Genomic DNA, 144,179 nt, shown 5'->3' with positions numbered 1-144,179 from the left:
CTTATAATCAGTAGATCTCAGGAGGGGTGTAAGGAAGATAAGTATCGCTGTCTATATCACAGATGGGGAAACTCAAGCACAGAAGGATGAAGTGAGTTGGCCAAGGTCCTAGAGCAGGTAAATAGCAGAACCCAGAGGTCCTAGTACCAAAGCCAGTGCCCTGTAGACCAGACTACCCTGCCTTTTGCTTGGGTTAGACCAGAAAAAATAAGCTGTTGTCTTCTCTGTGTGGCCATTGGTGCCGGGTCGATAATTTTTAAAACCACTTTATTTGAACAAGACTGTGAAATTCATCAATCATTCTGCAGATATTATTCTACCCGAGCTGTAGCAGAGAGTAAAGCTCCCATGGCATTTGTGCCCTGCACCAAAATTTTCCTTCTCCCCATCCTTTTTTACCTGGGTGATGGGCCTAACGGATCTCTTCCACCCCAGACGTGGCTGCAGTAGGGGGGCGCTGTGTTCTGTGAAAGGTTTTGGAAATGGAAAATAGAATTGCTAGAAGGACTAGACTATTATCATTATACCAGTAGCACCTAGAATCCCCAACTGAGATCAGGGTCCTACTGCACTAGGCAATGTAAATACACACACAAAGACATTCTCTGCCACCAAGAGTTGGCAATCAAAATAGACAAGCCAGATAAAGGAAGGCTTATTATCCCTAATTATCCGTGGGATAATAGAGAGATTGAGGGGAAGATTTTCAAAGGCACAAGCTTCCTCACTCCCACTGGAAGTCAACTGTGCCGTAAAAATATCTTCTGCTAAATGATTCGCCCGAGATCAGCTGAATCCAAGGCCAGTGCCTCACAAGACCATCCTTCTTCCCCGTGCCTCCTGGTTGTCAGAAATCCAGAGACCTTTGTACATTCTGGTGGAGGTGTTTCTTCTGCACTCATGGCCAGGGCCAGTCTTTCTGTGGACATGTGAGATCAACCTCAGAAATAGCAACAGCAAAGCAGCGAGCAAGCAATTAATTTCCGAGAGGGCATGCCTTCCCTTACACTCCCACTCATGTTGACCTGACCTAAGGCCAGCTGTGTCCATGGGGAGATGCCAACACACACACAAACATGGCACGGACACACACAGCTCACAGTGCTGCCCTCCACGATCGCCAAGTGAAAAGGACACACTTTCAAACAAATGACAATCACAGACATCTCAGCCTGTGGGATGAGGGCAACTTTTAGCAAGGAGGGAAAGGTTCCCAGGGAGAGATGCATTTGATCTCTGCACACTTCTTATTGTGTCTTATTTACAAAAGCTCTGAGATTAAAACTTTTAATCTTCCAGCCTCTCTCTCTCTGGTGGGTTGGGCTGCTGGCTTGAAAAATATTTTGCTATCCTTTTTAAAGCCACAGGTCTCCAGTGTTCCTCTTTCTTGTCCCCGCCCTTGGTCCTTCCTGGTGTCTTCTTTGGAGAAACATATACATAGAACTGTTTTTTTCCCCAAACTGAATGAGAAATAGGAGCTCAACGCCAATAAAAAAGAGGATGCCAGTGATGTTTTGGAAATTACAGTTTGTCTGGATGGAAGGAGTTGTTTTGTCTTGAAACACAGCAAAAGCAATGGGACACTCTAGGGACACAGGAGTCTTTGAGAGAGATGACCATCCAGTCTAGGTCAACCCGAGATGCACCAGAACGTGAAGATGGTCTTGCTGTCCCAGACTAGCCACAAAGACATCATCATCTCCCTCTCTGGCCTTCTTGGTCATAGTCAGGTCTGTTATGTCAGAGAGGCCTTAATCTAGTCTGACTTCAGCAAGGAAAGATACCTTCACCACTGCCACATCCATCAAGGTGAAGGGCACCCTATGGGCAACACATTCTGATGGCTTGGTATGGCACTATTACCAGAAGCTTGGTTCTGTGTCTAGTATTCATTAGAGCTGGTCCGGAAGTTATTTTTTCCCCTGAAGCAATTTAGATGAAAATGGAGAAAAATCATTTGTGTCAAAAATTTTCTTTGGAATTTCTTTTTGGAATTTCCACAGAAAAAATTAAAAACAGAAGATTTGGGGATTCAGCAACCGAAAACTGAAATATCTCAGTCTAAATAATTGTTGAAAACTCAAAAGGTATTTGGTTTTTTGTTGTTGTTGTTTGTTTTTTGTATTTTTTGACAAAGAACTAAAAATGTTCAACAAAACCAGAATTTTGGGGGGAAATTCTACTTGCCAAAAAGCCAATTCACATCGAAAAAACATTTTGATGGAAAATTTCCAACTCAGCTTCAATGTTTAAATAACAATGTTCCTCTAAATGGATTCCAAACACTTTGCAAACGTCACTAACCCATTGCACAGAAGATCTGTCCACATGAATCAATTCTCCCCTCTCAGAGGGGCAGCCATCTCTTGGGTAGAACATGGCAGTTTTTCATATGACGGTAGCAGCTAGCAGCCACAAGTGCGATCAGACAGTGTTGTACATAGACTTAGGAAGTGACAGTCCCTGCCCCAAAGAGCTTACAATCTAACTCGACAACAAAAGAAATATTATTAACCTTACCTGACAGACAGGGGACTAAGACACAGATCAACTAAGTGGCTTGACCCAGGACACACAGGAAGTGTATAGCACAACTGGGACTCAAATCTAGATCTGTTGAGTGCTAGTTAATACCTTAGCCACCAGGGCATTGTTCTGCTCTCGGCATTTATCTCTGCAGAATAGCATTACAAAGCAGACTAGATTCAGAGATGATGAGAGTTAACTCTGGCCTGTCAGGAGCTGCCACGTGAAAACAGACCACTATTCCAAGTTGCTTAGATTCTCTGTGCCCCCATCTGCAAAAACTAAGGGAATGGAGTCTACCCACCTTTGCGAAGAGCTTTAAGATCTGCACAAGAAGAGTCATTATTACATTTTTTCTCCTACAAGGCATTTTAGAATCCCCTTTGCACTAACTCAGGGCAGGGGCCTGCAAGCCCCTTGCTTACAGAGATGTCCTTGCACAGATGAATAGTCCCACTGACTTCATAGATTTTAAATCCAGGAGGGACCATGCCGAGCATTTCATCTGAGCTCCTGCAGCGTGAAGGCTACAACCTGCACCTGAACCTCACTGAGTAATTTCTGCATCAAGCCCATAACTTTCATCTAAGCTATAGCATCTCTTTTAGAAAGACATTAAGTCTTGAATAAAAGACCGCAAGTGATGGAGAATCCACGGTGTCCCTAGGCTCCAATGGTTAACTACTGTCACTGTTGCTGGCATGCAGTTTCAATGGAGACGCTCACATAAGCGAGGGCTGTTTGTGTGAATTAAGTTCTGCAGCATCAGGCCCTATAATTTGCTGGCTCATCTAAGGGTCTCAGTAGATGTAAGCAGAGCTGCTTAGAGTTGAAGAGTTACACGTGCTGTAAGCATGGGCGCATCCTTGTACACTACGCCTGCTTTCAGGTCTCTTTAGCAGAGCAAAGGAGAAAGGAGTCAGTTCTTAGCACATGCCTCAGATGGCACGTGACCACCATTCATCATCGAATTTGGTCCGCTGGCTGGATCATTAGCTTCCCCAGCCTGGCCCGGGTACTCACAGGGAGCGCCACATGAATGCTGATCCATGCCAACCCCCCCCCCCCCCCCCCAAGGAGTCATTGAAAGGGGCTAAGTGTCAATGAGAATCAGACTCTTGGTACATTTTGTTCCATTTCTTTGTCCTTATGTTAATGGAAATGGTCACAGCGGAGCCGTTCCCTGCTGCCACGTAACCTCAGTACTTTAAGCGGCTGACCAAAAGAGCAATAACCAGGATATGAGACTAAACACCTGATTTGATGGGTAATTGTTCTTATTGCTGTGTGCTGTGGAAATAAAAAAAAAAAGGCAGAGGTCACATTTCTGACTTCAGACACAAAACAGCTCAGGTCAGAGTAGATTCCCATGGAGTCTGTAATAAGAAAAACACTGAGCAAAATGATTGTCTCATTGTCTCCAGATTATTATTAGACAATGTTATTTCACTTGGAAAAAAATTCCCTGCTCCGGATGAAAAAAAGATGGAATTTGCCTGAGTAACGTCTGAGAGGCTGATTCTTGACCTCCTGGCCTCTACCTTGTCAGAAGGGTTACCGGACTTTACCTCGGTGAGTGAGTGGTGCCTTTTCCAAGTATAGCAGCGTGGTATTATTTGTTCTTTGGCCGTCTGCTGCTTCTTCTGTGGAGACGGTTGAGAATCCCAAGGGTTTCACACAGTTTAGCATGAATAACGCTTTGTCATTTGGCTGCTGGGAAGTGCATTATCGGCCATTCCTTACTGGCTATTTGTCAGTCATTATTCTCCCAGTTCAAAAGCGCAGTTCATCCAGCGGGGAAGCAGAAACAATACCCTGTGACTCTAGGTGACCAATGGCACACCGAGAATCACCAACAGGCCTATGCAGTGGACAGTGTGGGCAGGTGGATTCTGCCACTCTTACCATCTTGAGTAGGACCTTACTGGGAGTAAGAATGACAGAATCCCTGCTGCTTCATGGGTGGGGACTGAGGAGGACCATTCACCTCACACCCTCACTGTATTGACCAAAACAGCTAAGCTAACGTGCGGAGTGTCAAAATTTGCTGCTGTGCTAGACCAAGGAGGGAGAGGAACGTATCCTTCCTTGTACAGTTCCCGGGGTCAACACAGCTACGCACAGTCCCATATACCGTGGGGCAACGCAACAACCCAGTCCTTTGCCTGGTGACAGTCTGTAGATGCTTTGAGGGACACTTCACTGACATGAGCTACTTGACATGAACAACAAGGGGCAGAAGCGGGGTCCTTTGAGATCGAACCATAGGCTGCAAATTGTCAGCAACAAACCTTTGGGTGGGCGCTTGTAGGAATCAGGCCTGCTCTGGAAATGCAGCAAGGGCTGAAATCATTCGGAGAAAACTGGTCATGAGAAATACCTCAGGAAACAGAAACCATATTGTTCCCTAAACTCAGAGAGTCTGGAATACCCCTGGCCGGGCAGGAGTAAAATAATGCTACTGGAACTGTGCTTTGAGAGTCATCAGGCCGTTTTACCGGCTGTATGACAGAGTGGCTCTAATCCTCTGTATACAGCTTTGAAAAATGGACCCAGGAGGGACTACTAGATCATTAAGATCAGCTCTGCAAATGGCTCGGTGGAAGCATATTTTTACATTTCGCTGGAGAAATATGTTTCACTCATGTAGAATGCTGCATTTTTATCCCCCCCAGTGCAGCAGAACCTACAGCATGTTTACTCTGAGAAAGTGATAGGAAGGAAGTGCTGTGTATATTGGCATCTTTTGCATGGGGTTCACTTTGATTTGCATCCATAGACACAGCTTCTCTCCAAGAAAGACAGCCAAGCTACAGTGCGTCAGAAGTGAACGGCTCTCCGTTCAAACAATAGGGCCAGGCTGTGTTTCTGGGGACAGATTTGAGCAAGGGGTGGCGTGCAAACTCATCCCCCCCCAGGAGTAACGCCAGGAGGTGCTCTGCTACGGTCTCCCCCTCTTGGGCAGAATTCTCTCTCCTGCTCTCTCCTTGCCCTGTGGAGTAGGAATTTGCTATTGGCCTATAGCAGCAAATTACAATAATCACCCAGACACCAGCTCAGCTGGTCGATTGGGGGTGGAGCCAAAGCTTCGCCCATTTCCCCACCCACTCCCCACCCACCTTCTTCAGGAGTGGGGCCTGTCCTCAAGCTCTGAGTAGCCCATGCCCGGGCATGAAATGAAGGTGATTTTTACTCTCTGAATCCCCTGCATGGGTATATAATCCACATCACAACCTACCCTTGTATGTAGACTAGGATCATTTCACCCACCCCTAGAAGGCAGTCCCTGGTGAAGGGGGCATGAAATGCAGCAGCTGTTTAACAGATAACAGCTCTGCTGCACCATGGTATGGCGCATGAAATGCAGAATACATAATTCTGTTTGGAATTTGTCCAGCACTGCAGGGTGAACACCCTTCCTCTGACAAAGAGTGCCCCAGGATCTTTAATGACCACAAGTGAATAGGGTGTCAGTTTTAGATCTTCATCATGTTCCATGATGGTTCAGAGATATGACCATGAAAAGTGCTTTATGTATCCTAAGGGCTGAGTTCTGCCTTCAGTTATACCCACGGATGATGGGGCTTAACCCCCATCACCTGCAACGCTAGCGAATGCACCCAATTAGCCAGGCTCTGCGCCTGGGGAGGTGAACAGCTAAGTGGTTCCCAGCCAGAGGGGGCAGAGCTAAGTCATAATAAGTAGACTGAAGGAGCCCAGTTGGGAGAGAGATGATAGAGGAGACAGAGTTCGCTGTTTGAGAGACGCTCAGGGTTAGAGTAACAGAGGTAACGGGCAGCGCACTACAGGGGCAGCATAGGCTCCTGCAAGGGAAACCCTGAGATAGGGTTTTGCAAGTGAAAAAAGAAGACTTCAGTAGCCCAAGGGGGCAGAAGAATTATCCAGGTTCATTTGGACTCCACAGGGGATTTGAACTTTGTGACTTGGCCGGAGGGCTGAGCCAGAAAAGACCTGGAGTCAGAGGCAGGCACCTAAGGGGAGGCACTGAAGCTGAAAAGAGCAGTAACATCTGGCACCAACGTAAGGGAACAGTCCAAGGGTGAGTGAGTCCCACCACACCACCTAACCCCCAATCTGTCAAAGTTAAAAGAACTGGGCGTATTTAGCCTAGAGAAGTGGAAACTGAGGGAGGACTTAACAACAGTCTTCAAATATGTCAAAGGTTGTGATAAAGAAGACGGATATATATTGTTCTCCCTGCCCACCGAGGGGAGAACAAGACATAATCAGCTTAGTTTGCAGCATAGGAGATTTAGGTTAAATATTAGGGGGGGGAAACTTTCTAACCATAAAGATCGTTAAGCCCTGGATATGGTTGCCGAAGGAGATTGTGGAATCCTCTTCATCTGAGGTTTTAAAGAAAAAGTTGGGCAAACACCTGCCAGGGATGGTCTAGATATATTTGGTCCTGCCTCAGCATGGGGTGATGGAGTAGATGACCTCTGAAGGTCCTTGCCAGCCCTACAGTTCGTGATCCCATGGTCATTACTTCCAGGCGCATCATGCCATCTACCACCATACTGGGTCGTGGATACAGCACTAATTCACATTCCTGTGTAACTTGCCCTGTGGTACTTCAGTGCTAGGATCTTGAGCTTCCAAGGGTTCTGCTGCACTGCCTATTAACAGCAATGACAGAACTCGGCAGCCTAGCCCACTTATTTTGCTTTATTCTATTCAGACTTTTCCAGCACTCTCCTCTCCTCCATGGCACCTGAGCTCTACAAGTGGGATCCGTTTTCTGAAGCTCCGAAGAAGATTTCACAGTCAGTTGTATGAAAGTCTCAGACTTTTTGAGTGTCCAGTAAAACTTGTGTACATCTGTAGTTAATTATGTTTTGTTACCTAACCATGTGCCCTTGGCGCCCTCTTTCCATTCAGTGACCTCAAAGTGTTTCACAAACACTGGCTATGATTTCAGGAGTAACTTAGAGGTCCCAGCCAGCAGCAGTGCCCATGGCTTCTACACACAGTTCCTGACTAGAAGAATTTACAACTTACATAGACAACAGGTGACTTGCCCAGGCTCACCAAGGAGGAATGCATCAGATACCAGGTTTCCCACATCTCAGACCTGTGCCCTAGCTGCTAGACTGGGCAGCTCCTGTCCTCTGAATGCTCCTGTAAAGTTGGTTAAATATTTTCTCTCACCGTTTTTCCTTGGGGGAAAGTCAGGTCCAGAGCAGTGCTAGGCACAGGTCACAGTTATAGATCCACCATCCTTCCTCCCTTAGTACTACAGGGAAATGCATCTTTCCACCCCGCCCCGTCTCGCCTTTGCCCCACTCCTCTCTCTATAGGAATGATCAATTGACCAAGTAACCCCCTGAGCACGGCAAGCACTCATACAGGACACATATCTCCACCTAACCATTAAGATCTCAGGAAGGGAAGGAGACAAGTGAAGCCTTGAGCATTGAGAAAAGTCATGGTCTTGCCCTGCTGAGAGGCCCAGAGCACGGTGATCAGCTGTAATAACGGCAGGAAATAGCTTCTCTCTCTAGGTTTCATGGCAAAGTACAAGGTATCCCTGGGTTTTTCTGGGAGGGGGAAGGGCGACTAATTGTTTCCAGAGAGAGGTTTCTTTGAAACAGGCATTGGAATTATACGGTAAGTTATATCAACATCTAGCTGGGATGCAGTGATGGTTATTGCATTAGAAGATACACCCAGAGGACATTGGGATATTGTCAGGAACAAGAGAATTCCAGGACGCTGTTGTAGGTCTCAAGGTAAGAGTAAAAGATGCTGTAGGAGAAAGGAAAGGGAGGGTTGAGGGGGATACATCTCTCATGGCAAATATAAATCTTCCTCAGCCCAGGCAAACACAGCACACAAAGAAGAGGCACCATTCACGCCCGTGTCCATGCCTTCGGGTGACCCTTCCTAGGGCTTGCAACATCTTAAAGTCCAGACTCGTGCAGCAGCAAAGCATTGGGCGTAGTCACTTACACTGCATGCAAGTTAACGGCCCATTCTGAGGTCACGTCTTGGAAACAGGGGCGGCTCTGCTGGCTGGAGAGCAGACAGCTGGCTCCAGGCCCATCACGCTTTGCAGCAAGCAAAGTTCAGCAGGTCTCCCATCCTGCCATTAGATACTGTGAAAAAGAGCCCTCCCACAACTCTGACAGCGGTCAACCTCTCCTTTTATCTGTCCACAGGAAGGTGGGTGGTGTAGTGACCAAAAACTGAGTCACCAAATCAAAGGGTCACAGGGCTGGCTGGGCTCATCTCCCCTCTCCAGGCGTTGCAACCTAGCGCCTAGGGTCACAGCGATGCTCAGGTTTGGCAGGGGGCCTTCCGTCATGATCACAGGGGGTCTGCTGGGCCAAATCTGAGCAAGCAGCAAAGCCACCCCCATGGGCCTGGTTGCAGTGCCACTCACACAAACTTGGCCCGGCTGGCCCTGGTGAGGGGAGGCCAGGCTACACCCGAGCAGCCCGGCGACCCTGGAGTTCACCATGGGGATCCTAGCCCAGCCAGACCCATGGGGCAGGAGCAGGGGGAGAGGTTGGAGTCACGGTCTCTGGTAAGTAATTGCCCCCCAAAGTACTCCCTGCCTTTGCAACTAGGCAACACCCAGTCTTCCACCCCACTGGCCCACCCCCGCAGCTTTGGACCCCCAGTGTATTCCTCCCCCACACCTGTGTGACTCCCACTCTGTCATACCATCTATCCTAGCCCCCACCCCCCCAGATCTTTCCCACTACATCCCAGCCCCTTCTTCCCCCCAACTCCTTCCTCCAGCCCCCTGACTTTATCCTCAGGACCCCCAATCCCCCCACTGCTTTATGATGTACCCCCCATGGGCTGTGTGAGGGGGGCTGTGTGCTTTTTGGGGAACTACCAACCCGCTGTCCCTCCCCCTGAGGCCCCCATATCCTTCCCCCACACCATCACTGACTCCCCCACCCTGATGCCGCCCAATTCCTTCCCCATCCCCCCAAATTCCCAACTCCTTCATCACTAGACCCCCATCTCCACACTTCACCTCCAGGCCGTAAATCTCCCCCACAACATTTACCCTCTCCCCCCATGGGCTGTGGGGGGGCTCTGTGTTTTGGGGGGTGTTTTGGCTCACCTGTCCTCCCTCCGGTTGCCAGTGGGGGGGGGGAAGTGTTCCCTAGCTGTCCACATCTGGCTGAAACATCAGGAATCTTAGCTCCCCCGATGAACCCCTTCACAGAGGGGCATTGGGCCTGGGGGCATCTCAGAGGATCTCTGGGTTGCGACACACCACCAAGGTTTCTGAAAGGATCCTGAGCCCCAAAAGGTTGAGACCCACTGGTCTAGTGGCTCAGGGAGTTGGCAGGTTAAACCTCTTGGGTTCTCTCCCAGGTTCTATCTTGCCTAGCGTAAGACATGGTGCCTTGGACAAATCACTTCAACTGGCCTGTGCCTTGGTTTACACCTGCAATGATGCTTGAACTCTTCGCGGGGTTACTGTGAGAGTTAACTGATGCTTGCTGAGTGGTCTGCAGGCCTAGGTGCAATGGCCGTTGATCTGTGTCTCTGAACAGTGTCCCCTTGATGAAGCTCCGGCTTCTCTACAAAAGAAAGATGGGAATATGCAGGAAACTAGCTGACCTCTTCTCAGTGCTACATCTATATAACACTTAGCCCTGCCCTGAGTGCAGGGGACTGGACTAGACGACCTCTCAAGGTCCCTTCCAGTCCTACGATTCTATGATCCTAGCCAGATATACCAACATGACTTCCCTGAGAGCTCATGAAAAGTTCATAGTTCTTCAGGGAAAAACAAATCCTCCTCTTCTGTGGGGATGAATAACCCGACTCAATCTGCCTGAAGACCAGTGGTTTCTCGTGACATTTTTGGTAAGGCAACGCCACATTTTAGTAAACAAATTTTGCACTAAACTTTCCAACCTGATGGAGAGTTTGAGCAGCTAACTCTGTTCTACCATGGGTGATTCCATTCTACACTTGTATGCCTTAGGTGGTCTAACCTTTTTAGTATCAGAGGGGTAGCCGTGTTAGTCTGAATCTGTAAAAAGCAACAGAGGGTCCTGTGGCACGAAAGCTTATGCTCCCAATACTTCTGTTAGTCTTAAAGGTGCCACAGGACCCTCTGTTGCTTTTAACCTTTTTAGTGATGTTCCACAAAAGGGAATGATCCATGCAATGTTACCTTGCATGTAGCATGCATGCAAGATCACACTGTGCAGAGGACACCATTGTGTTCTAGAGTGCACGTTCGAGAGCTGGACAGAATCATTTTGTGGGCTGGATCCAGCCCCCAGGTTGCCAATTGGACCATGTATTTTGTGAATTCTGGAGCATGCAATACGCGCATTGCATATATAGATGGCACATCACTGCTGAACACCCTGTCCAGGCTGGACTCAACTGGTTTCTCTCGGCACAAAGAAAAAAGGAGAATTGACCGTGTAGAATGGAGCAACACAGGCTTCCCACAGTGGGCTGCTATGTAATGAACATTAGGTGTCATTTTCAACACTGCTTTCAACCAAGTAACCTCTAGTAGGGAAAGCCAGGTCCTAGAGCTGCAAATCAAAGGGCAAGAAGGGGAGGAGGCGCTCATGTGCACATGAATAATATTGGCCACTTTCGGTCTTTGCTGACATGCTTGTTCAACCTAATGGCTAGCACAGGGAGTACTGTGAGGGAGGACAGACATTGCCTCTATGTACTAAGCTTGTAGACATCCATCCACCCAGCCATGTAGGCACTCTTCAGGTTCTGTCAGCATGCCCATTATTTCCAAGGCTTTATTTATTCAGATAATATTTGCTCCCAACTGGGCCCTGGTACTGGAATAGGCTACATATTTCCAGAGTTACAAGGGATGCTTTTGATATTCCTGTAAAATATGTGTATATGTGTGTATGCACCCTACATAAGCAGAATTATATGACCAGACTGTGCATTTGTGCTGCTGTGTCCTATCTGAGCCTATTTTGCAGGCATCACTTAGGCATCTGCTTCCAAAAATGTGTCCTTGATTTCAGTTTAGAACAAAACATTTGAGAGGCAAGGCTCAGTAGATTGGCCACCAGGAACTCCGGAGTTCTTCTCCAAGTTCTGCCACCGTTATAACCTGTAGCCTGGAGCAAGTCATGTAGCTGTTCCATTTCAGCTCCCCCACCTGTAACAGCAATCAGCATTAGTTAAGCTCGATAAAGTGCTTTTAAAATAAAAGGTGCTTGTATGAGCTGAAGCCATCACACTTGGATCTGATTTGAATTCTGAGTTCAGTCTCAAATTATTCAGATATCACAGGGATGAGTATGGCATAGAGATTAGAATCATAGAATACCAGGGTTGGAAGGGACCTCAGGAGGTCATCTAGTCCAACCCCCTACTCAAAGCAGGACCAATCGTGAGACAGATTTTTGCCCCAGATCCCTAAGTGGCCCCCTCAAGGATTGAACTCACAACGCTGGATTTAGCAGGCCATTGCTCAAACCACTGAGCTATCCCTCCCCCCCGTTAGGTAGAGCAGGACTAGAATCTATCTATCTACTCTTCTTTCCTTCCTACCTACCTATCTCTTTCTATTTGCAAAATTGGTTTCCAGATCTGGATTTGGATTTCAACACCACCACCAAGCAAAGGGGTGTATGCATCCAAGGTTCCAATAATAATTAATAATATAGACAAATGGAAACCACCCTGGTTGCAAAGCTGCTCCAGTTACCCTTGGGGATCTCCTGACTTTTGTGGGAATGTTATTTAAACCCAGAACTAGTTGAGTTTTCCTGTTTATGTTTGGATCACTTGATTCCCTGTTCTTTTCATTCCCTCTGGGGCACCTGGCATGGGCCACTGTCAGAGGACAGGATACTGGGCTAGATGGACCTTTGGTCTGACCCAGTATGGCCGTTCTTATGTCACCAGATTGTTTTAACCCTGCCTATTTGATTTCTCTAGGCATCGGGAGATGGGATCATGCAGTGTCATGAATGAGACATTAAAATAAATAAAGGCGGAAGTTGGGACTGGGATTGAAGCTGGGATGGCAGCAGCAACAGTAGCAGCTGTGGTAACAGCAGCCCGGTCATTAGCCCCAACCAGCTGTAACCCAGGAGCACCAGAAGCGCAGACTAGTAGTGACCAGATGGACGTTGCTCCTCATTCAACATGTGCGACCGCTGCCAGATGCCAAGAAACTCAGCTCCTCCGGGCTCACATCATAAATAGCTCTGATCCTCTGCACACACGACATCGGCGTGGAGTCCGTCCACCGGCTCCCAGGAGATGCCTCGAAGCTTGGCAGCAGCGAAGTGCTTTTCAGCCCAACGTACTGGGGGCTGTGCAGCGTGACCTCAAAACGTTTTGATTTTTTCCAATTTTTTTTAATTTTATTTTTAGGTATTCTTTGACCAAAAACATTCCATCCGAATCATCATGATTTCACAAAAAGTATCAGTTGACCCAAATCTGTATTTTCCAAAGAAGAAAAGCTTTGGCCAAAAAATATGTGTCCAGTTCTACACATAACACTTAGTGATCAGTAGCTTACACTGGGAGATTCTATTTTGCCGCATGCTAAACCCACTCAAAATCACAGATGTTAGAATGATTAATCGTGTGGGTCAGGCCTGCTGGTGCACCGTTCTTCTAGTTTTTAATATCCTAGTGCCAGGTCGTTCTTGCATCAGAGCAAAGCCCATAACTGCTGGCAAAGCACAACCTGCTATCTAATGTGGCTTTTCTGGTTTTCTTAATTAATTTTCCCCTTTTAAAAAGTGGTTTAAACTAAGGGGAAAATATTAATGGAACTCAACAAAGTTTTATGAGGCCAAAATGCTACCAGCGTCTCCATCCCTCCAGCAAAAACACATCAGCACAGGGCTGGTAGTATATCCATCGAGTGCCCAGTGTGGAGTGTAATTAGTGCTTGTGTTATAGAATCATAGACTTTAAGGTCAGAAGGGACCATTATAATCTCATCTCTAGTCTGACCTCCTGCACAACGCAGGCCACAGAATCTCACCCACCCACTCCTGTATCAAACTCCTAAACCTATGTCTGAGCTATTGAAGTCCTCAAATCATGGTTTAAAGACTTCAAGGTACAGAGAATCCTCCAGCAAGTGACCTGTGCCCCATGCTGCAGAGGAAGGTGAAAAACCCCCAGGGCCTCTGCCAATCTGCCCCGGAGGAAAATTCCTTCCCGACCCCAAATAATATGATCAGCTAAACCCTGAGCATGTGGGCAAGACTCACCAGCCAGACACCCAGGAATGAATTCTCTGTAGTAACTCAGATCCCACCCCATCTAACATCCCATCACAGGCCATTGAACATATTTACCGCTAATAGTCAAAGATCAATTAATTTCCAAAATTAGGCTATCCCATCATACCGTCCTCCATAAACGCCACTCTGGTCTTGGAAGTCTAAGCAGCCATTTTAAGGGGGCGGGGTAAGGAGTAATTCCATTGTCCTCCACTAGGATCTACTTTAGTGTATTTTACAGCAGGACTCAGATGAGCCATGGTCCTGCTATGGGCTCTATGTGATATGTGTGTCCTTGTGGGAGCATGGATTGTGATGTTGTCCTCCAATGGCTGGCCTACAAACAAGGGCAGACCTGCATTAACTCAAGAGGGAAATTGCTATGGTTCTGGAGCTAGCACATTGGCATTCCAGTGCCGTTCTTCCCAATGCCATGGACGTGGCTGATTTTTAATTGTGTCTTCTCGGGGGCATGAGGGTTTGTTATGTCTGCTGAGTCCCAAGACGTAGGAGCAGCACATGTGCTGTTGACTCCCGCAGTGAGTGGTGGGTCACTTTCTTCCCATGTGGCAGGGGAAGGGCACCTTGCACTGCCCCCTTACCTGTTCTGTGGATAGACAACATGGACTCCAGCCCAGAATTCATTAAAAAAAGAAATAAAAGTAGGCAGGAAGAAATAACTCTCAGGCCATGGGGGGAGGGGGACCCAAGGACAGGGAAATCTGACATTGAGAAAGAATGGATCCAACCTCAACTTGAACCCAAAGCCAGGGATGAACCTGTGACATCGCTGTCTCCATTCCCTGCTCTGATACTCACAAGATTGCAGCAGCCTCTCCCCCTGCCTCCTTGGGTCAGACCCAACCCAAGAACCTCATCAGCGCCATGAGCTAAGCCCTGATTTCTCCTTCGCCTCTCTCTCCGTTGGGTTGAATGTGTGCTTTAGGAAGCCGATCACAACAAACACACACACACACACACATGCCTGCCCTCTCACTCTGACACGCTGTTTCCACTGTCTTGTGGAATTCTGATCTCCATGCCAAGAACAATAACGAGGTGGACATGGGAATGTCCTCACCGTCTAATGCACCAGAAAAAAACAGTCAGCCTCCAGGAAACAAACGTGCCGTGTCTTTCTCTGCTCTGGCTTGGGTAATTCCTTCAATGTCCTGTCACTTCTGCTCCCAGGCCACTCGCTCCGCACAAACATTATGTCACACCAGGCAAGAGTGAGTTCGTTCATTGTGTTTTTCCCTGGATCCAGATCTGGTTCCTACTTCCATCAAAGTCAATAGCAAAAATCCCCACTGGCTTCAAGGAGTGCCAGGATCAGGCCCTGAATGAAACAGGATGAAATACAATGGGCACAACGGGGTGGGTAGGTCTTAAAAATCACCAAAAAATGTGTTGCATAATTTATGGACGGCCCCTAAGGGCAGCTCTGGGATTTAGTAGTCTACAAATGAATATGATGTGAGCCTATACATAAGAGCTAGTTGGCTCCACTGCCTTTATCCACAGAAATATTCACCAGGCGCTTTTAGCATGTTTCAACTGGCTCCGATTTTAAACACCCACTCGTCCATTTTAAATACAATAACATCGAGCAAAGAAGACGTGAGGTTTTCCCTTGTGTTAACTGTACCTGGTGTCTTCCCATTTATGGCACAGGGCTCTACCTGTGTGTGTGTGAGAGAGAGAAAGAAAATGCATATCAATGAGGAAATGCAAAAGACGATGGGAATAACACTTGGGAAATCCCCTTCAACTGTATCAAAAGCAACCCTTGCAGATAATGTCGAAGGACATCAATTTTTTATGATTATAACCAGTCATAATTGAATCCGTCAACAAGGTTATATAACAGGGAAATTAATTAGACCCTTTGCCGACGTTTAAAACATAGGCCTGGAAACTTCAACCCCATTGCCTAGGCCAATGCTCCTATCTTCCTTTAGCTGTGTCTCCTTCACACAGGGGGACTGGTGAAGTCTGCTGTGGGGTGAGAGAGGCAAAGTGCTGATAAGGCGCAATTTACTAAGGGGCAGCAGAAGGCAGAGCAGAGAGGGGGTATTGCTGATTGGAAACACCCTTCTGCAAGGATGCCCCCTTGACACTTTTCTAAAGCAAAAAGTTCCCAGAATTTCACAGCATCATTCCATTAGGCCCAGTAAGGAGTAGGGTTGCCAACTTTCTATTTGTAGAAAACCGAACCTCCTTGCCCTGCCCCTTCTCTGATCCCTGCCCCCGCTCACTCCATCCCCCTCCGTCCATCACTCGCTGTCCGCCACCCGTGCACACTCACTCACTTTCCCCGGGCTGGGCCATGCAGTTGGGGTACGAGAGGGGGTGAGGGCTCCGGCTGCGAGCTCTAGGGTGGGGCCAGAGCTGAGGTGTTTGGGGTGCAGGAGGGGGCTGCAGGCTGGTGCAGGGGCATGGGAGGGGGTACAGAGAGCGGGCTACGGGTGGTGTTTACCTCAGGCGGCTCCCAGGAAGCATCGGCTCCTAGGCCAAGGACAACCACATGGCTCTGCGCATTGCCCGCACCTGAAGGTGCCGCCCTCTCAGCTCCCATTGGCTGTGGTTCCTGGCCAATGGGAACTGCTGAGCTGGCCCTGGGCGGCGGGGGCAGCACACAGAGCCCCCGTGGCCATCCATCCACCTAGGGAGATGCCGGCTGTTTCTTGGAAGCTGACTCAAAATAAATATTGAGAATAAACTTTCAAAATTGTCTAAATGTCTTGTTTTGACATTTTCTAAATGAAACATTCTAGTTTTCTGGTTTGAAACAACTGTTTGTTGAGAAATTTAAACTAATTAGAAAAAAAGATAAAAAGAGAGAGAGAAAGGTCAAAATCAAAACCACTTTTTGACTGACTCAAAACCAAAAAAATCAGTGCAGGTTCATCATGGTTCGAAATGGGGAAAAATTTCCAACTCTTGAAATGGGTTGGGAAACTACTGCCTGCCTGGGTCAGAGACTCATAGCATATTAGGATTGGAAGAGACCTCAGGAGGTATCTAGTCCAACCCTCTGCTCAAAGCAAGACCAATCCCCAACTAAATCATCCCAGCCAGGGCTTTGTCAAGCCAGGCCTTAAAAACCTCTAAGGATGGAGATTCCACCACTTCCTTAGGTAACCCATTCCAGTGCTTTACCACCCTCCTAGTGAAATAGTGTTTCCTAATATCCAACCTAGACCTCCCCCACTGCAACTTGAGACCATTCTCAATGGTCAGTCAATGCTTGATTTTTTAGTCATGTTTTAATAGGTATTAACTAACATGACTGCAAATTCTAGTGAAGACACAACAAAAATATTTGGTGCAGGATAAACATTTGCTGCAGTGGAGTTAAACATGATCAGCTGGTATCAAGCAGTTGTGTCCTGCCTACATAATGATTCACAACTGTATGAAGTTTGCAATTATCAAAGCGGTGCCAATTCTTCACTAGATTCATTTGCTTTTATGTGATACCCCTCTCCTTTACCCTTTGTATGTTTAGCATCTTTTAGATTATTTCTCCTCCAGGGGAATGGTTCTCTTTTCTCCAGATTTATACAGGACCCAACACAATAGAGTTCCATCCCTAACATCAAATGCTAACAGACTACAGGGAATTTCTATTAGATGATAAATATCTCTTAAAATCATCGTCAACTCTGCAGATCCGTTGCACTGAACTTACCAAAATAACCCACAATGAGCCAAATTCAAATCTATGTAATTTGACGGACGTCAACAGAATCACACCCTCTGGAGCTGGCTCCATAGTTAAAACACTTGTGTCATGCAGAACAAATGTTTTGAGCACTGCTGCACCCTGCTGGTTCTGTGCCAGCGCTCCCCATCACATCTTCTGGGATGCTAGCAAATCAGAGATGTAAGACAGCAAAGCAAACAAAATAAGCTATGTTAATTTCTCATCCTGTGAGAAGAGGGCGAGGACCCATTGTTTAATCAGCTGAAAAAGGAGGACTGAATGAATGAAGAAAAGAAAGAGAGAAATGTTTTCCATCTCCCAAGAGGAAAGCAGGTATTCCACATTGCCTCTCTGCTCGCTACTGAAATTGACTAGGCTTATGGTCTTACTGTGCAGCCTTTCTATACATTTACATGACCAGCCTGTTCCCAAGCATGGAACGAAAGATATGCAAAGAGTGACATCCAGCTGAGACAAATTTAGTTCCAATCTCTCTGGCTCTTCCAAGTGAAGGATTCAGTTTAGTTAGTCTAGTAGAGCATAAGAACATAAGAACGGCCATACTGGGTCAGAGCAAAGGTCCATCTAGCCCAGTATCCTGTCTACCGACAGTGGCCAATACCAGGTGCCCCAGAGGGAGTGAACCTAACAGGTAATGATCAAGTGATCTCTCTCCTGCCGTCCATCTCCACCCTCTGACAAACAGAGGCTGGGGACACCATTCCTTACCCATCCTGGCTAATAGCCATTAATGGACTGTCTGTGAACCTCTGGGGTTCTGGTTTAAGTCCCCAACACATTTGCAGCAAGCCTCATCCCCACATGGTGGTGGACACCATGAATTGCTAATGGCCCTTAGAGTGTCAGGCTACTGACAGGCAGGCAAGAGGGTTGCATCACTGCCCTTTCACATATGTGCTCAAGCACTAAAACATAGCTACTAGGCCCCATTTTAGCAAGTGACAAGAGCACCACAAAAGTATCTGAGGCTTGATTTGAAAAATAAAATAGTCTTGCTATAGCTCAGAACCAAACCTGAGCCTCGGGAGTCTATAAAGTATGAGCTGGGAACAGGGCCGTCCCACGACATTTTGGCACCTGAGGCGGGGCGTTCAAATGACTCCCCCATGCCTCCTCGCTTGGGCCAAAACTTTGAAAGGTCTCAATTCTGCCTTCTTCCTGTTCTACTCCTCTCATGGTACCGCTCTGCTACCTACCCCAATAAAGGAGAACTAACAACTTAAAATGCCTTGTTCAAAAATGTTAAGTAATACTTAACTTTCAAACGCCTGACCAGCAAATGTCACTTTTCTTGTCTGCAAAGTAAACACTGGCATTTTTATCTCTTTGAATAATCAAAGTGGTGCTTCCGTGCCTTCTTGGTTGCAAAGATTTGAACTGCTTCCTGTAGAAAATCCACAGTCTGGGCCAGCTCATGCTCTATTGAGATGGTTGCAAGGCCTGTGTCATTGTGGAGCGTAGATGTGTTTTTATTAACTTCAGCTTGGAGAAGCTGCATTCTCCACTGGCAACTGTTACAGGAAGTGTTAGAAGTATGCGCAGAGCAACAAAAGCATTTGGAAAGAGGGTGGTCATCTTACTTGTGCACATATATTCCAGAACAGCCTTTGGAGTTGATCCTGCTGAAATGTATCTTGAAAGGGCTTTCAGTTCATCACCTAAATCACTCGCGCATGTCATGTGTCAACACTGTCTCTAGTGCCCTGCATTGCTGGCGTAGGTCTTCTTCAGGTATAATGAGGCATTTTGGAATATCATACAACATCCCAAATATACTGCTGTGTTCCTTGAGCTGCATGAAACGTTCTTCAACTGACAGTATTGCACAATCTAGCACCCGGTTAAATAATTCAACTTTGAATTGTTGGTTGGGGTCTCTTATGGGATTATCCCATGCCTTGTAATCAAAATGTCTTTTTCTTCAGTGACTCTTGTATTCTTGAATGGGTGGGAAAATAGCTTCAGTGTGAAGTTCCTCTGCCAACTTCTGTGCACTCTTCGGAACATTTTGAAATCACCTCATCTGACCGGTAAGACTGTAGGTATGACTTTGCTTTGTCCAGTTGTTCATTTGCTCCAGATATATCAAGGTCATCACCTTGGAGTCTCTTGCTTACAACATTTATTTCCGACAGTATGTCATTCCACAACACTAAGCCACACAGAAATTTGAAGTTATGTATGTTTCTGGTGATTTCATTTCCCTCTGCCACTGTTCTCCCACGAACAGTTCCTGTCATAGCATTATCCTCCATAATGGCAACTATGGCATCATAAATCTTCCCAATTTGGTGTTTGATAGGCTTTATCGCCTCCATTCGACTTTCCCATCGTGTGGCACTCAGTGGTTTCAGTGTCAGAGAGGATATTCCCAGATGTTGCTTCAAAATTTGCCATCGATGAGTTGGTGCAGAGAAAAATACATAGATACTTTGAATTACATTAAAAAATTCAGCAGCCTCACTAGAAGCTGATACTGCATCACTGACCACCAAGTTCAATGAATGAGAACTGCATGGGACAAAAAAAGCTTGAGGGTTTAACTTTCGGATCCGTGTCTGCACTCCTCCGTTCTTTCCTCTCATGTTGGCACCATTATTGTAGCCCTGACCTCTCATTTCAGCTATCGCGATTCCCGTATCTTCCAGCTTTTTAAGAAGCACATTTGTCAGACCAGCTCCTGTAGTATCATCAATGTCAATCAATTCTAGAAAATTCTCTCTGACAGTCACCATTGCAGGAACATTTTCACTAGGTTCTGTTGTTGTGACAAAACGCACCATTAAAGTCATTTGTTCCGGATGGCTGATGTCAGGTATGCGGTCCAGAATAACAGAGTAATATCTTGCTGACTTCAGATCTGCCACAATCTTCTGTTTGATTTTTGTTGCCAGTAACTGGATGATCTCATTTTGAATTGTTTTTCCAAGGTAGTGGTGTGTGTACATTTCTTGGGTGGTGACTCTCCTTAGATGCTCCTGGAGTACAGCATCAAACTCAGCCATCAGCGCCACAATTTTAAGGAAGTTTCCATTGTTTGGCACATACAGCTGATCTGAAGTACCACGCAGTGCTAGTTTTTGGGTAGCAAGCCTTCTTACAAATGGCAATGAGCCTTTTCAGAACATGTTACCAGTAAAGAGACTCTGATGCCATCTTCTCTTGATGCTGATCATCTATGGTGGCCTTTAACTTTAGTCTCATCTCAAGCTCTTTCCACCTATGGAATACTCTCTGGTGAATTGCTGTCGTCTCACAGCATTCCAGATTTCTAGCCAGATTTTTCCAGTCCTTTGTTCCTGTAGAACCCAATGTGGCAGGAACATTAGACTGGAAGAGTTTGCAACAAAACCAGTATGCAGCAGTCTGGGTTTTTGAGTACATACGCCATGGCCTCTCCACTTTGTCACCATTAGGGATTTCACATCAGGAACGTGTTGGATGGAAACTTTTATTTTCATTGTCTTTGGGGAACATGAAGTTTTTCACTTGCTGTGGCCCGTGCAGTACAAGGAAGTCCCTCAGGCTGCTGCTCAAGTGGGTCCACAGTCCTGGATCATCTAGACTTAAGGAACTAAACTCAGCAGCAGCTGTTTCTTGCGCCTCCACCACACTCTTCCCTGATCTACACTTTTCTTCAGGAATGTGCCTGGTTACACCCATTTGAGATGGAGATATGGATGATGCAGTAGCTGCCAGGTCACCTGCACTCTGACTAACGGGAAGATCAGGCATCTCCTCACCACTCACATCCTCACTGGGGCCGGAGGGCTCACCGTGAACATGTGTGTCTATGTATCTCAGGAGAGCTCCTTCCTGCTTAGATAGAAAAGCTTCCTTTGCTTTCTTTCCTTTTCTAAATGCTGCCCCAGAAGGGCATTTTCTTCTTTCACTCATGACTGCTGTTCTGTGCCAGCTATAGTGGTTCTCAACACTCAATTGAAGGGGACAAATAATCAGGCTGGTCGCAGGGCCTGAGTGAGGGAAGAAATCAGCATCTAAAGGCCTTACTGGCTCCTACTACTTCAGTTGACTGCCTGTTCTCCTCAAGTGGGTTCAGGGAAGCAGCAGGAGACAGGAAGCTCCCTGAGAAGCTGGTGTTAATCAGTCCAGGCTCCTGGGGGTGCTGGAGAGGTACATAAGAGGCTCCTCCTCCTCTCTCTCCCTGCAGCTCCTGCTGCTTTCTGTTATTCCTTCTCACCTTTTCTCCTGCCTGCCTGTTATGTGTCTTGTGCCCTCCTTCCTCCAGCCCAGCACTCCACCATCTCTGTGCATCTAGAGCAGAGAGAATACATATGCACCAGCAGCAGACACCATTTTCTACACTATAGGTCCTAGTGGCATACCCTCCTGCTCCCGCCCCCCCAGTCTGGCACCTGAGGCGGCCTCCTCAGTTCGCCTCATGGTAAGGCCAGTCCTGGCTGGGAAGCTCACAAGAACAGGCTCTTTCTCAAGATTTCTGGATTACACCAGAAACTGCAGATAGGCACAGGCGTGAAAAATACACTGAACATGCAAAATGGTTCAGCCTGAGTTATATTTTGAGTTCTGGTGTGCCTGTCTTATAGGCATTTCTAACACACACCTCAGTGCAATATCCGGGTGCCTAGTTTGGTTTTTATTTTAGATCTCCTTAGCTTTAGTGGTTCCCTTTAAATTTTTGTAACAACGACAGATCCCTTTCATTGGTGGGTGGGATCGAACTTGCGACCTGTGAAGCTTAGTGTATGAGCCTCTACTGCATGAGCTAAAAGCCACGTGGCTGTAGCAGACTCATCAATTTCTACCTGAGCTAGATGCAACTAGAGGGGGACAGCACGTCACACCAAGCAGGCCTGGTTTACGTTTTCATTGGGCTATAAGGTCAGATCATCAGTTGATGTCAACTGGTGAAACTCCATTTACTTCAGTGGAACTAGGCTGATTTACCCCAGCTCAGAGTCCTAGGCTCTCGGTCACGCGGAGAGATCAGGAAGAGGGGCACAATGAAATAGACCAAGAAGAGGTAAAAATGGTAATGCCACCTTCCTGTTTCTTCTTGCAGATTTCTCCTTTTTTTTTTTTTCCTGTTCCTTCTAAACCTCCAGGACTGGATCACTGCGCACATTCCATTTCTATATCTCAGACCATTAATTAAAAATAATCAGCCAAGATAATCTCCCTGGAGCAAAGATGTAATTTTAGTTCATATACGACAGAGAAAATGAGACTGTTCTGGCTTGTTAGCAGAGGATGGGTTGGAAGCAGATCTGATCGAAATATGAAAAAGAAGTTGCACAAAACAAAACATAACAAAAAGCATCAAAACTGCTTAAAAATGTGTTAAAAAGTTCAAGAATCGAAACAATTGCAACTGTCTTTATGGCAGAGTATTACAGGCATGTTCTGCGACCAAACTCAATAAAACTGGCTCATTGAGGAAGGACGATCCAGTGCTTAGGGCATTAGCCTAAGACTTGGAAACCTGGGTTTGAATTACTGCTCTGCCATAGACTTCCTTTGGGACCTTGACCAAGTCACTTAGTTGCTTTGTGCCTCAGTTCCCCCTCTGTACAAAGGGGACAGTAGCAGAGCCCTACCTCACAGCAGTGATGTGAGTAGGGCTGGCTGAGAAACAAGAATTCTGTTTCACAAAAAAATTGAGGGGTTGACATTTGAGTCGGAACGGAACAGACCTTTTAATTTTTTTTCATGAGACAATCCTACCCTAGAATAGCCGATGCCCAAAGGTTAGACACTCACCTGCGATGTGAGAAATCCACCTTCAAATCCTTGCTTAGACTCAGACAGAGGCGAGAGTGGGACCTGGGACTCCCATATAAGCGCTCTTATCCTCTGGCCATTCTAGCTCGGATCTCCTGTTCTCTTTTTCTGACCGGAAATTCCATCCTGGACCTGAGACGCCTTTCTGAGGAAGTGACACAGAAACGGACCCATTCCCACAACATGTTTTGGTTTCAACAATTTGACATTTTCCAACAGGAAAACGTTTTGTCAAAAAGATCCCAACTGACTCTAGTTGTGAGATACTTAGGAATGATTATCAGGGAAGCCATATAAATATCTAAACTTGATTGAAACAAGTATGTTATTGTCAAACTCTCTGAGATTAAGGCTGTAAAACAATTTCAGGTGTAATCCCTTATTCTTACCAGCCCGTCGCCTTTCCAAAAACTTTCTGCCTTGGGTCGGAGGCTGACATGTTTCATGCTTGATCTCAGCTGAAAAATATGAGAAAAATGCATTGGACAGTCTTTGATTTAAGCAAGGCTTGGGGGGGGGAGATACACTTTTTCCGTTGCAAAAAAATAAATTAAAAATATGATTGCCATACTTTTTTTATTTTTATCCAGACAGATAATTCAAAAACAGCTGAACTTTGAAACTTGGCCTTGGAAACAGACTCCCTTGGAGGACAGCCACAATTATGTGTGTGTGTGGGGGGGAAACTTGATTGTGTAATACTAACGTTCTAACCGAATTTCAACCATCACTTCGGAGCACATCCAGTCAGCATCTGCTAAGAGCGTCACTCTACGTCCTCCTTCGTGGCACCGAGCATGTTCTGCCAGCCCTGCCTAACAGGTGCAGGGACAGATGCCGTGGCTGCACCGCTTTGCTGGAGGAGGCTTCAGGAGTAATATCTCGCTGAAATAGACACAGCAAAACCCTCCACTCCTCCATCCCGGAAACATCCTTCTCATCTGATCCAGGAGAAATTTAGGAAGGTGAACAAAGAAAAAGAAACCCCGCAAATTGTGAAACACGTAGAGGCTTGTAGACGGTGCTGTGTGAATCAAATGGGCTAGATTGTGCCTTCAGGCGCAGCACGGGGCAAGCAGTGATACATAAACTGCAGTGCCCCAGGAGGGTGCTTATCTGGTGCTAACCCCCAGTCTCAATGCACTGGGCCAATGTAAGATGGGTAAGTTGCACTGGTGCACAATGGCCTGTTTTGCACTGGTGCAAGGGTAGTGCGTTGCCCCAGTGTAACTGCATTAATGTCACTTCACCAGTGCAAATGTCCTTAGTGCAGGACCAAATTAAGACAATCGGGGCCCTAGGCACATCACGATATGGGGATCCCCATTGCTTCACCCATATGGCCCCACACTTACTTGGGCAGAGAACCCTTAAGAGGGTGGCTCTTGGATTTAACACCCCCTATAGACCTAACCCCTCGCAGAGCAATTATTTCAGGCTCTCTGCAGACTCAAGCAAAGGTCAATGCATTGGGTTACTCTCAGATCACATTTTCTTTGCAACCAGAAGGGCTAGAAACTTACTTTAAAAAAAAATTACAGCTGAGAGTCGGATATAATTATACTCCTGCAGGAGCTGAGCCCTAGACCCGGTCTGTAGTGCTGGTGCTTTCATTCAGCCTCATCCTAGTGTAGAAAAACTCGTAAGCAACAAAACACAAAGCGAGTCTCAAATCCGTCTCAACAGACTTGGGCTTGCAGGGATCGTGCGACCATACTAAAAAACAGCTGCGCAGACAGTGCTTTAAGTTGTGACTAGGGCTTCAGATCAAGCTTTGAGACCCACCTGCTCCCCAGACTTCAGAACCCAAGCTCCAGCTGGAACTGGAACATCAACACGGATGTTTTTATTGTTGTATCGCAAGCCCTGCAAGACCAAGTCCGTTGACTCAGGCTCTGAGACTCACGGTTGAAGGTGAGTTTTTTTACAGTGTAAACATACCCTTAAAGACGCCCCTCTGTGAGGCCCAGTGGCATTATTGATGGGGGTTTAAGTTATCCATGTGTTTAAGGACTTTGCTGAAATGGAGCCATAAGGATGAGGGATGGGTCAGAGTCACCTAGGGTGTCCAGATAGCAAGTGTGAAAAATTGGGATGGGGTGGGGGGTAATAAGTGCCTAATAAGACAAAGCCCCAAATATTATCACTGTCCCTATAAAATCAAGACATCTGGTCACCCTAGAGCCAACCTGACTGGATGTAGACGACCTCACTTAAATCCACATGTGGAAGAGATCTTCTGCACATGGCTCTTTCCTCTTCCACAAGGGAGAAACTAAGTAGAAATAGGAGGAATATAATGAAGCTGAAAGAAGGAAAAATTCCCATTGGTGACTTCCATTAGGGTGGAAACATGGTGGAAGTAAAGCTGGGTGGGAAAGGGTTTTTCTGTCCAGGCAAATTTTCAAGATTTCAAAACATTTTCCTGTCCTGAATGGGGACGAAAAGTCAAAATCTAACATTTTCACAGACAAACAAATCTGAAACAAGCTACAGTTCAGGTCAATCCAAACATTCCCTATAGATCATTTCTAAATGTTTCATTTGGATTTCCACTGTTTACTCTAATTAGCTTGAATTTGTAAACAGAGTCATTTTGAACCAGAAAAAAATGGATTGTTTTTTTCCATTTTGAAAATGAAACATTGTGAAACTTTCAAAACTTTTTTTTTCCAAAAAATTTGTAGAGTCGAGAAATTTGTCAAAACTGTATTTTTTTTAAAAGAGAAATGCTCTAGTTCAAAGTGTGTTATGCAGGAGGTCTGACTAGATGTTTATACTGATCCCTTCTGGCCTTGAAACTATGAATCTATTAATAACTTATTGTATTATCTTCCTGGATTGAACAACACTGATTATTGTTTGGGGTTAAAGATTAAAAAACAAGTGGTAGTCTCTCCACTTCCTCCTCACCCTACATGTACAGGGAGAAGGGGGCTGGGTTCACATTTTAGAAATCCACAAGCTATATCTTGGGCCCTCCTGGAATAAAAAATAAGACCCAATCCTCACCTGCTTTAAATCAGTGCAGCTGCATCAAACCCAAAGTGTGGCAGGTTTTCATCAGCTAAAGGTCTGGCCCTGTGATGCACGTAGCTTCTCAAAGCCTGAATATTTTTCTGGGCTTTACAAGTGCTGCATTAACATATGCCCACATTTTCCTGCCCAAGAAGAGCACTTGGATACCCGCACTGAGAGGTGTGGTTTAGAACCTTCCTAGTTTTCATGCTGAACTAGAAACAGATGTGCTCAAATGCTGTGAGAAAGGATCAAATACTGCAGTCATGAGTCCCGTAAGGGATGGGTGGGTAGATGGTTCAAAGGCAATCTCGATTACAAATAACCTTTGGGCTAGATCCCCACCTGGTGTAAAAATCAACATAGCTCCACTGAAATCAATGGCTCTACCCCAACTGGATCTGGCCCCTCGTCCAAATGCCATGGGCCACTTTTGAAAACCTCAGCCAAAGAGTCTCACTTTGATATCTGCTCAGCCTTAACTCCATTAGGGACTCTATTATTTCTGCAGGCAAATTATTCCACAGGCTAGCCACTGTGTGGATGCATCCGGCCTGGACTTCACCTGCCTTAGTAACCATTCAGCTCCTCCTGTTTCATGTTAATTCTGAAGATGGAACGGTTTTATATGCTCAGATCCTGCTCGGTCTCCGTTTACGTAGCCATAAATAGAACCCATTTTCCTGAAGACTCAGTGAGTTAATCTCAACACAACTGTTTCTCCTATTACAGGCCACTCCCTTCATCTGTCAAATCACTCTTCTTCTTAGTTATGATGTTACAGTAGCACATACAGGCCCAACCTACTAGACACTGTCCCTATACATAAGGTCTGACTACACTGCAATCAGAGGTGTGGCTGCCGTCTGTGTAGACATCCCCAAGCTAGCTGTCACGTAGCTTGAATAGAAACAGCAGTGAAGCCGTGGCACTGTGGGCTGTCAAACGCTACCAGAGCCCTGGCTAGCCCATGCTGTTGGGCCATCCCTGCTGTTGTTATTCAAGCTAGTTAGATCAAAGCTAGCTTGGGCATGTCTCCACGTGCTGCCGTCACACACCTCTGATTGCAACATAGACATTCACATAGAATCATAGAATATCAGGGTTGGAAGAGACCTCAGGAGGTCATCTAGTCCAACCCCCTGCCCAATCCCCAACTAAATCATCCCAGCCAGAGCTTTGTCAAGCCTGACCTTAAAAACCTCTAAGGAAGGAGATTCCACCACCTCCCTAGGTAACCCATTCCAGTGCTTCACCACCACCCTCCTTGTGAAAAAGTTTTTCCTAATATCCAACCTAAACCTCCCCCACTGCAACTTGAAACCATTACTCCTTGTTCTGTCATCTGCCACCACTGAGAACAGTCTAGCTCCATCCTCTTTGGAACCCCCCTTCAGGTAGTTGAAAGCAGCTATCAAATCCCCCCCTCACTCTTTGCCTCTGCAGACTAAACAATCCCAGTTCCCGCAGCCTCTCCTCATAAGTCATGTGCTCCAGTCCCCTAATAATTTTTGTTGCCCTCCGCTGGACTCTTTCCAATTTTTCCACATCCTTCTTGCAGTGTGGGGCCCAAAACTGGACACAGTACTCCAGATGAGGCCTCACCAGTGCCGAATAGAGGGGAATGATCACGTCCCTCAATCTGCTGGCAATGCCCCTACTTATACAGCCCAAAATGCAGTTAGCCTTCTTGGCAACAAGGGCACACTGTTGACTCATATCCAGCTTCTCGTCCACTGTAACTCCTAGGTCCTTTTCTGCAGAACTGCTGCCTAGCCATTCAGTCCCTAGTCTGTAGCAGTGCATCGGATTTTTCCGTCCTAAGTGCAGGACCCTGCACTTGTCCTTGTTGAACCTCATCATAGCAATCTAAGTAGACCAGCAAGACAAAGGGAAGGAGAAAGGTATTATTATTAGCCCTATTTCAAATGTAGAAACAAAACGAGGAAAAAATCTTCATAGAAGATATTTCTCCCCCTCTTTTCCAACCAGCCCAAAATATAACACTTAGCCTTTTTATCGGTTGATCCCAAAGCACTTCACCAAAGCGGATAAGCAACTATTTACGTACATGGCCCTCGTCACTATGACATCTCAGCACCTCATTAATGGATTATGCCCTCGTAAAGAAGCATTATACCCATTGTAAAGATGGGGAACTAAGGGACAAGGTTTGATTAAGTGACTTGCCCAAGATCACACAAAAGGTCTGTAATTCAGCCAGGAATTGAATGCAGTTCTCCTGAATCCCTGTCTAGTATCCTACCAGCTAGGACACCCTCCTACTCTAACACCATCATGATCCACATTTTACAGATGGGTAAACCGAGGCACAGAGCAGGAAAGTGACTTGTCCAAGGGTTACCCAATAAGTCAATGGTTGTTCCAGAAACAGAACTCAGGTCTCCTTACTCCACTGCCAGTGTCCTGCTGAGAGAACCACCCTGCCTCACTCCTCTCAGGTTAATCCCCAAATTCAACAATGTTTTAAAAAGAGAAGGTGGGTGAAGTAATATCTCCTATTGGACCGACTTGTGTTGGTGAAAGAGACAAGCTTACACAGAGCTCTTCTTCGGGTCTATTCTAAAATTAAGCCTGTACTGGGTTTTGTTTGTCTGTGTATTTAATCACGTGGCAGGTTACGAGCTTACAAGGAGTTCATGTTAAGAGGCCATAAAAATGAAAAATTAGTGTTGTCTTCACGGACCCAACACAAATAGCAAAAAAAATATGATTTAACTGACTGTGTTCCAGCAGAGGACAATCTGGCTTCTTTTTAATTCCTAAGTTATGGATTGATTTGTATCTGAATTTTGCACAGAAGTTATGCAACTCCCCAGACGGTACTTAAGGCTGGAAGTATGAGGTGATGACAAATGCTGGAAATGACATAGGAGGGAAAAATGGACTTCAGTGTGTGAGCCATCAGGTTGTCCTGAGACCAATCCATTTCGGAAAGAAATGATGCAGACAAAGAATGACCATCTTACAGTATGGTTTTGCTCCCCGCGGAAGCATGTCTCACGTACTACAAAAAATAAAAAGTGTGGGGGCCAATAAAAATTATTGCTGACGTCAGCTCGAAAAATGGGAGATACCGAATTAATTGTGGCCAGATGTTGTGTAGTCCAAAAAATGTTTTTTTCTTTTGTCGAAGGTAGCAATGACTGTTGCAGTCTCGCCTTAGCCAGGGCTGGATGGAAAGACTTGTGTCTTTGCAAATAGCCTTTGAAAGAGTTGGAAATACACATGAATTACAGACGCAGGACTGGAAGAGACCACCTGAGTCATCGAGTCCTGTCCCATGACATCACAAGCAACCCTGTCATATAATTCCATTCATAAACTTATCAAGTGCCATCTTAAAACTACTCAGGTTGTTTTCCCCCACACCTCCTATTTGGGAGGCGGCTCAAGAACCTCACTCCTCTGATGGTTAAAACCTTTCTTCTAATTTCCTGCCTAAATATATTCACGGCCAGTTTACCCTCCTTTGTACTTGCGCCAACATTCTCCTTTAGTTTAAATAGCTCTTCTCCCTCTTTGGTGTCTACCCCAATCGATGTATTAATGAATTGGGTTTTAAAATCTCAGTTCCTCTAAGAATCTCAATATGTTTTCCATTAACTAAGTATGAATTAATTAAACTTTCCATCCATCCTGAGCAGAGAGCGGGTTGATCATTTTTGACCAAAATTTTCTTTTAATCAAAAAAATGTTTTTTTCCTGAAAATAAACATTTTTCTTGGAAGCAGTTTGTTTTCAGCTACATTGTTTGATTTTTCAGCAGAAGGAAAATATGAAACAAAACAAAAATGTTCATTTCATTTCATTCCAATGGACACTTAGTTTTCAAAAAAACAGAACACCCTGAAAATGTTGATTCGAAATGAGACCCCAAAAATTGGTTTTGTTTGGGATTTGGCTGGTGAAAAAAAAAATCAAAGTTTTCTGTGAAAAAATTTCGAACGAAATCATTTTGTTTCAATCTTGTCGCAGAAATAAAAATGGATTTTTTTTCCCACCAGCTCCCCCTGAGACACAAAGAAGTTTATTGGACATATTTTACAAAAGCATGGGTAATCAACCTGACCTGGGTGGACAACAGGATTTGAATCTGCTAAAACGCAAGAATTGCTGTCAATTGAGCTAAAAATCAAAGGGTAATATTGACATAAGTACTTAAGTGACTTAGGAGCCTAAGTCCCGTTTTCATAAGTGATTTGGCTACAGCTACACAGCCCACAGCAGCGAGATTCTGAGCCTGGGTCGACAGAGTCGACTCATGGGGCTCACGCTATGGTGCAAAAAACAGCGGTGTAGATGTTGCAGCTTGGGCTCAGACGCTCAGGGATGGGGGTGGGCCACAACTTAAAAGGGCTGTTTATGCAGCTATTTTTAGGCCATAGCACAAGCCCAGGTCTGCCAACCCAGGCTCGGAGGCTCACTGACACTGGCTGTGTAGACCTATTCCCAGGCACTTAGGAGCCTATGCCCCAGTTAATGAAACTTATGTTCCTCAGGCTCAGATCCCCAAAGGTACTTAGGCACCTAACTCTCGTTGATACCAACTGACACCGGTGGGAGAGAGGCACCTAAATATCTTTGAGGATCCAGGCCTAATTGCCTAAGCCTTCCTTGAAAATGAGAGAGACGCTCCTAAGTCACTTAAGTGCTTTTGAAAACTTTACCCCCATCCCACCACTTCATGTAGGAGTCAACTCATAAACCTCTTAAATGGTCCCACCACTGCAGAGCGACGAAGACCCACTCTCCCGCAGCACGGAGTTACACAGGGAATTTCTCCCAATCCCAGTTCACACAAACACTGTCACTCCCCATTTAAATCCTTCTTTATGATCCACTTCTTACACCATCCCCATAAGAGGTGTCAACAGCTCTACCAGCTCCCCTCACCCGAATTCCTAGTAAGTCCCTTCTCTATACTACTCTGTATACTCTATGGGGCAGAGACCATCTGCATTTTCGGTATTGTACAGCGCCCAGCGTATTGTCAGTGCTTAACAACTTGTAATAATCTCTTAATGGAGAAATTGAGTCACAGAGAAGTTAGGAGAAAGAACAGAGGCCATGCTGGATGTCAGTGGAAGAGCTAGAAACAAAAAAACAGAAGTCCTAAGTCCAAGTGCCCTGCTCTCACCATGTGACCAAAGTCCTCATCTCCATGGCAGAGAGATATTGTTTTGTGCTCCCAAGCTTCATCAGAGGTAGTAGGTCTTTACAGTCAAGTGAACTCCTCACAATACTCGTTTACCACAGACCTTCCTTCCACCTCACTAAGGTAGCAGAACAAATCAGTCCATGGTTAACTCTTAGAAAAAGCTTTATTCCCTTAATTGTATCGCCCATACGATGGCCTTGACTCTGAATCCATTTATGCTGGACATCCACACTGAAATGAGTGTGGCCATGTTTAGGCCTCTCTGCTCAGTTCTCCTGGTAATTTTTTTGTTGTTATTTTGGGGGGGGGTTGTTTGCTTGATATTATGTTTTTAACCAAGTTCCTATCCTGTGTGCCTTCCCAAATCAAAATGTCTTCTGGGAAATTTCACTGGTGCTGCCCTGTAGTGACAGACCTCCCAAACAATCACCAGTAACTAGAGCTGGAGGAAAAGTGCCAAAAGATTTTCACGGAAAAGTTTTGAAATTTTTCACTGAAATGTTGAATTTTCAAACAAACAATCTCAAGCAGTCTGTAAGCTGGTCAAAAACAGACAAAATAAGCTGTTTTTTCCAAAGTTTTGAAATGTTTTGACCATGACTACCTGTAACAGCATATCCCAAAATAGCAACCAGTCACAATTTCACATATGGCATGTTCTCTTAAGTGCAACTGTAATATAAATAAATAATTATTATTAATAGTATAGACAGCAGAAACATAAAGACAGATAGAGGATACCAGAAGCAAAAGGCATCCAAACAGCAATCTGAAAACACATAACCAACAAGACGTTGATCCAGCCAACAAGAAAGTTACCATACAGCTGAGCTTAGATTCTTTTTAGTTTGTTGGGGAGCTCTTATATTAACACCCATTAGTATTTCTGTGAATGCTATCCTACCTAGTCATCTGAATGTGAATTCAAACTCCATTCAGCAAAGAACTTAAGCACATACTTAATTTTAAGCACATGAGTACATCCTTTCCTGGATCAAAACCCAAATCAGTTATTTATGACAAAAATGTTAATTCTCCCTAATAGTTTCCCTTTAGAGATAAAAATCCAGTTTAAATTTTGGATGGGGGTCTCAGGAAGGTTGGGGAAGAACATGAGAAGACCTTAAAAGCTGTGGGGGGGCTTATATATATATAAGTATATATATATATATACCTATATTATATATGTAATATAAACAATATATTATATATGTATATATAATATTTTAACCCAAGAGTCACTCCAAATTAAGGCCTCAATACTGGAAAGGCTTATACCCCTGCTTCTTAACTCAATGCACTGTAAGAAGTCACCAAGTCACTGAAGTCAGTGGGACTACAAAAAGTGTGTCATGGCCTATGGCCTTCCAGGATCAGTAGAGATGAATGACAGACCAGCACTTCAAGCAGAGTCTCAAGTAAAAACAGGTGTATTTCAAGGGCCTTTCCAGCTCCGCTCCTAGCTTTGATGCTTTCCATCATGCACAGTCAGTCATTAAAGGAAAGAGATAAGAACGGCAGGTGAGATAACAACTGGTAAATGGCAGGTGAGATATTAAGATAATAAAGTTATAAGAGCTTGGAGATCTGGCTAAATTAACACCCGAGCGTCTGATTCACCATCTTATCCACATCTGCTTAACCCTCCTTCCTAGTATAACCAGGATAATAAAACTTCCGAGGTAATACAGTAACCTCAATAAAACACAGGTGAAAAATCACCCCGGTAAGAAGGAATAGAGACTCCTACCGAGATGTTATTCAAGAACAAACACATCCCGAAGGCCCAGCATGGCTTCATAACCAAGTTGCCCTTAGAGCTCTAGAGGGCAGAATAGTCTTAGGGCTAATTCAAACCAAATGCTTAGACCAAAATTCTGCGGCTCTATTTAACTGACTAGTCCCACTGAGATCAACGGGGTAGCTTGTCCGGGTGCCTTTCCTAGGCCCCAGTTTAGCAGACACATGCTTCACGTTCACCATGTAACTAATCCCAGCCCACTCGGCAAAGCTCTTCAAAGTCCAAGTTACAAATTCCCCAGTTTGGGGTGGGATGCAGAGGCAGCTAACACAGGGAAAGCACACAAGCCATTTCAACAACACTTATCACTGTCTGGAGTGTACTTGTCGCTGTGTCTCAGGATATTACAGGTCCCAGGATATTACACTTATCACTGTAATGTCCAGGCCTCTTCCCTCCCGGGTTGTTCAAGCAGAAGCGCTGGACGTGCATTTCAAACAACCCTCGTCCGATGGGACACCATTCGTTAATCACTCCATCTCCCCCTCCCATTTATCGTTGAAAGTTACTTGTCAGAAATAAGGACTAACCAGCTGGAGGTGATAAAAACACTCCAAAAACACTTGACGCCAAAGGCAAGAGCCCCAAACCACCCTCGGGGCAGCAGGACCCAGTTGGGGTGTCCTGTCCTCCAGCCAGGTGGCTGTGGGGAAAAACTAGACAGAGACTCCGGCCTGCAAGAGCAGCCAAAGCAGGAATGTCTGGACATTCAGAGAACTTTCTATTGTCCTGATTGGGATTTCTGTGCCTTGTGCAGATGAACTCTTTGCTCCAAACTTCTCCCTCCCAGTCTCTTCACCTCAGCTTCGCTCCGCACCTGTCCCTCTTATTTCTCTTCTCCTCAGCCCTGTCCTATGGATCCACTCCTAACTAACTCCCCCCTCCAAAACCAAGAGAAATCATGGAACTAATAGGACATTTGCTGCCATCACATTGTTTGCCCACCCCCCCCTTGTGTGTTCTTCCCTTCCCCCACCCTATGTCTGTCTTGCCTATTTAGATTGTAAACTCTTTCAGGCAGGGACTGTCTGCTGGGTTTGTACAGCACCTGGCACAATGGGGTCCCAGTCTTGGCACTGCTATAATAAATATGATTCATAGTAATAATTCTAATAATTCATAATAATGTTAAGGTTGCTGCAAAGCTGAATTTTTTGTTGTCCCTCATTTTGGGTCTTTGTCACACCTTGGGATCCTGCCTTGGCAGGTCGAGAGGTGTTACTGAACATGAAGGAATCCTTTGTGAAATTTCTGGCCTGATTTCCAAAGCCAAGGGTTCTTAACGCCTGGGTAAGCTATAGATAACATTGTGACACCTACCGAATCAAACTTCAGGCTCACTTATCAATTGACAAGTCACCGTTCCATGAGATCCATGTAAGGTAAGAACTAGAAAAATAAAACAAATGGCAGAATAATTGGGCCAGGTTCTTAGCTGGAATAAATCAGTGGCAAACTATTGACTCCAACAGAGCTACGTTGATTTACAGTAGTTGAGAACCTTTCCCCAGAGTGTTTTACGACCAAATCCAAAGCACATTGTATTCAACAGAATGTCTCCCATTGATTTTGATGAGTTTTGGATTAAACCCTTAAAATGTTTAGTGTGAATCTGTACTACTGCCTAGTACTGGAGGGACTCAGAACTTGGAGGGAAGCATTATCTAGGCGTTAGGCCTTTAGCCTGGAATGTAGGTAGGGTTGCCAGGCATGCTGTTTTCAACTGGAATGTCTGGTCGAAAAGGGAACCTGGTGACTCTGGTCAGCAGGGCCAGCTCCAGGCACCAGCCTGGCAAGCAGGTGCTTGGGGCAGCCAATCCGGAGGGGGGCGGCATGTCCAGCTATTCGGCGGCAATTCGGCGGATGGTCCCTCACTCCCGCTCGGCGCGAAGGACCTCCCGCCGAATTGCCGCCACAGATCGTGATCGTGGCTTTTGGGGGGGGGGGGCTGCTTGGGGCGGCCAAAACCCTGGAGCCGGCCCTGCTGGTCAGCAGGGCTGACCGGGCCGGAGCTACGTGGAGCCAGCGCAGGCAGGGAGGTAAGCACCACCCGGCTGGAGCCCGTGCCCTGATCCCCATCCCACACACCAACCCCCTTCCCCAGCCCTGAGCCCTCTCCTGCACCCCACACCCCTGCCAAAGCCCTGCACCACCTCCTGCACCCAACCCCCTGCCCCAGCCCTGCACCCCCTCCCTCACCCTAACTCCCTCCCAAAGCTCGCACCCCTGCCCCAGCCCTGAGCTCCCTCCTGCCCTTCCTTGGGGAAGAGGGAGCCCCAGACCGCTACCTCTGCGCATTTAGGGAGGGGGATGGGACCCTGAGTCATGGTGTGCCTCAGGCACCAGATTGCCTTAATCCAGCCCTGGGGTTTTGTGTGTAGCACAGGGACAATCATAAAGTCCCAGGTGGCAGTGTGGTCTAGTGGCTAGTGCACTGCACTGGTGCACAGGAGATATTGGATATAGATTCCTGGTTCTGCCACTGACCTAGGGGTGATGTTGGGCAGGTTCTTTCCCTCCCTGTGCCTCACTTGTCCCCTCTGTGAAATAGGGATGATACTTATCAGCTTTGTAAAGTCCATTGAGATCTCCTGCTTTAAAACCACTACATAAGAGCAAGGCGGTATTCTGAGGTGGCTGTGCCGCAGTGTGAAAGCCACCTCTCTCTCTGCCTAGATAGCTAAATCACTCAGGATAAAAGCTGCAATATAAATGACTCATAATACAAAGCTCACTAAGCAACATGCTTCTTTCAGCCACCTTTGGTGTTTCACACATTTCCTTTATTACAAAAACAACACGCTGCCATAAGCCACAGCCCTGGTCTACCTCAAAGCACCCCTGCAGAATGCTGTCATGTTATTTTGCAAACTGGAGTTCCCTTCCTTGTTTCCTTTTATAGCTGACCTGCCTCAGACTCTGCCCGTCTGCTTCGAATGAGAAGTGAATGAGAGCGCAACGTCAACAGTTGTGAACTCAATGTAGCATTGTGTGCGCTGGTTTATAACAGGTGATAGGATTCTTGCAAAGAATTATCTCTGGGCAAGGTTGGCCCATTGATTCCTCTGCCAGCTTTTTGTCAGACAGGTTTGAAGCTGCATATGTGTCAGCAGTGTGCCCTTGTTGCCAAGAAGGCTAACGGCATTTTGGGCTGTATAAGTAGGGGCATTGCCAGCAGATCGAGGGACGTGATCATTCCCCTCTATTCGGCATTGGCGAGGCCCCATCTGGAGTGCTGTGTCCAGTTTTGGGCCCCACACTACCAGAAAAATTGGAAAGAGTCCAGTGGAGGGCAACGAAAATTATTAGGGGGCTGGAGCACATGACTTATAAGGAGAGGCAGAGGGAACTGGGATTGTTTAGTCTGCAGAAGAGAAGAATGAGGGGGGATTTGATAGCCGCTTTCATCTACCTGAAAAGAGGTTCCAAAGAGGATGGATCTAGACTGTTCTCAGTGGTAGCAGATGACAGAACAAGGAGCAATGGTCTCAAGTTGCAGTGGGGGAGGTTTAGGTTGGATATTAGGAAAAACTTTTTCACTAGGAGGGTGGTGAAGCACTGGAACTGGTTACTTAGGGAGGTCATGGGATCTCCTTCTTTAGAGGTTTTTAAGGTTGACAAAGCCCTGGCTGGGATGATTTAGTTGGGGTTTGGGCGGGGGGTTGGACTTGATGACCTCCTGAGGTCCCTTCCAACCCTGATATTCTATTATTCTATTCTATGATTCTATGATATTGCACAGGATAATCATGTTAGAAATATCTGAGATTAGATAGATCAATAGATGTTCAGGTAGCTCATTGCCCTGCCAGCCTTTGTCAAAGACCATAAATACATCATCTAATCCTTTTCTCCGTAAGAAAAATTACCAGCTATTGCTTGCAAGATAGAAAGATAAGGGGATTTGCCTGCATGCCTTTGTCTTGTACACTTTTGGGTGCTCAGTCACTTTCTCTTCACATGGCCACACAGCTGCATTAAGGAGTCCGTTCGCTCACTTGAATAAGCAGAGAGAATTGGGTTTTCAAAAGCATCTCCCATTGAGCTTTAGCAGGAACTGGGCATCTAAGTCCCCTAGGCACTTTTCCAAACCCCACCCAAACGTCAATGGGTTTAGCACAAGTCATTAATGGAAACCTTCAAGGAGGAGATTTTCATTTCCCCAGTCCTGTGTATGGTAGATTAGAACCAACAATGGGCCATCTGGTTTGGCCAAAATAAGAACCAACCCAAATCTTCCCAAAAAAATCCAAATTGAACCCAGAAACTTCTTTGTAGAGCTCTGAAAAAGTTTGGTTTATTTTTTTCCCCATTCATTTCATTTGTGTCACCCCAATTTGTGTGCGTCTTTGCATGTCTTGGTTTCACCTGGGACTGAAGCAGAAGTACTGAAAATAAGCAAGAGGGGTGGGCAGGCCCTCACCAGGAAGGCCTGGGAAACTTGTTCTTGTGATACTTCCAACCTAATTTCCAGGCCAATGAGATTGACATAATAATAGCTAAAGCTGAGATATCTAGAAGGTAATTGACTTGCCCAAGGCTGCATAATAAATCAGTGGCAGAGCAGACATGAAGATTCAGGGATCCTTTTTGCCTAAGCCTATAATTCATCCACCCTGGTTTACAAACTGTAGTCAGTGGCCATGATACATCCATGGAGCTCAGCCTAATCGAGGGTGAAATGAGGTATTACTAGGTGACGTACTCCATGAAAGGACCTCTCTCTAACAAAATGGACCACTGAATGACATAGATGGAGTCTTCCTGGACTGCCCTGGTTCCCTAGGTTTGAGCAGTCTAATGTCTGGATTAGAACTCCTCAGTACAAAGTATGTATTTTCTGTGGTAATTTTTGAAAGAAAAAATATTTTCATTCTTTTCAAAAACCTGTCACTGAAACGTTTTGGTCTTTTCACACAAACTATATCGAAAAGGCCTCTCAGTGACCCAAATGAAAGTGCAGTCAGCAATGGGCCCTAAGCCAGCCTGGCCTCTTGGGGTACGGTAGAGGGAAAATCCAGAACTGCCTTTTGATAGAAGCAGACAGGCCCTTTTATTTGGCATGCTGGGCCCTGATTGGCTGCTGCCTGCTCCCAGCCCTTCCAGCCACTGGAGCACCAAGTCTTGCTGGTTCCATCAGCAGCTGATCTACACAGGCCTTTCTAGTCAACCCTGGAGGTCCCAAACTTGCTGCCTTTCTCTTCTTAACGGGCTGCTTCCTTGGACAGGGTACACCGAGGGAGCAGGTTTTCCAGCAGGGGCAGAAGTGTGGGGAAACAAATGCCTGGTACTTCCCCCCACCCCCCAACATACACCCATGCATGTAAGATTCAAAGAAATTAGTTTAATCTGCAGTAAGGCAGATTTAAGTTAGATATTAGCAAAACCTTTCTGAATGCAAGGATAGTTAAGTACTGGGATAAGTTACCAAGGGGGAGGCATGGAATCCCCATCACGGGAGGTGTTTAAGAACAGGTTAGAGAAGCAACTGTCAGGGATGGTCTTGCGTTATTTGGCCCTGTTTTAGTGGATGAGATGACGTTCCGTTCCAGCCCTACAGTACTGTGATACGATGTTAACCTCCATCCTTAATAGAATACCCCTCCTTGTCACCCCCAAGAAAAGTGTGTGACTGAAACAAGTCATTAGCGGAGTCCTTTTCCTTTTTTTAAAAAAAATAGGAATCACTCTAAAATGTAGTGCTGAATCTCACTCATGCCTTTGTCTCTTTCCTGTATGCTGCCATGTGTAGCCAGCTCCACGCTCACTGTCTTTACTCACAACATTTACAAGGTGCAAGAGAAGCTGTACAGCAAACATTCTTAAAAAGGTCCCCTTCCAAAGTCATAAAAATGATACATCTCCCTTGGACATTCCAGGGGCCTTTCAATCCAGGCACAGGGTCTGCGCACCATAGATTTGGTTCAGAGATGATTTACTCAAGTTCCCAGCCATAAATACGGGCTGATCAATCTTGGCATCTGCAGAACATGAGAGTAGTTTTCAAACTCTAGGTCTACTTTATTTTTGGTATTTTCTTTGGAAGACCTCAGGCTGGATAATTTATGGGGATCTGAAAGAGCCTCCGCACAATGAGAGAGGCCAACAATGATCATGCCAGTTCAGTGACAAAACACATCAAGTGTGAGTCCACACGTCACAAATTTGAGATGAAGCAGCCTGTCTGAAGGCTGCTTTCAGCCACTAATGCCCCCTCGCCTCAGATGAGTGGGTGTTAGGATCAATCTGCTTCAGTTTCCTCTTTGTTTGGTCAGCCACCATTTGGTCCTGCGTCTGGTAGTTACTTATTGTGATTCCAGCCAGAACATTGATAGTTTCTCTTCACTTCGGGCAATAGTCTAGAGCAGGGTTGGGGAACCTATGGCCCGCAGACTGGATCCGGCCCGCTGCTTAATTTCATCCAGCCCATGCCAAGTCTCTGCGCCGTGGGCTGGAAGCCCCAAGCCTCAGCCCCACTCTCCCCCACAAGGCTGGAGCCATGAGTGTCAGCTCGCCTCTCTGTGGAGGGAAGCCAGGGTTAAAAGTTCGGTTGGCTCCGCACCTCTCCCAGAAGTGGCCGGCATGTCCCTGCGGCCCCTAGATGCAGGGATGACCAGGGAAGCTCTGTGTGCTGCCCCCACACCCCATGCCAGTTCTGCAGCTCTTACTGGCCGGGAACCACGGCCTGTGGGAGCAGTGCCTGTGGAGCGGGCCACGCCTCCGCCTAGGGAAAGGACATCGCAGGCGCTTATATGGGAGCAGCATGGAGCCAGGCAGGCAGGGAGCCTGCCTTAGCCCTGCTGCGCCATCTACCGGGAGCTGCCTGAAGTAAACGACACCCAGCCAGAGCCCGCACTCTGACTCCCCTTGCCCCAGCCCTGAGCCCCTTCCTGCACTCCAAACCCCTAGGCCCCAGCCCGAAGCCCCCTCCTGTACCCCAAACCTCTCATCCCCAGCCCCACCCAGAGCCCACACCCCCAACCAGAGCTCTCCTGCACCCAAAACCCCTTCCCCAACCCTGAGCCTGCTCCTACATTCCAAACCACTTGGCCCCAGCCCAGAGCCCCCTCCTTAACCCCAAATCTCTCATCTCCAGTCCCACCCCAGATCCCGCACCCCCAGCCGGAGCTCTCACCCTCTCCCACACTCCAACCCGCTGCCCCTGCCCAAATCCCCAGCCTGCACCCTGAACCCCTCATTTCTGGTGCCACCCCATAGCCCAGGGAAAGCCCCAAGGCTCTGCCTGCCCCTCGGGCTGGAGCCACAAGCACTGGCTTGTCCCACTGTGAGGGGAAGCCCCGAGCCTCCACACCCTCCCGCAGGGCTGTGTGTGACCCGCGACTGATTTTTTTCTGTGGGTCAGTGGCCCCTGAGAGAAAAAAGTTCCCCACCCCTGGTCTAGAGAGTCAGGAGGCCGGCTACCCTAGTAAAAGGTTAACGGATTCCAGTATCTTGGGGTTCAGAACCCTTTGTGACACAGACTTTAATAACCACCCTGCTGGGATGGGCAGGGGAACACATGCTCACCCACTCCTCTGGGTTCCAGTCCAGGCACCCTGTATGAAGCAGTTGTCACCAGCGTCTTTCACCTCCTTACTGCTTCCTACTACATCCCCTTTGCAGGCTGTTTCCCAGACTCACTCTCCTTGATCCTCTTCATCTGGAGGCCCAGCTATCTGGGTGGCTTTCCACCAGTCCCTTGCTGAAAAATCCTACTATCAGTGGCTCCTCTCCCTTCTGCTCTGCAGCCTTTTTCTCTCCCCAGCTGTTGCAGGGCCACCAATTTGCCTCTGTGGAGATGGCAGCTGTCTGCCTTTTAACCCTTTAGCAACCAGGGCATCATGGGGATCTGTACACCCCATGGCACAGCTCCAGAGGAATTTGTTTAAATTTCTGTTCTAGAAAACAGTAGCCAAGTAAGCAGATCAGAGGGAGTTCACTTCTCACCAAGCTGCCCAATGGCTTACAGAAGAGTTGAGGGATATGGTAATAGTTCACTCACAGGCAAGAAGAGGGTATATAATAATAAATATAATACCTAGCTCTTGCATAGTGTTTTTCATCACTAGAGCTCAATGCACTTTAGAAAGAGGGTCAGTATTATCAGCCCCATTTTACAGATTTGGGAAACTGAGGAACAGAAAGACACTATATTATGGTGATTCACTACTAAGTTCTCCTCGGCACTGTAATGATCTGGAGACTGTGTCTTGGAATTGTGTTTCCAATTAGAGTCCATGTCATGAGGGCTAATTAACAGATACTTTTGTTGAAAGCTTCAGCAGACAGGATGACAAATTAGTGAACTCTGGAGAATGAATCCTTCAGGAGTTAGGCCATGCCTCAAGGCCCAAAACTTTTCTACTTCTGCCTCTGCACCACTAAGCTGGCCATTTCTAGCGGTTCATTTTCACATTTTAATGTTGTGTTACCTTACCCTGTATCAGCGCTTAGATACTACAATGTTAGGTAGATTAGTAAGTGGTTGTGCCACATACAGGGAATCCTGTCTTTAGCCGGCATTAAAGAAGCCAACAATAATTGGCTGCTTAATAAAAATCATTTCTAGGGCTGGTTGAAAATTTTCCAGTGGACCCTTTTCCCTAATGGAAAATGCTGTTTAGACAAAATTGAAGTGTTTCATGGGAACATATCTGTTTCGGAGATATATATATATATATATATACATACACACAGGGCCGGTGGAAGGATGTTTCGCGCCCTAGGTGAAACTTCCACCTTGCGCCTCCCCCAAACCCCCGTCCCTGAGCCCTTGCCCTGAGGCGCCCCCCACCCGTGGCAGCTCCCCACCCCCCACCCTGAGGCATCCCCCCCGCCCCAGCTCACCCTGCCCCACCTCCTCCCTGAGCACGCCCCGTCGCTGCTTCACCTCTCCCGCCTCCCAGGCTTGCGGCACCAATCAGCTTAGGCTCCACAAGCCTGGGAGGCGGGAGAAGTGAAGCAGCGACGGGGCGTGCTCGGGGAGGAGGCGGGGCAGGGGTGAGCTGGGGCGGGGAGCTCTCCTGCGTGCCGCCCCCCCCCCCCCCCTTGCTGCAGGCGGCCCTCCCCGCGCTCCACTGCCCCAGCTCCCTCCACCTAAATGCCAGCTGCGACCGGGGCGGCTGAAGATCCGGCCGCCACGGTCACTGCCGAAGAAAATGGCGCCCCCCCAAATCCTAGTGCACTAGGCGACCACCTAGGTCGCCTAAATGGTTGCACCGGCCCTGTATATATATGTCAACATGATACGTCAACATGAAGACCTTATAGAAAGGAAGACCTTCAAACTTATTGAAACCAAGCTCTTCAATGAGGTAATTTTAATATTTCTGAAAGAAAATTTTGTTTTGCCAGAAATTTTGAAATTTTGACTTTTCCTTCTGATTCAGGACAAAGGGAAATTTGGAAAGGCCAGAAATTCCCAGGGAATAGAAGAGATTTGCCCAGCTCTAGTCTTTCTTATTTTTAAATAAAGGTGGAGCAGAATTCGATCAATGAACCAGAATCAGTTTTTAGTTACATCAGTGTAAATCCTAAATTTGAGGTAGCGTAGTGTAGTGGGTAGGGCAGAGGCTTAGCCATTAGAGAGACTTAGGTTCAAGTCCTAGCTGTCAGTTACCATGTGGAAATCACTTCACCTCTCTGCTTTTTCCCCCACCCACCCCTTGTCTATCAAGACAGTAAACTCTTCAGGTTAGGCACGGTCTTTTACTAAGTGTGTGAACAGTTCCTAGGACAATCATGGCCTGACCTTGGTTGAAGCCTTGAGGTGCTCCTGTAATAACCCTAATACTAAAATTCTGGATCCATTTTAAGACTCACCCAGTGCTCCGACAAGTGACGTTCAAGGCTTTATAGGAATGTGAGATTGGCAGTGGCTTGTCTAATTAACTTTAGTGAAGGGATCCTGAAAGACAGGAATCGTCAGCCTCCTGTGTTGAGGAGACTGGAGAAGTGAGAAACATGCAAGCCAGCAAGGCACAAAAAAGTCACCATCTGAACAAAGGGATGGTCATAGTTTACTTGGTCCTGCCACCGCACAGAGGGCTGGACCTGATGACTTCTCAAGGTCCCTTCCCAGGCCTACATTTCTGTGATTCTAGAAAAACAAATTCATTGATTAAACCCAAGAAGTCTGAAATACGCATTCTTATTCCCACAGTACAGAAGCAGACTTGGAAGGCCCCAGGGGAAAGACTGAAGGAGCCTTTATCTACAATAAAGGAGACGGTAATAAGGAGCTTATGCCATTGTGCAATTTTATCATGAGTCTTGCAGTATTTGGTGTTTTTCTTAAGGCCCCAGCTCCTGGAGTCATGAGACTACGTGAGGCTCTCAGCTTTCATTTTAAAACGAAAAGTATATTTCTAAGGGTACGTTCAGACTACCCGCTGTATCAGCGGGTAGCAATCGATTTATCGGGGATCGATATATTGTGTCTCATTAAGACGCAATATATCGATCCCCGAACGCACTCCCCGTCGACTCCGGAACGCCATCGGAGCGAGCGGCGGTAGCGGAGTCAATGAGGGAGCCGCGGCCATCGATTCTGCACTGTGAGGACCCCAGGTAAATTGATCTAAGACACTTTGACTTCAGCTACGCTATTCAGGTAGCTGAAGTTGCGTATCTTAGATCGATTTCACCCCCCCCCCCAGTGTAGACCAGCCCTAAACTTCATGCCTGTGGGGAAAAGCTGGAAAAAGCAATCCCTAAAGGTTCAAAAACCAGGAAACCCCACACAGGCTGGTCAGAGGGGAAACCACAATGCATCATAGGAGATGAAGTCAAGCCAGGAAACCTGGCCCACAGAAGAGACTGCAATGTGGCACCACAGGGAAATGCAATTTAATACTGACCTAACTAGAAACAAAATGTTTCGGGTCAGTTCAACAAACTGAAATATATTGATTTGGGTCAAACTACCCCCAACATGGAATATTTTGTTTCAGTTTTCCCAATGAGAAAAATCAAAATATTTTAGCAAAAACCTGAGAAAAAGTTTCAGTTTTGTGGCAACTTATCCCTGCTGTCTGCTTTAGGAGTAAAAGGCAGGCGTGAGGACAGTGGCGAAGTGGGAGGAACGGAAAGGACTAAGCATACATCGTTCTCTTTTCATCTGTGCATGTAACCTGAGTTGGCATTAAGATTACTAACCAGACGTGTTGGCACGTCCGCCTCAGAGCAACCAACCAGGGGCAAGATCTGAGGATCTAGACTTGCGGAGTGATGCCCATGTCTAATCTCAGACTCCATCAAATTTAGATAGCGAAGGAATTCCGACGGCCAAGAACTACTGAACGTGGTTTTGAAGGGACATCTCTCTTTCTTTTACCACCGACACACATTTGCAGTCACAAAGTGACAGCTGGCCTGTCCCTCACTAGCCAGCCGACTTCCTCATGGACCATCCTCCGGGGTCCTCTTTTGCAGTCTCCGATTCTCCTTTCTTTTCTTTTAAATGTAGCTGTCTTGAAACATTCCAGCAGTGTAATGGTGAATGCATAAAGCCCTCTTGTATTCTCAGCACAAATCTTCCCCCGTTCCCCCCCTTCTCTCACACACTATATTTCTCTGTGTAAAAGAGGGCAAGCAAGACCGGGGGGGGGAGGGAAGGAAGGGAATCGATAACTGACACCCATCAGTCCCGGAGTCAGTGTTTACAATGCCACCTTCTGACTTGAGAGAGAGAGAGAGACTATGTGCAGGGATCCTTCGGGGTTTAATACTCCAATTGTTACCTCCTAATTCAAGCACAGGGCTGGCTCCCCTTCTCGCCCCTCCTTCCACTCTCGAGCCTGACCTTCCCCTGACGCGCCCCGCAGCTAGTGACTGAGCCGTCTGCGCCGCAGATTTAAAAGTCATGGGAATGGGATTTTCATAAATGAGTTGGTTCTCTTTCCCTTCCCCTCCCCCCGCCCTCCGCCCCCCCCCCCCACCTTTCCTTGTGGTGTGTCCTAAGGAAGCTCCTCAGAGCTGTTCAGACAGGAGTGGGCATGGGCAGAGTTCAGTGTGGGAGGCTATGAGTAGTCTGTGGAACATGCAAAGGTTAGTCCAGTCAAGAAAGGACAAACAAACATGAGGTAAAGTTAGCACTGGAGAGAGTCACAAGTGGGCTCCGGAGGAGCTGGGATGCAGCCTGTGTGTGCACACATACCTGTCACAGCAAACACATTGAGGGCTCATCGCAGACGTGCTAAGCAACACAAGTGGTGGAGAAACAACATGAAGACAGAAATACAATTGAACGGCTTGTTGTAAGAATCAAGGGCCTGCACATGAATGCTTCAGGGCATGAGCTGACCGGCACCATGTGGGCTGGGAAGAAATTTCCTGATGGGTAAGTTCTTCCATAATTGCCCACTAGAGGGTGTGTCGCCTCTTCTTCTGGAACATCTGGCACCGGCCACTTTTGGAGATGGGATACTGGACTATGGGTCTGATCCAGTAGGACAATAGCTATGTTCCCATGCGTTCCTTGGTACCTAATGGATGTCAATGGAGCTAAGGCCATTTAAACTAGCTGTTGAGTTGGCCCCCAAACCTTTTTAATGGTTCAAAAAGGTAAGTTTGAGTCACTGCCCTCTCCCCTCCCCACCCCCACGACTGTTAATTTTTGCGCACTTCCTGATCCCTTCTAAGACTAGATGCTAAAAGTGCTGAAACAGCATAAAAAGGTATTTCTTGAAACATTCCCAGGCCGATGGGAAGCAGGCAGTACCAGAAATGTCATAAGTGAGTCTATTCCCATGCTATTTCCGGCACCATTTTACAGATCCAAGAGTTTTGTGTAGTTCAGAGTAGCATGTGAAATGAACCACAAACCAATCTCCTCCCCCTCCCTAAGTGAGTTCCATGTGCCATGATATATGAAATCACAGTTCATCTTAAAACAGGAGGCATTTAATAAAGAAAACAGTTACAAATTCTAGACAAGCGAACAAATTTCCATTGTTGTTGTAGCCATATTGGTTCCAGGATATTAGGGAGACAAGGGGGTGAGGTAAAAAAAGATATTACCTCGCCTGCATTGTCTCTCTAAGCAGATTTCCACAAAGATTGATTTCCAGTTTTGTCTCCTTTGTCTACCAGGAACCATACCCTCCCTGGAACTCTATACATCATAGAGACACGTCTAGCGTCTGGATAATATACTGCAAGTAAACACTTAGGCCTGGTCTACACTGGGGGGGTGTGGGATCTAAGTTACACAACACATGGCTGTGTTCACGTAGCTGAAGTTGATGTACTTAGATCTACTCACCGCGGTGTCTTCACTGCAGTGAGTCAACTGCTGCCGCTCCCCCATCGACTCTGCCTGTGCCTCTTGCAATGGAGGAGTACAGGAGTCGACGGGAGAGCGTTCGGGGGTCGACTTATCACGTCTAGACTAGACGCGAGAAATCGACCCCCGCTGGATCGATCGCTGCCCGTCGATTTGGCGGGTAGTATAGACATACCCATAGTTATACAATGCACCTCTAACAGAAACACAGTATACGTACCACGTCTTTCATAATTGTGTTGTAACACAATGTAGTTTCATAGTCCTCCTGTTGGTTTATCCCCAGAACAGACATGATTTCTACCCACCAATTCATCCAGGGCATACATGGGGAGTCATCCACCATTGTCTGTGACATATATATTCAACATGGAGTGAATTACAATTACAAATTTTCTACAAAGAGTAGAAAACTACACATTAGCCCCTGCCCTAGACATCCTAGGCTTATGCTGCTTGAAATGTACTGTGATATTTTTAAAATCCTCCTTCTTCTTGTGACCCTGCAGGTTAAAAAAGGCCCTGATTCAGAAAGCCCTGTGCTTAGGTTTGAGCATGTGTTTAAGTCCCATTGAAGTTAAATAAGGTCAATGGGACTTAAGCACGGAATTCAGTGTTTTGCAGAATATGGACAAATTTAAGCATACCTTGCATCAAGTGAGGATATACACTGTGAACGGGCAAACAGGTTTGATTGATTGATCAGTTCTTTTGCCCAGAACTCAAGTTGCACCCAAATTAAGCACCAGATATTTAATAAGAGTTTAGTTTCTTGTTAGAGTCCAACTGCTCAATAGGTTGCTTGGAACCACGTATACCACCTTCTGCTCATGTGCTTACAGTTATAAGCACATACTACGTAGGCCTGTCACATACATAACATGCATCTATGAACCCTTTATAAATGTACGCTTAAGATAAAGAATGGCCAAGGTCGCACTATCAGTACGTTTTTACTGATATTCAGCTTAATTTTTCCCTTTCCTAATTGCATACCGTTACTATTAGTTATAGTTTCATTCACAGCCCTAGCAAATTCCCCACTTCCTTTACAGCTACATACCTCCTCTAGACTGTTATCCTGTTTCCCCCTTAAGTCATCATAACTAGAGCTGAACACAAAAAAATGGAGTTTTCAGTTCATTGGCCATTTCAAAAAGTCAGGGGGAGAAACTGTTCTGGATCGGTCCAAAAATGAATTTTTTTGGAATTTTCATTGAATCGACAAATAGAACAAAGTCATTGTGGTCGAATGAAACATTTTGCTTCAACCAAACTGAAACATTTGATTTCCATGTTGACCATTTTAAAATGTTTTTGAAAATTTTTGAAACAAAATTCAAGGAAATTTTGAAACAAAAAATCATTTCAAACTGAAAAATCAAGATGTTTCCTTGAAAAAAAATATCAACATGCAATGTTGATTTTTTCCCCCTAAGAGAAAAACAATTTAGCAAAAACGACACAAATTCACAGAATGATTCGGTGTCATCCAATCCATTTTTCTCACTGAAAAAAGTGTTCAATGTGAAAAATTTCATTCAGTTCTAGTCATGACACATATTCTTTAACTACCTTGTGGCTCCATTGTTAACATGTTAGTCACATGAATGAGCAATTACTCATCCAGATAATGCCACTGAAGTCAACGGGACAATTCAAGGAAGTAACTGCTCACTAATGTGAGTAAGAAGTTCCCAGCCTGACATATAGAGTATGTCTCAACTGCTGGCAGCTAATCTCGCAGCCTGGGTGGACAGACTTGTGCTAGAAGGACTCATGCTGGCAAGCTAAAAATAGTTGCCAAGACATTGCTTTGACATTTGCGCTTTGGCTAGGAAGCCCCTCATAGTCTTCAGAGCCCAAGCTCCAGCCCAAGCCAGAACATCTACTTTGTCATTTTTAAGCACACTAGCTCAAATCTGACCACTGCCAGAAGCTCGGAATGGACAACAGGAGATGGATCACTCAATGATTGCCTGTTCTGTTCCTTCCCTATGAAGCATCTGACAATGGCTATGGTTGGAAGACAGGCTACTGGGCTAGTTGGACTACTGGTCTGACCCAGTATGGCTGTTCTTAGGTTCTTACCCAGGCTACGAGACTTGGTCCCAGCAGCTGTGAAGACATACCCTTACGCGCTGCATCTATAAATGGTGCCTTTCCTGTGAGGCTCTCAAAGCACTTTTACAAAGGTTAATGAAGCCGTGGCCACCCCCTGGTGAGGTAAATATTGTTGTATTGGTTTAACAGATGGGGAAACTGAGGAACAAGAGGGTCAAGTGGCCTGTCAAAAGCCACAGAGCCAGGAACAAAATCTGGGGAAATAACATGTTTTGCTTCTACTAGCAGATTTTCAAGCCAATATTGTTATAGCCCATATTTCTCAGCCTTTTCAGGTTGGTGGCCACTTATTTGAAGCTAAATGTTTTCACAACCCCTTTACATTTACCATAAAAGAGGGGGGGGAAATCAATGCTAATCATGCCAAGCCTAGATATTTGATTTGTGTGCATGTTTCGAGAGGCTGACAGAAAATACTTGACTTTGAAGGGGAAGGGTGTGGGGTAGCTTTCCTTTGTTTTAGATTGTAATGAAATTCTCACAACCTCATTACCGTCCCCACTCCTGTGACTCCTTTCCTTGACCCCGCTGAGGGTCACAAGTCACTGGTTGAGAAACATTGCCAGAGTCCATTGGGCTGACTTATACAGCCTCCCACACTGAAGTATCTGTGCACCCCAGGAACATGGATTGATTTACCCTCACAACAGCTCCGTGAGGTAGGGAAGCATGACTCTCCTCATCATCACTGGCCTGGTTTTACAAAAAGGGAACTGTGGCCCAAAGGTTGTCTAAAGAAGTCTGAGGTACAGCTGGGACTTGAATGGAGCTCACCTAAGTCTCACTGCAGAAGGACCTTCCATACTTTCTAACCAGGCTGATTGGGGGTGAGCACCGCCAGAGACAGACTCCGATCCGTGAGGTTGCCTCTCACCAGACGTGCCTCACAAGCCAAATGCTCCTCTGCTTCCTAGCAGAACTCTCTGCCAGAAGCAGTCTTATCTGAGATTGACATTGGTTTTGACTTCTGCAGGACACAGCAACCAGCTGCAGGGGAAAGGGAACAGAACCACCATGCAACTGAAGATTTTTTCCCCTTGATTATTATGCTCCTGAGCGAAACGACACAGGCCCCGCTAGTAAATATCAGTGGCTGGCCGCTGACTCACCGCAGGGGAAGAGAACACAAAGGGCTGTTTTTTCTCCCTGTGTTATCACTGTAACATGTTTGCCCTCTGATGACAGATTTCCAGATCTCCACCTTCTCATCTGAGCTGCTAGATGCTTGCTTGATTACCAAGAAAAACCTACACTGGGATTTGCAATCCTCATTCAATAGCTGAGAGGTTGGCTAAGAATAATAATAATAATAAAAAAACAGCGAAAGAAAAAAAAAACACCTGTGTTCAGCTATAATGGGAAAGGGGGCACAGAAAACAGTCCCCATCCTCATCAGCACACGGATTAAGGATCTTGTGTTAACATAGCTCTTATCCTTATCTCCTAGCGCCGAGGCTTAGTAAGAAGTCCCCTTTTAACAGATTCCAGGTCTCTCTCAAGGCGCCTGTAATACGTGGATTAGGGTCTGTGTTATCAGAATATCTGTTTTTTTTTTTCTTTTTTTTACTTAGTGATGAACTTTCTAAATTCAACAGGCCTCAATTCTCCATCCTAGCTCAGCTACATTTGGCTCAGGATCAAAGTGGGAGGCAACGGTTAAATTACCTTCAGGCCTACTTGCACTCTAGGATTGGCGGGGGGGGGGAGAGGGGGAGCTATGAGGCTCCAGGTATAAATTACAACAGCCTCGAGGGTGCTCTAAGCTACTGTCAGCTTTAGTGCTCCCACAAGGGGCAGTCCAGCTGCCAAGATAAGGCAGAGCACAGAGACACTCTAGCAACGCCCGTCATCCCATGGTACCCCTGATACACACACTATGCCAGGGAACAGTCTAAAGTTTAACCCTTTTTCTAGCTCTACACTGTGCAGGGAATCTGCTTGTATTCCTGGATGCTAGTTCCCCTGTCTCTACAGCCCCTTTAACCCACTGGACCATAATATAAAAGAGAATTGGGACCAATGGGCCTAATTCTGCCCTCCTTCCAATAAGAGTCACAGGATTGGAAGGGACCTCAGGAGGTCATCTAGTCCAACCCCCTGCTTAAAGCAAGACCAAGTCCCAACTATCTATCTATATGCTTTTTTGCCCCAGATCCCTAAACTGCCCCCTGAAGGATTGAATTCACAACCCTAGGTTTAGCAGGCCAATGCTCAAACCACTGAGCTAGCCCTCCCCCAGTCACTCCCCTTCAAACCAGTGAGAGTGATCCCTTCTCAAGATCAAACCCTCTCTATTTTTCCACCAGCCCTTTCTCAACAAGAGAGGATAGAATACAGTAGCCACAGCTCTGCTCTGCCCTGACATGGCCATTACACTCATTAAAGTCAAAGGGGGAGGGCAGAATAGACATAGGCCAAGATGTGCTTTACTGGAGACAAGCAGGTTACTACCTTTCAGGCCAGTCCTGCCCCTCTGTTGCTTGGTTGGGCCTGAACCAAAGTGCACTGTTGTCAATGAGAGATTTCAGTGGCTTTTGGATTGGGCCCTTCAGGTTTAGAAAGCAGTAGAACCCGTCAAAAGAGAGGGACTGCCAAGCCCGCTCCCGGCTCCGCAGAGGGTCTCGCCGTGGCATCGCAGTTGTGGGTCGGGGCGAGGGCAAGGTCAGTGGGTCTGTGAATGCTGAGGAGCCATCTGGCAAACCTCCCCATGCAAGGCTTACATAGTAGATCGCAGGGTCTGGGTTTAGCCAATGGCTGCTTTCATGGCAGTGACCTCTCTGTCCTCTGCTTGGAGGGAGATCTTTCCACCCCCTCCCTAGGTTCCTCTTTAGGGCCCCCAGACAAGGCCTGCAGTTCACAGGGAACCAGATTGGGCACCTCACTGAGCAAAGCCAGGACCATTGTCTGTGGGATTTTTAACCAGCACAAGCCACTTGCTGTCTCTGCCTGTCCTTCATGTGCATAACAGAATGTCAGCCCAACAGTAATGTCCGCAGAGGCTTTTCCTTTTGGCCTACGATTAATATAATAATATATGGAGATATACCTATCTCATAGAACTGGAAGGGACCTCGAAAGGTTATCGAGTCCAGCCCCCTGCCTTCACGAGCAGGACCAAGTACTTGTCTGTACTTGTTCTCCATCCGTGACTTGAACAAAGATGCTGGCAGTCTGCAAGAGCACCCAGCAGATTAGGTCCAGTTATGTGACCTTCTTTCTCTCTGGATGACTCTGAGTGTCTGAGAAGGGGCAGACCTTGGCTCTTCTGAATATGCTCAGATGGAGAATGGAAACGGTGCTGGAGAAGACTACCAGCTGGGATGAGCTCAGAACGGCTCCCACTAGAACAAGGGAAGGTCAGGAGAAGACCCATGGCACAACAAGCTGCTTCCTGGTATACCCAGACGATACAAATGGATTTATTCTATGCTAGCCTGCCACCATGCCACTGTTATAAAGAGGGGATCTTGTCCTCACTTAGCTTTCATGACCCTGTCCGCCTCCTTTTCTAATCGCTCCATTCGGGTTTGGTTTGGTGGAGCCTCATCAACAGCCTCTGCAGCTTTTGCCATTGGTTCAACAGGACCTGGATCTCCTCTGAAGATCATGTTGCTAAGTACCTGCACAGACATGTCTTTTTCCTGGTACAATATTGTGGGGCTTGAAGTTATGGGCATTTACGAGCTTTTTATTTGATAACTTCATTCCTTTCACCATCCCTAAACAAAACATCAAAATGAAACAAATTCTACAAGGGCAAAATCCAAAACAAATAGGTAACAAGACTTCATGCCAACAAGTGTGTGTGTGGGGGGGGGGGGAGTGTATATGTCTGTACTGGAATGATAATCTTGATGATGACCCCAACACCATGTTACTTTAGCTGGAACTTGATTTTATATTTTCCATTGAGTCTGATTATGGTAACCATACAATTTATACACAGATAACCAATGTATTGTCATATAATAAAACATTGGAGCTACAATGTAGTGATTACTCCTACGGTAATATCATGGTGGTTTGCTCAGTGAACTTCTGAATTTCAATCTGGGTTCCATCAAACAGGCCACATTGCCTGACAAACTGCAAATCAAAATGATATCTATCTAAATTAGTTACAATTAAATTGTTCATTGACAAACATACCTATTGATGACTGACTTTTGCAAAGATTGAACCTCTACAGTTTAGCGTCGCCCTGCCTATCTGGTCTTTCATTTTGCAGCACCGTCAACCCCCCCACCTTGACTTTGCCAACATTGCCAACCTTTGCTAGGTGCCAGTCCACATCTCCCTCAGATATCTCCACACTTCTTCCCATTATGACCCCTAGGCAGGGGAGAAACTCCCTGCAAAACCCTACAATCCTCCTTCAGGCTCATCTTAGCTGAGCTACCCGCAATCCGGTACCAGCTGACAAGGCGAGGCAGCTGGTGAGCTGAGACCTCTCATGCATGTGCAATAGTGTCTTGTCCATCCGTTGCATCATGTCATATAACCTAGACAGTGAGCTGTTTGGGACAGGGCCTTCCTTTGACCTGCCATTCTGGATGGTGTGCAGCACAACTGCTTGATGCCTACAGTGATAAAAATATAGACATCATTAGTAAAAATCAAGACCCAACCTCCCAAGAGGTGATCAGGACCTTGCAAAATAAGGGCCTTAAGTAGTGAAATCTTCAATGAATCCTCTCAATCAATAATGAAGAACATAGGGGTTCTCATCCATGGCTACAATAATACAAAGAATAAATAAATAATAAACACAGAATGAAATATAGCAGCAGTGAGCGCTTCCCAACTTCATACCAAACCATGATTCCTCCCCATGTTTTATTTTTAAGCCAGTTGAGCATCAGTCTTTCTCTAGTTTCCATTTACTCCCCAGAATCTCAATGGTGACATTTCAGGAGCGTTGAGATGCCTCAGATCTTTTAAAAAAAAATTACAGCCTTCATCTTCATGTGCTTCAGTTTCCCACCCCTTGTCTGTTTATCCTTTCAGAAAAGCACTTGAGCAAGTGCCAAACCCACTTAAACATCAGCACATGTCTAGATGCTTTGCTAAACCGTGATGGCCTTAGGCACAAGATTAAAATAAAGCACATGATTACATGCTTTGCTGAACTGAGACTGCAGAATATAAATTCTTCAAGGTAGGTTTTGTCCCTCACTATGTGCATGTACAGCACCTAACACACTGGAGCCTCTAGGAACCATGGTAATATAATTAATAATTCACAGAACTTATCCTTCATAGAGATGGAAAATACTAGTTAGGTCCATCACATGCTGCTAACAAATGATTTTTCCCTATAGTATGTTCTGGGGTACTTTGTCTTGGGCTAATTTTTAAGTTTCTCCGGACAATGGGGCAATTTCTCGCAAACTATAATATTAATACATACCTACATCGTATACAATGTTTTTCAAATATGGATCTTAAAGCACTTTACCAAGGGGGTCAGTATCATTACTGTTATTTACAAATGGGGAATTTGGTACACAGAGCGGGGAGGTGATTTCTGCAAGGTCACCCAACAGGTCACCCAACAGTAGCTGAGATTAGAATCCAGATTTCCTGAGCTGCCGTCCTGAGCGCTATCTGCTAGGCCATGCTGCCTCTCTTATAACTCTCAGTCTAATAACTCAAACTATTTATTAAGGTTTATCTCAGTCTTAATTTCCTCTTTGCCTACTTTCATCCTGTTATTTATATCCCTTGATCCATTCTAAACAAATCCTCTCCCTCCATGGGGTTTTCAATACTCATCTTTGGGACACATGGCCTAGATGCAAAGCAAATAATTAAGTCCAAGAACACTGATCATCCATAATGAAGAAACTTTATTGATAACTGATGTTCTGATAGCCTTTGAAATTTGGGACTCGTTTAGCTTTGCTTTTCTGCTGAACTTTTCATACAGTTATGAATGAGCAGACAGGTGTGGGGGTTTCACTGGGTTTTGGCTTTCTTTTCCTGGAACCTTAGTAATGGTTTTTTGGAACCAAGTTTGATCAAAAACACCAGAGTCATTTTGGTTCATATCCCCTCCAGGAATACCCAGCGCTCCGTGTTAGTTTCGCTTTGCTTACTTGTTCAGATCTTTGCACAGCGAGAGCTCCAGCTTTCATCTCAGCGGCTCCACTTCCTCATTAGAAAGGGATTAGTGGAGTCACAGCAGCAAACGTACCTGCGTTGCTGCCCCTCAGCCTTGTGAAACCTTCCTGAGGAAGAATTTTAGGAGAAGACGGAGAGTCAGAAGACTTGCTTCTTCCTCAGCCATTAACTAGATCTGTGTGGAACTTGGCAAACTCAGCTCTCAGGGCATTTGTGTAACTTGTTGTTGTTTTTTTAAATAAACATTTCTGATTCGGAAGCTTTATGCATTTGCACCAATTGAGTTTAGCTTTAAATAGCCAATGGACTTTCACAGGAGGGCTGGCCTCAGAACTACGACATTGGACTCTGTCAGCTCTGCTGCAGGAGTGGCTTAATCTCTGTGCCTCGATTCCCCTTCTGTAAAATGGGGATAATAATTCTCTCTTGCCATTTGAGACTGCAAGCTCCTTGAGGCAGGAAGCGTTCCTTATTGTGTGTCCATACAGCACTAACCCATCGCGCATATCTACACTGCGATCAGAGGGGCAATTTCAGCTCATGCTGACACACCAGAGCTAGCTAGCACAGGTACCAACAACCGTGAAGCTGCAGCAGCAACACAGGCGGTACAAGGACCTAGGGTATTGTGACGAAGTGGGAATGTTCTAAATGTTTTCTCTGAATACTGTGTGGGTGCCTCAGTTTCCCCTATGCATTTCTTAAGTATCTAGGTGGTGGGATAAGGGTGTGTGATTGTTGCAGAGCCTTAGAGGGCCAGTGTGATGCTGTCTGCACAGAGAATGGCCGACACCCTGTCTCCTGGCAACTGATGGCCTGGGCCCCTCCCCTGCAAAGGTGCCAACTGAAGGTGTTGGAGAACAAAGAGATCAGGTGGCCTCCTGGCCTGGGAAAGAGACAAAGGCCAGAGGAGGGGCTGGACAGTTTCAGTTTGGAGCTGGCTGGGGAAAGAGAGGGAGGCCCAGACCCGGAGTCTGGCCTCCCTGCCCCCAAGATGGACCTGACTTAGGGGTCCTGTTTCTGTACCTTCAAGCTCTGTTTCAAACTGTGTTCCTATCGTCTAATAAACCTTCTGTTTTACTGGCTGGCTGAAAGTCAAGTCTGACTGCAGAATTGGGGTGCGGGGCCCTCTGGCTTCCCCAGGAGCCCCGCCTGGGCGGACTCGCTGTGGGAAGCTAGGGTTACCATACGTCCGGATTTTCCCGGACATGTCCGGCTTTTGGGGGTTCAAATCCCCGTCCGGGGGGAAATCCCCAAAAGCCAGGCATGTCCGGGAAAATCGGGAGGGAGGGATGGAGGGCTCGGCCGGGGCCTCTTTGGCCGGGGCCGGTGCGGAGCCGGGCCGGGGTCGCGGGGCCGGGGGCATGGTGCCGGGCCGGGCGCGGTGCCGGGCGGGGAGCCGGGGGCGCGGTGCCGGGCCGGGGTAGCGGGGGGTGCGCCGGGCCGCGGGGCCGGGCAGGGAGCCGGTCCGGGGTAGCGGGGGGGGGGTGCGCCGGGCGGTGGGGAGCCGGTCCGGGGTAGCGGGGGGGTGCGCCGGGCTGCGGGGCCGGGCAGGGAGCCGGTCCGGGGTAGCGTGCGCCGGGCCGCGGGGCTGGGCGGGGAGCCGGGGGTGCCCGGGGCCGCGAGCCGGTCCGGGGTAGCGGGGGGGGGGTGTGCCGGGCGGCGGGGAGCCGGTCCGGGGTAGCGGGGGGGTGCGCCGGGCCGCGGAGCCGAGTGGGGAGCCGGGGGTGCGCGGGGTAGCGGGGGGGGTGCGCTGGGCCGCGGGCCGGTCCGGGGTGGCGGGGGGGTGCGCTGGGCCGCGGGCCGGTCCGGGGTAGCGGGGGGGGTGCGCTGGGCCGCGGGGTCGTGGAGCCGGGAGCCGGTCCGGGGTTGCGGGGCCGGGCCGCCGGGGGGTGCGCTGGGCCGCGGGGCCGGGAGCCGGTCCGCAATAGCGGGGGGGGGTGCGCTGGGCCGCCGGGGGCCGGCAGTGCTGGGCGGGCCGGGGGTGGTCGGCCGGGGCCGGCACCCCAGGGCCCGAGCTGACCCAGGCTGGAGCCGCCGGGGGGCCAGCCTGGGCCGCGCCTCCTCCCCCCCCCACACTCCCCCTTACCTGCTTCAGGCTTCCCGCGAATTAAATGTTCGCGGGAAGCAGGGGAGGGGGCGGAGACTTTGGGGAGGGGGCGGAGTTGGGGCGGGGCTGGGGGCGGGGCCGGGGCCCCGTGGAGTGTCCTCCATTTGGAGGCACAAAATATGGTAACCCTATGGGAAGCACACAGAGGGGCAGAGGATGCTGAATGCTCCGAGGTCAGACCCAGGAAGGTGGAAGCTGAGGAAGCTTCTTGCCCTGGAGACAGTCTGCTCACAGAGAGGCGGCTCCCCCAGAGTTCTGACTGGCTTTGTATGGAGCAGCTCCAGAGCATTGCCCAGTGACTCCGTGACAGGTCTGTATTCAAGAAGCGTGATCGACGGCGGACAGGATCGAACCGGGGATCTCTAGAGTTTAGTGTACGAGCCTCTACAGCATGAGCTAAAAGCCAATGGCCTGTTAGCTAAAGCTGTAGAGCAAATTCATTTAACACTCTTTAAGTGGTCTCAGTGCCACTAGCTGGGCCAGAACACCACCCCCAGAAGGTGTGTGGATTACACTAGTCCAAGCTGAAGTCCGTGCTGTTGCAGCTTCACTGCTATTGGTACCCAAGTAGCTAGATTAAAGCTAGCTAAGATATGTCTGCACGTGCTGCAATCACCCCTCTGGTTGCAGTGTAAACATGCCCAATGAAACCTTGACCTCGGATGGTGCCTCTAGGTGGGACAAATAATAATATTTAAAGGCCACTCAAAAATTTGCCCCAAATTCACTTGAAATTTGGCCCAAATCCTCTTGAAACACCATGCTGAGTTTTAAGATTTTGTAATGGAGCCTGACACCAGGTGGGTTCTTTTGTGGCAAATATGAATTGAAACTTTGTTGCTAATTACAGAATGTCAGGGTTGGAAGGGACCTCAGGAGGTCATCTAGTCCAACCCACTGCTCAAAGCAGGACCAATCCCCAGGCCCCTAAATAGCCCCTTCAAGGATTGAATTTACAATGCTCGGTTTAGGGAAGCTAATGCTCAAACCACTGAGCTATCCCTCCCCCCCAGTGCTGGGAATGATTTTACAGGGATGAGATAATGGGAAGTAGAAGTAGGCAAACCCTTTCATATAAAAAAGTTCTAGCTCAAATCTCGCACTAAGTTCCAAATCTGTGGTTGTGAGTATTTTGGGGGAAAGTTGAAAAACGTAAACCATGTACAAACACAGAGATTTCATATCCATTCCTGGCTGCAACCGGAAGAAGCAACACCATGTGCTAGGACAGTTCTTATGGTATTTCCATCTGGTCTGAAACCCAGATAACACTGAATCAATTGCACAGGATAGCTTGATCGTTCAAGACGTCCCCTCACCAAATAGGTTTGAATCAACATCTTCTGTGGACCAAGATTCTCAGCTGATGTAAATCAACACAACTTCTATTGGACTGGAAGAGCTCTCGAGGTCCCTTCCAGTCCTACAATTCTATGATTCTGTTGAAACCGATGATAATTTACGCCAGTTCAGGATCCGGGTCCAAACTTTGCAACACTGTGTGAACAACACCACCGAACTTCAGAGTTTGACCTATGGCTGTCCACCCCTACCGGCAGTAAAAGACAGAGGAAAGAAAAACAGGGACCAGCAACAAGCTGTTTTATTACTTTCAGAAAGCCTGAGACTTCTCTAGCTTGGAGAGCGTCCAAAGGCTTTTCTGTAGTTCTAAAGGAGCTACTGCAAACAGCTAGCTGGAAAGTCAGAGGATTGGCGGAGGGTGAAAGGCTCGGATTTTTCCCACCTATAGGCCTGAGATGAGGTAACTCACCCCACTGAAAAACAACGTTGGCTGTTGTAGGTGGCCTCTGTCAAAGGCGAGGCTCTCTCCTGGACCTCAGGCAGCGTTTTAAGTCCAAAGAATTAGGGAGCCTGACTCATTCTGCCGAGTTGGCATTCCACACCATGCCTGAGAAGGACAATATCCCATCAGTGTGGAGCCCCGGGTGCTCATGGCCAGGCACTCCTGACTGTCACGGCCCTGCTTGTGAGACCTCGTCTGTTCTTCTCGGAGACGTTGGGTGGCTTGCTGTTTTTTTATTTTCCTTTTTCCCCTTCCCAACTCTGTTTTTAAATGACTCCTTCTTTAATGGAGAGAGAGAGGCTCCTGTTTAATGTTCTGACAGGCCCTGTGGGCTCTGCTAAGGCATTCAAAAGTGTCCCCACCTGGGTGGTCTTGAATCAAGTACCTGGCAATGCCAGGCAAGTGACATTAGGCAGTTTCCAACTAGGTACACAACCCCCCACCTTTTTCTTCATCTCTCACTCCCAGCCTTCTCACCCCCAGCCCCCACCCCTTTCTTGCTGGCCCTAGCTCTCGTAAAATTAACGTTTTCTTCAGTCCACACCCCTCAATGCAGCAATCACATTCGCTCTCTCTCTCTCTCATTCCATCAGCCTCTCTCTACTGGCCACAGTTATAACCCTCTGGGTGGCAGTAGGAGAGTATGTGGCTTCAGATTCTTTGGCTTGTGTTGTCTACTGCAGCCTAAAAGCTTCACGCTGGTGCATCCATGGTCTTTCCCACGCTATAATCGCAGTCCTGAAGACTGAAGCCCTCTGAATTGTACTAGCACAGCTAGAAGCAGTGTAAGAGTCTTAAAAAAAAAAAAAAAACCCAAAAACCTATCCCCACAAGTGGGAACTCATTGTCCATGGCCCACTCAGCCCTTGAGTCTGCTAACAAGGATGACAGTCAGTGCCAAGAGTCCTGCATTTAGGATGGAAGAATCCCATGCATAGATAGATTAGATTATGGAGATATACCTAGCTCATAGAACTGGAAGGGACCCTGGGTTTAGCAGGCCAATACTCAAACCACTGAGCTATCCCTCCCCCCTAATGAGGGGGGATTTGATAGCTGCTTTCAACTACCTGAAAGGGGGTTCCAAAGAGGATGGATCTAGACTATTCTCAGTGGTAGCAGATGACAGAACAAGGAGTAATGGTCTCAAGTTGCAGTGTGGGAGGTTTAGGTTGGATATTAGGAAAAACTTTTTCACTAGGAGGGTGGTGAAGCACTGGAATGGGTTTCCTAGGGAGGCGGTGGAATCTCCATCCTTAGAGGTTTTTAAGGCCTGTCTTGACAAATCCCTGGCTGGGATGATTTAGTTGGTGTTGGTCCTGCTTTGAGCAGGGGGTTGGACTAGATGACCTCCTGAGGTCCCTTTCAACCCTGATATTCTTTGATTCTAATGGGCTTTCTAGGGATGTACACCTTCATTGACTAGGAACTGACCAAAACCCACTAACACGTTCTCAGTTAGGCTAACAAACAGAGTATCTATGGTCAGACAACAGCATAGTGTGAAGGGAAATTCTGTGCCATTTCTGGTAGTTTGGCATGTGCACGCACACATGGGTCAATTTTCATTATTAGAACGATTTCAGAGGCAGGGACTGTCTCTCATTAACTGCATGTACAGCACCTAGTACAATGGGCCTCCAATTCCAGTTGGCTCCTCTAGGCACAGCTGTAATAAAATTAACAACAGCCAGTGGTAGCTCTATGCCTTTTACTGATAGACAGAAGACTCGCTGAGGTTCACCCCTTCAAGAAGGAGTGGAAATAACTCCCTTTAAAAGAAATTTGATTGTGTGTGGACGCAACCCAGAGAGAGAGAGAGAGAGAGAGAGAGAGAAAGTAGAAGATCCTGGAAATGGTTGTCTCAATCTACACTAGAAGAATGTACATCAACCAATTTAGCATTCAAGCAAATGGACCTCATAGTCAGATATAAATGGAACCAGCAGGATAGTTCAATTTTACCTGCCTGTCCTCTCATGGATCAGTAACTGGTTAAAGACAGGAAACAAAGGGTAGAAATAAATGGTCAATTTTCAGAATGGAGCAAGGTAAATAGTGATGTCCCCCAGGGGTCTGTACTGCGACCAGAAGGAGTGAACATATTCATAAATGATCTGGAAAAAGGGGTAAACAGTGAGGAGACAAAATTTGCAGATGCTATTAAATTACTCAAGATAGTTAAATCCAAAGCAGAATGCAAAGAGTTACAAAGGGATCTCACAAAACTGGGTGACTGGACCACAAAATGGTAGGTGACATTTAATGTTGATAAATGCAAAGTAATGCACATTGGAAAACATCATCCCAAGTGTATATATAAAACGATGGGGTCTAAATTAGCTGTTACCTCTTAGGGAAAAGATCTTGGAGTCATTGGGGATAGTTCTCTGAAAACATCCACTCAATGTGCAGTGGCAATCAAAAAAGCTAACAATGTTGGAACTCATTAGGAAAGGGATAGATAAAAAGACAGAAAATATCATATTGCCTCATATAAATCCATGGTACATCCATATCTTGAATACTGCATGCAGATCTCATCGCCCCATCTCAAAAAGATATATTGGAATTGGAAAAGGTACAGAAGAGGGTGACAAAAATTATTAGGGGTATGGAACGGCTTCCATATGAGAAGAGATTAATAAGACTGGGACTTTTCAGCTTGGAAAAAAGATGACTAAGGAAGGATATGATAGAGGTTTATAAAATCATCACTGGTGTGGAGAAAGTAAATAAGGAAGTGTTATTTACTCCTTCTCATAACAAGAACTAGGGATCACCAAATGAAATTAATAGGCAGCAGGTTTAAAACAAACAAAAGGAAGTATTTCTTCACACAACGGAAGAACTCTTTGCCAGAGGATGTTGTGAAGCCAAGTCTATAACAGTTTTCAAAAAAGAACAAGAGGATAGGTCCTTCAGTGGCTATTAACCAGGATGGGCAGAGATGCAAAACCATGCTCTGATGTGTCCTTAGCCTCTGTATACCAGAAGCTGGGAATGGGCGACAGGGGATGGATCACTTGATGATTACCTGTTCTGTTCATTCTCTCTGAGGCACCTGCATTGGCCACTGTCAGAAGACAGGATACTGGGATAGATGGACCTTTGGTCTGACCCAGTATCGCTGTTCTTATGTGCATTCTATCACTGGGTTGATCTCCATCTTTTCCAGTGCAATGGATATAGGCCCAGTGTATCTAGACCCAGAATTCTGCTATCTCAAAGTGTCGACAGTTCATCACACAGCCAGGCTTCACAACTGGAAATGCATTGTGCCTGTGCTTTCATTGTCAACATGGAGATCAAGAACAACAAGGAGTCCGGTGGCACCTTAAAGACTAACAGATTTATTTGGGCATAAGTTTTCATGGGTAAAAAAACCTCACTTCTTCAGATGCATGGAGTGAAAGTTACAGCTGCAGGCATTATATAAGGACACATGAAGAGAAGGGAGTTACCTCACAAGTGGAGAACCAGTGTTGACAGGGCCAATTCAATCAGGGTGGATGTGGTCCAGTCCCAATAATAGATGAGGAGGTGTCAGTTCCAGGAGAGGCAAAGCTGCTTCTGTAATGAGCCAGCCACTCCCAGTCCCTATTCAAGCCCAAATTAATGGTGTTAAATTTGCAAATGAAGTTTAGTTCTGCTGTTTCTCTTTGAAGTCTGTTTCTGAAGATTTTTTGTTCAAGAATAGTGACTTTTAAATCTGTTCTAGAATGTCCAGGAAGATTGAAGTGTTCACCTACTGGCTTATGTATGTTACCATTCCTGATGTCCGATTTGTGTCCATTTATTCTTTTACGTAGGGATTGTCCGATTAAGAGATGAGCACAGAGGAGGCTGAAATCCTTTCCCAGAGAAAAGCAGTCCTCTCCATAGTTGACATGTGGGGAACATTTGCAGTGATTTTGCTTGTGCTGTGCCTTTTCTGTTCAGCAGAAGTCTCCAGCCATTAATGTTAACCTGGAACTTATTCCTGTACCTGACATTGGATAAAATTAATTCATTATTATTATTATTATTGAAAAATTGGGATGTTTTTAAGAATTCCTTCTCCTGTCACTGAGATGGGTTATTGTTCTCATCACGTCCAGACCCAGTCTCCAGGGTATAGTCCCCTCCGTATCTCCACTCCCAATACTTCATAATTGCTTAGTACTGCCCCATAGCAGGTGCCAGAATACACAGCGTCATTTAAATACCTGTTCATCAGACTCTTCCTAAGACTATTAATTGAGAATCTTTTAAAAAAAAACGTAACTAGCTCAAACACAATACCTGCATGACCCTCCCTTCAGCAACCGTGATTGTGTTCTTATTCCTTGTTGCCAGATGTCAAGAGGTGCTGAGTTTAGAAGATAGTAAAAAAAACTTTTATAGCCAATCCCCAGGGCCAAATTCCCCCCTCATTGTTTTTGTCTAGGAGGAGACTAGTATTCAAAGCTAATGCACAGAATTATTGAGAAGCATATGTTAACAGGCAATGGTTAGGTGGGTCCCATCCAACTACTAGCATGGGAAACGTAAAGGCACAGAACAATACAAACAAGAAGATAAGAATGGAGAAATCAGCACATTCTGTATGTGGGTGTTAAGAGAAAGTGGAGATCCATCCAGACCTTTGGATTTAAAACACAAGAAGAGATGAATCAGGATAAATTCACCTGTTCCAGTGGGCAATGTCACAATTGCACATGGAATACCTTACATTATTTTCATTATAGTCATGTCTGGAAGGGCCACTAAGATCAGGGTCCTGTTGTGCTGATCAGAGACAGAGATTTCCTCAGGATCTAATCATCTAAATAGACAAGACGGGAAGTGGGAGAAAGGAAGCATTATCCCCATTTTACAGATGGGGTGCTAAGGCAAAGAGACATTACATTACGTGGCCATGGTCTATTCTATTCAATATATGTTCTCAGACAAGTCTCTAGCAGAGCTGATAATTGAATCCAGGTCTCCCATGCCCAGGCCAGTGTTTTAATCACAATACTATCTTTCCTCCCTCCTTTAAATCTTTATTACATGAGTCCCATAACAGCCACTCCATTATCTTGCCCAGGATCAGTGTCAGATGACAGGCATATGATTAGACATGTCATCCTATTTACCCTTCCATTGATCTGTATAAAGAAATCTTGGGCCCTGATCCTTTCATCTCAGATCTGCTTAAGCTTTGTCAGGGGAAGTTTGAGTTGCAAGACTGAGGTCTTCCATTCCATTCTGGATCACCCTGATATTGGGTATCTGAAGATTGATTAAACTATAACCTGATGAACTGATTCAGGAAAAGACTCTCTTTAATTCAAAAGCTCATCATTTCTACTATGAAATGGACCTAAGAACTCTATTCCTACCTGTATGTATAATGAATCTTTTAACCAATACTCTTTTCTTTTTTAGTAATTTTTAGTTTAGTTATTAAGAAATGGCTGTAAGTGTGTATTTGGGTAAGATCTGAAATATTCATTAACTTGGTGGGTAATGTATCCAATCCTTTGGGATTGGTAGCACTTTTTATACGATGAACAAGATTCTCAGTAATCCTCTTCATATTTGACTTGGCTGTCTGGTGGTGGGAGCTCAAGGCTGGGTTGCTTTAAAGGAACTGTATTTTCAGCTTCTGGGTAACCAGTAACGTATTGTGGAAGCTGTTTTGTTGCTGGCTTGGTGGATCCAAGTGTTAGAATAACCAGCCGTTTTGGGAATTGTCTACCCCATTCTTTGCAGTTTGCCCTAATTGAGCAATCTCAGTGTGGACCCCCGAGATTCTGGTCACAACATCTCTTGGAGTCTGAGGAGGTTCTGGGAGTATTGCTGTGCAGGGATTATTCCAATCATGGCCAAATGGTCTGAAGCAAGTGGAGATAAATTTTAAAGGGATTATAAGCATGACTGGTAGCACCACCTACTATTAAGGTTGCCTGACACTTCCCTGTTTTTGGTTTCTTAAAACTTTGCCAGACTTTAACTCTTTGGGGCAAAGTTTTCCATGCTAGATGTCTGCCTCACCCGGATGATCGTTATCATTATTATTCTGAAAATTTCACCCCAAACCATTCAGACATGTTTGCAGATGAGGCCAGGGAAACATGGTTTTCCTCATGTTATCAAATGCTTGAGACCTTTTCTTTGACTAGCTCTCTCATCCCCATGGACTGGAAATTTGGCAGGGAGGTGGCTATTGTTTCAGGGATGTGCCTTGTGTCATCTTGGTCAGAATCTGCTCAATTTTGGTCAAGTTATAAGTCATGTTGCGGGGGGTGGGGGGGGCACAGTTTGCACATACTCTGTAGAGACTGTCTATTTTAGCAACTAAAATCGCCAAGGATTCTATCCTCACAGAGCATGCTCCATCCCCTTTCCATTCCTAGTGCTGACCAGACAGTGCATGCACCATCCCCACAGAGTGACTGGGCATTCCCCAGCACAGGGCTACAAGAGTGTAGCTGGATTTTTTCTGTAATGGCTGCTCCAGGCCGGGGCAGGGCCAGGCACTGGAACTGAGATCAGGGAGTCCCTCTCTCGCTTGTGGCTTTCAGGGAACTCCCTCCACACACATATTGGCACCAAGGTAACATGGAGGAGGAAGCCATCTGACTCAAATGCAATCAGGACAAAATATAGACCAGAGGTGAGGCACAGGCATATATTGGAAGAAGGAGCGAGTTGAGATTTATGAGTGAGTTGAGAAAGTAGATAAGGAAAAGTTATTTACTTATTCCCATAATACAAGAACTAGGGGCCACCAAATGAAATTAATAGGCAGCAGGTTTAAAATAAATAAAAGGAAGTAGTTCTTCATGCAGCGCACGGTTAACTTGTGGAACTCCTTACCTGAGGAGGTTGTGAAGGCTAGGACTATAACAGTGTTTAAAAGAGAATTGGATAAATTCATGGAGGTTAAGTCCATTGATGGCTATTAGCCAGGATGAGTAAGGAATGGTGTCCCTAGCCTCTGTTTGTCAGACGGTAGAGATGGATGGCAGGAGAGAGATCACTTGATCATTGCCTGTTAGGTTCACTCCCTCCGGGGCACCTGGAGTTGGCCACTATCGGCAGACAGGATACTGGGCTAGATGGACCTTTGGTCTGACCCAGTACGGCCATTCTTATGTTCTTATACTGGGTGGGGGAGAGAAACTGTGACTTGGAAGAGGAAAAACTGGGACTAGTTGGGCAAGAAGACTGGGAGCCAGTGAGGAAAACCGGGGGCTGGGACTGCAAGCCAGTGGGCTGGGAGGGAACACTGAGATCAGATGAAGAGCTGAGGAGAGAGGGGGCCTGGGAATAACTGGACAAGGAGACTGGGAGGAGAAACCAGTGGTGGGGAAGGGAAACAGGTCTGAAAAGGAGCTGGGGTGCAAAGGTAGACTGGGAACTGGCTGGGCAAAGAGGCTGGGACAAAGAGCCAAGTAGCAGGGAGACTGGGGCAAAGAACTAGGCGATGGGGTAGAGGAGACTGATCTTGGATGAGGAGACTGAGGACAGAGACTAGGACTGGGAGACAGTGGGGGAGGTATCAGAGGGGTAGCCGTGTCGGGGAGGGATAGAGGAGAAACAGATCAGAACGGTAGCTGGGAGTGGGGAACTGAGACTGGCTGGGCAAGGAGACTGGGAAAAAGCCTGAGGAGTGGAGACTTGGGTCAGAAGAAGAATGGGACAGGGACAAGGAGCCAGGCAGTGATGGGGAAAGAGACTGGACAGGGACAGGTTAGAGGGGACAGGTTAGAAGGGATCAAACTTGGGGGTAAAGGCAGAAGAGTTTGAGCCACTAGAGCACACACTCCTCGAGAGCCTGAAATGGAAACCAAGATTTGGAGTCTCATCCTTCCTCTGGAGACAGCAAACATCTGTGAAACCCACTGGCAAAGTGTCCCAGGTCCCTATATTGCTGGTCCATAGAAGATAGCAACCTACTACTGCTATCAGTTATTCTTTTAGCTCAGGTGGGAAAGGAGCTAAATGTTCCAACCTTGCCGATTAGAGCTGTGCAGGAGACGTTTTTCCCATCCCGTGAGATTTTCCAAAGAATTTCCTGTCCTGAAACAGGGCAAAAAGTCAAAATTCTTGAAAATGTTTCCACACTGAAAAAAATGTTGGGATTAGGTCAATTGAAACATTTCAATCCCCCCCCCCCACACACACACACACATTATAAATTAGCTTCAATATCAAATTAAAAAATTGTTTCAAATCCCCAAAATGGCCTATGCAATCTTAATTTGGCCCTCTTGTGCATATGCATTATGCTGCGGCCTTTAGTTCTATGATCATATACTACATTTCCCACAGGCACCCTGCCTCATTCAATGCATAGGATGGACGTGCTCTGAGGATGAATTGGGTTGTCTGTAGGACTCCTGCTTTATTTGCAGAAGTTGAAAGATGTGCAGTGTATGAGGCTTGGGATTGCAAAAAGAAAAGGGACAGTCTTGTGGTTAAAGTAGTTGAATGCTGGCTTGGAGAATTGGATTCTATCCCTGCCTCTGCCACAGAGTTCCCATGTGATGTTGGGCAAATCGCTTAAACCAACTTTTCACAGGCGGTCACATATATAAATATGTTAGCTATATAATGCTACGTACTCTGAAAAATCAAATCCTAGAGGTGTCAAATTGGGGACCCAAAAATTAGTGCCTACTTTTGACTTTAATTTCTCTGTGCCTCAGTTCCCCATCTATAAAATGGGGATAATACCATCTCTGTATCTCAGTGTTGTAAAGATAAATTCATTAACATTTGTGAAGCATTCGGATACTATTCATAGATTCCAAGGCCAAACGGAACCATTGTGATCATCTTGTCTGACCTCATGCATAACACAGACCAGAGAACTTTTCCCAAATAATGCCTATGGAGATGAGCAACATAGAAAATGCCCATGAGAAAGTTAATAATTCTGTATTCAGAGCAGGGTTTGAATAGTGTGCAGTAAATATGGGGATACAGACTGAAACAACAAGGAGAAAACAAAATATTGAATAGCTGCTCACTAAGTGAGCACTATCCATCCTGTGCACCAAATGAGGCAGGGATCCTGTGGGGAGGAAAAAATAGTGTGCAGTCATGTAATTAAAGACTGTCATGACAGATGTAAATGCACAAGCGGGCTGAATTAAGGTTGCACAGGCAACCTTAACCCTGGCATTTTCTCGTTTCTGAGTGTTTGACTTTGAAGCTTAATAATACTCTATAATCACATATCTGTATATCTACATTAAAACGGAGAATCTACACGATTTGCAGAACTGACCAGTGATTTTGACCCTCCATTTTTTGGGATCCTACTTGACGCACATTAAAAGTGCCCTATTTTCCAAAAGTACTGAGCTTTAACACCTGAATCTCTGAAATTCAGGTCCCTTTAATGTGTTTCAAAAGTTGGAAACACATACACACCCCGCCCCCACCAAAAAAAAATTTAAAAATATTGAGTCTCCCAAAGTTCGTAATCACTTTTTTGGGGGGAAAATATTATATAATTCATAATTTCAGATTTCATATACATATGTGAAACATGGATTCTTAATTATGTTTGGATACTCCCAGTACCAGGAATAAAGCATAGTAATAAACTTGAGAATTAATAGCAAGGGCACTTATTACCATGGAAACATAGCCAAAACAAATATTAGGAGTTTCTGATTCTCAGGATTCGCACATGCCAATACAATTACCCTGCACAGTTACCCATAGATCTAATGATCCTACACATACAGTGTGTATATACATCAATAGATAGATTTCCTCACTGTATGTGCTAGATGCCTTGTGAACTATCTATCCTCTGCTTTACAATCACTTCTGAGGTAATACAGAATTTGTCAGAGTTAGGGGTCGAAGGAAGGGATGGGGGGGCAGAGAAGGCAATTTCAGTTTGTTTTGTCCTGTTTCTAGGCTCATATGCATACTTGTCTCGGACTGCCTGGGTGTTGCCATGGTGAACTTTGATAAATCCACATTATGGGTGCTGTGAAATATAAAGCAATGCCACATTGCAGAGAGTGAAGTTCATGGAATATAGCAGGGGGCCAGAAACTTCCAAGGTAACTCAGTCAGATTCAGTGCTCGACTGTTCTAAAGAGAAAAGCTTAATTAAAAAAAATGTATATACACTGACTAGAAATCCATGGCTCCGGGAGTTTCTATGAGCAAAGGAGAAGTTGCATTGTCTTCTGTGATGGCTTCTGCCTTGACCAGTCTATATTCATTGCAATTAGTTTTAATCAGTATGGTTAAAAATAAAATCCATCTCCCCACCTCCTTACGGTGCTAAGCACAGGATCATTCCTTACTTCATAGGGGAAGAGGGAACAGAGCCCAGGCCCTCCTCCTTCAAATGCACTAGCCTCTACCAGTTAAGTTGAAGGAGACTTCACCATCAATATAGGGCATCAGACTACAAAACTGAGCAGCACTGATCCCATCCAGTAGAGGGCAACCAGGCACATCTCTCTAGGTGCTTATATAATATTGAGCACTTCAATCTTTAATGTATTTCTCCCATCACATCCCTGTAAAGTGAGAAAGTACTATTGACCCATTTTACGCAAGGAGAACAGAAGTAAAAGAGACTGAGTGACTTGCCCAGGGTCACACAAAAGGTCTGTGGTAGAGCTAGAACGTGAAGCCAGGTCTTCCATTCCCGAGGTGAGCACCCTAACCACTTCACCACCCTTCCTCACCTACACAGTGGTTGTGTGCTTAGGAACAGGCATATCACGTGAGAAGAATATTCAACAAGGAAAGAGGCGATAAGGCCATCGGCTACTCTATAGTGAAATAGGTTACTCCACATTGACCAGTCTTTGTTAATTATTAGTAGCAGTATTTCAGTTCTTTGCGACAGGGACCATATTATGTGTTTGTACAGACTTTAGGATCAACTTAGGAAAGGAGGAAACAATGTTTCTGTTTGAGTGCCTTTTTTCTTTTGGTTTAGCCCAAGTTGACTAGCAGCAAGTTTAACTCAACCAAAATAAGCCACTTTTAAACCACCATAAGAGTGTCCACACCCCAGTTAAAGCTGGTTTAACCAAATTAGTTTAAAAACCTACTTAAGTTCAACTTTCCCAAGTAAACAAGACCTAAGCCTCAGTTTCTCACCTGTAAAATGGGGATAATACCACATCTTTTCTGCAATCCATTGTCTCTCTTGTCTGTTTAGACTGGAAGCTTTTCAGGGAAGGGACTGTCGCTCATTGTGCGTACAGCACCTAGCACAATAGAGCCTGATCTCGGTTGGGCCTCTAGGGACTACAATAACAATAATAAATAATAATGTAACCCTTCTGCCTGGTGTCAACAACAAAAAAAGAGCTAGGTTCAATTTCTACGGGTTCCTTCAAAAAAATTAAACATTACCTGCTTGCGCCCTTACCAGAAACCTGGGGAACTAAATTACCTCCCCTAGATGTCCTGAATAAGCACCATTTTCACAAGCACTGAGTCTCGTGGTTTAAAACAAAGAGAACTTTACTGGAGATGGGGGAAAAGGTGACACAATAAACTTGGAACCAGGCACAATTAATAAATCTCTTCAGTAAGACTCCCAGCCCCAGGCTGTCTTGGCAGTAATCTTCACCTCAGTCCTCCTCCTCTCATGACTGAGAGTGTCAGATGCATTCTAACCCCTTCCCCAGTCACAGTTTCCTTGTCCCGAGTTGGCAGAATCCAAGAACTCAGGCAGGCCTGTCTCCAGCACCGAAGGGAAGTGTGTTGTCTGGGCAGTAAAAGTGATTTCAGCTTTGATTGCTGGGAAGAAGGATTGTAATAGGGTGAAACCCCATCACAGCCTGGAAAAGGTGTGGGGGAGGGTTAGGAGTCTATTAATGATAGCACAGGTGCAATAGATGCACCTAATTCATTAAAAAGCAACAGAGGGTCCTGTGGTACCTTTGAGACTAACAGAAGTATTGGGAGCATAAGCTTTCGTGGGTAAGAACCTCACTTCTTGCATCTGAAGAAGTGAGGTTCTTACCCACGAAAGCTTATGCTCCCAGTACTTCTGTTAGTCTCAAAGGTGCCATAGGACCCTCTGTTGCTTTTTACAGATTCAGACTAACACGGCTACCCCTCTGATACCTAATTAATTGTTTCTCAGTCAGAGGGGTGGGACTGGGAGGCTACAGGTGACAACTTAACTGACACCTGGGGCTCATGAAGGGGGAGAGAGTTCACTCTGAAAAGAGGAACCAGAGATCCACAGAAGAGCAGATGCTTCTGGCAGGTAGCCTGAGGGACTAACGGGGAAAAAAAACTCTATAGAGTAGGAGGTTGAAGACAGAGCCCTGAGGAAGGGCGGATTGTTGAGAGGCTTTGGGACATTGATTTGAGCTTTTGTTCCCCCAGAAGGGCTCTGATGTAGATCCTTCTCAGCCAGAGGGCTGAATTACACACAGAGGCAGATGGCCTGCATGAGGCCCTGGTGACAAGGACACCTGAAGCATTGGGCCCTGATGTAAAGGGGTGCTCTTCGGGTGCAGGAGTCCACACCGCAGTCCTTCAGCTAAGTTGCTGCTCTCTGGGGCTCAGCACAACCTGTCTCAGCTCAGCTTACTACCTCAAACGAGGCTCATGGCCATGCTAAGCATTCAGAAAGATCAGTGGCATATGGAGCCCCTCACAGGCCTTCGCACGAGCAGGGCACTCCTAGCAAAAGATAGAAACTGCTCTTCCTCTCCATTACGCCCTATCCAGGCTACCTTATCCAACTGTGCCTGCCTCTGCTCTTTGTCCAGGTGACCTCTCACCTCAGGCATGTTTAATGGAGTTTTCTTGGTCCTTCATTTCCCAGCAAGGATAACAGCATTGTATAGCCCTCAAACTCAAAACTCCTTTACCACACAGCTGGGCCAAAGCTGTGTGCTAATTGGGCTGCATGCAGCCTGCGGGTTGTGAACCACTGCCATAGAGCTAATAGTATTATAACATTAATGTCCAGTGAAGGGTTGAATGGTTCCAAGGTACCATTCCGATCAGCACCCAAAAAAAGTGGATTCATATATAGCAGGTGATAGTGAAAACTCAGCATTCACTTCCCCCGATGCTATCCATAACTGTGATGCCTTCCGGTATTAGAAGAGGCCACATCACTGTGCAGTGGCAAATGCTGAGTGTATGGTGGTGGTCGCAGTACTTAGACTATCCACAGTTCCAAAGGGAGGCTAAACGTCTCATGAAAACGGGGCCTTCTCGTGACGTCTCGGGAATGTCTTCATTCCAGGGGGAGAGGAGGGGCTGAAAATATCCACATGAGCATTCTTTTGCCTCCAGCCATGGTGCTGCAATATGTATAGATGCATGAATGAGAACAACAAGAGGACCAAAAAGCTGAACAACCTTGCTCCATTAAGGCTGACTTCCATGTTCAGAACAGATCTGATTTGACATGAACCCTCCCATAAACTGGACATGCCATGGCTGATGCACTGGGGCCATGATGCTGGCTATTCTGAATGATTATCAGCCTCCAGTACTTTCACAGCTCCACCTCGCTGTGTTCCCCATTGAGTGGTCCCCTGCTGGTCCCCAGCTGAAGCCACTTCCTGGAGCCCGGCCCATTTCTTACAGAAGTTGGCCTTCATCCTGACTAAATCCATTAATAAAAGCAATCTCCACATTGCTCTTTGGGGATCTTTTCCCAGCCATATTTGATTCCTATCAGTGTTTTGCCACTGTGACTTTGACAACCCACAGGCATGGGAATGGGACAAAACAGGACGATAATAAACAGGAAAGGGTTCAGAAAAGAGCCACACGAATCATCTGAGGTCCATAAAATCAGCCTGAGAGAGACTAAAGGAACTCTATCTACTTTGCTTAACAAAGACGGGTTAACAGGTGACCTGATCACGGTCTATAAGCACCTACATGGGATGAAGATTTCCGATAGGAGAGTGCTCTTTAATCTAGCAGACAGAAGCATGGCAAGCCCCCAATGGCTGGAAACTGAAGTTGGACACATTCTGGCTAGAAATAAGCCTCAACATTTTAATTGTAGGGATATTAACCACTGGGACAACGGATCTAGGGATGTGGAGGATTCTCCATCACTTGAAATCTTTACATTGAGACTGGTTGTCTTTCATATAGAGATACTCTAGCTCGGGGTGGGCAAACTTTTTGGCCTGAGGGCCACATGTGGGTATAGAAATTGTATGGCAGGCCATGAATGCTCACGATATTGGGGGTTGGGGCGCGGGGTGGAGTGAGGGCTCCAACTGGGGATCGGGATGATGGGTTGGGGGACAGGAGGGTGCTCCGGGCTGGGACCGAGGGGTTTGGAGGGAGGAAGGGGGATCAGGGCTGGGGCAGGGGGTTGGGGTACAGGAGGAGGTCAGGGGTGCAGGCTCCGGGTGGTGCTTACCTCAAGCAGCTCCCAGAAGCAGCGGCATGCCCCCCCTCCGGCTTTTACCGGGAGGTGCAGCCAGGCAGCTCTGCGCACCACCCTGTCTGCAGGCTCCGCCCCTGAAGCTGCCGACCCCACTCCCCAGCTGGAGCTCAAGGGCCGGATTAAAACATTTGGAGGGCCGGATGCGGTCCCCGGGCTGTAGTTTGCCCACCCCTGCACTAGCTCAACCAGAAGTTACGGTCCTGATGCAGGAACCTCTTGGTGAAATTCTCTGGCCTGTGTTATAGCAGAGTTCAGACTAGATGATCATAATAGTCCCTTCTGGCCTTAAAAAAATCTCTGAAGGAAAAACAGACTGTGTGAGGCAGATATCAGAACACTAGGTGGCCCAAAAAGCGCCACCTCCAACAAAACGCATTGGGTTGTTCTGTGTCCTGGCTGTAAACCTTAGAGAACACATCTGGCAGGGCTCTGCATGGTACTGCCAAGGATATTGCCCATTACATGATTTGTCCGTATTTAGGCTTAGCCAACCTAAGCTGATTGCAGGTCCTTAAAATTGCTTTTGTGCCATGAACACTTAACGCTAAACCTCTTTTAATTTGCACCGTGCTACTCCGAGAGATCATATCATTCTTCTGTGCAATGTAAATTCCCAATCTGGCAGCATTAGCCTATTTTTTTTTAATAATAATAATTAAAAAAAAAAAGAATTTAGTCAGGATTTGAGTTTCTTTATTGAGCTTTTATTGTCCAGCCTTGTAATTGAATCACTCTGCTGTGACCGCACAACCAGGGGCTCTTATTAGCAAACTCTATAAACAATGGGCTTGATCCCTTTATGAAAAAGCATTGTGGAGGGAATAGTTAAGCCTAGCTAAAAATGAAGCCCAAGCAAAAATAATTACAGATTCCAAAATATTTAAAACTTCTGGGTGCCCCCTACCATGCCCCCCTAATGCCATTCAACTGCTCCAATCCTTTCTTGTTTGCTGTGTTGTGACAACGTATCATATGCAATGTGATCTCCATGCAGGCACCATTCTGAGAACAACAGCCCTGTCTCTCAAAGCAGAAGAGGAGTTTTGGAGCACTGCTGTCACTTTCCCCTGCCATGTGATTTTGCATTTACTTGTTACCATAAGTGACCTCAACATGAAACTTTATAGCCTGATCTGAACACTATTAAAGTTTTCCATTAAATTTTGATCAGGTCCTTAACTGGTCACTTACATTAGTTTGGTTTTCTGCATATGTTATGCCTCGAGATGGGCATATTATTAATTATGTGTACTGCGGTAGCAGCCAAAGGCTCCAATCAGGATCAAGGCCTCACGACACTGGACACTGCACAAACACACAGGAAGGAAGACATGGTCCTTGTCCCAAAGAATGCATATGTCCTACTTTGGAGGGTATCTCTGCGTCTTTGTGGGTCTTCTCTATTTAGTTTGGGGCAAGGACCATCTCTCGCTATGTGTTTCTACAGCACCTAGCATACAACAGGACCCTAATTAGTACCAACAATTAATAATGGTAAATAAAGGAGTATGAGAGTAATGATCATAAGTTCAAGTAATGACATTGGTTAATAAGTTGTCTGCATGCACAACTTGATGGCTCTAAACTATGGGTCTGATCCAAAGCTCACTGAAATCAATGGAAAACCTGGGAGTCTTGAGTGGGCGTTGGATCAGGGCCTTTGGGCCTCGCTTTATTTTTTTAACCACTCAGTAACTAAGTGAATCATCTCTTCACCCATCCCATGGCATTGCCAATGCTTAGGTCATTCATTTCTTGCAGGCATCACGGACGGAGTGGGTCTTGAGGAATAACGTGAAGTGGAAGAGAACAGAGGCCTGACAGATTAGTTCAGTTCCATGCTCATGGCCAGCATGGAAGGAAGCAGGGAGACCTTTGTGGAAGGAATTTGTGGGACAAATGGAGGAGCAAAGCAGATATGCAGGAAGAGGAAGAGTTGGGAAGAGCCTTAAAGACTGCAATAAGAAACTTGAACTTGATGGAGTAGAAAATAAGGAGCCAGCCCTTCAGTGCCTGATTGAAACAAAGCTCACAATCCCATTGGCATCAGTGGGTGTTGTATCAGGCCCTCAAAGCGGGTAGTGACATATTCAGAGTGATGGGTAAGGAAGGTGATCTTGGCAGCTATGTTGTGTATGGACTAAAGGGGGGAAGGGGAATAGGATATTGTAGATGTTGGAAAAGTCAGGGAGCAGGCGCTTGCAGTAATCAAGCTCTGAGACGATGAGGCTTGGATGAGAGATGAGATGGTGGACAAGAACTGACCAGATGAGATGATAGGGGTTTAGAGAAGAATTCGTATGTAGAGAGAAATTAAAGGTAAGAAAGGTAATGGAGGAAGAAGCAACACGGTTTGGACACTGCCTGGACATGTGGAATGCGGGGAGTCAAAGATGACACTCAGTTTGAAGGCATGAATGACGAGGAGTTTTGCGCTGCCAGCAACAGTGACGGAGAATGGGGGAGTGGGGATGAAAGATCAAGAATTCCCTCTCGGCCATGTAAAGTTTAAACTGGGGGCAAGACATCCAGGAGGAGATGCCTGAGGGTCAAGCTGAGATGTGGGAGTGGATAGAGTATGGAACCAGGTTGGGACTGGCGAGATAGACCTGAGAGATGTTGCAGCTAGGTGACTGGATGATATCCACCCAAGGAAAGGGGTGTAAAGGGGGAACGGTGAGAGCCTGGAGGCACCGCAACTGAGAGTAGGAAAGGGCTGGAGATAGATTGTGAAAGCAGAACCAGAACCATAGAAGGGTAGAGGAGCTCAGTACCTCTGAGGATCAGGCCTGTAAGGAATAATGAACTCCAGGAGTGCGATCCTGGTCCCATTGACATGAATGACAAAACTCCCAGTGACTTCAGTGGACCCAGAATTTCACCCCAGGTTAGGCTTTTAGTGGGCAGTTAATGTCTGGATGGAGACAAAACCAAACCCAACTAGTCCTTCACTGGCAAGAAATGCCTGATCTGTAGGTCATCATTACTCTTATGAACTGTGGAAATTAGTTTTTAAAATGTATAGGGAAAAAAAGCCAATTATTTTACTGCGATTAAATTGAAAAGTTAATCTGGATGTTTCTATGGACACAGAGCTCTGTTTACAAGCTTGGTCTTTCCCTTGCGCATAAAGACTGGTATGGTGACCAATGGGAAAGCAAGACCTCATTCTCCACATTCCATTAGCTTCATAATTCCACATTAAATGATGGTTTTAGTGCCATATGGTGCAGTCTGATACGAAGAAGAAAGTACAAAATATATATCACACATGACTCACCAGTCTGGTTTCTGGCAGGAAATGGCACCTATTGATGAAGTGAGGGTGACATTTTTAGACCTTCACGACGATCCTCCAGGCTATAAGGTTTGCTGGGGACTGGTTTAGGTTTTTCTGAGCGGATGGCCCAGCCATAATTCTGACTCTCTGAAGTCAGTCAGAAAACCACAAAGGAGAATAGTTTCCAGGTGCTGGGACTTCCAAGACATAACCTAAATAACATCGTCCTTACCTAATGGTCTAACCATCTTAAGCATTAAGCAGAGGATGAATGCATCATGAGGTCGAGAATTAAGGACTCTTCCACAAAAGAATACCAAGAATGTGGGTGCAAGAGGCAGCAGTAATAGGATTGCCATCCATCCATTCCCTTTGCATGGGCTAACTTCCCCTGGATTTACACTGCTATGACTTAATGTTTATCTCAAACCACAACAAGAAAGGCACGGAAATTCACAGAGGCAGTTTTCCCCTGCTTCCTTTAACTTTACACATGATGCAGATGGAATTCCCCCATGCAGAAAAAGATTCTATATGAAGGCATATCCTGACAAAATCCCCACTTTATTATTTGCATCATCCTAACGCTTAGAGGCCCCAACCAAGTTCAGGGCCCCATTATATTAGGCAGTGTACACATCATAATAACCCCTATCTGTTGTACAGTACTTTTCCTGCGTCGATCTCAAAGCACTTTACAATGGAGGTCAGTGTCCTTAACCCCGTTTTACAAATGGGGACACTGAGGCACAGGGAGGGGAAGTGACTTGCCCAACGTCACCCAGAAAAGTCACAAAAGTTCTGAGAATTGAACCCAGCTCTCCATAGGCCTAAGCAACAGCCCTAGACACTAGGCAACATTACGTGCCTGAAGGGACAGTCCCCAAAAGCTTATGGTCTAAACAGACAAGACAGAGGAAGGGTGGTAGGAAAAAAAGTTGTCTTGTCCCCTTTTACAGAGGGGGCACCAAGGCACAAAGAGAAAGCAACCTGCCCAAGGTGACACCGGAGTCTGTAGACCTGGTCTCCGACCTTCTGAGTCCCAGCTCAGTGCAAATCTGAAGTTTAGCAGATTAATATCAGTAGCAACAAGATGTGGGGTACGCAGCCCTGGCTTGGCAGCATCTCTGTTCTTATTCCAGGGTTACTCCCAGAGAAGAATTTTAGCTTTCACACAGCTTTGCTAATGCTCCCGTTGTAAGACTGCCAAACTTCAAGGTAAGCCAAAATAGCTGCAGGCCCATGAATACATCAAGCATAGGTCATAGGCACGTCTGAGACGATTTCTGAGAATGTGCTTTATGGGGGATATGTTGCATATGTCACACAGGAATTACGAGAAGCTCTCCCTTCCCCTCCCCCCGTTTGTTATTAATTTCGGGTGAACTTGGGTGCATTTCAGTATTCATGAGGAATTTGATGTTCTCTCTACCAGCGGGCAATGTGGCCCAGTGGGATGGTGCTACACAGTGATTCAAATGACCTGGCTTTTACTCCCGGCTCTGCCACAGGCCTGCTGTGTGAACTTGGGCAAGTCACTTCACCTCTCTATCTGTTTTCCCTCCTTCCTTTTGCCTGTCTGGTCTGTGTAGCTTCTAAGCTCTCCGGGGTAGCGACTGTCTGCAGCATGCATGACAATAGGGCCCTAGGTGCTTCTGTAATACAAATAATGATAATAATGCTACTTTGCACTGTGATCTTGTTAGATCTCATCAGGTAAAACAGGGACAGGCTGAGTCAACACTTGGCTGGGAGATACACCCTCCCCCTGAGAAGCACAACCACTGATCTTCCAGGAAGTGGTGATGGTGGTAATTCAATAGATGTCACTTTTTCCTATAGCTGTGTCTGCACTGAGCTTTTTCCTATGGTTTCCAGCTGTTACTGTACCACGGCAACGGTGCGGGGGTCTACCGTACAGCAGACACTTCCTTACCTCCATGGAGGCCCTGGCATCCAACCCTTCCCGGCTGAATCGATCATTTCCAAAAAGGTGAAGGGGCCACAGTCAATGCTTTAACTGTTCCTCTAGGATCAGTTGAGCTTCCATCCGGCTCTCACTGGAACTCCCACAGCCCAGCAGGGAAGCAGGCCGCTACTCGCCTCCTTCCCCTACGATGCAGCAGGCAGCCAGTAGGGGAGCTACAGAAGATGGAAGTGATGTATCCGCCTGCACCAGGAAAGCCTTGCGTAGACCCTGCTATCACAGTGAATGGCCAAACCCTCCAGGCAGTGGACAAGTTCACCGACCTTCGCAGTACACGGTCACGTGCAGGTCACATCGATGATAAAACCAAAGCAAGTGTGGCCTTTGGCAGACTGTATGCAAATGTGTGGGAGCGCAGAGGCATTAGTCAACACACAAAATGACAGGTCTACAAAGCCGTTGTGTTGCCAACTGTGATGTATGCATGCGAAACCTAGACAGTGTACAGACACCATGTTATGAAGCTGAATCACTTTCCCATGGGCTGTCTGAGGAAACTGAGGAGGATAAGATGGTGAGACAAGGTTCCAGATACTGAGGTTCTCATACGGGCCGGCATTCCAAGCATCCCTACTCCGCTGATGAAATCACAGGTGAGATGGGCAGGCCATGTCACCAGAATGTCAGATGAGTGACTGGCAAAGAAGATCTTCTGTGGTGAGCTAAAATGCTCTCAGGGAGGCCAGAAGAAACGTTTCAAAGACTCCCTCAAGTTATCCTTGAGGTGTTTCAACATTGACCCAGAGTTTTGGGAAGATCTCGCTCATGATTGTTCTACCTGGTGAAGTCTCATCCATACTGGAGCTACAGTCTGTGAGTGGAGGAGAACCGCTGAGGCAGAGCAGAAGCACCAGCAGCTTAAATCCAATAACAGCAGCATGGCCGCTGTTAATCCAGTAACCTATAGCAACAGCTCTTGTTCAGTGTGCCACAGACAGTTCAAAGGTCAAATTGACCTGATCAGCCACTCATGCGTTTACAGAAACCAAACCAACCCGTGATGTCATGGTCATCTTCGAACTCGAAGGATGAACAACAACAACAACCCAGCCTGAGTCTTTGGAAGAGACAGCGGTTGTTTAGAGAGCTCCTGGCTCACCCCTCAGGACTGCAGGGATGGCAGAGAAAAATAATTGAGGAGGTCCTTCCTGTAGCAACTGATTCAAACACTTCACCTTAAAGAAAGAGCACATTTATAAGTCATAATCAAATATATGTTTTCCTCTGAACACAGTCACCCTCAAGCACCATGGTTTAGCGACTCAAGAGCCATAAGGTTGTATCTAACCCTGCTCAGAGCAAGCCCTCTGAGGTAGAAACAACCAAGAAAAGCTGGTGCATTGTCCACACTACAGTCCTCACTAATAGAGGAGCCTAGGTGCTGGTGCAATTGGGAAAGGTGTTGAAAGATGGGAGCACTATTGTGCAAAGAACACTGAAATCATTTCTACTTCGCAGGGTTCAAAATGGATCCATTTTCTATCTTTTGACAATTCTCCCACACTCCTTTTTAACCAACTTTTGAATTGTGTTTTCAAAAAGTTTTGTTGACTGAAAGCCAGGTTTTTTGAGACATGAAACCTTTCTTTTAGGATGTCAGTTTTCAATGATTAAAAATGCCCTGGAACATTTTCCTCAACTAGTCCATTTCTATCATGTTGAGAATTTTTCACAAAACACCATTTTTCAAAGAAAAAAAAATGGTATCAAACTGTTTAATCGGCTCCATCAGGAAGTATTAAGACAAAACTGAGTGGAGAGAAGGCCAAGGAGTCAGTGTTCAAGCAGTGTCACAGTGTGGCGCTATGGAGCTGTGGTGACGGAGATGCAGTTTTTCAGTTGAGATCTGAAGGGGAGGCCCTGGGCACTTGTGAAACTATCCCAGGGCACTTTTTGCAAGAATAAAGGGCATTATCTCCGTATCTTGGCTAAATGCCTATTTGGGTAATTCCAGTCTGTCTGCCTAAAATTACTCCTGCAATTTCATTTGGATCCAGTTGGAGAAATTCTTTGGGTAAGGAAACAAGGAGTGAAAAAATGAAGAAACAAGTGCAAGCATCTGCTACAGCCTGCAAGGACAGGAGGAGAGAGAGGATGGAACATACTTGGACTAATTCTCAAGGTAATCGAAGCTACAGGAGGGTTTTAATTAACCAATTGTCTCTTGGATAGTAAAGGCAGCTAGACATATGTCACGCAGTGATCAAACCTGAGACCTCCTGATCTAAAACCACAAGCCTCTACTGCCTCAGCTAAAAGTCTCAGAGTCACATTGTGTAGCTCAAGCTTAAATGTGCATCGAGATGTTTCCAACTTACCTAGAAGATGACTGTAACAGAAAGACATAGGCACCCAGCCACACCTCCAGTCAGGGGGAAAGCCATCTTGGATTGATTTCCTAACCGAGCATATGAAAATAACAGAAACTTAGAACCTGTGACCATGAACTGTTTGAATTCAACGCCAGAAGGCAAGTGCTCACCGAGTGCAGAGAAACAAGGGTGTTCGTTTTCAAGAATGCCGTGTTTTGTGACTACCAGCTGAGGAAGACGTGCAGTAAGAGATCCCAAGGTCTCTCTCCTGTGCCGATGACAAACAACCCATAGGTGTCAACGGGAGCAGGACTGGACTTCTAGTAAGTCGGGTACCATGCAAGGAAGTCTTACAATAGTGTGGAAGTAGACTGAGGAATCCCTGAAGACACTATCATTATCATCCCACGCTGCCCGTCAAAGAAGCTCCCCATAAACATCCACAAAAGTAACTTATTATCCTCCTTCAAATCCCGCCTTAAAACTCTCCTTTGCCATGTTCCATATAAAAAATTCCACTGCTGGTGTGCTGAGACCACCGCTGATCACGCTGATCCACACTGTCATGTTTCCTTGTGCTGCCCTGCCAGTCTGTCCGTATCCATCTGTTTTCTCTTGTTGTATGCTTAGACTGTAAGCTCTTAGCACAGCACCCAGCCCAGTGGGGTCTTGATCCATGTTTGGGCCTCCTAGGAACTGCAATATAAATAAACAACAACAACAACAACTGGTAAGTACATTCTGAATAAGATCAGGTTTTCAGGGGGAAAAGTTAGGACCTCTTTCTTGAAGAGATCCTGTATTTCAGCCAGACGTTACTGAGCTTGATTCATACATTCCAAGGCCAGAAGGATTCATTGTGATCATCGAGGGTAACCTCCTGGATAACACAGGCCAGAGAACTTCCCTGAAAAAACTTCTAGAGCAGCTCTTTTAGGAAAACATCCCATCTTGATTTTAAAGTTGTCCGTGATGGAGACGCCACCACGACCCTTGGTAAATTGTTCCAATGGTTAATTGTTCTCACAGTTAAAAATGTACATCTTATTTCCAGTCTCAATTTGTCTAGCTTCAACTTCCAGCCACTGGATCGTGTTAAGTATCAGAGGGGTAGCCGTGTTAGTCTGAATCTGTAAAAAGCAACAGAGGGTCCTGTGGCACCTTTAAGACTAACAGAAGTACTGGGAGCATAAGCTTTCGTGGGTAAGAACCTCACTTCTTCAGATGGATTGTGTTAGACCTTTCTCTGCTAGACTGAACAGCCCATTCTTAAATATTTGTTCCCCATGTAGATACTTATAGACTGTGATCAAGTCACCCCTCAACCCTGGTGGGGAATCACTGGGTGGAATACTCTGGGCTGTGTTATGCAGGAGGCCAGGGTAGATTATCACAATAGTCCCTTCTGATCTTAAATTCTATGAATCTATGAAAAGATACCAGCAATAAAAATATCAAAGTAAGTCATAGATTCATAATTCCAAAAAGGACTATTGTGAACCAGCCTTGAGCCCAGTAACTTCTGGCTAAGCTAGAACGCAGGCTTAGTGTTGAATGATGTGAGGGGCTTTTAGATGGCACTAAGGGATAGTTAAGTGCGGCTCAAGCAATGCAACTACAATAAAAGCTGTGTTATCCAGTACTTTACCAGTTGGAAAGCTCTATAAACCCGCATTTCTGATCTTCATTGAAAGTCTGGTTTATAGTCCAGCTGGCGCGGGGCAGGCAGGCTCCTTACCTGGCTCCGCGCGGCTCCCCGGATGTAGTGACATGTCCCTGCTACTCCTAGGTGGAGGAATGGCCACAGGGGCTCCATGCGCTGCGCCCGCTCCACCCTGCCCCAAGCGCTGGCTCTGCAGCTCCCATTGGCTGGGAACCACGGCCAATGGGAGCTGCAGGGGTGGCGCCTGCGGGTAGAGGTATCGCGCAGAGCCACCTAGCTGCACCTCCGCCTAGGAGCAGCAGGGACAAGTCAGGAAGCCGCCCAAGGTGAGCGCTGCCCGGATCCGGCTCCCCGAAACCCCACCCATGCCCCAACCCCCAGCCCTGAGCCCCCTCCCACACCCAAACTCCCTCCCTCTTAGTTAACTGGAATTTTTGACTTACTGCCACCCCCCATTTCCCCAACATGCCAGATAACAAAGCTTTTACTGTATTTGGAATACAATCCTCGTTCGTTATAAAATGTCAGGAATAGAGTAGACTTAATCTGTATCGCACTGTGGAACTGTTCTAATTATAGGATGTAACACTGGGGTCTACCCCACTTAACGCAGAATTCACTGAATCTATATTGTGAAGTGGAGTGCCATTTAAAGTGCAGCCCTACACTGGAAAATGACTTTGCAGATGGCATTCCATGGTGCCAAGCATACTCAGTGACTCCAGCAAATGTACTCGAACTTACATGTAAACAGATTTTTTTCTAACTGTTGGCCGAGCGAGCTCAGCAAGGCTTGAGAATCCAGCTGAGTTATTTTCCTCTTGTGCGTCATCACCAGTAATAAAGATTCTACAAACCACAGAACGTTCTCACTGATATCTCCAAAGGCAACCCTGTTACCTTTAAATTATATCTTCACCTGACACCTGAGTGACCCTCCTGGCCTTCAGTGGGATGGCACAAGTGTAAATATTACAGTATTGTCAACCCTAAATGTTCAAAAATCATGAGTCGGGCCCCCAAAATCTTGAGATTAGTTTAAAAACTATGAGATTTTTAAAAAAATAATAATAAATATTGGGGTCTTTTTATTTGCCTTCTTGTTCGTGAGCCATTAGAATCATAGAACTGGAAGGGACTTCAAGAAGTCATCTAGTCCAGTCCCCTGCACTTATGGAAAGACTAAATATTATCTAGACCATCCCTGACCTAACATGTGTTTGTTTAACCTGCTCTTAAAAATATTCAGTGATGGAGATTCCACAACCCCCCTAGGCAATTTATTGCAGTGCTTAACCACCCTGACAGTTAGGAACTTTTTCCTAATGTCCAACCTAAACTGCCCTTGGTGCAATTTAAGCCCATTGCTCCTTGTCCTATCCTCAGAGGTTAAGGAGAACAATTTTTCACCCTCCTCCTTGTAAAAACCTTTTATGGACTTGAAAACTGTTATGTCCCCTCTTAGTCTTCTCTTCTCCAGACCCATTTTTTTTAATTTGCCCTCATAGGTCATTTTAGTAGACCTTTAATAATTTTTTGTTGCTCTTCTCTTAACTTTCTCCAATTTGTCCATAACATTCCTGAAATGTGGCAGCCAGAAATGGACACAATACTCCTGTTGAGGCCTAATCAGCACGGAGTAGAGCGGAAGAATTACTTTCGTGTGTCTTGCTTACAACAATCCTGCTAATACATCCCAGAATTATGTTTGATTTTTTTTTGCAACAGTGTTACACTGTTGACTCATATTTAGCTTGTGATCAACTATGACCCCCAGATCTCTTTCAGCACTACTCCTTCCTAAGCAGTGATTTACCGTTTTGTATGTGTGCAACTGATTGTTCCTTCCTAAATGGAGTACTTTGCATTTATCCTTATTGAATTTCATCCTATTTATTTCAAACCATTTCTCCAATTTGTCCAGATGATTTTGAATTTTAATCCTACCTTCCAAATCACTTGCAACCCCTCCCAGCTTGGTATCGTCCACAAACTTTATAAGTGTACTCTCTATGCCATTATCTAAATCATTGATGAAGATATTGAATAGAACTGAATCCAGAACTGATCCCTATGTGACCTGACTCGATGTGCCCTTCCAGCTTGACTGTGAACCACTGGTAACTACTCTCTAGGAACTGTTTTCCAACCAGTTATGCACCTACCTTATAGTAGCTCCATCAAGGTTGTATTTTCCTAGGTGGCTTATGTGAGACAGTAGCAAAAGCCTTACTAAAGTCAAGATATACCACATCTACCCTTCCCCCCCATCCACAAGGCTTGTTACCCTGTCAAAGAAAGCTATCAGGTTGGTTTGACAAGATTTGTTCTTGAGAAATGCATGCTGACTGTTACTTATTATCTTCTAGGTGTTTGCAAATTGATTGCTTAATTATTTGCTCCATTATCTTTCTGGGTACTGAAGCTAGGTAGCAGGGGGAGGATAGCTCAGTGGTTTGACCATTGGCCTGCTAAATCCAGGGTTGTGAGTTCAATACTTGAGGGGACCACTTAGCAATCTGGGGCAAAATCAGCACTTGGTCCTGCTAATGAAAGCAGGGGGCTGGTCTCAAGGTCCCTTCCAGCTCTATGAGATAGGTATATATCTCCATAAGCTCTAGTTGCAAGCTGACTAGTCTGTAATTCCACAGGTTGTCCTTATTCCCCTTTTTATAGATTGGCACAATATTTGCCCTTTTCCAGTCCTCCGGAATCTCTCGCCTCTTCCATGACTTTTTGAAGATAATTGCTAATGGCTCAGATATCTCCTCAGTCAGCTCCTTGAGTATTCTAGGGTGTATTTCATCAGGTCCCAGTGACATCTAACTTGTCTAAGTAATTTTTAACTTGTCCTTTCCCTATTTTAGCCACTGATCCTACATCATTTTTTTCAGCATTCACTATGATAGACGTCCAATCACTACTAACCTTTTAGGTCAAAACTGAAACAAAAAAAGTCAATTAGCACTTCTGAAATTTCCACATTTTCTGTTATTGTCCCCCCACCCCGCATTGAGTAACATTCTGTACAGCAGACAGGAGAAGATCAAGAATGAGCTCTCAGAACTGGAGACTCTCATACAATACCAACCTTCCACACAAACTTCCACGTGGCTGGACTTTACAAAAAGGAGACAAGCCATTTACAATGCACACTTCACTTCTCTACAGAGGAAAAAGGACAGTAAGCTATCTAAACTCCTACCTGCCACAGGGGGCTACAACAGTGGTACCCTCAATTCATCTAACAACATTGTCAATCTTTCCAACCACACACTTAGCCCAGCAGAAGAGTCTGTCCTATCACAGGGACACTCTTTCTGTCCCACCATCCCCACAAACACGATACAGTTCTGCGGTGATCTGGAAGCCTACTTTCGTCGTCTCTGACTCAAGGAATATTTTCAACGCACCACTGAACAGTGTATTGACCCACAGGAACCCTCCTACCAACACTACAAGAAGAAGAACTCTGCGTGGACTCCTCCTGATGGTCGAAATGACAGACTGAACCTCTACATAGAGTGCTTCTGCAGACCTGCACAGGCTGAAATTGTGGACAGACAACATCACTTGTCCCATAACCTCAGCCGTACAGAACGCAATGCCATCCACAGCCTCAGAAACAACTCTGACATTATCATCAAAGGGGCCGACAAAGGAGGTTCTGTAGTCATAATGAACAGGTCGGATTATGAACAGGAGGCTGCCAGGCAACTCTCCAAGACCACATTCTACAGGGCACTATCCTCTGATCCCACTGAGGAATACCAAAAGAAACTACACCATCTGCTCAAGAAATTCCCAGCTACAGTACGGGAACAAATCTACGTGGACACACCCCCAGAACCCCAACCAGGGGTATTCTATCTGCTACCAAGATCCATAAACCCGGAAACCCTGGACACCCCATCATCTCAGGCATTGGCACTCTTACAGCAGGATTATCTGGCTATTGGGACTCTCTCCTCAGACCCTACACTACCAGCACTCCCAGCTATCTTCGAGACACCACCGACTTCCTGAGGAAACTACAATGCATTGGTGTTCTTCCTGAAAACACCATCCTGGCCACCATGGATGTAGAAGCACTTTATACCAATATTCCACATGAGGATGGACTACAAGCTGACAGGAACAGTATCCCTGATGAGGCCACAGCACGCCTGGTGGCTGAGCTTTGTGACTTTGTCCTCACCCACAACCACTTCAGATTTGGGGACAACTTATACCTTCAAGTCAGTGGCACTGCTATGGGTACCCGCATGGCCCCACGGTATGCCAACATTTTTATGGCTGACTTAGAACAATGCTTCCTCAGCTCTCGTCCCCTAGTGCCCCTCCTCTACTTGCGCTACATTGCTGACATCTTCATCATATGGACCCACGGAAAGGAGGCCCTTGAAGAATTCCGCCTGGACTTCAACAATTTCCACCCCACCATCAACCTCAGCCTGGACCAGTCCACACAAGAGATCCACTTCCTGGACACTACAGTGCAAATAAGTGATGGTCACATAAACACCACCCTATACCGGAAACCTACTGACCGCTATACTTACCCACATGCCTCCAGCTTCCATCCAAGACACATCACACGATCCATTGTCTACAGCCAAGTCCTAAGATACAACCGAATTTGCTCCAACCCCTCAGAGACAAACACCTACAAGATCTTCATCAAGCATTCGTAAAACTACAATACCCACCTGGGGAAGTGAGGAAACAGATTGACAGAGCAAGACGGGTACCCAGAAATCACCTACCACAGGACAGGCCCAACAAGGACAATAACAGAACACCACTGGCCATCACATATAGCCCCCAGCTAAAACCTCTCCAGCGCATTATCCACAATCTACAACCTATCCTGGAAAATGATCCCTCACTCTCACAGACCTTGGGAGGCAGGCCAGTCCTCACTTACAGACAGTCCCCCAACCTGAAGCAAATACTCACCAGCAACTACACACCACACCACAGAAACACCAACCCAGGAACCAATCCCTGTAGCAAACCTCATTGCCTACTCTGTCCCCATATCTACTCTGGCAACACCATCAGAGGACCCAACCACATCAGCCACACCATCAAGGGTTCATTCACCTGCACATCCACTAATGTTATATATGCCATCATGTGCCTTGGCCTTTCTAATTTTGTCCCTACCTACTTGTGGTATTTGTTTATATTCATCCTTTGTAATTTGACCTAGTTTCCACTTTTTTAGGACTCTTTTTTTGAGTTTCAGATCATTGAAGATTGCCTGGGTAAGCCAGGGTGGTCTCTTGCCATACTTCCTATCTTTCCTATGCAATGGGATAGTGTGCTCTTGTGCCCTTAACAATGTCTCTTTGAAAAATTGCCAACTGTCTTGAACTGTTTTTCCTCTTTGACTTGCTTCCCGTGGGATCTTCCTTACCAGCTCCCTGAGTATGCTAAAGCCTGCCTTCTTGAAATCCATTATCTTTAGTGTACTGTTTTTCCTCCTACTATGCCTTAGAATCATGAACTCTACCATTTCATGATCACTTTCACCAAAGCTGCCTTCCACTTTCAAAATTCTCAACTAGTTCCTCCCTAATTGTCAAAATCAGATCTAGAACAGCCTCTCCCCTAGTAGCTTTCTCCACCTTCTGAAATAAAAAATTGCCTCCAATACATTCCAAGAACTTGCTGGATAATGTGTGCCCTGTTGTGTTATTTTCCCAACAGATGTCTGGGTAGTTGAAGTCCCCTATCACCACCAAGTCCTGTGCTTTGGATGATTTTGTCAGTTGTTTAAAAAGTCTCATCCACATCTTCTTCTTGGTTTGGTGGTCTGTAGTAGACCCCTACCATGACATCACCCTTTTATCCTTACCCAAAAACTTTTAATAAGTCTGCCTCCTATTTCCATTTCAACCTTAGTTCAAGTGTGTACATTTTTAACATATAAGGCAACTCCTCCTCCCTTTTTTCCCTGCCTGTCCTTCCTGAACAAGCTGTATCCTTCTATACCAATATTCCAGTCATGCATATTATCCCACCAAGTCTCCGTGATGCCAACTATGTCATAGTTGTGTTTATTTACTAGCATTTCAAGTTCTTCCTGCTTATTCCCCATACTTCTCACATTAGTATACAGACATATAAGATACTGATTTAATCCCCTCCCCCAGTTCTGTCTTATCTCTCCTTTATCCCTGCTATAACAGCCCATGCTCCCCCCAGATTCCGACCCTTCTCCCAGGTCTCCATGTTTTTGACTTACCTGTGGGCTTTGGTCACTTGCCCCCATCAAACCTAGCTTAAAGTCCTCCTCACTAGGTTAGCCAGTCTGTATCCCAATATGCTCTTCTCCGTTCCTCCATAGGTGGACCCCGTTTCTGCTCAGCAGTCCTTCTTCCCAGAACAGCACCCCATGGCCAAGGAAGCTGAAGCCCTCCTGGTGATACCATCCTCACAGCCAGGTATTCACCTCTAGGATGCATCTTTCTCTGCCGAGGCCCCTACCCTTGACTGGAAGGACTGAAGAGAACACCACCTACACCCCCACTCCATCACTCTTACTCCCAGAGCCCTGTAGTCACTTCTGATCTGCTGAGGGTCATACCTCGCAGTATCATTAGTGCCTACATGGATGAATGTACTTGGGTCACATTTTCAGGTTTTTCTCTGCAACCACAAGGGCTGGGGAAATGTTTTTCTTAAAATAAAGAAAGTTGAGATTCTCCGGAAATCATAAAATCACAAGAGTTGGTAACACTGCTGATTGGTGCCTACTAAACCAGTCTCTCGATCTACAAAGGAAGGATTGGACTCTGGGTCACTCCTCTCTCAACTCACTGCTGGGCTAACAGCAGTGAAAACCAGCTTGGAATTAAAGTCAGCAACTGAAGACAATTGGGTTTTGGTCACTGAATGCTGATATCAGTTTTCAGTTTTTTGAGGAAAGCCCCAATTTTTTGGCAAAAGATGGACATCTTGTAAAAAAAAAAAAAAGACATTTGCCCTTAAAAAATAAAACCATGTTTTGCTCAAATGTTCACTCCTATGTTCAGGAAACTGACTCACAATCTCAGTTCAGCATGTCATTGAACAGGCTTCAGAAGGTAAAGGCTTTCAGTGTCTACCAAGCTGCCTTGGACTGGAATCAGTGACTTAGAGGTGAGAGGCTCTGGGAACCACCAAATTCATTTCAAGTGTGTCCTCTTTGCAGTTGAGCCAAATGCTCCAGAACCGATGGGTTAATGTGTTCACCAACTTGCTAATTACTCTCTCACTTCATTCTCACCCACGGGTTCTCCCACTGGGGCTCCTGGACAGGTATCTAGGGGTCATATCTTGTCCTTCCCATATATCAGAGGTGGGCAAACTATGGCCCGGGGGCCACATCCGGCCCATGGGACCCTTCTGCCTGGCCCCTGAGCTCCTGCCCCAGGAGGCTAGCCCCTGGCCCCTCCCCTGCTGTTCCCCCTCCCCCGCAGCCTCAGCTCGCCCCGTTGCTGGCACAATGCTCTGGGCGGCGGGGCTGCGAGCTCCTGCAGAGCCGGCCTGACCCAGTGCTCTGTGCTGCGCGGTGGCGTGGATGGCTCCAGCCGGGCACCTGTCTTGGTGCTCTGGGCAGTGCAGCTCTAGTGCCGCCAGCCACCGGTGCTCCAGGCAGCACAGTAAGGGAGCTGGGGGGGAGGGGGGTGTGGATAGAGGGCAGGGGAGTTCAGGGTTGTGGTCAGGGTGTGGGGGGGTGGATAGGGGTTGGGACGGTCAGAGGGCAGGAACGGGGGGGTTGAATGGGAGCACGGGGCTTGGGGGGGCAGTCAGGAAGGAGAGTGGGGGTTGGATATGGTGGGGGTGCACTCAGGGGCAGGGGTTCCGGGGGCAGTCACGGGACAGGGAGAAGGGGTGGTTGGATGGGGCAGGAGTCCCGGGCGGGGCAGTCAGGAATGAGAGGAGGGGTTGGATGGGGTGGCAGGGGGCAGTCAGGGGCAGAGGTTCCGGGGGCGGTCAGAGGAAAGGGAGTGGGGAGGGTGGATGGGGCAGGGGTTCCAGGGGGGGCTGTCCTGGGGAGGGGGCTGTCAGGGGGCGAGAAGCAGGGTGGAATATGGGGTGGGCGCCGGGCCATGCCTGGCTGTTTGGGGCGGCACAGCCTCCCCTAACCAGCCCTTCATACAATTTCCGAAACCCGATATGGCCCTCAGGCCAAAAAGTTTGCCCACCCCTGCCATATACAGATAAAATGGGGGAGGATCCCAGTAGGTCCCTGTTTGAAAAAGGAGGTCACAGTATGGAAAATATTGAGAACCAATGCTCTTATCTACTATACCAACCTACACAAAACTACTTCTGTCTACAAAGTGTCTGCTATGCTATTGGCAGCAGAGCTGGTCAAGAATTTTCCAATAGAATCTTTTTTCTATCAGAAAATGCCAATTTGTTGAACTCAAAACTTTCTGGTGGGAAATGCCAGTTTTGACAGAATTTTGTTTCAAAAAAACGGAAGAAATGTTTAGCTACGGTCAAAGTGTTTTCTGCATGGTTCTATGTACTCTCTCTGTGTGTGTTTGTGTGTATATGTGTTTGCACTTTACACAAAATGATCACTCCATATCTGACCTCTGAGTCCACACCCTCAAAGGAAACCTGAACAACACCTTCAAAAAATGAGCCTAGGAGCTTAAATTCGTAACTCTGTCAGACACCAAACATCATGGACTCAATAAAGACACTGGTTTTATGTCTCATTAGTATTACAACAAACTTAACCCACTAATTCTTTGTCCTATGACTGCAGAGGTGTTAATTGCCCAGTTAATTTTGAATGGCTTCTTGCAATGTGTGTTAACTCCTTATGCTGAACAATCAGTTCCACCTTAAATTTAGTTGTGATGCTCGGAGTACCTTTCCCAGAGCGGAAGAAGAGTCTTGTGGACCTTGAAAGCTTGTCTCGTTCACCAATGGAAGTTGATCCAATAAAAGCTATCTCCTCACCCATCTTATGTCTGTGTATATACAACAGTTATAGTAACCTCCCTTCCTTGGACAATGATCCTTTGCCATTGTACAGCACCTTCCACCCAACGATCTCAACAAGCCATACAATCGTGAGTTTAGTTTGCACCCCAGTACCCCACAGAGCAAATTATTGTTACCCACATTTTACTAAGGCACAGAGACATCAAGTGACTTGCTCAGCATCGTATTGGAAACTTGCAGCCCAGCTTGGAATAAAACCCACACCAGCTCCCGCAGCTGTGCCTTCGCCACAAGACCATGCTTTCATCTTACAGAATAAGGCTGGTTCGGAGCCCTTCAGGCTGGGGTTTTCAAACAAACCCAAAGGCATCAGGTACCCAGTTCCCACTGAATTTCAATGAAATCTGGACACCTAACTCTCTCATTTGAAAATCACAGCCTGCATTCCGCGTGGGAGAGTACACCCTGACCAGACCTATCGACTGGCACTTCGTTTTTCACTGCCTAGCCCTTTCCAGTGCAGCGCCGGAGTCAGAGAGGGCAAATGCCTAGGAATGGAGTGATGCCTACAACAAAATTGGCAACGGTTGGGCCACTGGTGTGTCAAGACCACTGCCCATTTTGTTGTCTCGTTGTTTCCTTGTACCCCTTGCTGTCTATATCCACCTATTCTCTTTTTTTTATATTTAGATTAAAAGCTCTTTGGGACAGGAACCATCTTTTTGCTCTATGTTCGTACAGCTCCAAGCACAGTGGGGTCCTGTTCCACAACTACCGCTCCTAGGCATTACTGCACTACAAATAATAAATACTAATAAGAGAGTCTCCAGTGTAAATGGACAGCACTTGAGAGCATCGTTTAACCCCAGTCTGAAAGCATGTCCTCCCCTTGGAATTCAATTTACAGATCAGGATTCCCGTGTTCAGATCCTTTCCGCAAAGGTACCTCTTCCCCCCCAGCCCACAGAGTGGCACTCACTTCACTGGCTATTTTCTCTCCTTTCCAATCCAGTGATGGGGATTTCCTCATAGCTGCTAGACTTCAATCCTACACTGCAGGGCAACATATTTTTCCCCTTCCAAACACCCATTTTTAGAATTGTTTCCTAATTGTATGCAGATTTGCCCCCCTCCTCTCCTCTTCCTCCTATCGTAATTGATCAGGGGCCAGAACAGCTGTTGGCTATTTTCTCTTCCTGAGAAGCATGCAGTAATTGCATGTATGGACTCCAAATCCCTAAACATTTAGTAAGGCGAAGGATTTGAACGGGGGCCAGTTCTTTTTACAGGGCTGGTACCAGCAGCAATGGCAGGCATTTAAATCGGGGGAGGAGGGCTCGAGTTAGCTGATATGCACTTTTGGGGGTGGGGGGAGGGAACCCAGCAAACCCAAGCAGCTCAAACAGTTGGACTTTATCCCCGCTCTTGAGCACTCAAATTATGCCCTCACTAAATTGAGTAGCAGGGTTACTGCTCGCACTTGCCCTTATCTCCCATCGAACAGATTTTTGTGTGGCACGTAGTGATGCAAGAATCTCCATGAAGATCTTAATCCCGCTCCCATTCCAGTCAACAGAAAAGCTTCCGTTAGCTTTACTGGTGCAGCCTCCAAACTGTAAGAACTAACTTGTTTCTAGCCACAACGTGGCAAGTAGGGGAGTCAAAGGGAGTAAGTCCTCCCCAACTGTTATGCAGACAGTATTAGATCTCATCTGTAGCTCTCCCTCCACCCAGCAGCAAGTGGGAGGGGCCAGGAGTGGGCGGAGGTACATTTGTCTCCACCTCGCCTACAGACCAGCCACTGAAGCTGACTGGCCTTGCAGAAGAGAAGGATAAAAGAGTGTTGCAAATCGCTCCCACCCATCCCAGTGCAACAGGGGAGTCCTGGGAGTCTTTGTGCCTCTTGGCAGCACAGTGTTCCTCATTGGGCAGTGTGTTGCTACACCGTGACTGCCCCTTTTACTAGGGGCTGCGTGCAAATAGCATGGTCTAACCCCAAGTGAGGTGCAGCGCTGGTTGGACAGGGAAGCTAGAAAATGAATGGTTTCTTCACGCAAAAGGAAAACTCTGCTCCTCAGATCGGACATGCTTTTAGGAATGGATGCTGCTACTCCAGGAGTGACCGATGGGGGCCTGACGTGTTCAGTAAGACTGTCATGCAATAAGAGAGGTGTGCAGGCAAATCTCTGAAGTGCATTTGTGAAAGATGCCACATTGGCCACCACTGGGGATTGAACCAGGGAGCCCAAAGCTACAACTTGAGCTAAAGCATCTTCTTCTGTAGCCAGGCGCTTGTTACAGCGTGTGGCTGCCTACAGAGCCCCCCTGCTGCCCCTCCTCTGTGGTTGAGTGTGGTGCTGCAGTTGCTCTGTGCCTCCATTTCCTCCTGTAAGGTGGGTCCCTCAGTGTTCCCCACAAAGGCAGGAGCTGGTGATGTGGCTTAGCATTCCAGCCAAGTCACAAAGTAAAACGTAACCCCTTCACAGGTAACAAAAATCCAAACAAACAAAAGGTTCTTCCAACCTACTTGGGCTACTCTTCAACCCACTCCCCGGGCCTAGTTCTCAGCCCCTTAATTCTCTCTGCTCTGGGATAGAGCCCAGACTGCTTCCCCAGAGTCCCCTACTTCTTCCAGACCCTACTTAAGGGCTTTCCACAGGATCCCAATTTGCTCTTTGTGTGTCTTCCCCCTAAACTGTGTTCTCACAGCCCTTTTAGGAGGCCCAGGTATTTTTCCGGCTGTCACCTGACTCCAATTAATCTTGCCTCCTTAGATTGGGAGACAGCAAAGTATGACACAGATGAGGCTGGCTTGATTTCCCCTTAAAGGGGCCAGTCACCCCATGACAGCATTGTGACAGACTCACATCCTCTGTGGCTCAGGCAAAAAGGTTGACTCATAACATACACGGAACAGTGGGGTAAACATTCACATATGGCTGCATACTAGTAAGTGCCATTCTGGCCAGCTGCACATACTATCCACTGGATTGTCCTCTTCCTTACACCAGTGGATCTTCCCCTGGGTACAGTGGAGTTACTCCTGCTGTATTTCACTTATTCATTTAGATTTTTGTTAGTACTTTGCAATAGCGGAGTGCTCCAGCACTTCGGGGGTCCCTGGAAGTCTTTTCATAGTAAGTAACAGGTAAGTAAAAAGATCCTTCATTCCCCACCACCACCTTCCCTGCTCCAATCAAAGCAGATAACTCAACAATAACATAAATATACCAAAACATACATCACCTTCCCAACACAATCTCCACACCCCCATTCCCCAGCCCTACCCAACACTAGAGACGGTTAGAAAAACGAAGGGTATTTTCCATGAGAAATTTCAAATTTGTGTTGAAAAAAAAAAAAAAAAATCAAAGAACAAAATATTTTGGCTGAAACCTGAAATAGTTCAATTCAGAAGTACCGCCGTGGAGCCTCATGGGAGTTCTAGTGTGGGTGCCTCAGGCTCCCATTCCCTTCTATAGGCCAGGTTGCCTGGCCAGACTACATCTCCCATGTTGCACCAGGGTGGAACCTCTTGATGAGGGGAGATGGTGTGTTATGGGAGTCCCTGGCTGTGGTGCATCAAGAGAGACATAATCCAATAGAACTACAGCTCCCATGGAGACTCTGGTGGCATTTCTGAATCAAAATATTTCTGATTTTGGCCACAATATTTAGGTTTTCAGAGGGAATGAACAGACTAGGACAATTATCAAATGATCCATCTCCCGTCATCCAGTACCATCTTCTGCCAGTCAGAGGTTTAAGGACACCCAGAGTATGGGGTTGTGTCCCTCACCATCTTGGCTAATAGCCATTTATGGGCCTCTCCTCCATGAACTGATCTAATTCTTCTTTGAACCCATTTATACGTTTGGCCTTCACGACATGCCCCAGCATGGAGTTCCACAGGTTGACTGTGCGGTGTGTGAACAAGTACTTCTTTATGTTTGTTTTAAACCCTGCTACCTATTAATTTAATTATGGGACCCCCGGTTCATGTGTTATGTCAAGGGGTAAATAGCACTTCCCTATTCACTTTCTCCACACCACTCATGATTGTAAAGACTTCTGTCATATCCCCTGTTAGCGGGTGATTGAGGCTGATTCATTGGCAAAACAAAGGCATAAACTCCATAGATTAGTGTATCCAACAGATAGGGCAAGATTAAATGGTGCTGGGCCTTAAAGGCAAAGACAAGGAGCTTGTGTTTAATATGATGGAGGAAGGGGAACTGATGGAGGGTTGCAAAGAGCGTGCTGATGTGGTTGCAGCACTCCCATGCCCAACTGATCAAAAATCATGAGATTTTTTTTTAAACAGATTTGAGGTTCTTTTTATTTTCCTTCTATTTTCTGTGCCTCCAGGGGCCTCCCACTTCACATTTTCCATTTTTCTCCACGGCCGTGAGAGCAAGAAACGTACTGATTATTTAACTGAAAGCTGAGATTCTCGTGATTCCAGCATCTGGGGCTTTAAAAAAACCCACCAGATAGCATGAGACTCCCAATACAATCGTGAGGGTTGGCAATGCTGTGGTTGGAACGACGAGCCAAGCAGCAGCATTTTGAATGGTCTGGAAGGGTGTAGTGTAGCTGGCGGAGAAGAGCTGATGACACTCCTTGATTTACAGGATGATGAGGGCCTGAACAAGAGCTGGACAGATAGAAAAAGCTTAAGCTTACAAACGTCCTGTAAGTAGAAGTATCAAGACTTGGACAGGGCCTGGAGGTATGGGTCTAGAGAGAGGGCAAAGTCGAAGTTGGTGCCCTGATTATGAGCTGGATTCGTTGGGAAGCTGGTAGTGATATCTGTGCTGGTGGAGAAATTGGGGAAGAGGAGAGCTTTGTTAGCTGTGTTGAAATGAACTCCACTGATAGATTTTTACATTCCGCTGAGACACCAGGCTAGAGTCTGATATCAGTCACACTGGAATCACAGCTGAGGAGTGACTCTGGATTTCAGGACCGGCCTCAGGGAATATGGCGCCCTGGGCGAACTCGTTTTTTGGTGCCCCTGCCCCTGTGGGCATGGTGCCCCCCTCCCATTGCCCCTAGCCCCCATGAGCTCCCCACTCCCCCATTGCCCTTAACTCCTGCACTGCCCCATTCACCCCAACTCCTACACTCCCCCTTCACTCCCCTCCTGCACCCACAACCCCTGCCGCTCTCCTGTGCCCCCTTTGCCCCTAACCCCTGCACCTCCCTCCTGCATCCCCTACCCCTGCCCTTCAACCCTGCCCCCCAAACCATGCCCCTATTCTGCACCCATAATCCCTGCACTGTGCCCCCTTCTCCCATAACCCCTGCACTCCCCTCCTACACCCCTAAACTTGCCCTCCCTCACAGCCTGCTAGGGGGCACAGAGGAACATCAGGGGAGGGTGAGCAGTATCTGTGTGTGACCCTCCTCCCCGCGTTTCTCTTCTGGGAGGAAGCAGGGAGAAATCTGGGCACCCCCCTACATGGCGCTCCCCAGGGAGCAGTTTCTGACACTCCAGACAGAGCTACAAATTACACAGCCACTGCGATAGGAGCCGTCACAATAATGATTGCAAATCCCTTCACTCTACTCCTAATCCGGGATTCTTCAGGCACAGAACTTGCCACAGAAGCCACCCCTTGCTATAAGCAAGACTCTACTCTCTCCTGCAATCTTCAGACTGGTCCCACAGAAACATATATTTAATACTTCGGCCACAGTTTTCAAACGTATGTGCCAAGGGTTAGGCACCTAAATCCATAAGTAGTCATTCAGATAAAGATGGTCTGAGTGGTAGAGGTGGAAAGCACCCACCGAAGTCAATGGGAACGGCTGGGCAATCAGCACTTTGAAAGCCAGCCCACTTTTTAGGTGGATCCAGCTCTTCGAGAACAGGTTCTTTAGAAATGCCACAGGGAAAGAGAGTCAAGATTCCTAAGAAGTGATTCAAATTCCTTGCTCCCATGTATAATATTATGAAAGTAGAAATGTCACTTTAGTCAACTAATTAGTGTAGATAATAGAGCATAGTTTACCATTCCCAACAGTCAGGATTCAATTCTGCTTAGTTACCAGCATGATCTTGACTTGACCCTATCTGAGGGCATGCAATATTAATGCTTTCCAGTTCAATGTGGAAAGGTGGATATATATATATATATATATATATATATAGATATATAGATATATAGATAGAGAGAGAGAGAGAGAGAGAGAGAGAGAGACCTATCTCATAGAACTGGAAGGGACCCCCAAGGGTCATTGAGTCCAGTCCCCTGCCTTCACTAGTACTGATTTTTGCCCCAGATCCCTCAGTGGCCCCCTTAAGGATTGAACTCACAACCCTGGGTTTAGCAAGCCAATGCTTAAACCACCTATCCTTATTTTACTGCTGGGAAACTAAGGCAGAGAAGTTCGGGGTCGGATTTTTCAGTGATACTGAGTGCCATTGACTTCAGCTCACGTGGCATGTCGAGCCATCCTGAAAAATCAGACACTCTGTGACTTGTTCTAAATCACATGACCAGTCAATGGTAACAGAGTCATGAATAGAACCCAGGTCTCCTGACTTATGGACCAATTTAAGGACCTGGATCATGCCACAGTGATTGTTAAGGAAAACTCCCCATTGATTGCAATGGCATAATACAGACCAAAGTTATTAGTATTGGGATTATTAGAAAGAGCGTGGAACAGTTCTGCGTGAAATCTCAATTACCCATTGAAAGAAAAATTTGCTAAAGGCAGCATGAAAGTCTCCAGTGTGTGAAACATCCCAGTGCACGGGCTGGTGCCATGGCATGCTGAACAGAACCGTAAGTGTGCAGTTCCCTTTCGTGGAGTCATTGCTGGCTGGAAGTGCAGCAACAGCAGAAATCTAACCCGTTGGTGGTGGCCATGCTGCGGAGTAGGGTGTATCTTGGGTTTCTCGACAGTAGAGGTGGTAAGACTCCAGAATTTGCATTTTGTGGGAAATTCTGACCTTTCAAATTTTGCTTTTCATAGAATAGAGCCACCGTGTCTTAACAACCCTGTAAAAGAAGCAGTGAGAGATAAAAAAACTTCCTTTAAAAAAGTGGAAGTCAAATCCTAGTGAGGCAAATAGAAAGGAGCATAAACACTGCCAAATTAAGTGCAAGAATGTAATAAGAAAAGCCAAAAAGGAGTTTGAAGAACAGTTAGCCAAAAACTCCAACGGTAATAACAAAATGTTTTTTAAGTACATCAGAAGCAGGAAGCCTGCTAAACAACCAGTGGGGCCCCTTGATGATCGAGATACAAAAGGAGCGCTTAAAGACGATAAAGTCATTGCGGTGAAACTAAATGGATTCTTTGCTTCAGTCTTCACGGCTGAGAATGTTAGGGAGATTCCCAAACCTGAGCTGGCTTTGAAGGTGACAAATCTGAGGAACTGTCACGGATTGAAGTGTCATGAGAGGAGGTTTTGGAATTAATTGATAAACTTAACATTAACAAGTCACCGGGACCAGATGGCATTCACCCAAGAGTTCTGAAAGAACTCAAATGTGAAGTTGCGGAACTGTTAACTAAGGTTTGTAACCTGTCCTTTAAATCAGTTTCTGTACCCAATGACTGGAAGTTAGCTAATAAAACGCCAATATTTAAAAAGGGCTCTAGAGGTGATCCCAGCAATTACAGACCGGTAAGTCTAACGTCTGTACCAGGCAAATTAGTCGAAACAATAGTTAAGAATAAAATTCTCCGACACATAGAAAAATATAAACTGTTGAGCAATAGTCAACATGGTTTCTGTAAAGGGAAATCGTGTCTTACTAATCTATTAGAGTTCTTTGAAGGGGTCAACAAACATGTGGACAAGGGGGATCTAGTGGACATAGTGTACTTAGATTTCCAGAAACCCTTTGACAAGGTCCCTCACCAAAGGCTCTTATGTAAATTAAGCTGCCATGGGATAAAAGGGAAGGTCCTTTCATGGATTGAGAACTGGTTAAAAGACAGGGAATAAAGGATAGGAATTAATGGTAAATTCTCAGAATGGAGAGGGGTAACTAGTGGTGTTCCCCAAGGGTCAATCCTCGGACTGATCCTATTCAACTTATTCATAAATGATCTGGAGAAAGGGGTAAACAGTGAGGCGGCAAAGTTTGCAGATGATACTAAACTGCTAAAGATAGTTAAGACCAAAGCAGACTGTGAAGAACTTCAAAAAGATCTCACAAAACTAAGTGATTGGGCAACAAAATGGCAAATGAAATTTAATGTGGATAAATGTAAAGTAATGCACATTGGAAAAAATAACCCCAACTATACATACAATATGATGGGGGCTAATTTAGCTACAAGAAGTCAGGAAAAAGATCTTGGAGTCATTGTGGATAGTTCTCTGAAAATGTCCACGCAGTGTGCAGAGGCGGTCAAAAAGCAAACAGGATGTTAGGAATAATTAAAAAGGGGATAGAGAATAAGACTGAGAATATATTATTACCCTTATATAAATCGATGGTATGCCCTCATCTCGAATACTGCATACAGATGTGGTCTCCTCATCTCAAAAAAGGTATACTGGCACTAGAAAAGGTTCAGAAAAGGGCAACTAAAATGATTAAGGGTTTGGAACGGGTCCCATATGAGGAGAGATTAAAGAGGCTAGGACTCTTCAGCTTGGAAAAGAGGAGACTAAGGGGGGATATGATAGAGGTATATAAAATCATGAGTGATGTGGAGAAAGTGGATAAGGAAAAGTTATTTACTTATTCCCATAATACAAGAACTAGGGGTCATCAAATGAAATTAATAGGCAGCAGGTTTAAAACAAATACAAGGAAGTTCTTCTTCACGCAGTGCACAGTCAACTTGTGGAACTCCTTACCTGAGGAGGTTGTGAAGGCTAGGACTATAACAGAGTTTAAAAGAGAACTGGATAAATTCATGGTGGTGAAGTCCATTAATGACTATTAGCCAGGACAGGTAAGGAATGGTGTCCTTAGCCTCTGTCTGTCAGAGGGTGGAGATGGATGGCAGGAGAGAGATCACTTGATCATTGCCTGTTAGGTTCACTCCCTCTGGGGCACCTGGCATTGGCCACTGTCGGTAGACAGGATACTGGGCTAGATGGACCTTTGGTCTGACCTGGTACGGCCTTTCTTATGTTCTTAGGTTATGTAGAATCATAGAATATCAGGGTTGGAAGGGACCTCAGGAGGTCATCTAGTCCAACCCTCTGCTCAAAGCAGGACCAACATCAACTAAATCATTCCAAATCAAAATGAAAAACTGAAATTCTGAAATTTTCCATGAAACAAAAATTCTGATTTGGAACTTTTAAAATATTTTGTTTCTATGAGGTCAAAAGGTTTCATTTTGATAAGATCAAAACATTTTATTTCAATGATGTCAAAACGATATGACATAAAATATGAATATATAGAATATTGAAATTAATGTTTAACATGATAGAGGTCTAAAGGACGTGAAGTCACAATTACGTTTTTACCTTTTTGAAATGAGAAAGTTTAAATTATTCATTTTGACTTTGTCCCATTGAAAATTTCATAAACAGCGACATGCTCCCAGGGAACATTTTGATTTCTGGCAAAGCTGCATGTTCCCATAGAAAAGTCTTCCTATGTCTGAAACCTCAGTGAACTCTGAAAACTTATAAGAAGTCAAGACAAACCCTGAATATGAAAATTGACACTTGAGAGCTGCTATCATTTCAGCTTAAAAATAAAGACAAAGTGGTTCCAGGAATGGAAAGCGGCAAACCTGGTAAGATTCTGTGTGGGCCACATAACACTACATTGGACATTTATGGCCACTTCAAAGGGAAACCAGAAAAAGGAAAGAAAATTCTTCTGCAACAAATAGTTTACATTATACCAGGACTGGCAGCATTCTAGTTAGGAAACTCACTGCAAGCAACACAAAGTCCCTTATGTCATGGAGGGGGAAGACAAAGCCAAGAGCAAATCCAGCCACCGCGGAGAGAACACTGCTACAGACCGGGATTTGCCAGAAACATAGTCAGTCTTGCCAAAGAGGGTGGAATTGAAGGAATAAGTCCTTCTCTATTCAGAAAAGGAATTAAGCACATGCCTCAATTTAAATATATGCCTAAGTGCCTTTCCTGAATCATAGGATTGGAAAGGATCTCAAGAGGTCATCTAGTCCAGACCCCTATACTCATAGCAGGACTAACTTTATCTAGACCATTCCTGACAGTATTTGTCTAACCTGCTCTTAAAAATCTCCAATGATGGAGATTCTACAACCTCCCTCACCAATTTATTCCAGTGCTTAACCACCCTGATACTTAGGAAGTTTTTCCTAATGCCCAACCTAAACCTCCCTTGCTGCAATTTAAGCCATTTGCCTCTTGTCCTATCCTCAGAGGTTAAGAAGAACAGTTCTTCTCCCTCCTCCTAGTAACAACCTTTTACATATTTTACGTACTAGAAAATTGTTACCATGTCCCCTTAGTCTTCTCTTTTCCAGATTAAACAAACCCAATTTTTTCAATCTTCCCTCATAGGTCATGTTTTCTAGACTTTTAATCATTTTTGTTGTTCTTCTCTGGACTTTCTCCAATTTGTCCACATCTTTCCTGAAATGTGGTGCCCAGAACTTAATATGCATCCCAAAATGATGTTTGCTTTTTTTGCAACAGTGTTACACTGTTGACTCATATTTAGCTTGTGATCCACTATGACCCCAGATCCCTTTCTTCAGTACTCCTTCCTAGGCAGTCATTTTGTAGGTGTGCAACTGATTGTTCCTTCTTAAATGGAGTACTTTGCATTTGTCCTTATTGAAGGATAGAATATCAGGGTTGGAGGGGACCTCAGGAGATCATCTAGTCCAACCTCCTGGCAAATTTTTGCCCTAGATCTCTAAACGGCTCTCTCAAGGATTGAACTCACAACCCTGGGCTTAGGCAGCCAATGCTCAAACCACTGAGCTATCCCTCCTCCCTGAAGAAAAATAGGGATGTCTTCTTGAATTGGGACCTCTATATCTCTCCATTAGGCGATACCAGTCAGACCACTGGCCTCTTTCTAGCTCCCTATATATATATAGCCCTGTTTAACTGGTAGTCTAACTGCTGAATTAGAGAATTTAAATGTATGAACTGAAATGAAGGGTTTTAAACCTGTGATAGTAAAGGCTGGAGCTAAAAGCCCATCAATAAAAAAGGAAGCAAATAAAAAAACAAACCATGCTACGTTATCATGCCACTAAATAAATCAATATATCAATCATGCCGGGGGAAGCACCTCTAATTCCCCTGCTTCCAAGCAACATCTGTCATACATGTAAGCAACATGAAGGTTGTAACTATATACCCAACTGAGCCGAAGAGAGTTAAAACACACACACACACACACACACACACCATAGGGGGAAGATTTATAGTTCTTCCAAAGGATGGAACTAAAATATGTAAAACAGGGCAGTGCTAGCTGCCAAAATGCTGGAGGTTTCCTGTTCCCTCCATCTCACTGCATTGTGAGTGGAGGGATGGGTGGGGGCGGGGAGGAAAGCAGTGGAATCTCAGGGTTTTTGTTTCACCATGAAACTTTAGCACAAGAAATTTTAATTGTGGATCGTTGTGGACAAGACGTTGAAATCCTACCCGGCGTGAGCTCTGGTCCAAGAGTTTTTTTGGACCTGGTTGTGACTCCCAATCTCGGCATCTTATCCAAGTTGCTCTTGCTTTCCTTCACAAGCCAGAACGGCTCGCGTGTTAACTCTTTGTTAGCAACGGGAGACGGAGTCAAGTCAGTGCTTGTTCCTGAGGGCATGAGGTATTTATACATACTGACGAAGACATCACTATTTTTTCCCTTCGTTAGAAATGTGATAGTTCTCTGCAGTAGTTGGCACTTGATCAAGAAGCCTTGAGAAAGGAACATAAGTGCCGAGACTGAGATTGACTGAGCCGAGCTGGAGATCGCATTAGCGCTTGCAGTAGTGTGAAATAGAATATGTCAGAGTGTCTTGCAATAATGTACTATTTAAGCATTTATCAGGCATTTCTCCTATGTATCAGTGTGTATTAGGAGAATGGGGTCACTCAGACAACACATTAAGATAATGTAAAGAAACAGAATTTAGAACTCAAATGTCTTCCACTTAGATTTCAAAGTACATGGTAGCTCAGTGGGAAAGAATAATAGCCAGGGCTACTTGCCCCATACGTGAATATTCTGGAGAGACAAATATCTCAAGTTTGATACTTGGGCCTCAGATGGTTTAATTCAGAGATGCTCTATTTAAGTTCACTTATACCAGTGGAGGATCTGGCCCACTTACCCTGAAGCTTACCCACATGCACCTGGACCATAGATGTTCTGGAATCTAGCTCAGAGATCTATATGGGATCAGGTTCTTGTGAGATTTCTATTGTGTTCTGATTTGATCTGGTCCGCATATACCCATGAAGATAGCCATTCTCACAGGCTTGTCTGCTTCCAGTCCCAAACATAATTAGGAAGTGCAAAAGGTCTAAAGATGTTTTGAGCCAAAAGTCTATTTCACTGAACTTTTAGCAAAGTTTTGGGTTGGGTTAATTTGTAGAGCTGTTTGAAAACTATAAGAAAAAAATGTTTCTTGGAAAACCTTTGAAATTTCAAGATTGTTTCTATTTCACAGGCTTTGGAGTGGATCCATTTTCCATTTAGTCTCAATTTTTTGTGAAACTTTGTCATCAAAATGAAAATTGTTTTGTTTGCCAAGAGCTGAATAAATGAAACCCAGTTTTCAACAAACTAAAAATCCCAATGACCACTTTGAGCACATTTTTAATCAAAAATGCCACCAAAAAGTTGGAAAATATCAACAGGTTTTTTTCCCACAGAAAATGTTGATACTGATCAATAATTTGCTGCAGCTGTTACCCTAGCGAGCTGACGTTCTCTCATCAGCTCTCAGACCAAGAGTCCTTCCTTATACACAGCACGTGTTTTATCAGTTTATTCGGGGTTCTCCATGAAGCAATTTGAAAACTGGAAAATGAAACCTCACTACAAGCTCCTATCATCTAAGAAGCGACACAAGCAGACGGCATAGTGCACAAATGTGTGTAAAGTACTAGCAATGTAGTTCTCTAGTCCACACATACTTTGGATGTGTAGAGTTCTATTCACCACCACAGGTGAAGAGCACAGAGTCAGTTTGGTTTTACTTCTTTAATTGAGCACAAGATCTAACCCTCAGGGTGGAATTTACTTTTACCCTGTGCAGATAGTAAGTATGGATACGTCTACACAGCCAAGAAAAACCCGTGGCTGGCTCAGGCCGGCTGACTCAGACTTGCAGGGCTGTTTCATTGCTATGGAGACTTCTGGGCTTTGCTTGGAGTCTGAGCACTGAGACCCTTCCACCCTGCAGGATCCTAGAGGCTGGGCTCCAGCCCAACCCCAGAAGTCTACACAACAATGAAACAGTCCTACAGCCTGAACAGTGCAATTCCAAAATGGCTGGCACGGGCCAGCTATGGACGTCTAGTTGCTGTGTAGACAAACCCCATACGGCCTGAATTGGCCCTTGGCACAGGGGTGAATTTCACCCACTGAATAAAGTTGTATAGACTAATGTTAAATCCTAGTTAATCATAATATTTACATTAACATAAAGTAGATGGAACAGGGAGAAAAGCAAAGGGAAATGAGCACATACTTGGAAGCCAGGAATGCCTTGGTTTTTGTCCAAGCTCGGCCCTGCCTATGTGTGGACATGGATTAGTCCTGTCATTGCTCTGTGCTTCAGTTTTCACATCTGCAAAATGGGGATGCTGATACCTTCAGGCATAGTATGAGAATTGATGAGTGATTGTGGAGCCCTTTGAAGATGCAAAGAGCTATTTTGCTGTTAAATAGAGCTGGTCAAAAGTTAGAATTGATACCTCCAGGTAAATTCTGATATTTAGAAATATGTTTTTAAACAGGACGAAACAATCAGATAATGACAATTTTTTGTGGGACAGAAAGTTCCCAACAAATTTTTGTTTGGGAACACTGACGTGTTTCATTCCAATGCCTGTGATCAAGGCAAAACATTTTGAATGGAGATGTTTCATTTCTGTTGCAAAGAATCAAAACCTTTTGTTTTGGTTTAGTTCAACATTGATCATTGCTCTCCTGGGCTGCCTTGGTGCCGTAGATTTTTCCCGACAGAAAATCAAAAAAGTGTCTGTGAAATTGACGTTTTCCCATAGGAAATTTTGATCTTTGTGGAAACCACATTTGCTGTCGAAAAACATTTTGACAGAAAATTCTCAACTCGCCTTAGTGTTAAATATCTTTGGGCCAGATCCTCAGCTGATACAAATTGAAATAGTTCCAATGGCTACGGTAATAACTTTGTTGAAAGTTTAAGAGGTGAAAAACTTAACCTTCAGTTTAGTGGCTGTGTGTTGTTAACCTGCCGAATATATCAAACAAAGTGAATCTGATGCTTGACTGAACAGGGTAGGCTATGGCCCGTCTCCCCTTCCTCCCCCCATCAGCTGCACCACAATTCCATTGCAGGATCACTTTTTCTTTAAAGAATGCTTTCTTTCTCTTCCTCGAGCCTTCATCAGGCTGCTCAAGGCTCTGACACTGGAATCGAAGCAAACAGACTTTTTCCACTGCCTGATAGCAATTTACACCCATTCAAAGTACGCCCTGGGCATAATCTTGTCCCCACCGAGATCAGTGGGGAAACTCCCGCTGACAGGGTCAGGATTTCACACAGTGTGCTATTAGGGCAGGACCAGCTTATCTGGTCTAGGTTCAGGCTAGCTGCTGCCTCACTTTCCCCTCACTCACGTTGGATCTCCCAACCTTCCTAGGAAGGACTCGTGGCCATGCCCAAGTCTCTCCTAGGTACAGTTTTATTTTTCAAACATAAAACGTAGGCAAAACATCCAAACAAAAGCAGTTCCCCTGCCCACTCTGAACAACAGCTCCCAGAAGCTTTTCCCCAGCCGCTCTCAGTGCTGAAAGGAGGACCCATCTTTTCCTTCAGTCCCCCTGCTTCAGGGCCTAGACCCTCCAGCAGTTCCTCTCAAGTGAGCTCTCCCCACCTTTTATAAGGATCTCCTGACCCTTTCCCAGATGGGTCTGATAACTGAGCAGGGCTGGCTGGTCCCAGGTCTCCTGGCCCTTAAAGGGGCCGGCCATCTCGTTAGAAGGCTACATTGTGCCACATTGGTCATACTGGGGACACTTACCCCCATCAGCTGCCCCACTGGATTCCCTGTGCAAGTCAGCGCTTGTCAAAGTAGGCAAAGGTTACACAATTGTGCCCTGTATCAGAGGGATAGCCGTGTTAGTCTGAAACTGTAAAAAGCAACAGAGGGTCCTGTGGCACCTTTAAGACTAACAGAAGTATTGGAGCATAAGCTTTCGTGGGTAAGAACCTCACTTCTTCAGATGAAACTTGCATCTGAAGAAGTGAGGTTCTTACCCACGAAAGCTTATGCTCCCAATACTTCTGTTAGTCTTAAAGGTGCCACAGGACCCTCTATTGCTTTTTACAATTGTGCCCTGTTTCAGTAAACAGACTCACTATAATGGGCCAGATCCTTAGTGGGCATAAAACAGTGTCGCTCTGTTTCACTCAATGGATCTGTCCCAATTTAAAACAGTAGAGAATCTGGCCCATAATTGCTATCATTGTTCCAGGAGCCTAGATACCAGAGTGATGGGCCTGGCATAAACACCTAGACAGACAGGGACTCCCCAAATCCTTCCAGCACAACCAAGGAACGCTGCTTCGTGGTGCACAGAAAAAAGCAGAGCCCCTTCTGTCCCCCCCATCCCTTTTCCGCTTCCCCCACGCACACAGCTTCTCCATGGTTTAGACTCCGCTCTCTGATTGGAGCCCAGGATTTCTAGACTAGCCAGGCCCACCTGCTGTGCGGCTCAGCATGCGGAAGAAGGTGCTGGTGGCTTCTCAGTTTCAAACCCGTCATTTTGTGCCGTTGGCTCCATAAAGGGAAAGGTACATGGAATGTTTCGTCTTCTGCTTTTTCCACTGCATTCCCTTGGGCTGGGTTTTTTGTTTGTTTGTTTCTCTTAATGAAATGGTAAGACAGATGGACGGGGGAGATGAGAAGAAAAGACAAGGAAAGCAGAGAAAGAAAGGAGGGGAAAATGCGGATGATAAAATTGTTGTATTGGCATGCAAGGGGAACAGAGTACAAGGGACTAGTTCCTTTAACAGGTCTGTGTTCGAATCCCAACATAGGTTGCAAGTCAAAAGCAGTTTGGTTGACTTGTTCTGGATCCCTGTGGAAGTTCATAGGTTAAGGCCAGGAGGGCCCACTATGATTATCTAGTCTGGCCTCCAGCATAACACAGATCCAGAGAAATTCACCCAGTGACTCCTGCAATGGAGGGCATTATTTTCCCACCTCCTGCATGAGTGACCACTAGTGAGCCCGATGACTTGTGGGTTGAGCTAAAGCACGTCTATGCCTCCTTCGTGAAACCACTGCTGGTTCTGGCATCACATCTCAGGGTAGGGTGAGCTGGGGGTACAATCCTGTTGGAGGTCAGGATCAAGGGGCGGTGCCAGGACTGTGTGGGGGAGGGTTACCCGGCACCTTCTGTATTGCCCAGATCTAGCCAGACCGATTAGTCTATGGTCTGAATTAAGCCTTCTGCAGTGGGAGTAGGAAGAGTTGCTACATGACCTGGGAGACCATGCTTATGGAGGCCCCGAGAAGACATAATGCCTATCAGTAGGATGGCTAAGAGGGGATATTCTCACTGTCAGCCCCTCCTTCACACATTAAAAGGGTGCAGCATGCTCTCCTCATGGCCACTGACGTGTACCCAGAAGCCTCCTGCTACAAGACAAGCCCAAGAAAGAAACTAACAGAACTCCACTGGCCATCACCTACAGTCCTCGGCTTAAACCTTTCCAACGCATCATCAGTGATCTACAACCCATCCTGGGCAATGATCCCTCTCTTTCACAGACCTTGGGAGGCAGGCCAATCCTCGCCCACAGACAACCTGCCAACCTTAACGATATTCTCACCTGCAACCACACACCGCACCATAACAACTCTAGCTCAGGAACCAATCCATGCAACAAACCTCGATGCCAACTCTTCCCGCATATCTACACCAACAACACCATCACAGGACCTAACCAGATCAGCTACAACATCACCAGTTCATTCACCTGCACGTCCACCAATGTTATATATGCCATCATATGCCAGCAATGCCCCTCTGCTATGTACATTGGCCAAACTGGACAGTCACTACGTAAAAGGATAAATGGACACAAGTCAGATATCAGGAATGGCAATATACAAAAACCTGTAGGAGAACACTTCAACCTCCCTGGCCACACAATAGCAGATGTAAAGGTAGCCATCTTACATCAAAAAAACTTCAGGACCAGACTCCAAAGAGAAACTGCTGAGCTTCAATTCATTTGCAAATTTGATACCATCAGCTCAGGATTAAACAAAGACTGTGAATGGCTAGCCAACTACAGAAGCAGTTTCTCCTCCCGAGGTGTGAACACCTCAACTGCTAGCAGAGCACCTCACCCTCCCTGATTGAACTAACCTCGTTATCTCCAGACTGATTCTTGCCAGAATATTTATACCTGCCCCTGGAAATTTCCATTACATACATCCGACGAAGTGGGCAGTCACCCACGAAAGCTTATGCTCCAATACATCTGTTAGTCTTAAAGGTGCCACAGGACCCTCTGTTGCTCATGGCCACTGCTACTCCACCCAGACATGCCTCCTCGGCCAGGGCTGGAAAGCTAGTGCTCGACCTCTCCAGCCATTCATCCTCTGGGAGCATGGGCAGCCACCTTCTATCTGTCTCCTGCACAGGAGGGTTAGGGTGGGGGAAGGGACTCCCTGTGCCCAGGCTATCCAACCCCAGTGCCTTCATGCCACAGCAGCCAGCATGTCCTTTGGATTATAGCAACTTGAGGAGTGTTGAATTCAACTCCCCAAAGTTTGTCAGGCAACAGTATGGGTAGTAAAGAAGATGGAGTATCCCCCACTCTGAGCCAATGCCCTCAACATAGGTCCTTCACCACTTGGGTTGCATGTCACCACGATGAACACTGAATTACATCACAGAATTACATGACCTCATGTGCCCGTATCTCCAAATTGGAGTGGACCTAAGCGTTATCAACTGCAGCTAGAACCTGATGCTTGAGCAACATCTCCTGAGCTTATTATTAGACATTTTAATTAGTACAAATCCAGCTAGTCAACAGTGCACCTCCAGTGAATGCAGCAACAAATGACCCTGAGGGTATGGTTCATGTGCAAACCTCCTGGTTTTGCACACCTGGACAAGGAGTCTCATGAGAATAGGTTCTTCTGAAAGATATCCAGGTAATCTGACAGGGTGGTGATAGTCACCAAGAGCCTAGCTGGATAGATTTCCTATTCCCAGGTGGCTGGAAACTCTTTGAGAAGAGCCTGTCTCAATGTATTTTGCTGCTCCCACTTCCCTTATCAACCTGTAACAAGTCCACATACTGCCAACAGCGGTTACAATGGTACAGAAATCACACCCTTAGATTAGGATCTGGGGCTCAAACCCTGGTCTCTTGGCTCAAAAAATGTAAGTACCTATACTTGTAGGAAAGGAAATCTGCTACCACCACTAGGAGTTGAATGTCCCTTGTATTCTGTGATGACCCAGTTCCTGGAGAACAACAATGCAGCCTCCAGACCCAGGAAACACCAAATCAGCAGGAGAACAAAGGGGTTAGACAAAGTTAGCACGAGCTGGATACAAAATGGTTTCCCATCTCATGAATTTTTTCAAGATTTCCCATCCTGAATCAGGACAGAAAGTCAAAGCCTAGAAAATTTGATGGACTAAAAGTCCAGGGGGGAGGGGAGAGGGGAATTGCTGCAGGTCAATTAAAACATTTTGTTTTATTTCCAACATTTAGTTATATATTTATTTTTACTGTAATTAGCTTAAATTTCACAATGAACAGTCATTCTGAACCAGAAAAAAAAGATATTTTGTTTTCTTTGAAAAATGGTGAAATGAAACGTTTTTGCCAATTTTGAAACTGCCTTTTCTAAACTTTTTTCAAGTGGAAAACTTCATCAGAACCAGCCCTTTCCCATGAAAAGCTTCCATTTTGAGGAATCGGCATTTTTTGACCAAAAAACCCTACTTTTGTCAAAAAATTCCCAATCAGATCTAGAGTCAATCACCTTTAACCAGCAGATCAGTTTGAGCGGAGGGTGCTGGCTAGTCCTCAACTTAGCTGACCCATCTCCAGTTGTCCTGTATCTTTTTAGCTTTCAAATGAAAAATTAAAGCCAAGCGAGGAGGGGAAAAACTAGTAAAAACTCAGGTAGGGCAATCATTTTGAAGGAGCATCTATTCTTTAGGAAGAAACCAAAATAATTCCCACGCCCTCCACAAACACCACTTGCTCCTAAGTCCCACCTGTCTTAATTCTATACGGCCTGCCATAAAAAGGGCTGCTTAGTGAGTCTCCTGCTCACCATTACAGATTTTTCCCATGGTCCTTGGTGTTTAAATTTAATTAAAAATGCACTTGTGGTCCAAGACCACCCAGCAGTAAGTGCCCTGTTTTGCAAATGCGAATGTGAGCCCACAGAGAAAGGTTTTACCGTATCTTTAAGAACAGCATGTAATATACGCCATCCAGATGTCCCTGCAGTGTGACTAAGGAGAGATCTGTGCAGGGCAGCCAATATGCAGGACAAGTATGCATCATGCTCACAAGGGTCACACTTTGGGCCACCAGGACCCTGCTTTCTTCTGCAGAGTTGCTTCTGTCCAGCAGATAGATATCAGCTCAGGGATGTGGAGGCCAGATTCTGACCTCTGAAATCTAGAGTAACCTCATTGATTTCACCAAATCCAGCCCAAATAAACCAAGAAGTGAACCAAGGCTTTGCCAAAACTCAATACACAGATTCAATCCTGTGTCGAGATTTGTCCAGTGCCGGAGGGCCGGGGCACCATTGCTGACCATGCTCAGGCAGCATTTGCCCCAGCCCCATTCCTTTCCCCAGCCCCGGCATTAGTTAAAGCAGACACAAAGCTTCTCCTGCTCACGCAGACTAAGGACCATGCACCAGCTGAGGATTTGGGGGGTAAACCTGTGATCTGACCTTCTCTAACTTTTCCACAGCACCCCCATATGGTAGGGAATTGCAAATCACATCTGGGAAGAGCTCTGGATATGGACAGACCACGACTGGAACGGCAGAAGAATCTGCAGGGCAGAAGTGAGGTGCATTAGCAGAGCTGCCAGGAAGGGTTTGGGAAATGCTTGTCCACACCTCGTTGACATGTAGCTTTTGCCACTGACCCCTTATTTTCCTAAGTACCACAGGACTGGAAGGGATCTCCTGGGTCATCAAGTCCAGTCCCCTGCTATCATAGTATCATAGAAATGTCAGGCTGGAAGGGACCTTGAGAGGTCACCTAGTCCTTCCGACCCGTGCTGAGGCAGGACCAAGTATATCTAGACCATGCCTGGCAGGTGTTTGTCCAACCTATTCTTAAAAACCTCCAATGATAGCGATTCCACAAACTCCCCCGGGTGACCTATTCCAATGCCTACCCACCCTTTGGTAGGAACATAGTACTTCCTAATATCTAACCTGAATCCCCTTTGCTGCAAACTAAGTCAATTACTCCTTGTCCTACCCTCGGTGGGTATGGAGAACAACCAATTACCATCTCATCATATAATTCCATTCATAAACTTATCAAGTTCCATCTTTAAACTAGTTAGGTCGTTTGCCCCCTACTTCTATTGTAAGTCTGTTCCAGATTCTCCCAGGTTTAAGGCCTAGGGGAAGCTCACTGTCCTGTTGTGGTTAATGGAAGTAACTTGTACCTCAAGTCAGTAAACATAAGAAAGGCCAGACTGGGTCAGTGCAAAGGTCCATCTAGCCCAGTATCCTGTCTTCTGACAGTGGCCAATGCCAGGTGCCCCAGAGGGAATGAACAGAAAATCAAGTGATCCATCCCCTGTCACCCATTCCCAGCTTCTGACAAAGAACTACAGCGTGTGCTTAATTTTAGACATTGGCCATATATTGAGTTGAACCTCTGCCCTTTTGGAGGGTCACATGACCCAGTTCCACTTCTGTTGACAATACACCTGGAGGTGTGGCATGAAGGTTTTCGCCGCAAGAGCTTCAGACGGGTGCATTACTGGCAGTATCAAGTATCAGAGGGGTAGCTATGCTAGTCTGTATCCACAAAAACAACGAGGAGTCCGGTGGCACCTTAAAGATTAACAGATTTATTTGGGCATAAGCTTTTGTCGGTAAAAAAACCACTTTGGTGGTATCCCTCGGCAGGGCATTTCCAGTGAATGCCGGTGACATTATTACACTTCTCTGCACCCTTGGATAATTTGCATACACTGTGTAAGTTATAAAGAAACGACTGTAAGAAGGTTTATGAGCAATTAAAAATTTTTTATTGGGACTAGTTTTGTATCCTTCCACCTGTAAAACAGAGTACCTTTGTACCATGAGTCCAACAATACAGGCTAGGAGGGAATTACAACTACTAAATTTTAACGAACTAAAATAACTTTGGAGCATAAAAATGCCAGTATTATAAAGTCCAGTGTCTTTTCAGCACTAGCAGCAAGTGCTGTGTCTCTCACTGGGGGATCTCCAGTGCTTAATTTGTAATGAAAGAGGAACGGGGGCTCAAGCAATTTTTTTTACTTTCAAGCCCAGAGATGCTGGAGCTATGGACTGCCAAGCCTAGAGGTGCCGGGGCTCAGCCCTGGCGTGAATGAAGCCCTGGGAATCTCCCTTTTCTAAGCATAGAAAGGTTCCGGAGCCAGATCTTCAGCTGACATAAATCAACAAAGAGACATTGATTTCAGTGGAGTTCTGCCAGTTTACACTGGCTGGGGATCCAGCCTCCTGTTTCTAGCCCTGTTGGGTCACAAGTAGGATTGTACACAATGATTTTTCAGTTCAGTGGCAGTTCCAACAAAAAAAAAAAAAAATACAACCTCGACTGCTGATCTGAAACTGAAATCTGTCAGAGCATCAAAGCAGCCCATTGTGGGTCTGGAGCCAAGATTTGAACCTGGATCTCTAATATTCTACCAGAGTACCCAACCCACTGGGCTAAGAAGAGCAGTAGCAGTAGCACTCCTCCTCTGGAAGTTTTGTGAATGGCCTAAACTATTTGTCTGAAAAACTGTGCCCTACTCTAGTCAAAAGGTATGGGTCCTTCAACTTGCTGCTCCTCCCGGATTGAGTCTATCCCATCCCATTCATTAGGCCAGGATAATTCTGTGGGGAAAGTCCAAATTTGTGAAGGGGCTGAGTGGGAAGAGGGGTTTATTTAAATAATACACTAGCTGGTTGAACCCCCCTCAAGGTATGTCTACACGGCAGCTGAGAGCAAGCCTCCCAGCCTGGAGAGACAGACATGCACTAGCTCCGCTTGAGCTCACAAACTAAAAATAACAGTGTGGACATTGTGACATGAGTGGTGGATTGGACTAGCCAGCTGAGCTCAGACCCAGGGGGTTAAGCAGGCCTGGACTTGGGTGGCTAGCCCAAGACATGCTCCCAGCTGCAGTGTGCACATACCTCTCAGAGGCTTGGAATGTCAGAGGTGCTGCAATTCTGGGGAAGACGGATTAGTGGGTCCGTGCAAGTGAAGTTGTCCAAGTTGCATGATAAATGCAATTTCCCCTATGGCTCTGCAGTTTACCACAGGGCCTTCATCTCCATGTATGCCTGTCGCTCTGTCTGGGCATGAATACCTGCAAATAAATATTGCATAGAATGTGTTTAGGTGTCAGGGGGTTGCATTCGATAAATCATTCTTTTGGCCATTCTAGTTCTTCCCCTTTGGAAGGCTACGGATTTTATTCTTCACAGTAATCATTTCTTTCTTCCAAAGCACAAGCTTTCTTTGTTTGCGACTCCCACGTGCAGCGAGCAGCCTTATTTAGCAGGGATTTTCTTACTAAAAATATAAAGCGAGCACCACTGTAGAGGTCAGATTGCATCGGCCTGTACCCCAGTGCCATGAAGACACTGCAAATAGAGCAGCACGGACTTCTTGGCTGATCTCAGCAGCTCAAGTGCTTTGCAGATGTGCCATGGCCTAAATCAGCCCCTGTTGCTACTGGAGTTGACCTGCGCTTGGAGCCAAGAATCTGGGTTTTCCAATGTGCCAAAACTGCCAGTGCCATAGGTGTTATAGTTTGTACAAGGTATAAAATGCAAAGCACCAACTTTGCAAAACCACATGGGAAGCAAACCAGAATTACCTTAAAAAACAGCCCTATAAGATTAAAGAAAGGTCCAGAAGCACAGCAGAAAACTCCACCTCGTTAGACATTTAAGATAGTTAACTAGGTCATCTGCCTGCTGGCATCTTCTAAGCACACTGAACACACGCTGTACCTCCTTGGTCTAGGATCCTATCTGATTTCACTAAGTAGGGTCAAGCCAAGACAGAGTTTGAATGGGAATCCTCTAAGCAAAGCCCCGGGGTGCTTCAAGAAATGATGTTGGGGCATCAGTAGGTGTCACTCTTCCATCGGAGACCACGGCCAAATGTAGTAATAGGCACAGAGTTGTGTTGGAGGTGTCCCCTGCTGTCTAAGATCAAACCAACATTCTCCTGGCGACTTGTCATTAAAGATGCTACAGCCCTGTTTGTAAGCATGGGAATGTTAGCCACAGTGGCCCCGGCCAAACGCAAACTCACTTTCATTACGCCTCCCTCAACTCCCCTGGAAATTTCTTCTGGACAATATTTTACACACACCTGTCATCTCAAAGGGCGGCATGATCAGGCAGAGCAATAGAGAGAATGCCAACAGAGCCCCTGATTCAGCAAAACGCTTAAGCCTCTGTTTAACGTTAAGCTTGTGAGTGGCCCCATACAAGCGAATGGAAGTCTCCGGATCAGGCCCCGAGTCTGCAGGGGGATGTTGCTACTAATGCCCTGCTAAAGAGAGATGAGCTTAGGTTTAAAGACTCACATTCAGACAACGCCCCCCTCCCAACACTGGGATCCATTTTTTAGTAGGAGCATTTAATATTTGTACTGCAGCAGCACCTAGGATTAGAACCCCATTAGCGCTGTACAAACACAGAGGTGGACATGGTCCCTGCCCCGAAAAGCTGACAAGTGAAGGAGGGAAAAAAAAAAAAAAAAAAAAAAACTAACTTTGGGACATGTTAAACAGCTGCTACCTTCCACCCCAGAGGTGACTGCATTTTAGTGGTGGGTAAAGTAACTGGTTCTTGCATCTCCAGTAGTTTATAGCCTAGTTTAAGTTTGTAGTTGGCATCGTAGCCAGTGCAACTTAGCACCCACAGCACCTACTGGCGTCAATGGGAGCTGAACACCCATAGAGAGGAGGCCCAAAGCTCTTTGGGATTTAAATGCTGTGGGTCAGCATTTTATTATGCTGCCCTTTGCATGCTAGGAGACTGGGCATCATGTTTCCTTTCAGGCCACTCCCGGAAAACATCGAGTGCATGAAGGTGTACGAAGGGTTTTAGGAATGACATTGGAGCATCAGCAGGGAACTGTGAGGTCACTCTGAAAAGTACCAATTTCAGTGTCGAGCACCCTGGTGCGCTCTCGCTTCACAGAAGGGCGTGCACCAATTCTGAATCCGTGGTAGACAGGGTAAACGAAATATCATGGGCCAAATTCTCCCTCCAGTTACCCCAATGCATGGCCACTAACACCAAAGGGTTTACATAGGCAGAATGTGAAACGATAACATTATTAAAATAAGTTTCAGAGAAACAGCCGTGTTAGTCTGTATCCGCAAAAAGAAGAACAGGAGTACTTGTGGCACCTTAGAGACTAACAAATGTATGCTCTAATAAATTTGTTAGTCTCTAAGGTGCCACAAGTACTCCTATTATTAAAATACAACCTTTAGGACACCCATCACTGTGATATCCTACAAACACCAGATCTAGCTGCAGCTTGGCCCAGAGACAGGGAAATTACTACGCTCCATGCCAGCATCTTATTCTTGCAACAGCAGCCAGTTAAACAAAGGTTGCTACAGCAATGCCATGTGTTATGCAACAGCCAACATCCTGATGGGGGGCTGCAGGGGTGGGGAAGAGGTGGGAAGCCAGATGAAAAGTTTTATTAGGTGATTATTAAACCATTGTGCAGTGCCAAGCACTGCACGGGCTGCCAGCTTGTCTAGCTGCTCAACAAAAATTAAAATAATGAGAGAGAGGCCATAAATGTGAAGTATATAATGGCTGATTTTTTATCTTCTCCATCTGAGAAGCTTTGGCGTCCTCACTCACAGGAAGGAGAGCATGGAAACAATGCCATAGCACGTAGGTGCCAGCAGGACCCACCGATGGAAAATACAGGGCAGTGAAGTTCCACCAGAAACGGAGAAACTTCCATGGGAAGATGGGATCAGACACTTCCCCATATCCCCTGGCGTCCGTCCCCAGAGGACGGTGAAATGTCAGCAGGCTGAGAATTGCAAATCTTCAATGGAGGAAGAATGGTCATCTCTAGGGCATAACAGCAGCTATGGGTAGGGCCCACGGGTGTTTTAAAATTATAACGGGCCGAATAGCTTATATTGGTTCAGCAGCAGTTCTGATATATATATATATATATTTTATCTGGCATGTTGGGGGAATAATGGATGATAAGTGAAAAATTCCAGTTAACTAAGAGGGAGGGGCTTTGGGGTGCTGGATCCGGGGGGTGCTCACTTTGGGCAGTGCCCCGCAAGCAAGTGTCCCTGCGGCTCCTAGGTGGAGGTACTGCAGGAGGCTCTGCGCACTGCCCCCGCCCCGCCTGCTGGCTCCGCAGCTCCCATTGGCCGTGAGCCGCCTGAGGTGAGCACAGCCCAGATCTGGCACCCTGCACCCCCTCCTGTGCCCCAACCTCCTGCCCCAAACCCCCTCCTGCACCCAAACTCCTTCCCAGAGCCAACACCCTGTGTCCCAACCCTGCACTCTGAACCCAGGGAGATGTTGCTGCTTCCGGGGAGCCACGCAGAGCCAGGGAGGGAGCCTGCCGGCCCCACACCAGCTGGCTGATAAACCAGACTTTCTGTGAAGATTAGAAATGCTGGTTTATAGAGCTTTCCAGTTGGTACATGGCCGGATAACACGGCGTTTACTGTATACATTTCAGGTAGAACCAAATCTGAATTTTTTTCAGGATTTTTGGTGAATCGAAAGAGTTTGTGGGTCATCTTGCTCCCAGGTGAGAGCCCTAACTAGCCAGCTAAACGTTACAAGGTGGACAATGGTTTTTAGGGGAGCTGGAAGGGAGGTAACAGCAGCAGGACCACCTCCTCTTTATCCTCGGTCCTTTTTACAACCAACCAAAACTATTCGCATCAAATGGGCAAATACTTTCGGGTTGACCAAAACTGCATTTTTCAATCGAATAAACTCTTAGCCCAGAAAATTTCACCCAGCTGGAAGAGGCTTGGGTGGTTGGAAAGCTTGGGTAGGAGACATGGTAACTTTATTCTTTAGGTCCTGTTTCTAGCGGAGGGCAACAAAAATAAGGGGGCTGGGGCACATGATTTATGAGGAGAGGCTGAGGGAACTGGGGTTATTTAGTCTGCAGAAGACACGAGTGAAGGGGGATTTGATAGCAGCCTTCAACTACCTGAAGGGGGGTTCCCAAAGAGGATGGAGCTAGGCTGTTCTCAGTGGTGGCAGATGACAGAACAAGAAGAAATGGTCTCAAGTTGCAGTGGGGGAGGTCTAGGTTGGATATTAGGAAACACTATTTCACTAGGAGGATGGTGAAGCACTGGAATGGGTTACCTAGGGAGGTGGTGGAATCTCCATCCTTAGAGATTTTTAAGACCTGGCTTGACAAAGCCCTGGCTGGGATGATTTAGTTGGGGTTGGTCCTGCTTTGAGCAGGGGGTTGGACTAGATGACCTCCTGAGGTCTCTTCCAACGCTGATATTCTATGAAAACAAGTGCCTCTTGATGGCGGTTCCCAGGTGCTAGGCATTCCCTATTTCCATCAGTGCTCATGTGGTCTGAGCAAAGCAAACCAGGATGAAAGGGGCAAGGGGAGAGAAATATACCCTCCTTCCCCCTGGGATGATCTTGTAAGGTGGCAGCACAGGGAAGCCATGGCTAATGTTAACCCACAGCCATTCCCTAAAAGACCCATGACAGCAATGATGCCTGAAGGTCATTCCCACACATCCTGACGGAGAGTCGCTTTTGCTGTTGATATGGATATGGCGAATCCACTGGATTTTGTGAGGGCCAGATCCTCAGCATGTGCAAGTGGGCGTGGTGCTATTAGTATCAATGGACCTGAGGATCTGGCCTGTAGATTTCTATATAGCATCCCGAGTATCCCGTGCTACAACGACTCTTCGGTGAGCATCGGAGAGGAAGGGTGGTTGGAAGGAAGACTGAGGCCCTGATTCCGCAAAGCACGTAAGCACATTTCAGATCCCACTGAAGTCTGTGGGATTTAAGCATGTGCTTAAGTGGTTTGCTACATCAGAGCCCTCACAGAAGAAGCAATGTGCTGGCTCCTAGATGGTGTGACCTGCAGGGGGGAAACAACAGTAGACGGGAACTTGGGCATCTGGCATTCTAGCCCCAGCTCTATCACTGACTTTCTAGGTGGCCTTGGCCAAGTCACTTCACCGCCTTCTGCCTCATTTTACCTTCCTAGCTGATTTATTTAGATTCTAAGCTTGCCAGGGCCGGGATGGTCTTTCAATGTAAGTCTGTGCTCAGTCTGGCACCCTGAGCCCCGCTCGACCTCTGGATGATTCAGTCATATATATAATAATGGGAGGAGAGAGCTCCTCACATGTGGGACAGCACATGGGAAAGAGCGAATCCCCCCCCACAAAGGAAGGGGGTCAGAAAGCAAGGATGGAGAAAGCAGATGAGGTCAGGAACAAGGGGGGCAGATGGCTCTGGAGGGCTATGAATCCCAGGTGGGTCGGGTGACCAGATGTGAGGAAGAAAATATTGGGACACCGGGGGGAGGGGGGAGGGAAATAAATAAATAAAAGCTAAGTGCTGCCCGCAGAGCACAAAACAAAATTTCCGGCGGAGCGAAATATCGGGACAAATTGCGTCCCGACCAAAGATCGGTCAGGACGCGGGACAAACACCGAAAAATCGGGACGGTCCCGATTTTATCCGAACGTCTGGTCACCCTACAGGTGGGCGATTGTGTCATGACTGGAGAGACAAAGAGGAACCCGGCAGTTAAGCTATGGGGGCCCGAGTGGGATTAGACAAACGGTTTGTCTGGTTTTAAGCCAGTCTGGCTTGCCTCCTGTCCAGTTCTGTTGTAAAACCGGACATGGCTTTGGCAGGTATCCTGCCCGGAGGATGCCATTTTGCAGAGCGTGTCACTCCACCCCTACCGGCATGACCTTGTGCAACCCACACACCTTCCGGGTGTGGTGGTCTGTCCTCTCACCGAGAGAGTGAGAGAGAGACAGAGAGATCGATTAATGAGTTTGCTCCACAGCCTTAGCTAACAGCCAGTTGGCTTTTCGCTCATGCAGTAGAGGTTCATGCACTAAGATCCAGAGGCCCCAGGTTCGATCCTGCCTGACGACGACCGGGGTCTGTCGGCGTTACACTTGCACACACTGGGCATGTAAGGTCACACCAGTGGGGATGGAGCAGCACCCTCTGCGAAATGGCTTCCTTCGTGCGGCGTGAGGTTACACGGGCAGGGGCGGGGTCACACATGCGGGGGAGACCCAGGTCCTGTATTCTGAGCACGCGTCGGTGGCCGCCCTAGGTAGGATCAGCGGCCCTGTGATGTTCTGAGTGGCTTGAAGTGCACGTCTTAGCTGCTTCCCGCTTAACCGGAGGATTTGAGTCACCGTGGAAACGTATCTGCAGCTTTCTCGATGCTGGGAATGGTGGTTGGAGAGTGGGATAGAATGTGGTTTCCTACCTGGCGTCTTTCACACGCGAGATATCCCCAAACGCTTGACACAGCAAATGCTTCAGGCCCAGGAAAGAGGGGCGCTGTGTGCCGGGAAGGCAACAGGACAGACGTGAGCTGGGAAATAGTTCTCACACAGCCAGGGCCTGCGATCTTAGAATCTGCTTCAGCAAGAGGCCCTAGCCTTTGCAACCCAGTCACCTAAACAGCCACCAGGCCTGGGCAGGACGGACCCGGAGCTCAACTGCTCCCTCTGAACACTGCAGCACCAGCCCTGCGAGCGCCTCTTCACACTGGGAGCCAGGGGCGGGTGGGTGCTAGCGTCCACGGGACGGCTGGAGAGGGGATTGCGTTACTGAGCGAGGGAAAGTACGCTGCAGCCAATTTGCACAGTTTGAGCTTGTTACCATGGTCTCCGGGCAGGAGTGGGAGTAGAGAGACGCTCGCTGTGGGATTCGCAAGTGCAAAAAAGCACTGGGCTCCCTCCTCTCCACACCCCGCACACTTCTCCAGCTGTTAATTGCATGTAAGAAACTTACCAGACCTGCTAATGATGAGCCAATAGTTTACTGGGGAGGGCCCAAGACAGCATCAACGGTTTAATGGGAAACACCAGACACATTGATTAGATCTTTGCAGTTGGAAGCACATGGACGCACGCACACACCCGACTTGGGAAACAGGACCCACATGATTGTAGCTCAGAACTGCCCTTACGTTTTATAACAACATGGCTTCCCTCAAACCTGTGACCCAAAGTCATACGTTCCTTGTGGGAATATTATATCACAGAACATTACATCACCCCCCAAACAGTTCACTAACAACAGCACTGCCTGTCTGCTTAACACCATATTTTTCTCCCTTCCCTCCCTTGGAGAATTACCAGAACCGCTAGACCTATGCGTAGAAATGTGTCTCATAATCTTGGAGCCTTGCAGAATACGGCTGTTCAGAAGGAGGAAGGATACCAGAGGTAAAGAAAGGCCAGGATTGTCCATTCTGTGCCAGCATGGCATGGAGACAAGAATAAAACAGGATAGATCTAGAAGCAATGGGAAGCAATTCAATACAGGAAAGCTTAGGCTGGATAGTACAGAAAATTCCCTAACGGTGAGGGGGGTCTATTATGGTATGGAGGAGTTTCCCAAGAAAAGTGTTGGCATCTCCGTCAATTGGGTCATTGAAAAGTAGAGTATCAAACCCCTCAGGAATGGGGGTCATGGCACAATCTGACCTTGGCAGAAAGGGAGAGGAGGATGCAACAGCAGACGAGAGAATAGGTCTTCTCCGGGATTGGTGAAGTGGGTCCAAGGGCTATACCCAGAGCATCAGACGCCACCCAGCTGGGTCCCAATGAGAGATCAAGCAGCACTGGCAATGAAACACAAGGTAAGCCAGGTTTATGCTGCATCATCAAGGCCACTGAGGTGAGTTAGTATTTATGGAGCACTGCAGATGTACAGAGGAGACAGAGGAGCCGGAGGAGTGTACGGTTTAATTCAGAGAAAAGAACACGCTATGATCAGAATTCAGGTGTAGGATAGCAAGGAGGTGTGGTGCTAACAGGCTTAATACAAACAGCAGACTTTAAAGCATGATTAGAAGGAGGAAAGGAAGGGCAAGTGGGAGACCAGAAGTAGCTGTGGTGGGGCTCACTCACCCTTGGAGCACCCAGTTGGCTCAGTGTAAGATGTTGCTGCTATCTTTGTCGTCAATGCCTCCTTCTGGGTGCCTGCCTCGGACTCCAGAACCTCTAGGGCTCAGTGCTCCGGCCAAGCAACCAGATTCACACCCCTTCTGGGGGAATCACAAACAAGCCCAGATGAATCTGGATACTTCTTCAGCCCCCTTGGGCTAGAGAAGTCCTCTAATTGTACTTACACCAACCCTATTTCAGGGCTTCCCTTGCAGGACCCTGCACTGCCCCGTTATCTCTGTCTCTTACCATAACGCAGCACTTCTCTCTGCCAGAGAAACCCATCTCCGCTGCCATGTCTCCCCCTACTGAGCTCCTTCAGTGTACTTATTATAGCTTAGCTCTGCCCCCTCGGCCAGGAGCCAATTAGCTACTCACTTCCCCATGTGCAAAGCCTGGCTAATTGGGTGCATTCACCAGCCTTGCAGGTGATGGGTGTTAAGCCCCATCACAATAGCCTGAAATAAGGTGCAAAGCTAAAGGGAACTTCAAGGCAAAAGGAGAAAAAGGAGCAAGAGAGACAGTAATAGAAAAGGATAGCCCTGTAGGTGGAGATGCAGTTGTACAGGGACTCACAGCTGAGGGTCCATAGATTCTGAGACCATCTAGCATGATCTTCAGCATAATGCAAGCCATAAAATCTCACCCAGCAATTCCTGCAGAGGATGGGATCAGAGTGCCCTGAAATGTGAGCAAACACGGTTGGGCCCAATAACGTGTGGGTGAAGGATGAGGAGGAATTGTAATTCAGAGTGGGACAAAGCAGAAAGTGGTTGGAGGGCTTGAAGGAGGGAGAGGAATGGCAGGAAAGGAAGGTGGAAATGGCAGGGGTATTTTGGACAAACTGGAGATCGGAGAGGGGAGGAGGCCAGAGATTGCAGTAGTCAATGCCAGAAATTACTGAGAAGCGGGCAAGGCATAAAGGTATCAGCAAGGGAGAGAGGATGAAGCATTGGGTGGGCCATGAGGGAACCCTGGACTGAACCATCCCTGAGCTTTAGATGTACAGGTAACTTCAGGGCTGAGGCACATTGCTAGCACTGCAGGTAGCAGCTGACCACGCTCAGGAGGGGAAGCACAACTCAGGAAGCCTGGATGGCTGAGCAGGGTGCAGAAATCTAGCAGCTCCTCCAGGAGTACCCCAGTGCAGTGCTCTCCAGAGCCCCTGCGCTCAGCTAGGGTCCATCTGATGTCAGGTTGCTCACTTTAATGATGATGTGGTGGTGAGGCAAGATGAGAATGAGCTCCCTGACACGGGACAGCTCAACATATGACAGACGGCAACAGCCACAATCCACCTCTTCTCTGGGGAAAGGCCTCTATCCGGAAGCAAAGAACTGGCTAACACCTTCTCTTGTTTCCAGGAGGATGTATTTCAGTTCTGCGCTTCACAGTCCAGGCCTCCCAGGGCATCGTGGGTGATTTTGGGCAGGTGCCAACAGAAATTCAAAGATCATCTTTGCACAGCCCAGATGGTAAAATGGCCTATATCCCATTAACAACCCCCTGACTCATCCAGAGCCCTCGAAGCCACCAGTTGTTTGCTAGTATATTGTATAACCCCAATGCTACATATCTTTATGCTCATATGGACTTTACATTTTCCAGGATCCAACGAGCCTCAATTTCAAAGGTAAGATTGCTGGTCGTAGGACACCAGATGGCTCATTGGGCTGGTGGCGATTAACCACCCCCCGTTGAAATCCAGCCTGGGTTTAATCGTTACCATCTGATGGGTGTCTAGGGGGCCTATTTGAAAAGAGTGGTGTCTCCAATCCAGTTAAATGCCAACATTATAAAGCTACTGCTACTGCCATCATTGGTAGTCCCAAGGAGATACCAAGGCGCAAACGGACCATGGAGACTGTGGCTAAAGCACAGGATTGGGATTCAGCAGATCAGTGTTCAATCATTGGTTCTGCCACAGATGGGCCGTGTGACCTGGAGCAAGTCATTTACCCTCTGCCTCCCCCTGGAAAATAATACTTCCTTTCTCTAACTTGTCGATGTAGACTGTAAGTGCTTTGGGGCAGGCACTGTCTCTTACTATGTGTTTCTACAGCACCTAGCACAAAGAGGCTCTGATCTCAGTGGGGGCCTCACAGTCACTGTTGTAACACAATAAGTAACAACAGGGGGCATCAGTACTGGGCCGCACGTAGCTCAAACCTGCTTTGCCTTTGTGTTCTGTTTTCAGCCTCTTTGCATGTCTAAGAACTCTGCCTGTGTGCCAAGCTGGCAGCCATTTTGTTCTCAGAGTTACTGCAGCACATCTGAGCATCTCTCACCTAATCAACTCCCTGCCATTGCAGGGGCCTCAGGCATTGGTGGCACCTAGGCCTCTCCTGTTCCCTGCCCGTGGTGCACAAATAGTTTGCTCTCCCGGGGACTGAAATGTTATAGTCTCACCCAAGTTATTGGGCTCCATATAGGGGTTGCTGGGTAAAAGTGAATGGCCTGTGTGATATAGGATGTCAGACTAGATGATCTAATGCAGTGGCTCCCAAACTGTGGTCTATGGACTATGAGCAGTCTGTGAAGAGCTGGTTGGTCATAAGATGCTGCCTCTCCTCTTTGTTTCTACCTGTGGTGGTAAATTAAAAGAAGCTAACCATTCATTAAATAGTTTCCTAATATCACTTTTCCATGTAAGCAATTGCTGTAATTACCACAGGGATGTTAATCCACCTTTAATGGGAAAAGAAGGGGCTGCAATAGACGATCTCTATGAAGATGTAGTCCACAGTATGAAAAAGTTTGAGAAACCCTGATCTAATGGTTTCTTCTGGCCTTAAACTCTATAAAACTATGAACCATTACAAAGGAGTCCTGCACACCGTGCGCTCTCTCTCTCTTTCTCTCTCTGCTTTTCTTCTGTCTTGTTGATTCTTTTACTATAAAGTAAGTTACTTAAGACTGAAATTCTTACTTTACAGACCTGACTTCATGGCATGGCCCATCTTTGATAAAAACCAGGGGCCAGATCCTCATTTGGTATAAACTGGGAGCTAGGCTTATTTCTACCTGGTGAGGCTCTGGACTACAAACTACACCCAGCCACCTCTCCCGGGCAAGAATGGTGCTTCTTATATAGACAAGGGAGAGTTAATTGGCCATCATGTTTCCCTTTTGATATTACTTTCAATAAAAGAAAAATACAAGAGTCGCAGAAGAGGGTGAAAGATTTTCTGAGGGGGCATAAATCGCATTGCAGGCACAGGCCAATATTTTTCATGGATTGTAGCATGGACGTTCACAAGCCTCAGACATCAATAAAGCAACCTTTAACTTGCCTCCTAGCTCTGGTATCCATCCCACACAGCGCTTTAATTACTTGGTGCCTAAGAAACATTTTGGACATTGAAGTCTGTCACCCCTTAAGCTGTCTGTCCAACTCTTCATTTCATGAATAAGATACACACAACCCCAGTTAGCCAATGGCAGGCCGGTCACACAAGTATTATGTTTTTCCTCTTGCTGTCTACTGTTTCACCATCGTAGGAACTGCACAGTCAAGAGCACAGCAGGAATAATGGCTCTATTCATTTCCCCTTGGGACTAATTCTTACAGATGGCAAGCACCGCGGTGGGGCAAATTAGCTTCTTATTTCATCTTGAGGCTTAAAGTCCTAAGCTCGTTTTGCTGCTGTTTGCAAGACAACGCGCTGAAGGACCAGGCATGGCTGTACATCGCTGGCAGCAGAAAGAGGCAAATCCCACTGTGACGCCTGGGACAGGGAAGGGGACACAGGGAGAACCGTGTCTCCTGCTGTCAGTGAAAGCCCGAATGCCACTGTCACCTCAGATCTGCCGCCCTGGGGAACGTTCCATAAGCGGCAACTCGTGAGGGATCACACACGGCTGATGCTGAAAGGCACAGGAAGGTAGCCGTGTTGCGATCCTGTGTTGAGGACAATATGGGGGTGATTCAGGATCAGGGCCCCAGCACATGCCTCTTTAATAGTCTGCTAGAGAAATCAGGGAGGACCTTCATAAACAGGGCTTGATAGGTTTTAGAGACGCAGACAGGTGAAAGACCCTGTATAAGTGTAAACGTATCATGAGATTCTTATTTCCTTTAAAAGGACCTAACACCCACACTTGGGACATGCAGAGGGGAATGTGACAATTTCAGTCCCATCACAAGAGCCTGCCAAAGGAATACCAACTTCTTCTCATGCGTTACTCTTGTCTGCCCGCGACAGAGACATTATTTCCAGTTGAAATTTTGCCCTTTATACCCGTGACATTCCCAAACAACATGGGCCTTAATCTCAGCCACTGTGGGCATAATTGTCCAAACAAAAAACAGAAGGCCGGATTCTCATCTGGGGTAAATCAGCCTTGGCCTATTGACTTCAAGAGAGCCATTCTGATTTACATCAGCCAAGGATCTGGCCAATAGGATGGCGTTTATACTAGACCCTTTCATACTCAGTCTCTCGATGTGTTCGGCACTGTGGTACGCTGCACAATCAGTGATGTTTCATCGGTTTGCACCGGGTCTGAATTTGGCCCTAGGGCAGAAACACTGCAAGCAAAGGGAGATGCCATCGTTCTTTCAGAAGTACATTATTAAGCTCCGTTTTACCACGAGTGCGGGTCAGGGTTAGGGATTTTTTATTGGTTAAAAAAGTGAACTGGTTAAACTATTACAATTATATCTTTTAACTGATTAACCGATGTAACTCCAGCTGGCCTGGCATGGCAGGGACTGGGGTTGCTCCAGATGGCCGGTGCAGCCCGGCCCGGCAAGGGTTGGGGTCCCGCCAGTGCAGCCAAGGCAGGGGTCACTCCAGTAGGCACGGCCGGGTCTGGGGTCCCACTGAGGCGGCTAAGGCTGTGGTCCTGCCTAGGGATGGGACTGCTCCAGCCAGCGCAGGGTGGCCGGGAATGGTGCTGCTCTGGCCTGGCCTGGGGTCCCGCCGGCCGGTGTGGCATGGCCCGAGCTGCGGTCCCTCCTTCCAGCGCAGGGCCACCAGGGTTAATGGTTAAGGTTGGTTAACGATAAGCCTAATGCTTACTGGATAACCGGTTAACCTTTTATATCCCTAGTCAGGGTATAGGGGTTATATGCTCCACTCTTTCAAGAAGTTCCACATTTTAACTTCCACCTGGGGAACTTCAAGGGAGCTGGGTTTAGCATCTCAGCAGAAAGGTGAGGTTTACTGGTGCAGTGGTCACCTAGTGACATGCATTAGGTGTCTGCCCAGACACCAGCCTGGGACGTGAACCCATAACCTTCTGCCACCTTTATTGGCTGCCACAAGGAGTTTTGTTAGGGTGACCAGATAGTAAATGTGAAAAATCAGGATGGGGGTGGAGGGTAATAGGAGCCTATATAAGAAAAAGACCCCAAAATTGAGACTGTCACCCTAAGTTTTGTATATTTTCAGTGCAACTCGCTCCCCACTGCTGGGACCCTTGCCCACACATTGGCTGTTTCTTGCTATGGTCTCCCCATTCCTCACCTCCCAGCATATCCAAAAAGCCTCCACTATTTCTGCCCTCTTCTGCTGCTGCTCTAACCACATCACTTGGCTTCCTATCTTTTAGGTTATATCTACTCTGCAGCTGGAAGGTGGAATTTCCAGCTTGGGTAGACACAGCCACGCAATCTCTCATTGAGCTAGCATGCTAAAAATACAAGTATAGCCGGTCTGCCACGAGGCACGGGACGGGCTAGCTGCCTCAAGTACGATCCCATCTGAAATGAACAAAAGGCAGCACTTCTTCACACAACGCATAGCTAACCTGTGGAACTCCTTGCCAGAGGATGTTGTGAAGGCCAAAACTATAACAGGGTTCAAAAAAGAACTAGATAAGTTCATGGAGGATAGGCCCATCGATGGCTATGAGCAAGGATGGGGAGGAATGCAACCCCATGCTCTGAGTGTCTGTAGCCTCTGTTTGTCAGAAGCTGGGAATGGGCAACGGGGGATGGATCACTTGATGGTTACCTGTTCTGTTCATTCCCTCTGAAGCATCTGGCACTGGCCACTGTCGAAAGACAATGCTAGGTGGACCTTTGGTCTGACCCAGTCTGGCCGTTCTTATGTAACTCTAGGTATGTAGCTAACTGAGCTGGAAATTACACCGCCAGCTCCATTGTAGACATACCCTTACTCTTTGTGCTCACCTGCAAGGCTCTAATTAATGTGGTCCCCACCTACAGTTTTCTTCTACTCCCTCCATTCCTCCCAGTCCTCTTTTCACTGAACCCTTCAACTCCCAGCACGCATCCCCCACCCTGAAACGAATCCCACTTCCTGGCCACCGCACACTCTCTCCCCTTTTTATAATTCATCACTTCCATGAACCCTTCCTAGTCTTGTTTCCAAACCAATCCTCTCCCCAATAACTTCCTTTCTATGAACTATTTGTAACAGCAACCACTGGAGTCACCAGATACTGACCCCCTACTCTGTGATATGCCATCTGAATCCATGGCGTGTGACTGGAGCCAGGAAACTCAGGCTAGTCTTCAATTAGCACTCCTCTGCATCACGTTATCTTTTCACTGTTGCCCCTTGTATTCTCTCATCCAACTTGTATTTTCCCTTGTCTTTCTTGGGGCTTGTATACATGGCATGACAGTGTGAACTAGACGGGGTGAATTGTAGCGTGCTCTAACTGACCCACGTAGACCCTGTTGGTATGAACTAAAAGGTACTTAGTTCATGTTGATATCGTTCCATTTCAAAATAGTATATTTTATCTGAGGAATGATCTGGTTGGGGCATATATGTTCCACTGTCCTATGCTGTTGTGAGTCAGAATGGCCCAACATTGCATCATAGGTTTCATGCTGCTAACAACCTACCTGAGATTGTTCTTTAGCTCGAGTAACAGGTGCCTCTGCTTTTGGACCAGAAGGATGCAAGTTCGATCCCCATTGTTGCTCAGAATATACAAGTGTCCCTTTTGAGGGAAATTCTGTGCTTTCAAAATTTGCGCTTGTCCCAGAACAAAAACAAAGCAGTTTGAAATGTCCGGCAAAACAACATTTTTGAAATATTTTTGATTTCAGATCAATTGAAACCTTCTGTCCCCATGTTGACCTTTTTTTTTTATAGTAGGTTATAATTTATACTAGGACATAAAATACATTTCAAAATGAAAAATCATTACAAGTACAAAATCCAAACGTTCCGGCCCGATAAGGTTTAACGCTATCGAAATGCCTCATTTTGAAAAAAAATTTCAAAAACAAAATGTTGCCTAAATCAACTCATGCCCGTGGCAAGGTTCAGTTTCAACTAAACAGCATTTTCCAGATGAAAAACATGTCACTGAAACCTTTTCAAGCAGCCCTACACATTCTAATACGATAGAAGAAAGCTGATTTTCAACCCTGATATTCTATGATTTCCCGATGAAGCTGCTTCACCTGAAGACGAGTCCTTAATTTGTACCAGGTCTTGCTGGGCCTGAGACCCGACATCTCTAGGTTTGGCAAGCCCCCGGATCTCTGGGCTTGCTGCAACAGCTCTGACTATAACAAAAATGCTTGTGCCCCGGCACCTCTTTCATTACAAATTAAGTGCTGCTCAAGACTCCCACTCTGTCAGGAGCGCCGCCAGCTTTTTTGCCACCTTAGGCGGTGGAAGGTCCCGCCCCCGAAATGCCGCCCCCGACAGAGGCGGCGGAAGGTCCCGCCCCCAAAATGCCGCCCCCGACAGAGGCGGCGGAAGGTCCCGCCCCCAAAATGCTGCCCCCGACAGAGGCGGCGGAAGGTCCCGCCCCCAAAATGCCGCCCCCGACAGAGGCGGCGGAAGGTCCCGCCCCCGAAATACCGACGATGACCGGGGCGGCCGAAGATCCGGCCGCCGCAGTCACCGCCCCCCAAACGTTAGTGCTCTAGGCGACCGCCTAGGTCGCCTAACGGGTTGCGCCAGCCCTGCCCTCTGTTAATATTATGGATGACTGCAAACAACCCGAGAAACTGGGGCTGCTGTGGGTTAAGTCAGCGGGTGGGGGGGGGAACCAAACCTTTTCTGTACTCCTCCAAAGCTTATTCCCGGCTTTAGAGACAAAATCCTATTTGTCTGTTAGGCTTCTGTGGGTTTAATAAGTGTTATTGATTTAGTGGATCCCAACCGGTTGCATTTCTGACCAATACCCAGCAACTGCTTTCAGCATAGTGCTAAATATATTGCCGAGCCTCTATATTTTCTCCCACATATCTGGGATTGGCTACAGCTCTCCTAAACATTGCCCACCCCCTGCTCTGCAGACTGTTGCTTTCTCTCCATTGTAGGGTAATCGCTTCCATTCTTTTCAAATGTTCATTGTATCAAATCTCAAAACCAACATCATCCAGTGGTGGAAATTCCTTTCCCCATCCCGGTCTTTGCTCCTTTGGAGCCAGTGGTTACTGAAACCGCAAAATTCGCTTTCTTGGCTGGCCAAGTCCTTTTCTGGTCCTGCCCCCCCCCCCCCATCCCACCCCTTGGAAGGACAAGCCCGGGCTGGCAACCACATGCAAAGTGCTGTTTGTGAGAGCTAGTTTCAGTAGCATGCACACACAAACAAGCCAGGATAATGGTCTTTGTGTCAGATTCACTCCCGGTTTACAAGTGGAGACTCAAAGCAGGAAAGGGAGGGTTGGGGGATGAGCCTTGAAGTTTAATGGCAAAGTCACAGTTGGCCTTGCCAGGCCATTTCTTTAAATCAGTTGAGTGGTTAGATTATTTAAGATGCCCCGTGACCAAAAGAATGCAAGGAGCACACGGATGGAACCAGACGATGAAATTAATAGTTTACTGACTCAACTAGCCTAGGATTGCCCAACCGCTATAATGCAACAGCAGATCCACTCCAGTGAATGAACGAGCCGCTCCAGAGTTTATCTAACTCCAGTCCAGCGGGTGAAATAGTTCACTACAGAGTTTGCATTAGAAAGTCTGAGTAAGTGGAATATAGAGTAAGCCAGCCAAAGTCAGCGTGAACGCTACAGGCGAGCAGGCAAACAGCCCACCCCAGGCGTTTCTCTTAAAGTAATATAAATAAATAACAATACTACTAAATAAAATACAACCTGTTAAGAAGCAGGAGACTCTGTGTTTAATCAGAGGGTCACAAAGGAGTTTAGGCGAATGGCGGAGCTGGGATGTCTGCTTTTATGCTAAACTCTGGTTATTGTTACCTCATCTTCCCAACTCACCCTCACTCTATTTCATCCACCTGCCGTATCCTATGTGACATGGGGAATGTGGAGCTCTCTGAGGCAGTCTTCCTGGCTATTTGTCTGTACAGTGCCTAGCCCAATGGGGCCCTAAGCCCTGATTGGGGTTCCTAGTGCCACACTATTAGATAATAACGGCAAATAATAACGGCAAACATTAATGGACTAATGTGCACTCTACTGTGTGACTGAGTCCCCGGGAGCCTCACTGAGGTCACTCAATCAGGGTGAACTGCAAAGATTGGGGCAGGCAATCCCCAAAGCTGGTAGATATTCTAATACTTAGATTTATCAAACCAGCACAAAACAGCTTCTATAATATCTCACTGGTCACCCAGAAGCCAACAACACAGTTCCCTTAAAGTAACCCGGCCTTAGGCCTCCCCCCAGACACGCAAGTCAATTATGATGAGGATTACTGAAAATCTTATTCCTCATATAAAAAAAGTTCTACCAATCCCAAAGGATCAGACACATTACCTCCAAGGGTAATGAATATTCCAGATCTTACCAAAATATATGCTTACAGCCAGTCCTTATTAACTAAACTAAAATTTATTAAAAAAGAAAAGAGAGGATTGGTTAAAAGATCACTATACGTACTGTGATAAAGTTCCTCCTCTACCTTGGTGGGTCCTGGGCTTATTGGCGGATTTTGCTCGCCTCAGAGATTCACAGTAGCCCTCAGTTTGGCCACTTTCGCGGCTCAAATCTGCTGTTCACTCAGATAACCTCATCACTGGCCAGTATGGGGAAAAAGAATAAGAACAATCCCCACAGTTTCTGCAGATCCACCATGTAGGACAGGGAAGCACCAGAGGGGAAGGTCTCTGGGCTGAACCTCCTATGTTGGATCAGGAGTTGGGAGGTTTGGGGGGAACCCAGGGCCACCCTCTACCCCAGGTTCCAGCCCTGGGCCCTGTGGACGGCAGCTGTCTAGAGTGCCTTCTGGAACAGCTGCGCGACAGCTACAATTCCCTGGGCTACTTCCCCATGGCCTCCTCCCAACACCTTCTTTGTCCTCACCACAGGACCTTCCTCCTGATGTCTGTTAAAGCTTGTACTCCTCAGTCCTCCAGCAGCACGTCCTCTCACTCCCAGCTCCTTACGCACACCTCACTAACTGGAGTGAGAGCCTTTTTAAACCAGGTGTCCTGATTAGCCTTAATTAATTCTAGCAGCTTCCCAATTGGCTACAGGTGTCCTAATTAGCCTGCCTGCCTTAATTAGTTCTAGAAAGTTCCTGAGTGTTCTGGAATAGTCCCTGTTATTTTACCCAGGGAAAAGGGACCTGCTTAACCTGGAACTAATGTATCTGCCTTCGACCACTCTCTTGTAGCCACCTGGCCTGACTCTGTCACAGTACAGATATGAGTACAGTTCTGGGATTCAGATTCATAGTAGAGATGGTGAGCTTTGTAGTTGCAAAGAGTTCTTTGAGAATTAGTCCATAGGTTATAGTTCAATGTCCATTTCAGGGTGATCCAGTTAAGACTGGAGGTCTCAGCCTTTTGATTTAAGCTTCCGCTGCATGAAGCATCAAGCAGATCTGAGATAAAAAGGATCAGGACCCAAGAGTTTTTATACAGTTCCAGGCCTTCTCGTTACAGGTCGGAGTTCTTAGGTGACCAATAGGCAATCATGAAGACGTTGAAGTAGACCTATTTCTTAAGCATCCCCGGTAATTAGCTACACAGATTAACATAAGGCAATTGCCTGTTTTTCCACCATTTGCAGGTGATTTGCTATTCATTTCAAAGAGGGATGAATACATTGATATCACTATGTTTACAGTTCATTTAAATGTTAAGATGTCCTTTTAATCTCTGAATAAACAGAATACAGCATAGACACAGACTGCTTGATTGCACTGTTAATCTCTAACAATAGATATGTAAACACACAAAAACACAAACGTTATCTACCCATATGTCCCTAAAGACTGAATCTGGGTCAATTAGCCTGCAAGCTGCTTAACCCTTTCGGGCCATGAGTCACACTTTGTATAAGATTCATTGCAATTATATAACAGTGGTAGCAACAATGATTTGCGTGGTCATACTCTAATCAGATAACGTCACATACTGCCCAGCAATCAGTTACCCTCCACTGAAATGCAGCCACCTCTGCGGTACCTAGGCAGCGGCTGTTTAACTTGCACCGTGCTATTACAAGTTTGCACAGCAAGTGAAGACTACTGTATACCATTGACATTGAGCTGCTCCCTTTTATACATGGTCTCCAGCTGGGGCATGCCCAGCAGGGCCAAAGTGGGGGGGTGGCCTCCTCGGCCCAAAGGGTGGGGTTAATCCTTGCAGTACAAGTGCGGGGCAAGCGCGCTTCGGTACGGTAGGTCTGAACTAAGACCCTGGAGCAAACCATTTCTGAATTTTGTGGAAATCTGGATCCGAACTCTAAGACTGTCCCCTATACCTCAAATGGGCCAAACCAAACCACAAATCTCTGTAGCTCAGGCCTAAATCTAATATTAAATTTAAGGGTGGGAGCACAGCATCAGTCTTTAGTCACCTCCAGGTCCCATCACATTACGGTTGCTAAGTGCCAGAGAATTTAATTTTTAGACATGTATAACTGTTATCCACAAGGTAGCCTGTGTCAATGGGGTTGTTGTTGTCATTGTGGATTTTTGGTGGTTGTTATTGTTACTTTGTTTGCAGAATATGCTTGAAGATTTTCATCTGGAACATGCCTGCTGCTACAGACAGAGACAGCTGTGAAGAAAACATATCATTTGAAATCTAAGAGTGTTGGACATTCACCTTGTTTAGACATGGAATGGAGCAGAAAGGAATTTGGTTCAGATGCAGCCTTGGACATTTGAACCTGCTTTTGTTGAGTGAGGATACATTGGCTGGGACATGTGAGTGATGATCTGCTCTTTTGGAAATGTGCTCTGCAATCTTTAACTTCCTCCTGGAGAGACACCAGAGATGGGGAGAAGAGACCTTGGCTTAATAGCTTAACTGAGGTCAAGTAGCATGCTGGCATCACAGCATCTGCATTGACGAGACCAACGTTTTGCCCTGCTTCGTATGAATCCAATTATTATTACGCATCAGTAATGTGCACTGCACTGCGTATGAATCAATGTGAGACCCCGCTCCTGCTCCAGACAGTTTACATTCTACAAGATCCATGTAACCCTGACACTGCCACCCCTTTCCCAGCAGTTTGGGATCAGCCATAACCCTTTCAAAGGTAAGTTCCTATTACTGCTATGGTAGCAGGCGGTGGTCCCAAGTGCTCTGTACAAACAATAGAGTTGGGTGACATTTGGGTGAATTTCCATCCTGTGAGAAATTCCGACATTTCAACACATGTTTTAATCTCAAATTGGGAGGAAAAAGTTGAAATTTTCCGTGGAACGGAAATTCAAAAAAATGTCAACTAGGAAATTTCAAAGTGTTTTGTTTCAAAATTTGCAATTGAAAAAAATATTTCAACATTCCCAAAATCAAAATGTTTGTTGAACTGATCCTAAATGCTTCATTTCAAGTCAGTTCAATATTAAACTTTATTTTTTCTATAATAGCACATTGCCTCATAGGAGTTGTTGTTTGGGAACCTGATGTCCCCATTTTCCCCTATGGGTCAGGCACCTTGGCTGGACTACATCTCCCATAAAGCACCGAGAGCCATTAGACTCTATGATGCATCATGCAGATGCATCAGAGGGAAGTCAGTGTATTGCCTTATGGGAAATGTAGTCCTCTTGGGAGCCTGTCCTATAGCAGAGAATGGAGGCCACAACTTCAACTCCCATAAGGCAACGTGCTGATAGAAAAATGCAGTTTAATGTTCTGTTGAACTTATTTGAAACAAAACGTGTCAAGTCATTACAAAACAAAATATTCCAGTTTAGGTTGAGCTGTCTGGAAATGAAATATGTCATTTCAATTTTCCCAGTGGAAAACTGAATTTTGGGGGCAAAAATCAAAATTGCCAAACCAGAAATTTCAGTGGTGTGGAGACTGTATTTTCCATTGCCAAATCATTCTGACAGAAAATTCCCAACCAGCTCTAACAAACACATAATGAGAGACTGTCCCTGCCCTGAAACATTTATAAACTGAATGGACAAGTACAAAGAGAGGTGAAGAGATATATCTAAGGTCACACAGCAGCTCAAGGTCAGATCCAGGAACAGAACCCAGGTCTCCCAGCTCAGTGTCCTAGTCATTGGACCATGCTGCCTGATACTCACCTTGCTGGAGTGCATTAGTCTAATTTCTGATGTACCATGCTAAAGGAACTAGTATGCACCATGTGAGGTGTATGCTCAGCTTCTGTATATGCCCTTCGTGCTGACTGACAAAGGATGAGTTGTGCAGTAAACAGATATCTTATTTGATTTATCTTAAGCCGATAACTTTTTCCATTTACACTACGGCATCAGTGTTTAAAAAAGACATGACCCCCCTGACCTCCAGCCACCCCATCCAGCCCCAAGCCCCTGCCTATCAACCACTTATAGACCCTCATCCCCTGCTATCTCAATATCATGGGCAGCAAGAGTTTGTATACAAAGCTGTCACCACCCTCGTGAGTGGGTAGATTTTCCAACTCATCAGTAACCTGAGTGGCACTTCAGCCCTGGATTCTTTCTCTGCAGTGTCAACAGCACACTGCTGCCAGGATATCCCCTTACACATTATCTTCCATCAAGTTGATAGGCAGGAGGGAACAGAGCCAGGAGTAACTGTGACACACTCAGTGTTTTTACAGGCACAATGGTTAATGGACTGGTAAATGTAAAGGATTATCTACCCCTGCCCCCAGCCCCAGGACATGTGAGCAGGGAAGAAGGGGGTGGTGCTAGTCTATAAACCCCTGCAGAAAACTGCTTGATCAACAAGCAGTCCAAAAAAAAAAAAAATCCCACCAGATCTTAGGGGCTGTTACTTGGATCTGTAGGAGTTAATGGGGGCCATTCACCAGAGGTGCTCAGCACCCACTAGAGGATCAGGGCCTTAGAGTAAAAATATACAATGTGGGTACAGAGACTTGCAGTGTAGACAGATGCTTTCAATACCTTACTGGTTCAGACGGGGGGCGGGGGGGGAGTTCTCAGCTGTGCTGCTGGCACAATCCAGATTCCCCTCCCAGTAACCCTCTGAGCAGGCATCTCTTCAGTGGGGCTCACCCCAGAGAGGCAGAACACACAGTCACCCAGGCGCATCAGTACACTGAGGGCGCGGTGGACATTTGCCAGGTTCATAAGACAGCAAAGCCCATTCCCTCCCCTGCTGCACACACGTTCCATTACAGCAACCTTATGCCAAGGAGCCCGTGGAGTGCTATTGTATCACCACTAAGTGCCCGGGCTTATAGGATTTAGGGCCATATGCTCGCCTGGCTTATGCATCGAGAAGTTGAGAAACCTGCCTCTGAATTCTTCACACAGGTTGAAACCTCCCGCTCGGCTGCTCGATCAGCTTTCAGCACAAAGAAAGTCCTCCTGGACCCTTCCCAAAAGAGCAACAAATGTCAGGCGAAGAGGCAGTGGCAGGGGAACTGTTGGAGGAGTCCAAAAAGAACGGTAATAGCAGGACAAGCAAGGTAATGATGTTACAGAAAGCCAGGACTGAAGCAATACTGCTCCCTGGGTCACTAACCTGCTATCTGGAAAAATCTGTTCCTGCATGTGGCCAGTTAGTTTCCATGCATGTCTAAGCACATTGGGGCAATTTGGGGATCATCTCAGTCTCTTAAGCATTTGGAAAACGTGTACATTTCCATCCTGCCAGACATGCTGCTATTCATACAGCAGCGTGGTACTTTGCGTCTTAGACAGCACGGTATCGGCAGGGTTTGGCTCTCATCATTTCACCTCTTAGCCAGACTGGTTACCAAAAGTTCTTGCTCAAGTTGGTCAAAACTTTTCATAGTTTGAAACTTCCACCAAACAAAATGAAAAAAAGTTATCAAAATTGTCAATGTCAACAAGAAAAGATTAGATAGAGGGAGTATACGGGGATAGATAGATAATAATATATGGAGATACACCTATCTCGTAGAACTGGAAGGGACCCCGCAGGGTCACAGAGTCCAGCCCCCTGCCTTCACGAGCAGGACCAAGTACTGATTTTGCCCTAGATCCCTAAGTGGCCTCCTCGGGGATTGAACTCACAACCCTGGGTTTAGCAGGCCAATGCTCAAAGCACTGAGCTTTCCCTCCTCCTATCTAGAGCTAGCTAGATAGATAGATTGATCAAAACTTTTCACTAAATTTTTCATAAATTCCCCCCAAACCAACCCTAGACCTGGTCCAACTTTTTATTCGTATTGCAGCTTCTAGGGGCCTCACCCAACTGTGTTAGGCGCTGTGCAGATACAGAACAAAAATACAGGCCCTGCAACTTTTTATGACACAGAATAAGTGCTATATGACCCTCAGGACTGGTACACAATTTTTGCACCAATTCAAGGAAAATGGTTTAGAAACTGATTGCAATCCCCTAATGTAGACACTCTTAAACTGATTTAAAGATGTCTAGACATAGGGGGATTGCACCAATTTAAATGAATGGAGTTAGGGCACAAAATGTGTAGAGACCGGCCCTTAGTGCCGAGAGCCCCAATCCTGCAAGGTGCTGAGCATTGTCAGTTCCCATTGATTTAAATGGAAGTTGAGTGTGCCCAGCAGCTCCCAAGACAAGGCCGTAGTTGAACATACCCTCCTCCCAGTGCTGCTCCACCAGTTGGCTTCACAGAGCTGTCAGCACATGGGCTCTGCTTAACTGATTCAGCCTCACACATGTGCAAGTGTCAGACAATCATCCCAGTGCACTGACGCCGTTCTCGTGGTTTGACCAGCTTTTCCAGCTGCCCAGTTTCTGTGCAAATTGCCTGTGGAGACATGCAGCCTGCTCTAGGAAATGAAATACAGATGGACCTGGACCAAAATCCCATGACCTCTGAGATCTGGGACAGCAGGGATCTGGATCCAGAACCACACTTGTCTGCTATAGTGACAGCGATTGATAGCAAAATCAAAATCCCAGATCCAACCCCTCCCCGCACCACTAGTATGACTTATGGAACTTGGGGAGAGTTTAGATCCAGACATCATGGGTTGTCCTAGTGTTGAAAATAAAACAAAACCGGCTCCCCCATGCTGGATCAAGCCATTATTTTTTAACACTCCATGTAGACGGAAGGAGGACATGGTTGTTGTAGAGAGACACCGCACTAAAGCTCCTACCTTACAAAGAGATCCAGACCTGCAGAAACTTGCTCCCACCAGAATGGGGAGTAGGTTGGGACAAAGAGCTTGGAGTAAAGTGGCTACTTGTACATTCCTGGAATACCAGACATTCCAGTACTTCCAGGAATGGCGTGGGCCCGCCCCTGCTGGCAGGACCTCACACACGCTTGGCACATGAGGTCACACTGGAGGGGGCGGAGCAACGCCTTCTTAAAAATGGTGTCTCCCATTTGGATCAAACCATTTCCAGCTTTGTCCCAGTATCGAACGGGGGACAAACCTCTGAAAAAGAGGACTGTCCAGTCTAATACTGGACAAGTGGCCTCCGTGGCCTGGAGGGGTGAGAAGAGAGAGTCAGGGGTTGGAGGGAAAGATTGACTCTACGGTGTGATGTTCAGGCACTTCCCTGGGAGATGATTTCAAATCCCTGCTCCCATGAATAGGTAGTTAAGGTGCAGTAGCTTCAAGAGGAGTGACTGAGAGAGATGACCCCCTCCCCAGAATACATTAGTGGTTGGGGCACTCCCCTAAGGAGTGGGAGACCTGGGCTCAAGTCCTTGCTTTGAAGCAGGCAGAGTAGGGATTTGAACCTGGCTCTGCCATGTCCTAGTTGAGTGCCTAACTTTTGAGGTGTGCTCTGAGAATACCTATTGACTCAGGCTCCACTTGGGGGACAGGCAGGGGCATGCCTTGCTTGAGAATCATGCTGGGGCTTGGGCATGAGCTAAGACTCTGAGCAGCTTGGAAGCGGTGGGGCAGCATCAGGATTGAGGCAGCTTCGTGCATGCCCACCGACAGAAACAGGTGCCTCCAGGGTTAGGCAGAGCAGCTGTAGCCATGTTGGTTCCTGGATGTTAGAGACACAAGGTGGGTGAGTTTGTCTCTCTCACCAACAACAGCTGGTCCCATAAAGGGTATTGCCTCACCCACATTGTCTCTCTGCACGGTTAGTTAGGCAGCAGCTGAGCGGTGGCACCTAAATGCAGCACTTAGGTGCCTAAAGAGGCAACTTACAGCACATTGCTAAGCGCGGTATAGTCAGAGTGAGTCTCTGCCCCGAAGAGTCTACAGTCTTAAGAGTCAAAGGCATTTCCATTCTACGGGCAGGGAAACAAGGCAAAGTGATTTGCCTGAAGTCACAGAAGTCTAAGGCCGAGCTAGAAACTGAACCCACATCTGCCACGTGCCAATCCAGTACCTTAACTGCAAGCCCAGCCTTCATCGCTGTTGCTGTATTGCAGAGGCAGCCACTTAAACCAATACATGTTTCAACAAGACTACATCTGTTCCAACCATCAGTACAGTTTCAAATGGCTTCCCGGTAAAAAGCAAGGGCAAAACACTCTGTATAAGTTGAACAAAGCAAAACAACTTGAATCACCACCCATGGCAAACTGCCACTGCAGAAATGGTCAGTAATACAAACTAGATACAGCTAGTTCAATGGAGCTACAGTGATTTACACCAGCTGAGGCTCTGACCCATGGTACAAACCCACGTAAGCCTATTACTTATCCTCTACACGGTTGTTTGATCAGGTAACCATTTGGGCAACATTTTCGATGCCTTGTCTTGCCAATAAAGTTATTGCAAGTCTGTGTCAGACCAAAATAAATGCCATACTGGATGACCCAAGATAATGTTTCTGTTCACCAAAAAAAAAGTCTGTGAATTAATGTAAGAACTTGATCTGATCATTCCGCATGTTCTTTTCACGAAGCCAAACTCTGGGCTTCTGCACCTGAAAAAATCAGGTTGCTTTCAATGCCAACAAAACATAAAACTTGATTCAACATAAATAATGTTCCATTCCACTGATAAATGACCTTGGTTTATGATTTATTTATTCATTATAGACTTGGAAGTGGTGATGAGAAAGAATGAGGGGACAGAAAGATGACTGGAGATCAAAGTCCCAATTCAGCAAAGCACTTGAGAATATGCTTAACTTTAAGTACATGTTTAATTCCCCCCTCCTCCGTCAAGCATGATCTTAAGTGCTTTTCTGAACTGGTCCCCAACTAAGTAAGGATGGGCAAACCTCACACTTAGAGAACTGAAGTACCTTTGTTTTTCATCAGAAAGAAAGGTAATTTGTTTTATATTGAGATCTCCTTTGAATAATCAGTTGCTTGCTCCATAAAACACAGGGGCAAAATAAAATCAACTTTTTTTCACTAACAATATCTCAAAACAGCTGTTATCTCTGTCTTACAGATCTTGAACTGAGACACAGAGCGAGTAGATGACTTCCAAGTTCACATTTACTGCTATAAACTCTGCCTCCAAAATGCCCGGGCTGTCCCATTTCCCCAGTTACCTGACTCAAGTGCCAACATTCTCTTTGGACATTGTCACGTCAAGTGAATGTTGATGTGAACCATTCATTTTCCAAACTTCTCCTGCGAGATTGCAGCAAAGATGTCCCGCCAGATGGCACTTTCCATAGAGCAGGCACCTGGGACAGAGGCCCCTCAGATCCTTCCACACAGAAATGGACTGAAACATTTTAGCCAAACCCCCCAAATGTTGCAGAAGTTTGGAACTGGATCACAACACTGCAGCTCAGGCCCACTTCTAATTGCATATAAGGCCATCAAACAACCTCAGACCGGAAGTTTGGACCACCACTCATTACATACCTCTGCATGATGTAAACCTGCGGTTTCTATGTCTGATGAGTTATGACCCCTCATTAACTCAACATTGAATGTCAAATTGATTGATCATGGTATAGTTTCTATATGCCCAGAGTAGATGCCTTCATAGAAGGCAACATTCTCCTTTTAGATCTTCATGGCAGATCCCAAATCCTATATTTCACTTTTCGTACATGCACAGGAGGACTTGCTGATGTCACTGTATCATATATTCCAAGGCCAGAAGGGACCATTGGGATCATCTAGTCTGAACTCATGTATAACAAGGCCATTAAACTCCCCCAAAATAATTCCCGGAGAAGATCTTTTAGAAAAACATCCAGTCTTGATTTTAAAATGGTCAGTAATAGAGAATCCTCCTTAGCAAACTGGTCCAATGGTTAAGCATCCTCATTGCTAACAGTTTACCTCTTATTTCTAGTCTGAATTTGTCTGAAGCTTCAACTTCTAGCCATTGGATAGGGTTATACCTTGCTCTGCTAGATGGCACAGCCCATTATCAAATATTTGTTCCACATGTAGGTACTTACAGACTATAATCAAGTCATACCTTAACTTTCTCTTTGTTAAACTGAATAGATTGAGCTCCTTGAGTCTATCACTATAAGCATGTTTGCTAAACCTTTAATCGTTCTTGTGGCTCTTCTCCGAACCCTCTCCAATTTACCAACATCCTTCTTGAATTGTGGGCGCCAGAACTGGACCCAGCATTCCAGCAATGGTCACACCAGTGCCAAATACAGAGGTACAATAACCTCTCTGCTCCTCATTGAGATTCCCCCGTTTATATATCCCAGGATCGCATTAGCCTTTTTAGGCAGAGCTTCACACTGGGACCTCATGTTCAGCTGATTATCCACCATCCCCAAATCTGCTTCAGAATCACTGCTTCCCAGGATAGAGTGCCCCATCCTGCGTATGATCTGCATTCTTTGTTACTCGATGTAGAGATTCACACTTAGCCATATTAAAATTCATATTGTTTCCTTGCGCACAGCTTACCGAATGATCCAGATCACTCCGCACAAGTGACCCGTCCTCATTATTTACCACATCCCCAATGTGTGTGTCATCGGCAAACTGTACCAGTGATGAGTTTATGTTTTCTTCCAGGTCACTGATAAATAGTGTAGGTCCAAGAACCGATCTTTGCAGGACACCACTAGAAACACATCCATTCAGTGATGCCTCCCCATTTATAGTTACATTTGGAGACCTATCAGTTAGCCAGCTTTTAATCCATTTAAGGCAGGGGTGGGCAAACGTTTTGACCCAACGGCCACATCTGGGTATGGAAATTGTATGGCGGTCCATGAATGCTCACGAAATTGGGGTTTGGGTGAAGGAGGTGGTGAGGGGTCTGCCTGGGGGTGCAGGCTCTGGGGTGGGGCCAGAAATGAGGAGTTCAGGGTGCAGGAGGGGGCTCCGGGCTGGGGCAGGGGGTTGGGGTGCAGGGGAGAGTGAGGGCTCCGGCTGGAGGTGCGGGCTCTGGGGTGTGGGCTCTGGGGTTGAGGGATTTGGGGTGCAGGAGGGTGCTCGGGGCTGGTATCGAGGGATTCGGAGGGTGGGAGGGGGATCAGGGCTGGGGCAGGAGGGTTGGGGCATGGGGAGTGGGGTGAGGGCTCCAGCTGGAGGTGTGGGCTCTGGGGTGTGGGCTCCGGGGTTGAGGGATTTGGGGTGGAGGAGGGTGCTCTGGGCTGGTATCAAGGGGTTCAGAGGGCGGGAGGGGGATTAGGGCTGGGGCAGGTGGTTGGGGCATGGGAGGGGCTCAAGGGTGCAGGCTCTGGGTGGCACTTACCTGAAGGAGCTCCCAGAAACTGTGGCATGTCCCCCCTCCGGGTCCTACACAGAGCCACGGCCAGGCAGCTCTCCATGCTACTCTATCCGCAGGCACTTCCCCTGCAGCTCCCATTGGCCACCGTTCCCAGACAATGGGAGCTGCGGGGTCAGCGCTTGGGGCTGGGGCAGCGCGCGGAGCCCCCTGGCTACCCCTAAACGTAGGAGCCGGACGGGGGACATGCCGCTGCTTCCAGGAGCCGCACAGAGCTGCGACACATGCGTGCGGAGCAGCCGCCGACCCCACTCCCCAGCTGGAGTGGAGCAAGCCCCGGCCCACTCCCCAGCAGGAGTTTGAGGGCCAGATGCGGGCTGCGGGCCGTAGTTTGCCTACCCCTGATTTAAGGTGTGCCATGTTAAGGTTATATCATTCTAGTTTTTTTAATCAAAATGTCATGTGGTACCAAGTCAAATGCTTTACAGAAGTCTAGGTATATGATGTCAACACTATTACCATTATCAACCAAAGCTGTAATCTCATAAAAAAAGATATCAAGTTTGTTTGAGAGGATTTATTTTCCATAAAATCATGTTGATTGGCATTAATACTTCATGTTTTTACTTAAGTCCCATATCAGGCACTCCATTATGTCAATGAGAACTCTGCAAGAGTCAGGATAGCAGAATACCAGAGCCAAGGTTGTAGGTTACTTATACTATATTTAAATACCATCTGTCCTGCCAAGGGATTCCATAGTGCTGTGTGCAGCGGTCGAAGGAGGATGTGAAGAACAGCCAAATAAAACTACAGGGGAAATGGAGAAAGCAGAACTCAAGATGAAGTTTGTCCAGGACAATGGAATTAACACAGTAAAGAAGAGTGCCACAAAATTTATAATGAGCAGAAATCATGTTCAATAGACCATAGGTGCAGAGTTTTACTTTTCCCTGGGGATGCTCCATCCCAGCTCCGCCCATGAGGTCCCAACTCCACTCTGCTCTCTCCCATGAGGCCACACCCTCACCCTGCCTCTTCCTGCCCATGCTCTGCCCCCTTCTGGGGCCCCCATCCACCCGCCACTCGCTGCTCTCCATCCTCCCCCAAGCCCCGCTCGAGCCCCCAAACAGCTGACCAGCGGCGGCACCCAACAGCTGTGGCTGGAGGGGGATTAGGGTTGGGGCAGGTGGTTGGGGCATGGGAGGGGCTCAGGGGTGCAAGCTCCGGGCGGCGCTTACCTGAAGGAGCTCCCAGAAACTGTGGCATGTCACCCCTCCGGGTCCTACATAGAGCCACGGCCAGGCGGCTCTCCATGCACCCAACAGCTGTGGCTGTTGGGTGCTGAGAACCAGCTATTTTTTACCCATAGGTGCTCCAGCCCTGGCGCACCCTCGGAGTCAGCGTC

The sequence above is a fragment of the Malaclemys terrapin genome, chromosome 2 (genome assembly GCF_027887155.1).
Source record: "Malaclemys terrapin pileata isolate rMalTer1 chromosome 2, rMalTer1.hap1, whole genome shotgun sequence".
NCBI lineage: Eukaryota > Metazoa > Chordata > Testudines > Emydidae > Malaclemys > Malaclemys terrapin.
Note: the sequence above shows the minus strand (reverse complement) of the source record.